Source organism: Plectropomus leopardus, chromosome 8, assembly GCF_008729295.1.
Source record: "Plectropomus leopardus isolate mb chromosome 8, YSFRI_Pleo_2.0, whole genome shotgun sequence".
NCBI classification, from domain to species: Eukaryota; Metazoa; Chordata; class Actinopteri; order Perciformes; family Serranidae; genus Plectropomus; species Plectropomus leopardus.
The window spans coordinates 21,682,747-21,826,484 of NC_056470.1; the positions used below are offsets into that span (position 1 = coordinate 21,682,747).

Sequence of the window (143,738 nt, forward strand, 5' to 3'; positions counted from 1 at the left end):
CGCTTTCTCATAATTCTTGCCTTGAAGTGAGACCATAACCCTTCAACGGTGAAGTACATATTATACAAATCAAGATGACCTTGAGCAGAAAGGGGGCTGTGTTTGACAGGATGGATTTAGTTATGTGACACTGCAAGCCATGTGTCCCTTCCTGCAGCAACACACTACATCAAATTCTGCTAAATTACTGAAAGTAAGAGTCTCAGTTAGTTATAAATTCTACATCCTATCTAAAACCCTTCCTTTAGGACACTTTGTTTTAAATTGAGTGTATTACCAATTTAAAAACTTCAACCAAGTCATAAATCTTGCTCTCCACTCCAGACAGGCCAGTGCTCACACTTTCTAAAAGCTCCTTTTATTTATTTGTGTGAGTGCAAGATAAAGAAAAGCAATCCTAGAAGTGGAGGAGTGAGGACTGTGACTGTAGGAGCAGTAATATCCATGCTGTGCGCAGTACATTCTCAGTTCCATTTAATAAAATGATGTAAGTGCTTGCATTACAATTTTATATCCAGCTACCCGTTCATGAGCGTGAGAAAGAAAAAGATGATGTCATCCAGATGCAGATACATATTGATCCCAGCTGTCCAGAAAAGACTGGGCTAGTTTGAGCGAGCATTAACAAGCTTCGATAGAATCGATCCACTGTTCAGTCCATTCAAGCAAAAGAAATGACTTCATGACCATTTTACACAGTTCAATTTCAGCTTTTAATGGTCCGCCCAATCATCTGTCCTGACTGAACCCCTTCCTTGCACCTTTGGAAAAGTAGTGAAATATTACTTCCCAGATCCACATATATGAAGTAATTGCAATGAACTTGCAAAGATGTCTTCCTACTGTCTGCCTGAAGAACACTTGGACCGTGATAATGGATGCTGCAATATTTCTGACACAATTGTACAGCTCATTACGCTACAGAAAACTGCTACAGTTTTTTCCAATAAAGGCTCTCGTCAAACAAAGCCAGAGAGAGGCTTCATTATTTAACGGTTGAAAAGCCCTTTGCGTGACCCACAGCCCCTTCCCAAGCGAATTCATGTCACATAAACATGTTTACCATTGCTGAAATCTGTACATTTTGATACATAACATCATGTGTATAATTGATTGTCTGTGGAGAAACTAATGCATGTTTACAGCGGTGATCTTGTGACACAGACTCAGAAAATGCCTCCAGTAAGGACAACATGAGAAAAAAGAAACAGAGCAGAAAACATCAAGCCTTGTGTGAAGGTGTCGTTCTGTAGGTGTCAATATATGTTCTTTGCCGCAGTCAAACCACACATCATTAAATTACTATAATGGGGTCAAGACTAAAGAATAAATTATTTGTACAAAACAAGATCTATAAACAGAGCCAGTTTCACTTAATGGCCAACATGTTGCAACTGTGAGCTTCTCTGAGAAATACAGACTATATTTTCAAGAGACGTTCACAGCGACTCTTGTCTTCTTAAAGGGAGAGTTCAGGTTTTTTGAAGTGTTGCTGTGTAGTCAGTCTTCTACATACAGTGAACGGTGGTCGATGCACTCCCTGTTTGCAGAAACAGATGGGACAAGCATCCCATGAGCTCAGCATTACACTGCTGTAGATTTGAGGTTGACAGTAAAATACATTTTAGCCACTTAAAAAAATGCCTACTGCAAAAAAAAATTCTATAAGTCTAAATGGACACTATATTTCCAATATAATAATATCACCACCTCACCTTGCCGTCAGACAGCCCTTTACTTTGTTTTTAGAGTTTGATCTAAACAGCTGACTGGCGGCATAGTGCTGTGCACAGCACAGTTTTACCTTTGCGAAGGAATATAGAAGTTATACGGCTGAGAAAATGTAGCACAAAAAAAACGGGTTGTCTGACAGCAAGGTGAAGCAGTGAAAACACTCAAAATATAGCATCTAGACATCTGCTTAGACTGATATTGACTTAGGTCAAAAGTAGGCCATTTTGAGAAGCTAAAATACATTTTGCTCTCAATTGCACTCCAGAGTAGAGCTCTGATCGGGCCCCCCAAAAAAATCAGGCCCAACCCTATACAAACTTACACAGTTTCTGTCTAAGCCCAACCTGAGCTCAACCCATGGTAGCACTTTTAGGCCGAAGCCTGATTAAAAACACAAATTTGTGCTGTAAAAATAGGCCTATAGTATATCATATTTCAAATATTATACCATAAAAACATTTTAATATTTTATTTTAATTTATTTTATTTATTTAGCGTGTATTACAAGCCAAGAGCTGGCGTGTTTCCTTGAACCACTTCTTCTCTTCCTTCTGTTAGTCTGTCATCTCTTGCATGACAGGCTGTGTCCCTCAGTGCGTCTAGGACTCATGGCGATGGTGATGCAGCGTGCAGATTTTTTCCACTCTCTGCTGCATGTTATGCACATCTACCTACAACCGATTTGACTAGTAACCCCCCCCTTCTCTTTCTCTCATTTTCCTTCTCTCTCACTCTCTCTCTCAGTTCTCCAAATGTCCTGCCAAAATGCCATTCAAAAAAAAATCTATCTCTCTCTCTCTCTATATATATAATGGGTGAATATATAAATTAAATATATAAATGTTAATTTGGCAAGAACCCAACCAGATACAAGCCCGGGAATAGTGAGAAATTACAGCCCAGCCCGGCCTGACCCCAGGGGCCCCAATTGGATTCATGCGGATAATCAAAACTGAAGCTAAACTCTCTACGACTATGTCAATGGCCAGCAAAATAGTTTGCAAGCCACAAAAGCCCTTCACCCAACTCTTTACAGAAGAGATGGGGAAGAAAGCGAGCAGTATCTTCACAGATAGCTTCCATATTCTCTTCAGCCAGTTTGAGCTCTTGAGCTCCAGGAGGGACTACAGAGTCCCTCTGGCAACTCAAAAAATGTATTATAAAAAATCCCTCATCCCAGTTTGCATTAATATTATTAAATCAACAAAGTGACTTATAAGTCTAAAAGCACAGACAGACACCGATATTAACTACAAAGTGTTTCTAATTACCTCTTTTATGTGTTTGTTTTGCAAACTGCTCATCTGCTTTTCATCATGCTGTCTCCTGTGTCCTGTGCCAAAGACAAATTTCGACCATGGAGGCGATAAAGACATATTCTGTTCCATTCTATATCATCTCTCATTTAGCTCTGTAGAGCTAGGCCAATAAAGAGCGCAAGGATGGGTTCAGTTTGTGGGATTTAGGGACATCAACTGGCAGAAACAGTATATAATATATTTCTTACCATCTTTTCATTAGTTCAAAATCACCAGAAGATAAGAAATGTTGTGTATTACCTCAGAATACGCCATTTATATCTACATACAGAGCAGGTCCTCTTCTGCAGAGAACACACTCATCAAACACAAACATTTTTGCGTGACCACCACCAAAAGATTTTGAGCCCTATTTTTATGGAGATTCAAAAGGTGCAAAGTGGTGAATTTCTCGAGGCATAAGGTAAGGTTTTTCTTTGCCTGTACCCACTCTGTATCTTTTAATCACATTGCAGAACCTAAGTGCAAAGGTCAGATAAGAATAAGATGCTCTTTCATTAGTTTTTTTATAATGGGCAGAGAAAATCTACAAATACTAGTGCCGGAGGGCCAAAATTACCAAAAGAACTCTGCAAGACAAGTAAAGTCACATTCTTCTCAATCCCCAGCTGTGGGTTAAAATAGTAGAAGGTGCAGCTGAATGTGGCCTTTGACTCAAAGTCAGATCAGCACCATGGACAGCAGCCAGTGAGGCCTCTTGGCAAGGTTTTAGTAACATGAACACCGCAGCCAGCAAAGGTTTGCAGCCACATCTGCGCAACAAAGTACGGGGAAAGGCATAGCTAGGAGTGTCACTGGCAATCCAGTGGCACAGGGTGATTTTCTTGTCAAATATGACAACATTTACAGCATCCAAATAAATGTGAATTAGTCACCAGGGCACTCTACTTTGCACGTGCTTGCTTAGTACCAGAGACCTATGTCAATAAATGCATCAAATGCTTTTAATTATGTTTATTTTTTTATTTTATCTGCTTCATTTTGATTATATATTTCCAAAACATACATATAAAATACAAACAAAAAACATCCCATTTATACACTGTTTCTGTAAACGAGATTAAGGCCAGCTGCAGTTGTGGGACCACTTAAACTCACTCTGACACCAAGTACTCATTTTAACAGCGGAGTATTTTAGAAGACAAGTCAGACAGGTCATCTCAAAATTTAAGGACAATGTAAAGTTTGAACAGGCTTGCTGTACTTTTCTACCATGGCGTAATAAAACAGACCACTATTAATTACTAGATGTATCAACAAATTTGACAACAGATTTATGTTCAAATCAAATAGCAGTCTCCTTTCACTTAACACTATACAAATAACACGGGTTTATACTTAGAAAATATATACGCAATGTGTGTATCTTCTGTGGAGAGCAGATATGTCCAAATACCATGCATCAGTCTGAGGGGTTTACAAATAGATATATAAATTACAAATGTTTCTTATGTCTACTCTTAGCATACAAAAATGTATACAGCTGCACTACAAAGCTTATACTCTGATACAGGTAATGTTGAACACTAAAAATATTAATGTATGCACAAAAAACATGACTTAAACAGTCATATCTTTATTTTATTTATTTATTTATTTATTTATTTATTTTAAAGGCCATTAAAGCCAATTACTCATTTTACAATACAGCTTTAAAACAAAACAAAAACTAAGATGAAGGAACTGAATTTCTCAGAAGCACCTGGCAGCACAGGATCATTCTCAAATCACATCAACAAGTTATTAAACAATCAGTGAATGCAAAATTGGCAGAAGCCCAACTTATTCAAAGCCAGACAGGGTCTGTTTGACTGTATTTGTCAGAGTGGGGGGTTGGCTGGGGTGTGCCCTTTTTTTTTTTTTAAATATCATGACTCTCCCTGGAGCTACAAATTTTCTTCCTTAAGCCTCTCAGAGTGACTGGGGGAAAATAGGACCCTCCCTCCACCATAAACAACCATATTTCACAACATATGGCTATGATAAATGATACAATTTGGAGATATGTAAAGAAACATGCATTTCAAACCCACTTTCAGGATTAGGGATCTGAGAGTATGAGACACCCCCCCATCTGTCTCATAAATAAGGAACAGTCCCTAAGTCTATGAAGTTTCATTTTCTTTTTATCTTTTCCTAATGTCTTGTAATTTGTGGACGATTTTGCTCAGTGCCTTTTCAGCCATGTTTTCAAAGGAAACCAAACCAAATTTCTCAGGTTTCAAAGGATCAATGCATGTAAAAGCTGCATATGAAAGGTGTCTGAACACTGCACAAGAAAACTGTTGTCATTCCAGGATTCAAAGGATTATGTCACTTAAATTGCATTAGATGCCAGTAAACTAGTGGAACATCAACAACATACCCAAACCAGCAATATAGCACTTTGCAACCTGTGCATACAACTTATAATGAAATATAACTATACAACCACCTTCCTTGGTGTAACCTTGTTCAAATAAACCAGACAGGAGGACACAATTCAGACAACTGTACTAAAATGTCCCAACATAAATAAAAAGTCTAGCGACGCACCACGGCGGGTGCAGCAGGCATCACGAAGCCACACACATCAAACAGCTGCAGCCACAAACACACACGGCGGCGGTTGTTGGCATTCTTACATACACCAGTGAAGAAGTGTGTCGTTGTACTCACCTGTCTGAAAGTCAAAAAAGAGTCTTCTGCATTTTGAAGTCCTCCACACTCTCCTCCAGGCTCAACTTCTCACTCGTTCACTCTCAAAGCGTAATATCCCAGTCCACTCCGCCTCTGTTCCGGTAGGCCTATAACCAGTCCACGGGCCTCTCTGTCCCACTGCGCGCCTTAACGTTTCAAAATGTTTCAGTACGAATGACGCTGGATGTTTCCACACACATCACCGAAGGTAGAAATTCCTCAGTAAACAGAGAAGTCACAGCTTTAGCATAAAATCCCCAACTCCGCGTTCTCGTCGGTCGGTGCCTTTCCGGGATGCTATGTAGATTTCCAACCAGCGTTGTTTCATAATATTGCGGATTGTATGTATAAATAAAGTGTGGTTATTTTTTACCTTCACCTAAATAGTGTAAATAAAGTGTTGCAAAACGCGCCTCATCTCACACAGATTTTTTCCCGGATCTCCCCGCTCATTTCTGAATTCAAATCCGGCGGGTTTACGCCCACAGGAAGTGCGCCAGGTGTTTATGAAAAATTTACACAGTGGCCGAAACTGGAACGACACCGTTCAGGTCGGTCACGTGATACCATAGACTTTATTTAACAAACATGCACATTCAATAACGTTATACACACAAAGAACTGATCGTGCCAGCGCTTCCATGTAGACTGATAAAAAAAATAAAGTAAAGACAGGAAAGTACAAGTCTAATATAAAAACAGAAGTTTGAAAATGTATTTTCCGTGCAAGGGAATTTCTTGTCCGTTTTTTTTTTCTTATATAAAGTCAGACATCTGCCCAAAATATTCTTGTTTACAAACAGTGATAAAAAAAGAAATAGCAAATTGTTTTTTTCCTCTATTTCACAGAAGGTACAAGAATATTTGATAGGTCTAAATCTCTCTAGTGTCTAGTTTTATGAAAAGGCCAGCTTTTCAGCAGTGAAAAACTTAAATACTAAAGGTTGATGCACCTTGACTTTGCTGAAGTACAATCATGTTACACATAGCCATACCTTGTAATGGCCTTTAATAGGCTATTTTTACTCTATTATATTTCAGAAAGAAATATTGCACTTTTTCACAGTGCCACCTTTTATTTATTTGACAGGTGTAGTTACTATTTGCTTTTCAGAGCAAGGCTTTACATTGAAAAACATGGTGAATTTATAATATGTAATGCATTTTTAAAGATTAAATGAGTGCTTTCTAGACCAAAAAGCAGTGTAATACTTTCTAAAGTAAAACATTTTTTGTCCAGCAGGGGGTGTTTCATGTGTTATTGTAATATGGTAACAAACAGTATAAAAAACAGAGGGCCATGAGCTTAATCCAGTCTAAAATGGCTGTTTTTAGTGACAGGATAATGAGGTTACTAATGATGTGCACTTCTGTGTACGTTACATTACAGTAAAATAATACAATAGCTGCAGAAGTGGATCCCTGATTTGTTGTTCGGAGAAAGAAAAGCTTTTTCTCAATCACGTCAGCTATAATTATGACCATGACGGCATGCGACGCTGTGGCCCTCAGAGCTTCTCTCTTGCTCTGTTGCTGTCTTTCAGTCTCATTTTGTTTGTCTTTATTCCTCATTCTGTCACTCTTCATATTCTTCTCTTCACCACCTCTGCCTTCTACTGACTCAAACAATTCTGCTGCGATGCACACCATAGCACTTTGTTATTGCATTAGGTAAGGCCAGTCTGTTGATGATGCAATTTCCAAGGTTATTTTACCTCTCTAGATGCTTCAGAGCACATTTAAAATATTCAGCTGGGACAATGTTAGGGGGAAAAGGCAAGAATGCACATCTCTCTTAATTTATTTATATTCCAGTAATGCTACATACTGTATTTACACACACGTCCCACTTCATGTTCTGGGAGAGAAGGTCGATGTACAATCCCTTGTATTGTGAAACACTGTGTCAGGGGTCATGAAAGTTTAACATTTGCTGTAAATGTGTTTGTATGCGTGATTACAAGTATTGGCCATGCACAGGAAGGTGCTGAAATTGGGCTGCTTTATTTATGTGCTGCAGCTAATAGACACAGATAGAGGGCCCTGACCTTAAGAAGGGCTATGCATGCCAATCATGGATAAAACTGCTGCCTAATCAATGTCTTACGTGTCATGATCTAAGGAATACCACTGTAAATTGGAGATTAGGTTGTAGCTGGATTTCAAAAAAGAGAACTGATGAATGTTTTCTTCCTGCTTACATTATTCATATGCCTTATATGTTCTGGTTATGTTTCTTTACCATTACTATGCTAATGTATCTGTTGTAAGACATTTACTGTTATTGGACATGCCCTCCCTTGATCCCAAACTGTTGATCATACTGTCATGGTTTGTTGCACATGTTCTGGTTGACAATAGCAGTAATGTCTGTTCAAAACAAAGTCAACACTCTGGAAATGACATATTTCATGCTATGCTTTTATTTTCATACATAAAAATCAGCAGACTGTATGCCAAAGGGTCAGCAAGCCATGGATGAGTCACCTTGTGCCATGACAGGAATTTCGAACAGAGATATGTTAGTATTAGGTAGGTGATTGTTTTTGTGTAAATACTCATATTGTTGCAAATACGACAGAAAAACAGCCATCCACCTTCCACCTCAGTTCCACTCTTGTCTCCTATAACCATACATAGGCTCATGATTAGATAATAATAATAATAATAATAATAATAATAAGAGGATACAGAGGGAGAAGAAATACTAGAAAAACTTTATAGTGTTTAAGAGACTGTATGCTTAATATTGAATAAAAAAGATATACTACGTCCCACTACACAATGATTTATGAAACACTGTACTGAGTGCCATTGACTACACAAATTTGTACAATAAAAAGGGGTGAATTATTAACTGTGGAGTGGAGAAACCTTCAACACTAACAACAAAATTGGGAAAGAAAGCTGAAAAAATATATGAAGAAATTGAGAATATAAAATCAAGAAGAGTTATAACTGTATTTTTTTTTTTGTATTTGAGAACATCTGATGCAGAGAATCTTATTATTACAATTAGAAAACTGATTTTCTCTTCTGATATGAACGAAAGAAAGAAAACATGGATGATATAATCGTTATCACATTAGTGAGAATATTGAAAAAAATAATTCAGAATAGAACACTACTGTGGGGCAGAACTGTTGAGTGTAAACATATTATTGACAAAAACACGATGAACAGGGGAGGATATCACAGATGATGTTAGAAATTGGAATGTTACTATTATCTTTCGTAATGTCTGTTCAAAACAAAGTCAACACTCTGGAAATGACATATTTCATGCTATGCTTTTATTTTCATACATAAAAATCAGCAGACTGTATGCCAAAGGGTCAGCAAGCCATGGATGAGTCACCTTGTGCCATGACAGGAATTTCGAACAGAGATATGTTAGTATTAGGTAGGTGATTGTTTTTGTGTAAATACTCATATTGTTGCAAATACGACAGAAAAACAGCCATCCACCTTCCACCTCAGTTCCACTCTTGTTCTCCTATAACCATACATAGGCTCATGATTAGATAATAATAATAATAATAATAATAATAATAATAATAATAATAATAATAATAATCTATATATAGAAAGCACATTTCAAAATCCATGTTATGAAGTACCTAACAAGGCAACAAAATGTAATAGCCGAGTCAGAAAATCCTCAGGTTTTAAAAAATAATTTGGTGTACTAAAAACCTTAACAGTGTGAGAAAAGGTAGGGATAGTAATTAAAAACCAACAAACAACAAAACACTTTTTGAAGGAAATAAAAGACAGCTCAGGAAGGGCTCCACAACAAAAGTAGGTTTTCCAAGGGTACTTACAGGAGTCTATCAATAGATTTCTGGTTTAGGTAAATAAAGAAGCTGTGCAGTAATCCAGGCGTGATGAGATGATTCATCCATGATCGGCATGCATGGGTGTTCCTGAGGTCTGTGACCTGGACTCATGAATACTGTATGTTGTGAGGTGTGGAGCAGCACAAATCCTATGAGCACATTTGTGCTTTATGAGCAATTTTCAATTTTTCAATTTCTTTGTTGTTTTATTCCTACCCTTTCCTTCCCACTTCTGTTGTTTTCTATCTTTATTTGTATATTTCCATCATCTCTGCCATTTAATTTGATCAGTCAAGTATCATCTTCTTTCAACCAATCAGTTGGTGGATGCTGGTCTTTAAAGATAAAGGCTGTCATTCATTCTGTCATTTAGGCTCTATTGTTTCTAACCACTATGATGCTGCGGGTGGAGAATGTGTCTAACTTTCATATAAATTTCATGAAAACACCATATTCTTTTCAATAAATATTGCATCTCTATCTCAATTAATGATCAATATTGTTATTAATTTCTATTTGAGTGAGTGATATTTGATTAAAGCAGATATTTAATGACTCAGTCTCTTTGTTATCTGTCTCTATGTGTCTCACCACTGAGCCTATAACTACATACTAGAAATAATAGACATGGGGAAAAAAAAACAGCAAATGGTTCCTTATACAAGAAGCAAACTCTAAAGCACAGCATGCCCATACCAGTAATTGATTAAACTGACTTAAAATATATCAGTGTGAGAATTTAAAATAAGGCTGCTTGGATGAAATTACTCACTCAACAGTTGTTACTTTGCACAATACTTGTAGCTGAATCAGTCAGTCACATTAATTAATGAGGTGTGTTTATTGGAGTCTAAAGCAGGCATACTCAACTTACTGCCCCTGGTCCTCAGTAGGGTGCCAGGTGGCCCACCGACCATTTTCTAATCCACAAAATAAAAAGAAATTGATTTCTCCCAGGTATCTGTTTTTGTACTTTAAAATCGAATGAAGTGCCAGATTATACAAATGATACAAATGGAAAATTTAAAAACCCGACTTGGTGATGGATGTTAGAAAGAGCTGTTTGTTAAGCCACAAGATTCAGCACGTCACCCCATTTTCCTCTCAATTTTATTTTTTTTTTCCTACAAGTAAAAGGCAAAGAAAAGAAAAGCAAAATTGCTTTAAGTACTCTGTGGTTTAACAACACACACAACACAACACAACATCAAACAAAGATGTCGTTTGAGCATTTCTGATGCGTAATTAATTAAGCAGACCTCACTCCTTGGCATATAAGAGGCACAATAAGGTCTGTTTCTATAACATTCTGCCATTCAAAGTGAGCATTGCATAATAGGTTAATGGTGCCGCTGCTCTTTTCCTGTGGAGAAACGAATAAACAGCAACTGACCAGATAAAATGAACCATGGCTAGTTTTAGAAAGCTAATGTGTCTTAACAAGTCCAGTGTGTAGGCTTTAAAGTGATATAAAGACAGGAATTGAATATATTAATCATTACTGGGTTTTCATTAGTTTATGATCACCAGAAAATAAAAAAACCTTGTTGTTTTGTTCTTTATAATAAGATTTTTATATCTACGTACAGAGCCAATCCTCTTCCACGCAGTCTTGTATCTAAAGTAGCCCAGAACAAACAACAGATTTGGCCATTCACGTTTCATGTCGGCCAGTGTAATTCTTCTACATGCTTGGCACACAGGAGAGATTTCTGTTTTGCAACCTCACCAACAGATGCCAATAAATCCTACTCACTGGGCTTTTGAGATGTGAAGTAGTCATTAGATGTAGCAGTGCAAACAAAACTTAACCAAACCAGTCATCTACCACAGTTAATATTGTTCCTGACACACGCTTATCACATAAAGCAACAATGGGCATATGTGAACTGAGGAGATGATGTTGTTTCCCAAATGCTCTGTTTTGCATGTCCACAAGGATACACATGCAGTTTTGAAAAGTCTGAACCTTAGAAGGCATTTGGAAAAATCTTCATTTAGTGAAGTAAAACTCTTCTTGTGTTTTGGCATGAGGCCAAAACATAGAGGAAAATATCAATTTTCAAATATATCTATATAGATGTAAATATAACTTATGGGTATATATAAGCTGTGGCCAAAAAAAAAAAAAAAAAATAGATTTGTGTTTTTTCATAAAGGAGCACAAAGTGCAACAGTAACAATATCTTAAGGCACAAAGAAAGTTTTTTTCTTGCCTCTAGCTATTCTGTATTTTTTTAATCACATTGCAGAAATCAGACTTAAGTGCAGAGACCAGAAAAGCATGCAGTAATGAACAAAGAAAGTCTACAAACTCTAGTACAAAGAGAGACAAATTACTCTGCAACACCCTGATTAATTTCACAGAAATTGTTCATAGAAAACAGGTGCAGTCTATGATTAACTAACAGATAGTAAGGTGACAGTAAAAGGTGCTGCTGAATGTGGCCTTGGACTCAAAGTCAGATCAGCACCTTGGACAGCAGCCAGGGAGGCCTCTTGGTCACTTCCCCAATAAAAGCCATCAAATTCTCCACACTCGACCTCTAAAACTTTTTTGTTAACATGGCTCTAAATGTTGATTCTTAAGCTGGCTGGAAGATAGGATAGGGTTTGCAGGAATGGCAATGTTGGTGTAAGTCCACCACTTTGGTCCAGAGGGGACCCCCACCCAATATTTAGAACATGTGCATTTGTCCCACCTATAGACTGTCTGTTAAGATGGACAACAAGACAGTGTCTCTGAAGTGTAACATTTCAATCTTGATCGCCCCCTGGTGTCTTGCTCCAGTATAGGTCATAAAGCCTGCCCCTTAGTGAATGGGACATAGGCCAAACTAAAAAACTCAATGTACATGTCAAATAAATTATTCCTAAAGATGGTTTCTGTCACTGAAATTAGTTGTCATTACCCTGATGTTTGTTCAAGTGATCGTTTTAGCAATAAGGTCTTAATTCGGTTTTAATGAGTTATTCAGTTTTATAAAAAGGGGATGATTGACAGCTGTGACAACCAATCTATGTGCTGGAGCTGTTCGTGATTGGTTGGATGGCTGTTTTAAGACCCAACCACGGGTATTGCTACTGCGCAGACTCCTGCTCTGAATGACTTCATCTGGGCAAGATGGCAGCACCTATATCCAGGATATTTTAGCTTTACTCAAGCATAGCGGTTCCCTTTCTATATGACAGTCGTTATGGATAGCATAAGCGATTCGAGGTGAGGTATATGTGTTTCAATCCAGTAGGCCTACACAATACGCCCAGTTCTCCTATTGATGTTCCATATAGACGGACGTTCAATGACATGTCAGTGTGGTAAGCAGCCGTAAGCCTCTTAATCCTATCGTCTAATTACCACCAAAACGTTAATCATCGGTCTGTACTGTGTGGTATTGATTGCTCGCATTGCCACTATTGACTTTATGGCTCTTTCTGCTGAGTAGTCAATTTAACCCACTCACATCCACTCCATGTTCTTTCTCTCCAGTGTACATCAGTTTATCTAGTGGACACACATGCCCACACACATGAACACATGTGCAAACACACTCACAGTTACACACATTACAGCCTGTAAGATGTATTGGAAAAGTGACAAGACACATTCACATGTCACGATCGTGTCACCTTCAAGCCCAGGGAAATTATTGTCTCACTCAGCAGTCTCCTCACAGCGTGTGTGAGAGCCCTCTCTCACAATAACATGGTACATGTGTGCAGCAGTAAATGTAACCTTTTTGTCTCATACACAACTAAACATTTGGTTCAGTGCAGAACTTTTTTATGTTAAGTGAGCCATGTGGACCAAATAAATTGTTTCTTTATTTGCACACAGTCTAATTGAACATAAATTCATAAATACAAGTTCCAGCCAAAAGAACTTTGGCAGTGTGTTGAGGGTTGTCTGTTAGCTAAATGATGTTAGTCAGGTTGGCTCAGCACGAATAGCCGCGTAGCATGAACAATAGAAAACAAATGAGAAGTGAGAGTTGGAGAAATCTCCCAAAGCCAATTGGGGGACAGCTAATGAGTTGTGGGACAGACTGCCAGTCAGTCATTAATTCATTTTAGCAAGCTCTCTTTTCATTTTCATTATTTTACTTTCCCTCTTGTTGATGCTAAACATGCTTCTGGTACTAAATGATCTTGTAACTTTGAAAGGTAATTTTAGCCACTTTTTAAAGGAATAGTTCAGATTTTTTGAAGCTGTTGCATGGGGTAGTCAGTATATTACATACACTAAAATGTCAGTTTGCACACTGCCAGTTTGGAGAAGCTGGAGGGAGTATTGCCTCGGAAGCTAAGCTATGTACTGCTGCTAAACGGAGGGGAGCAGCAAAACTGTAGCAACTTAAAAGCAAAAAAAAAATCAATATAATGTACACTATATTTAGAATATTTTCACCACTTTACCTTACAGTAGACAGCCCTTACAGACAGGAATTTGATGCCTGCATATTCATCTATATTGTTTTCAAAGCCACCAGACTCCATTCAAAAAAACAGCAATTTTACTCTGCAGAACATTAGAGTCGCTGGTCTACTGCTGCCTCGATCGGTTGGTTTGTTCATGTTATTGCGTGACTTTGGATCTCCGAACAAACCTCTAAAACATCATAGTCACACAGAAACACAAACAAATTAACCGATCGAGGCAGTGGTAGGCCAGCAACCTTAGTGTTGTGTGATATGATAATAAATAATAATAACAAAGTTTATATAAAGAGCACTTATCAAAATCAATGTACAAAGTTATGTACACTTAAAATCACAAAACACACACAGGAACATTTTTAAATCACACAAAAGAGAAAAAAACATAAGCACAACAAACAGAAGAAAAATGTTTTAAAATCAGTGGTTGAAAATAAAATCAAAACAGTGCAATGCAAGACTTAAGTGCAATTTCAGGTATCGTATAATACAATACAATATAATTAATAAAACAATCTGTTTAAAAGAGACTAAAGGAACGCCTTTTAAAAAAAAATGCATTTTAAAAAGTGATTTAAAAGAAGAAAGTGATGTTGCAAGACAGAGATCCTCAGGCAGATCATTCCACAGCTGAGGAGCCCTAACTGCAAACGCTCAGTCGCCTTTAGTCTTTAAGCGAGAGGTAGGAACAGTCAACAGGTTTCTGCCTGAGGATCTCAGGTTGCAGGCTGGATGGTATGGGGACAGCAGTTCAGATATAAATTCAGGGAATAGGCCATGAAGGGCTTTAAAAGTAATAAGTAAAATCTTAAAATCAATCCTAAAAGAGATGGACAGCCAGTGTACATTCATTAAAATTGGAGTAATATGTTCCCTTTTTGTGGATTCCAGTTAAAAGTCTTGCTGCTGCATTTTGCACCCTTTGGAGTAATTAAACTGACCTCTGATTTATACCTGTTAAAAGACCATTGTGGCAATCCAATCTGGAAGAAATAAAAGCACGAAGGATGGTTTGGGTGTCATTAAAACTCAAGACAGACCAAATTTCAACATCAACAAGGGGCATAAAACAGATCTCTGTTTTTCACACTACATTCATGCCAAAATGAAACAGCACTGAAGAGTGTTTTTTCTAGTGTGAAGCCAACAGATAGATTTCTGTTCATATGCAGTATCTTAAATGTTTTCTGAAGTGTTAACTAATAGATTAATGGAAGATTTAATCAGCTGGAGAAATTATGTAGGTTTACCAAGCATGAATCTTTCTGCAAAATACAGGCAGTGAGAGAGACCCTCTGCGTTTAATTTGTCAGACCTCATGATCATGTACCCTGAAGGTTGAATATGTAGTTTCAAAAAGCATTTCATGTATACATAATACAATGTTAATTTATGTGGAAAAATGCTACATTATTTGATGTTTTCAATTAAAATCCATGAGCAGTGACAGTCAGTGTCCCCTAAGCAGTAAATGTAGCTAAAGCATCAAACTGCTGTTAGCCAGCACATGTCTAGTTTTTTCAATTTAGTGTTGTAATGGGGCTCTTTTATGCTATACAATCTGTACCCTTAGGCTACTGTAAGACTCTGTCTGTGTTTAAATCCACATCTCTGGCTCCAAATCTCCAGGGCTCCACTGGCAATCAAGCAACACAGGGGTTTTGCTTTGGTCATCCCAGCTTCCTGGCTGTGCAGCAAGCCCCCCTGCAGATCCTCTCGGGGCTTTCACTCAGCAATCCTCTGCTACAAAATAAATCTCAGCATCTATAGCTGTGATTATATACTAGGTACTTACACTTGTAACCAACACATTCATCTGGAAATAAACTGTGGCAAAAGTGTGTCTTAGCCCCACAAAGCCTACGTTGCAGTACCATTAAATCCAGTGATGTAATGTAAAAGAGTAATAATACTTTGTTACAATACTTGTTACAGTTTGGGAGTATCTGTACTTGAGTTTTTATATTTCTGTCAACTGTCACCTTAATTCACTACATTTCCCCAAGAAGTGTTTAAGTTACTTACTACGTATTAGGAAAAATAGGATTTTGTTCCTTAAATCCCTTAAAAAAGACCTTGTTTTTGTTCACGTGTAGTGTAGGTGCCATTATTAAGGTGGTATGCATTTTGCAAAAATAAACTTCTTAAATCTAAAAATTTTGACTGCTTGCTTTCCTATTTCCAGCAGAGAAGACAAGTTAAATAATTAGAAAATAGTTTCTTTTTAAGTTCATTTGATGTCATGAAATTACATCTGATACTTGAGTACAGTAAAAATAAACTTCTTAAATTTAAAAATTTTGACCGCTTGCTTTTCTATTTCCAGCATTTACATTAGTGTAAAAATTACAGGGCTATCTTAAATTTTAAAGTTGCCTTAATCTCAGAAGACAAGTTGAATAATTACAAAATAGTTTCTTTTTAAGTTCATTTGATGTCATGAAATTACATTTGATACTTGAGTACAGTAAATATCAGATATGTTAAGACTTTTACTCAAGTAATATTCTAAATGTTACTTTAACTTTTACCCAAGTCATTTTCTGGTATAATATCGGTACTTTTACTCAAGTATGGATTTTGGGATACTTCATCTTCCACTGACTAAATCCCTTCTGCCAAGCACCCAACCCAAAAATATGCATAATTCTGTCCTTTCCTATGAGACAGAGTCTGAACTTGACCGGTCTGCTATTTGTCTGCTCTTTGAGGCTGCAGTTCTATTATTCTGCATACTAAGAGAAAGAAAAAACTTTTATTTTATTATATTTTAATGTTGATGACTAAGTTGTTATTTGAAATCCCTTGCATTAGTGCTTTATAACTTTTGTGAATCACAGAAGCACGATTTGACATTTTGGCTCTAAAAGTGAGAGGTTTTACTGTAAAGCAGTTTATGACTCTAAATAGCTGCTAGTCTTTTGCTAGTTTTTTGTCATGTCTTTATATAAACACTCCTCCAATTTATTCAGTACCAGCCATGTCTAATTTAATCATTTAATAAAACTGCTTCAGATATCTGAATACAAAATGACATCATGAACACTTTCATATCCAGCTTTCTGTTTTAAGTAGCACTACGCTGCATGGCAGGATATATTCTTTATTACCTTTATCTCGAGAAACATTCAAATCCAAGAGTCTGAGATTTACATGGCTGTACTATTTCATCAAGTGGAGATGTTCAAGATGTCCAGTACATAATTTTACCCACGTTTCCTGTCACACTGAACAAAAATCAGTGTTGTAGTCAAGACCACCTAAAGCCACACCAAGTCATGACCAAGATCAGAATGTATCGAGACTAAGTCAAGACTAGAATAATGCAAAAACCATAGGCACTCCTCAGACTGATATAAAAGATTCACATTCCCATAAAAACACACAAAGAAAACAAACACTAATGAGCTGAAATGACCATCTCGACTCAACACTCTTTTCTTGCATGTGCATTTTAGTGATATCCTCGCAGTTGTGGTCTGGAAATAGTCTTGGAATAAAATCTAGAGTCCACTCTGTCTAAGACTGAACCAAGTAAAAAATGAATTTGAGTTCGAGAGGAGACCGAGCCCTTGAAACAGTGGTTTTGAGACCAAGGCCAAACTCAAGTACTGAAAAAAAAACCTCAAAAATTTAAACTGTCGTTTCTGGAACAATATTGGAGACAGCTTATGATAGTGAAATCACGATTCAGTTCACAGACAAACAGCACTGATGGACCTTCTTGCATCAGCATGCCAATGGCACACTCCCTTAAAACTCCAACAACTGGAGCATTGTATTGTGCGATCAAACTGCACATTTTAGAGTGTCCTTTTATTGTGACCAGTCCAAGGCACACCTTTATAATGAGTGTGCTGTTTAATAAGCATCTTGATATCTTGCAACACCTCTTGCAAATTTAAACAAATCTAAGAACAACATTTTAGAGAACTAAACCTTTTGCATATATGTAGAAAGTCTTATATCTTTAATTTCATCTAATGAAAATGGGAGAAAAAACAACAATGTATTGTTTATAATTTTGTTCAATATATTTGGTATATTATGAAACTTTGGGATCTTTGCCGGGATTTTCAGTAGAGCCCTGTGGATTCAAACAAAGTTTGGCTGCACAATATGAGTTTGTGGTGACTGATCCATCAACAGGTATCAGTATGGGAGACTATATAAATACATTTAAAATACTCTAGGCAGACATAGGCTTCAGACAAATTGAATTACCACCATTGTGACAACAATTTAAACACAAAGGGCACCAGGCGGATAGCTTCTCTATTAGAATTATCTTTTTTTTTTTTTAAATGAAATTCACTGGCACCAACTTTCTTTTTATTTAAGACAGCTTCAGGTTACCATCAGCAAAAGAGTTTCAAACAACTCTCCAAACAAGACATTGTGCTGAAATCTTGCCGCTGCCTCAAGAGGAAGTGGCTGTCGACAGTATCCCACGCAAAAAATGTATCACTGACCTGAAGTCAGTTCCCATGGCAACCTTTTGGACTTAAATTAGACGAAGCAAACAACACCCTGCATCTGTCTGTGGACGTGGTGAGTTCAGCTCAGGGCTTGTTCGGATATAGACCGACCACTCAGATATGCATTTACTTAAGTAGCCTCTATGTTCCTCACCGTCATTTGAATACTAATAGGATGGTTTAATGCCTACAAAGTATAGATGTATACCAATATCATTCAGTTAAAGTGTGATGTTCAGACCTATTAATCGGTGCCCAAATCTCTGATTTGTCAGAGATTCATGGAGACTGAATGAAGTGAAGCAAATGTCAATTCAGTATGACCAAGATGTTTCTACCTTGATGCCTAACCGCAAGTTCTTGTTTCTTCTAACTTGTAGAGCAATTTGTAAGTCTAGATTATTTTGGTTTAAGTTTGTGAGTGTTGGAGATATCGGCCATATAGATGTCTGCCTTTTTATCTGTTTACTTTTTCGAAGACCATAAAAAAACTAAAAAAAAAAAACACTTTAAACTTAATTTTTTGACTGGATGTTTGCAGGTCATGCTGCCACACTGTGAGTCTGTACATGTGCTTTTGTAGCTGTAGAGTACATTAATGTGTTGTAGTTCTCTGCTGACCCTCACAGCCCTTCTGCTCGACACCCGCAGTGAACAGAGAGCTGGGACATGGACAGTGTTTTTCTTTCCTCAGTCTACATCAATACAAATATTTATCAGGGTTAAGTGCAGTACTACTGCAGTGAATTCATGTAAGACAACAAGGAATAAGTGGAATGACTGTGCCAATGGGCCACAGAGGACAGAGAGTCTGAAAATGTTTCTTTCATGTGATCAATTGCTTCTGATTTCACAGAGGAGTTACTTCTATCTATAATACAAGGAATCTCAATCAGTATAATCTCCTGCTGGAGTACACACACCTGATTTTAACTGTAAAATCCATCACACATGGAAATTTGCATGCATATACAAGTACATGTATATAATCTGAAGCTCTCAGCATGAAATATTAATTTACCACCTGTGCAAACCAGGGCAGTATTTACATTTTCTCGTTTATGCAACCAACACATTGCGGTTTGGCAGGGGATCTGGCTGGATTCGCTCACTGCGTGCTTTTTAATCTTCCATCTAATCTCTAAAAAAACACTTTATGTTTTTACACAGGCTATGAAATCTACATTTGTGACACTCTTGCATCCACATTTAGAAGACTTGGCTCAACTGAAGGAAAGTGAATACATCATAATTTAGATCTCGGGGACTGGAAAAGTTAGAAAAACAGCATGTATTCCCAAAAAATGATAACAAATCTATACTGCTGAGGGCTCTTGGCACTGATTGGTCTGTGTTTAAACAGAAACAACAAATGACAAATGAGAGGAAATGAAATACTTAGTATGAGAGTGTGGACATACAGTTTGTAAAAAGTGATACGGTATAGTACACAAATCATAGGTGAAGTATTTGACTTGGATGTGTATTACCGTCAATCTTATTAGAACTGCACTTTAAGATAAATAGTAAAGGTTTGATGGAGGTAACAGTGTAAAACAAAGAATAGTGATGTCCCTCATATACGTACAATTAAGACTGAATGAAGACTGATCTGTGGTTGTATCAGTTAACTATGGGTTGAGCTCTGTTAGCATTTTGATGGGAAGACTGGACATTTTATTGACATGAAATAACCTATTACTCAGACACAGGAAAGAAAATAATTTAATCTCTAAGCAGATGCAGATGTCTGCTAATTTTTTATCAATGTTTTTAGAGTCCTACCCCAATTTGAAAGGGAAATATTTTGAAAAAATGTATGAGGAGTCCATTTTCCCAAGATTCTTCCTCCTTGAGGCAGTTTGGACAGTAGGTAGGTTTGGTTGGGACATTTTGATCTGGGCTAAAAAATATCATTTAGATTAAAAAAAAGCCTCCTAAATTTGAACACTTTATATTTACAGTGCCACTTGTTAACACAATTCTTTGTGAGAAGTATAACTTTTTTTTCCTTTCTAAAAATTACTGAGATATGGAATTTCTTCATTTCAGCTTCACCTATCAGCCCGATGTGGTTACTATAGCTACACTTTTATAGTGCTATGTAGGCTATTGAGTTTGTTAAGAAAACAACAACAAATGAAAAAAACAAAGTCAGAAGGGTTCCACTTTGAGGTTGAAAGTGAAGAGTTAGTTGCTGAGTATGGGCACGTTGAAATGTACAGACATAGTTGCTTTCTAACTTGATAAAAAGGGATTGTCTCAACCGTCCCCCTGTCCAAACCAACACCACTCTCCCCTCTCTTGGAGCTCTTTTAAGCCAGTGCGTTCAAAATGTGGTACAAATGTGTTCGATGTGTGGTTTAGTGGTGGTTATTAGTAGTGGTATTTTATTTATTTACTTTTATTTTTTCTTTACAGTATTTAAATGACATTGTTTTGTTTCTGTTAAGGGTCTTTGAGTGTTGTGAAAAGCACTAAAATGTATAATTATTTCTTTTATTTATTCACTTATTTATTTTATGATGCTTTCTTTGCCAGGTCTCTTGTAAAAGAGAGATGTTGATCTCAACAGGACCTAAAATGGGTATAAATAATTAAAGTTCCTTTTTTCCATTATTACATGCATTTCAACCAGTGGAATTTCATATGATAATGCACAGTGGAGGAGTTACATTGAATACAACTGGGAAATAAAAAGTAAATACTGTAGCCTTGTCATCCACTGCCATGTGGGATTATTAATTTTCATGGAATAATACTGTGGATTGAGACTCCCCCTACTGGTCATACATTCTTATTACAAAAATCAACCCACCAATTCTGGACAATTCGTTGCACATATTTAGCATTTTGCACCGCATGCTTAAGAAAAACAAAAATAATACTTAAAGAACTGGCCTCTGCATGCATTTAAAGTCAGCTGTACACTACTTGCAGATTGGTTACCATTCAGGCAATGACATGTTCTTTATTTAACTCTAGATAACCTTGAAAACAGTGTTAGCAATCTCACTAACTGTTTTTTTTTTAAAAAAATTATCCGAAGTGCAATTTAAAAAAAAAATCTTTCATGCCTTCCAAAGAGGCAAAGCATTCATTACAGTCCACTCATGGTGAGATACAGTATGGAGCCACTGCCAACAATAATTACTCCACTGACTTGGACAGCATGATATGATTTCCTTCTTGAGTTCAGCTCTGTTTCCTCCTTATCAATATGACTAATGAGATCCCATGAGACGTTTCAAGGATACGTCTGTCCGATGTCCCTTAGGGTTGGACACACAAGCCTTGCCTGTAGGTTACAGGATACTGTCCCCAGCATGACCACACATTAACCTTTTTATGTATTCTAATTGCTCTGAGGACTGGTCTAGCTTCCTGGACATTATAATCTGCCACTCCACAATCTATGGACTAATTAGCACATGCTGCTCATGAAATGAGTAGGAACCCCAGTGGCATAATGACTGAAGCTCACATCGAAATATTGAAGTGCTCTAAATACCTTCTGTCAAGAAAGTCATGAATATAAAACGTTCACGAGGTGGTGGAATTGTATGAAGGCAGCATTGAGGTTTTTTTTTTCTCTCAACTCATAGTTACTTATTATATAATAGACTTTTAATGTTTTGATATTTCTTTTTCTCTCTCAATACTTTAAGTGCTTTTATGGATCACATCCAATTTTTGTTTGACAGACTTTGACATATTTAGACTTATGAAGAGAGACTTATTCAGGTGATTTCAGTTCCTATTTATTATTCAGCAGGCTGTTTCAGCTACCTTCTAAATTTGCTAAAGGTTTATTTATCCTCTTAAAGGTCTAGTGTGTAGGAATTAGGGAGATATATTATCTGAAATGTAGTGTTATAAGTATGTTAAGTGTATTATCACCTGAAAATAAGAATTGTCTTGTCTTGTCTTGTTTTTAGCTTAGAGTGAGCCGTCTATACCACCAGGTCCTCATCCACAGAGTGCGATATATTGCACTGCAATGAGTTGCCAGAACGGACAAACTGAACACTGGGTCTATATAGGGCCATAAGCTTTTTTGTTTTTATGTGTCGGACACTGTAGTTAGCAGCCCCTTTATGATAAGCCGAACAGCATTGGAAAAAACAGAACTTTTTATTCTTTATTTTTTTTGTTTAAATCACTTTCGTCTGTTTTGGAGAGGAAAAGTGCTCTGCTGTAAATTTGGCTCAAGGTAAAAATCTCCTCAACAACTGGATCATTAGTTATCAGAGAAATACAGTGAGTGCACATTAAGTTAACATAGAAAAAAATGGGCACACATTAGCAGGTGCTGAACCAGCCATCTGTCTGCCGTGTGTCTATCAGCATTAGAGAAACATTTATTTTTTTGATGTGAATCTGCTTTATTCAGTGTTTTCACCACTTTAAATCAGTTGGTTTTGTTTGTTTTGGATTGGAAAAGACCTCTGCGGATAATTCTGCTCTGAAGGAATCCTAACTGGGAGTTCGAGTATGGCACATAGGAGAGGTTTGAGCTGGTTGCAATCTGCAATTCTCACTGCTAGTTGCAACTTAATTCCACACACTGCTCCTTAAAAGTGCTTTTCTGTTAAAACTGTATTTCAAAGACAGGACATGGGTCATAAATATAGTCAGTAAGTCCTCTTCAGGTGTCAATGTTTTTTTATAGGTTTTTTTCTATAATTCTGCAGTGCTCACAGAGCTTGTATAAAAGCCTTTATCCCCAAAACACATAAACATTTCATAAATAAATAGAAAAAAATAGATTAACATTCGCAAGACATTTTTCCCCATTACCCACACATTCACTGGTGCCTATCTTCATTAGGAATCCACAATGAAAAATCACAAAAGCAACGATTCAAGTTCTACTGCATACACAATATAGTGGCTTGAGCCTCCCCAAAGACTGAAAATAAGCACAGAAAAATTCGTTCAGGGAAACCAATCTGGAACTATGATTGGAAAATGAAAGTAATTTTCAATTTTCTGAAGCATCATTATTCTCCTGTAAACCAGGTGTTTCTTTTCAAAATTATTAGTTTCACCCAACATAGTAGTTTTAGCTCTCTGCTGCTTTTCTCTGCTTTGTTGCTGAAGGGGGTAGCGGTAGCATCACTCTGGTATTTTATCTTCATTACATACGTATGAGTATATGTATTAACTCGGAGTCATTAATGCATACAAATGTTTAGACCCCGGGAGAGAATTTAAATTGAGCTCAAAAGGAAGCAATTCAAAGCAGCAACTTGTGGCTTATTACAAATCCCACAGTAGAAATCAAGCCTGTAGCGACATTATGTTGCATCCTTCCTCTGACACAAAGTAAAACTTCCAGCAGACCTTAAATAAGTTGGCATCACATAGAGAAGTACACTACAAAAGTGAAGAGAGAAAGTGAAAAGGTGCTCTAGTATTGCTTTATATAGAAAATGTCCCTCTTGGCTTCCCTGCCGTATTCCCTCCAGACTTAAACCTTTAATAAAGACACACCTGGGAAAAGATTCTCAGGATCAAAATGTCTGATGTGCTGTTCTGCAGTTCAGTAAACTGGAACACACACCTAATCTGATATCCAGTCGGTTTCTTTCGCAAGTAACAATATGGCATTCATATGAGGATATCATTTTCACAGATTTCTTTTTTTTCTGCTTCATTCAGTGTTACAAGTTTTCAAAACCAGTTTTACTGGAACTACACTGTGATTTGACACATTCCGGCCCACTCTGTGTAAAAAAAACACACACACTCTGGGCTCTGACTGAGACTTCTCTGTCACATGAAAGTTGGTGGCAGGTGAACAAACAAGAAGTGCATGTGACTGACACTGAAAAGAGGGCTTGTCTACACACACAGAAAGACAGACAAATGCACACATACATACACACACACTCCCTCAGCCCAGGACACACAATGTCCATTCATTGTTTTCTTACAGACTGAAAGTGTTTGTTCACTTCACAGAAGTTCTGCTTCGTCGTCATCATCCTCGGAGCCTGAGGGTCCCTGGCGAACTTCTTCGTACCACTTGTTGGTCAGAGTCTTCATCTGGATCCGGCCATGTAACAGATCCTGAAAACATAGTTTACACACACAAATCTGCACATCAACACAAATGCGAGAATATACAACAGAAAAATATTCACACAAAGAGGCCTAAGTGCAGACAAAATCACACTTCTTAGAGTAAAGTAGCCCTGCAGCAAAATCCAGTTTGGTGAAGCTCTTAATATTCTGTTTTTGTAAATACTGTGAAAGGCTTTGATTTAACATAATTATCTTACTGAGGTTTTTAAGAGTTTTAAAATTTCCCCCCTGTGAAATTACATAAATTTGTACTTGTGTGTAGCTCAGTTGGTAGAGGGGGCTACATCCTGCAGCCGCAGCTGATTCGATTGCCAACTCAGCCCTTTGCTGCATGCCATCCCCTCACTCTCCCCCTTTTGTGATTAAGCTGTCCTATCAAATAAAGGCAAAGAGCCCAAAAATAATCTTTCAAAAGAATAAAAAATGACTTGTGCACCAGCAATTTGGGCAGAAATGACTGTAAATCATAATTACATAGGCCGCAAGACAAGTGAAGTGATATTAAACAAGGTTTGACATTTTCAATTTTAAAAGTGAAGCTTTGAAGGCGGCAACAATAAGGGTGGCTACAAGATATTTGCTAAATATGCAAAACAATAGACTATAGGGGATATTTACTTAGCCAACAGTAAAACACCATCAAAAACCTTTGTTTCACCACAATGCGACACAATGCTTTTATTGTGAAAAAGTTATAGCAAATGTGTTTGTCACCTAGTCAGTGGAGCGTCATTAGTTGTGCTATTCTTCATTAAAAAACAAGTCCAATCAGCCAGATTTGGACATATTCTCTGCTATTTGGTCAGTGAATCAGTTTTTAACAGGGAGGAATAATATAAACAGAAAAGCCACAGTATGCTGAACAAGGCTGCAGGCGACAGGCTCTTTCTGTGGTCTGTCACAGGCACACCTCCAACATGTCATCACGGTAAACAACTTTACTCTGCCTTGCGGTGCAGCACGGCTCAACTGTTTGTAGCCGCTCGCGGCATGGCTTGATGCATCTGATATTTGACGCAGATTTTACAGCTGCTTTTCCCAGACGTTACATCTCAGGTGCAGTGTTCTTTACCAGAGTTGTTGGTCGGCAGGGCTAACTTAGGTGCAACTATTTTAAAAATTGGCATTCCTCACTCCCATATTTTTTGCTTCTAAAACAGATTGCATGAAAATATATATTGCATAAGCCCCAGGTATGTAAGTTACTGCAAAGTTGTTTTCTTCAATTTTACAAATATAAAAACTCAATGCAGTCATTTAATCTTTGAGCACCTAAAACGTGGGCCACAAATACTTGAAGAGATACTTTGTTGATTTTCAACCAGCTTTGTAGCATCACCGTGTGGGTAGTATGTGTAAATAAACTGAGGTAAACTTCCCCCCATCTAACCAGTGCCTAGATTTCCCTACATTGATGCAAAACACATCATGGTGGAGTTTTGCTAGCTCTCTGGGCTGTCGCTTGAACTACAAACTGTACTTCCGCATTTTCGTATTGCGTGCCACCCATGCCGCCACTGCAGACACAGAGGGTATAGAAGCAGATCAAGAGAGAGAACCACCCCTCTCTCTTTCCAGTGCTGATCAAATATAACACAAAGTTATGCTAATGCTCTGCTCTCGCCTAAAGTGTTTTAGGAGACATATTTTAGTGCTGTTTTCAGTTGTAATAGTGAGTTTGTAAACAGGAACTGGGTGCATTACTGCTTCCTGCAGGGTGAAAATGTTAAAATATGTTTAAAGGATTGAAAGCAACAGTGTGTGGCCTCTCAAGTGACTTCTGTCTCTCTCACTTACCTCTTGGGTGAGTCTGCGAGTGAAGAAGGGGTTAAGATATTTAGCATCAAGCCACATAAAGCCCTTTAGATCTTGTCTCTGGTAGATATGAGCCTCATACTCCTCCTCTGTCAGTTCAGATAGGTGCTCTGACTCAATGGTATTACCCTGGTGAGAAGGGAGGAGCAAAAAGAAGTCAGATACATGGAGAGAAAGAAATGAATGGGCCAACAAATGAGGCAGAGGTGACAGAGCTGGAGGAGAGGAGAGGTGCATGTTGCGAAAGGTCAAAATGACAGGAGAGCGGTGGGGGTGATGGAATTGAGATCACACACAGACAGACCATAGATGAGAGAGCAAAGAGAGGGAATCACATCAAGGTGGTCATGAGAGCCGTAAGGAAAAATAGAAGCCTGATAGATGTAGTGACTGGCATTTATCTTTGGAGGACATCAAATACTGCACACAAAAGTCATGCAAACATACCACCACACACTGCCCATGACCTCATTGGTGGGATGTAGTTCAAAAGAATAATCTATTATCTAGAGTCAGAGCTAAGAGTCAACTGAAATATTCAACATGATGGCTTGTATTCTGGTGTGTCTGGGAAATTGTGTTAATAGGGGTTTATTTGTGCTTGTCTGAGTTTTGCTGTTTCTAAGTGTGCATCTCTGTGATGAGAGTGGTTGGCTCCCTGCTGATTCGGTGTCCTTCACACGAATCAAAATCAACCCTTTGATGTTTTTTTCCCCCCTGAATAGAACTGTAATGGTCTGATGGCAGATGAGAGGATGGCACAGCAAGTATCAATGCAGTCAACTGCCTGTGTGTACAGATTGAAGTGCTTCAGCCATTACCATTTTCTCTGTCTTGCTGAGATTGATGTCTTTCTTGTTCTTCCGCCGTGACTGGCTTTCCTCAATGTCCATGATGCGAATGAGTGGCATGGTCCCTCCCCCAAGAAGGAGGATGGTGAAGAGAACGATGATGATGGTGGTGGTGCCAATTAGCTGCCGTTTCTCAATGGGCTCCAGGCCCAAATGAAGGCTCAACGCGTAGGGGATAGCACCTCGTAAACCTACCAGACAAGGAAAAGATGAAGGAACAGGACTGTGAAACATGAAAACACACACTTGAAAATATTAGTGTAATATATACACTGGAAACCTCTTCTGGTGATCGAATCAGTCTGGGACAAATTGATCTCTTGTAATGACTATTTTAAACATTATTTTCCTTTACTTCTAATGCAGACTACTATCTAATTGGCATTTGTACAGTATATTACATGAACATAAAGTAATGAGGCTGACAGCTTCCCTATTTACCAAATTTTATCAGCTTTTAAAAAAAAACAGTGCAGCTATTTCATTACGCAGGCATTGAATTCAATCCACCTTGTGAGGGTCAGAGTTTTTTCCACGTATGCATTAATTTTCTGTCTTCATCCCTAGCGGTCATGACCAGTTGCCATAAGCTTCAAGAAAACTATGTTTTTTATTGAGAGAAAATTACTTTTTTCCCCCTGTCATTATTTTAACCTTCACGCACCAGCTTTAGACAGCCAGCTGCAAGCAGACCAGCTACTGTGAGACCAAGTATCATGTGAGTAAAGTTAAAGCAAAATAGAATTACTTTAGTTTAAGCTTTGTCCCCATATGTTCACATGTATTAAGAGACCCAAAATGAACTCTGTAAGTGGGCTATTTGATAAATGTATGAGAATTATTTTAAACAGCATTTGTATTGAATTTATTTCGTCCCAACTTTTTAAGACATATTAGCTGTTGATAACTTTAAGTGGTTTCAAATAACCTTTTTTTAATAAAATATCATGCAAACTAAATTCTGGACACTTATATGCTTGATTTACTTTTCTGTTTTTAATTTCTTGTTAAACATGTGTTTGGCTACAATTAATTATTGATTAATGTGCTGATTGTTTTGTCAGTTGATTGATTATTTGTCCCTAAAATGTCACAAAATGGTAAAAAAAAAATGCCCATTTTCCAATGTCTGTCAGTTTACTATCAAATGACACAGAAAAGCAGCAAGTTTTCATATTTGAGAAGCTGGAATTAGAAAATGCTTGCTTGCAAAATGACAAAATACCCTTAACCAATAATCAAAATAGTCAGTTCTGGTTGTTACTACTCTCATTTGCACCCAGTGGCATGCACACAATATTAGGGCAAGATGAGGCTCAGACGCTAACAAAAAGCTGTTGTGACACATCAGACAAAAGGTTCACTATCTCACCACTAAACCACATGATGAACATCATTTTCGGTGTGATCTTGTGGTCTCTAAAAAAGTTCAACAGAAACGACAGAGGGAAGATGTTCACTGCTCGTCCGAGAAGAACCAGGACCTGCAGAGAGAACAACAGCTGTCACTCTGACAATCATGGGAATGAGCAGAGACACCAGTAATTAAACTGACATCAACATGATAACACTTAAAAAATGCAAGAGCACTTACTATGCACCAGATGACGAATGATATTTCAAAGTTATGAGGGAAGCTGAAGATGGAGAGACCAAGAAATGCGAACACACATGTTTCTGGAGAGAAAAATTGCAAAAAATAGTGTTGAAAACTTATGATGAGAAAAAAAAAGTAGATAATTTGAGGTAAAAAACATAATTCACTGACCACACATGAAGGCCACTGTGCGCAGTGTCTGCTGCATGAGGATCTGCGTGACAGGAGACAAGTTGTGATGGGTGTAGTGAGACATCACAATTCCCGCAAACAGGATGGACATTATACCTGCAGATGGAGGGAAAGAATGGCATTAATTAATATTAATTTTAATGTCAAGCATACCAATTTTGGCCTGCAGCCATGGGTATGTGCCTCTGTATGTATGTGTGCACCCACCAGACAGTTTGATGCCTTCTGCCAGGCCATAGGGAAGGTACGCAAAGATTATCATCATACCAAACTCCAGTGAAGGGGTCTTCCTCAGATCAAAGTGTTTTAAAAACTAATCAGTAAGTTAGGGAATTTAACATGATGAAAACACACACAAAGATTGCTCACACACACATGCTCACACACTAAATAAGTCTGGATACAAGAGCTGAGATGAGTCCAGTGAGGGTTCCCAACGCAGCAGAGCCAAAAAACATTTTCAGGAAATAACCAAGGGCTTGCAAAAAAGTCTCCCAGCCTGTTACCATGGAGTTATCTGAGCGGGAAAAGAACCCCTCCGCTGTGCTGTAAAACAAATTAGACAAATTAAGCCACAATATTAGAGCTATGCTTCCTGTGTTGTAGTAATACCTCTACCGGACCCTTGAGGGCAGCAAAACTCCACCACTGAATCCTACAAACTCACAGCACATGAGAGATTTTCTGTGTTAGATTAGCGTGTGTGCAGAGTTTGTAATCCTGCCATCAAAATCCTGTTTGCTGAACAGAAGTCGCCTACAATGTATCACCCCAGTGGCTTTACAAAAACAACAACATGAAGTAATTTACTGTATTTTGGCCACACACGGCATACATCGGGTTACTATAGAGCGACAATAATTTGTTTCTAAATGTCAAATGTAAATCATCAGACTTCGAAGTGTAGCGTGACTTACAGGAAACACGAGACACATAAAGGGCTCAAGCTTTTACTCCACAACATCTGTGATGTTTTTTTAAAAATACAAATACATAAAATTCTCCCACTTTATATTTTTTGGATTAACCTTAATTTTGATTTATCATTGACTTTGCATCCAAAAATTATTTTTAATGTTTAATATTTATTGCTGTAGTAGGAACACAGGTAGTCAATTTAATTGTATCCATTTAATCCTCTCTATAATAACAGTTATTCAGACAAACAGCCAGGTAGCAGAGTGAAATTAATTATCTGATGTCTGAATCTGATTATACTTATTAACAAGCTCCCAAGCAAAGGTGTTAGCTGTGTGGTTGTTATAAACGACTGGGCCAAATTGTAAAGCAGCCTTCTAAGAAAGCCAGTCCGTGAGGTGCCAACAACTAGCAAACTGCCAGGCCTGTTCAGCCTATCCATTATTCATGCATTCATTTACTCTACGAGGGCATGCGGACACTTGAGATCACTTTGCACATTTGGCTGGTTGTGAGTAGGACAGATAAGGCAGCAATAAAGTGAGTACAGACACAGCAGATAGGATGACAACGGTGATGCAGACAAACAAGGGAATCCTGCCAACTGCCTGCTTCCGTCAAACTTGTCTGTCAAGATTTAGACTGTATGTTGGTGTGGCCACCAGCTTGTTGATACAGGACAAACAATTCTTGGTGATACTGGAGTAATACTTTGAATAGATCGTCCCCTGTAACTGCAGAAAGTTTGGTGACAGTTGTGCTGAAACATACTGGCAGCCCCCCCCCCCCCTCATTACTGGAAGTTTCTGTTATGACATGAAAACATTCCAACAACAGTCGTCATTTGTGAATCCACATGGGTCAGATCACTATTTTAAGTCCCTGCTTTTGGACTACACATTTAGCAGATTTTGACAGGTGGAGTGTAGGCAGACATCTTCCAACAGTGGAACCCCACCTGCTTTTTGCTGATCACCCTAAGCAAGAAAGTGAGTAGGAGTAAAAAACTAGTGACCTATTTCACTGACTGAGACACACCCTTTGTGGCAAAGCCATGGTTTCAAATTCAGAGGATGTGGGTACATGTTTATCATTTACAATTCTGTAAAACTAGTGTCTCACTGTTTGTGTGTCTGAGAAGTGTACTGCACTGGAGCAGATAATTGCACCCTGAGGTAATGATAAGCCCTTTCAGCAGCATATGACAAAATAAGCATAAAAAATATTTCAAAAATCCTTAAAAAAAACAAAAAAACACAACCATGTGTTTACATTGAGCTATTTAAGAATTTCATCTGGCTACAAGTAAGTCTGAGAGACTGCATTACAGAAGGCAAATTGAACTGCCTTTAGGATTAACTTTAAGATTTTACTTATTACTTTTAAGCCTGTCATGGCCTTGCCCCAGAATATATAGTCGAACTGCTGCCCCTGTACCGACCAATGCGCAACCTGAGATCCTCAGGCAGGAAAATGTTGACTGTCCTCACCTCACCTTTGAAGACTTAAGGCGACTGTACTTTAGCTATTAGGGCTGCTCAAATGTAGAACGACCTGCCTGATGAGCTGTGGTTTGCTATATCATTATCTTCTTTTGAATCACCTTTGAAGAATTATTTTTATCGAAAGGTATTCCGACAATCTTATCTTTTAAATAGTTTGTAGGTCTATCTTTATCTGAAGTGCACTCTTTGTGTACAGCATACTCAGTACTTTACACTGTACCTTACTCCTGACATTACACTTACCTCTTGCACTGCTCTGTATGATTTTAAATTTAGCCTTTTTTTCATATTTTACTTTTGTATTTTATTATTATACAGTGTATATTACATTTTATTATGTGTAAAGCACTTTGGTTTTGGTAAGTGCTATATAAATACATTATTATTTATTACTGTTTATTATTATTACTGTAAATACTATGTTTGTCCAATTCTTAGAATAGAGCTAACATACTAAAGAAAGTATGTTGTTGAGTCATAAAGGCCTCCTCACAATTAATGACATATAACGGCTTCTTTATAGTATTTACAATGTGTTCCTATGCGTGCAACATTTTGCGCAGCAGTGATAACATCTGTATATGGTCCTAAGGGTTGCTGGTGCTGAAAAACTGTGTAAACATGAATGGGCAAATGTAAATATTTGAATGTTTTTCCCTGAGGAATAAGCTTGCCTTGAGGGATTGGACAGAGACTCTTACTTTGTGAGAACAATGGAGACAGCATCATTGAGGATGCTCTCACCAAACACCAGCATGTTGAGGACCGGGTCCACGTTGAGGGCATTAAAGATGGCGATGGTAGCCACAGGGTCCACAGCTGAGATCAGTGAGCCAAAGGCAAAGCTACAGCAAGGGAGTGAAAATGAAATATACAGTTGTGATAAGAGTCTTTCATAGACATTAATGTACTTAAAAATAATTAAGAAACCAACACAACTGGGCAACAAAGGGACATAACTTGTGTATGTACAAGGTCAGAGAAAGGCACACAGGAAATATGTCACATACAAAGAAGCACATGTGTTTGCTAAACTAGCACATTCCAGCAAATTATTATAATTAAAATTGCCATGATTTTTGGAGAACACACAAATCCTGTCCCAAAATATTCGGGCTTTGTACAAAGATGTATATCTCATTGAAATTTAGCTAAAATTCCACAATGCATTTATGAATTGTATCAAATAGGATGCACCTATAACTATGTGATAAACAATTCTGTGTAAGCACTATGAAACTGGATAAAAAAAAAACTTATTAATGAAATTTGATTTTAGATGTACTGGGGGAGAGGTGTTGCCGAAATGTCTTTGAAAAAGCACAATCCTTTTTAATTCTTTAACTCATTATATTTTTGTCTCACAATTTGTGCAAATAAGTTTTGTTTGACCAGGTTCCAAGTTTTCCTGATAACAAACAGTAACAGAGAGACAAATGAGACTAGGAACACATCCTGAACAATGGAAAAAAAGAGGCAAAAGTCCTGCCTGAACACAAGGCACACTCACACTCATGCTGACTGTGCAGCAGTTAAGATAAACATGTGTGCACTATAGCAACGCTAAGCGTCTCTTAAAAGAACACAAGAGTGTGAAGTAGTGCAGTGCTTGTATTTGTCATCTCTGACAGCTGGATTATCCTGTCCAGGACTCACTCTTAGTTCAACCTTTAAGATTCTGATGGCTTGGTTCTTTACAGAGTATTTCACTGCTGGATAGATACACTTTTCATAAAACTTGGCTGTCTATGCAGTAGAAAGATACAAATCTATTGAAACTGGTGCTACATTATCAGAGAAAACTCAGGGGGTAGAATACCTACAACTATCAGAACGCACTGTGCTAAACCAGACCACTAAATGCTTCCGCTGACAAATGGCAAAACGCAAACTGAGCTGTTTTTCAGTAGAAAGCAATACAGCGCTGGCTGATGACTAACAATCTTAAATAACGGTTTAACTGTGAGCAAAAATATGTTTCTAAAAACATTTGAGGCAAAAAATAGTTTCTGCAGTAACAGAATCTTGCTTCATATTTGGCCCGGACTGGCTAGTTTTACTGTTTGATCTGAGTTTGAGAGAGAGAGAGGAATGACTTGCTCTTTGTCTTGATCCACTTCTATACTCGTTGTGTATGTGGTGGCACACATACCAAAATGTGATAAGAAGGGAGATTTGGGTGTTGGTGAGATGGAGGAAAGTTTACCAAAATTTATTTACACACTCTCCCCACATTGTTATGGTACAAAGCTAATTGAAAATCAGCAATGTATCCCTTTTAGGTAGAATGAAGGAGTCAGTGTTTGATGCTATAATGAAGTACTAATTACTAATTTCCCTTGAAGTCATTTTGGACAGAAAAGAAAGTTTCTTTGTGTGACAGCCTACAGGTACAAAAGTTAAATCCCTAGAGTTATTTCTGTATTATTTTGATACAGAGATGCAAGAAGCACATTGCGAGTGGAACACCAAGACTCACCTATCAGTCATTGACATCTTATAGATCACATCAGCCTGAGAGGAAAAGACATACAAACACAGACACACATTCTTGCAGGCCTCTTCAACAATGCAGAGATATTTATGTCAAACAATGTGCAACTATACTGTTATCACAACTCTGAACTCTGAAGATATTTCAGCAAGACATGTTAACAAGTTCACGCTCTTTCTCTGGCAGCGGCAGAGCTCCTGACAGATACCACTGTGATGCTCACCTGCCCAAGGAAATAGATACCTCCTCCAACTATGAATGCAGAAATTGCGGTGCCGATCACAGCAAAGAGAGTAATGGAGCCAATGTTCTGGAAGAAGTTACCCTGAACATACATGGACACACAGTTTAAGTATTCATGGGGCTCAGTAGCATGACATTTGAAGTTACATGGTGTTACATAACATGTAGCAAGCATTAAAATGAAAAGTAGGGCACAGTACAGGTACAGAGGAAATAGGCATCATTTCACTTTGAGCAATGGAGCGTAACAGATCTATAAATAATCTCATATAATAAATAATAAAATGTTATAAGCCACCTTTTGGCATTTGCCAGTCCTCAGTTATAATAATATATGACAATTGTGACAATACAAAAATAACATAAGTGACAGAGAGCAGAGCTGCTTGTGCTTTTATGCTTTCATGTCATTGTCAGAAAAAGTGAAAGTCGCCGGTTAATTTTTTGTCTCAGTTTACAGTCAATTATATTGCGCTGCATTTTCAAAGCACAATTTAAGTCCTGAAAAGTATGTTAGGATTTTTTATGATGCTATGGTCTTACACTTTGAGCTGTGTAAACTCCGTCTTGTGCACACACATCGGCCATACCTTGTGTAAAGAGTATCCAGATTCGAAGATGATGGGTGGCAGCAGCAAAAGGAAGAACATGTTGGGTCGGAACATTTCCTCTTCCTGTTCAAGAAGGACAAGGACAAGGTTACATACATACAACCCACAGTAAATGGACTTGCATTTGTAGAGTGCTTTCATAGTCAAGTGCTTTTACCATAGATTTATAATAATAGACAGATAATAGATGCCCAAAAAAAGGTTTCTAGCTTCCAGGTTTACTTTCACGGTACGTGGGCCACTGAATATGTGCAATAGTGTTTGTCCCACTGTCTCCGCTCGCAAGCTCATGCTTGGCTCATGGACCTCACATTGTAATGAAGTTACAGATTTTTAAATCACTTTTCTCAGCTTGAAGAAAGTTTTACAAATATAACATCACCATAGATCAAAAAATCATAACAGAAAGCATCATATCACAACTTGCTTGCACTTCAAGGTGTCAATAGTTTTACAGGTGTGTCTTTTAGAATGATGACTTATGGGGAAAATGCTTTTTGGGCCATGGGATGTTTTTGTTGTCCACTGGAAAAAATTGTCAGCTAGGTTAGGAGTCTTTTTTGGGGGCCTGACTTTTACACAGAGCCACATTTACCCATTCAAACACATATTCACAAACCAGTGGCCAAAGCTAGCATAAAACATGCCACCTTCTCAACAAAATTCATATGGACTTTCATACTGAGATTAAGTATTTTGCCAAAGAATACTTTGACATGTTGGTGAAGCAGGCGCCCCATATACAGAGGCTGCGTCCTTGTTGCAGTGGGTTCAATTACGGTCTTTTCCCCTCTCTCCCCCTTTCACGCTTGAACTGTCCTGTCAAATAAAGGCAAAACTAGGGTCCCTGTAACTTAAGGTAAGTGAGATTTAAGATTCTTTGAAGATTTCTTTTAGTGCCTCTCTGAATTAAATTTAGGACCAGTTTTACAAATTATGGTGTTAAAAGGCAAAATGCCAACTAGCTAGGAGCTGAAAGTGGTGAAAACATTCAGAAATCATTTCCTGTTAAAATAAATTACAAATTACAGTCAACAGGGAACATTTAAAATGAAAACTAAACATGCCAACAGGAGTTTTTAAAAACACATTCTGCCATCGTTAAATATGAGCAAATCATGTGGGTGTGACTGAAAGATAACACACGTACTTGTGATTGTTACGCAGTCCTTAACAAAACTTTGTACCATTCATCTGACTGATGAAGGCAAGGGATCATCAGCTGACCTAATACTTAAATACTTAGTCATGGAAGAGGGGTAAGGGTGATGAGGAAAGCCATGCCTGTTAGTAACAGTCCTCTATCTGACAAAACAATTTTGAATGTTGACTTCAGGATGACACACAAACACACACACACGCACACACACACACGCACACACGCACACACACACGCACACACACACACACACACACACACACACACACACACATGTCATGTGCTCATCAGGGGGAATGCCCGCCTGCCAGCCAATTCATGCATTCAAATACTATTACTGACATGCTTTTTTTTGCACACATGCTGTAAGAGGACACGTAAATGTATGTGTATTTCTTTAAAAAAAATCTCTGACTCTCTCACATGCACACACAGTATCACAGCACAGAGTATCTCAGTAACCATAGCTCTCTGATTATTTCAGTGATATAATGAAATCATTGTTGCTTCTCAGCTAAATGGGCCAGCCTCCAAGATCAGGCGTAGGCATCATGTGCCCATGCATTACGCTCTGGCTGCCAATGTGTCTGTGCATGATGTGCCATGTGTTCTTCTGTAAGCCAGTATGTACGTGAGTGTGTGTAAGTGTACGTGTGTGTGTCCTGTGCATAATCCACATTAGTAATGTAAAAGTCAATATATGGTATGCATTAGTGTTCAGAGGGATGATCTATTTCTGGGCGGTGGTTGAAAGTGCAGTTGTGTCTGTCAGAAAGATGGAAGAGGGCAAGCCCATATTTACTCCATCCAGTCAACAATCATTGTTTTATGAGAACTGGTTTCGACAGCTGATAGAGCCTGACTCAAGCAGATGGACATGGAGACAATTACTTTCTTAAGAACCTATTTATTTCTGCAAATACTGCCGAGTTATGATTTGCTGATAGATTAGCTATGAATAGCTGCTGAGAGGTGAGCCAGATCCGAGCGAGCATGATTTACTTTCTTCCAACAAGAACATTTCTTTAACATCCATTATTTGACATACAATGCCACAATTTGAACACAAAGTGTAGCTGGTGAAATTAAGTGCTCAAAAAGGGCAAAGCTGGCAATTCATCAACAACATGAAGACATGACTGGCTTTATAATCACCTCAATTCATAGTTTGTTTTTCCCATCTAGCCAATTATTAATGGTTATGACCCAAAGGGGCATGATGTGATCAGCAAATGAGATAAGGCAACAGCACATTGTTTAATTAAAGACCCTGCGCAGACTTATGGCTGTAAAGTTGGTCAATTTGGCTCTGACAATATATTCAATGACACTAACCAACACTATTCTGGCTACAAGCTCTAAAAATAGGTCAGGCATAGAGGATATATACACGATGTATGCTGAAGTAAAAGGCTATGCTCCTGCTTACTTTGTCTTATTATGCATTCAAATTTCAGGAAAAGTAGGCCGACAAGGACTGCTTCCAGATTACCACTATTTCTTGACATTTACTCCAGGGCAGGTGAAAGGTCAAGAATGAATATTAACACCGTAGACACAAGAAGAACTACCATGCATGTACTATAATCTGACATCTACAGCTGTGCACCTGCATGCAGGCCTGCAAGCCTGTTTCACTGCTTCATACTGGAGTTACTACAAGCGCACACAGATTTTGCATATGCACATCCACACAAATTTTTAAAAAGCAGATGTCATCGAGCTAGTGCTTTTAAAACTGGTTGTTGTGCCAGGCAAACAATTGAGTATCTGCTAACACCAAATCCTGATCCAACATTTGTATTTACTGGATAATGCAGCTGCCCAGTGCACACTTCAAGTACTTAATTATTAATTAAAACGAATCCAGTGTATATGCTTAGCAGTTTAATAGCACTGCAAGGTAAAACAAGAACAAATGTCTGCATCTAAACATTTACTTAAGGGTTTTTCATTTTATATTTCCAAAATAACAATGTAAACAATCTAAAAAATATTTTATAAGGCCCTTATCACAATACCACTTTGTGCAACTTTTTTTTAAAGTCTTTAAATTCAACTTAAAGTGGAGTAGCAGCTTCAATTATATGAAATAAAAAGTTTCTACTTATTGGAGAAGCAGCATAACAATAAAACCGCAAATTGTGCTCTCTGTTTACAACACCTGAATGATTGCGGATGTAAACAAACGATCAAGCAAGCCGCATGCTCCTAATAACAGATCCTGATCAATAAAAAAATGCCTTGATTGGTTTATATCTGATCTGATTGGGACATCCCTACCCAAAGATATACAATCTTAATTAGAGAAAACAAACAAAAGCAGCAATTCATTGCATTTGAGAATTTAAACCAACAAATAAAAGGCTAAATAATCGATTAATTATGAAGTCGATAGAATTAAGTTGTTGGTGATTGTTGGTGATTTTTAAATGTTGAGTGACTGATTGCTTCAGCACTACATTTTAGGTCAGAATGCACCAAACCAACCTCATCCTGACAGCATGAGGATGAGATGTGGCCTAAGAGGGCAAAGCATTATGAGACTTTGCAAACACTGGTATTGATAGACGGCAGAGAAATATATGTTGTGAGAGCAGGAGAGATGAAATGGATAAAATCAGAGAGCAGAGGATGGGCATACTCTAGGGAAGTGCTGAGACAGAGCTTAAACTAAATGAGAAAAGATGAATGCCAAAGATGAAGGGAGCTCAGTTGAAAAGAGGGTCGACAGATAACAGAGAAATACGAGCGGGAACGACACAGAGACCTTCGCTCAGAGTACAGGCTCCCTAGAGGCTCGGCTTTGACACACAGTGACATCACCACATGGGAAAAAGGCCCCTGAAACCACAATTAAAACCGTTCTCCCTGTGTCGCTCTCTCCACGGCGTGGGAGAGATCTATTAAAAGTACGAGCTGCCCTTTGGGGCTTAAAACACACCACTGAGGCCACTAAGGAAAAATGAGGCAACTGAATACAGTGCAGAGGAAAAACTAAATTATTATCTGGAGTGCACTGTAGATGCAAATATATTCACCTATGTATCTCTCTCTGTGCCTGGGAGACAAATTGCTGCTGGCGTGTTACTTCTTACCAGCATGCTATTTCTTCTACAATCTGTGTCAGAGCACAGGGGAGAGATGGGCAGATGAGAGAAAGGGAAAAGCAGCGAACAGTACTCGAAATGCACATGAGGGAAAAGCCTCTTTTTGCTGGATTGCAGGGAGAGGACTGAAAATAGAGGGGTAGCAAAAAGCAAAGAAAGCAGATTGAGGGTGAAAGGCCAGGGTAAAGCCAGTGATGACAGGATGCTGCTGCCTGAGGGGTTAGTACACCCTTGGCGGTTTGTGGGGCAGTCCCGGAGGCTTGCTAAATCACCCAAGTGGGCCAGCTTTAGAAGCACTATAGTGGGAGAAGATGGCGCCAGTGTTAAAGGTAGCTCCTAGCATGAGGATGCATATAGTTTAAACCTGAGAAAAGAGCTAGTGATTGAAAAAAACAACAACACATGCATGGTTTCAACAGCTTAAGGCTACTTTTTAAGAATTCTTCAAGCGACTCGGGATAGGTTTTACGATCAAATTTATATATAATTTAATTTATAATAACAAAAACTGAAAATAAAAACCACCCCAAAAACGTTTTCACAGAGTTGAGTACAATTTTTGCCCAAATGTTTATTGTAACATTAAATGTTCCATTTTTTGGTTCAGTAAAAACATTAGATCTGGTTGAATTGGGAAATACCTAGCATTTATTGATAAGTTTCATTACTGATTTTGTGTTTTCACTGCTTTTATTCCCATCACGAAGAGACTGGGGAGAAGGATTCGGTAAATTAATTAAAAAAAAAAGATGTTACTAATTATTTTAAGATTAAAATGCAATGTGAGAAAAAGGCAATTCCCAAAATCGTATTTTCCATGTCTTTTTGCATTTGCAGACTTTTCAAAGACTGATTTAAGACAGTTAAATACCAATTTCTGCTTTTTTTTTTTTTTAGATAAATGACTTCAATGTCTTTTAAGAAGGGATCTGCAAAAACCCTGAACATGCATTCCATTGGCTGTGGTGGTAAAACATGGACCTGTTAGTAAGTGCACTGTATGCACAGTTTCAAAAGAGTTGCAGTTGAAAAAAAGGATGTTGACAGAATCACAGTTTAGCCACTGGCTGTGTTACTTACTGAACAGGTTACATGGTGCATCCTGCTCTTAGGGGCTCTCTAAAAAACAAATAGGTCAGACATAATGGATTTGCATCACGGCCTGGGTCTCCAAAGGCCTACAAACCACTTAGCATATCCGTGCTACTGCAAAGAAACCGCTGCATATCACTGTAATTTCATTAGGCTCTACTCACACAGTTTTTATATAGCTGTGTAGCGATTACAGGTCATGAAGGCACTGTCTACTACAGTACTGTGCAAAAGATTTAGGACCCCATTGACTTGTTGTTTTAGCAAAGCTGTGATGAGAAAAGAAAAAAAATTATATATATCTATATAACTATATATATATACATGAACTCTTGGGCAGACTACTTTGAAGTTTTCCTAAATAATCTTCAGGTATATTATATTGTACCAAGACTGCTTCAGCACTTCCAAGAGCTTTTCTTTAGACATAGGCTCCTTTTTACTCCTTTCTGTGTCAAGGTGATCCCACACTGCTTCTATAATGTTCACATCTGGTCTCTGCAGAGGTTGCTCCATCACTGTCAGTGTTTTATCAGTTGTTTTATCAGTTTTTTTTTATATGATATCACTGCATGAGCAGTGTGCTTGGGATAATTTTCATGCTGAAAAGTTAACCCATTTCCAATCTGACATATTGCAGAAGGAATGGCATGTTGTATTAAAATTTGTTGGTACATTTCAGCAATAATCAATATTGAGCTTGTCTTGAATATAACCAGGGGTTACACACCAGATGATTAGAAAAATAGTTGTTTGTAAATCTCATATTGTCTGCCTAAGAGAGTTCAAAACATGTTAAGCGCAAAGGGGGGTCACACTAAATACTTGTAAATTTAGTAAATTGAAGTTGTTTTATGCTGAAATATTTGTGTTTTAATACTCTTTACATATTTCCTGTATGTCCTGGTTGTATTTTAGTGAAGCGACTACTGTGAAATAAATATGTATGATCATTTTAACCTAGCTAAAGTAACAAAGTATAAGGTAGCCTAAGACTTTTGTGCAGTACTTTGTTTCTGGACAGGTGAGCAGGTCTGCTTGCTGTGAGTTAAAGACAAACACAGAGATAGCAGTCTAGAGATTCACAGGACAGGGACAGAGAGGGGAAAGGGGCTCCGGGGGCTCTGGTTACCAGTGCCGATGACTCAGCAACACCCTGGGGCCCCCAGGCTAAAAAACAATGGGCCCCAGTGTGCAAGAAACATTGACACAACCTGTCCTCTTTTCTGCCCTCCCCCTCACTCTGCATCTCTCTCTCTACATCTCTCGTTCATTCGCTCTCTCTCTCACTGGCAGAGAACAAGGAATTTTAATTAAGGGCTGTGAGAACCAGAAGAAAAAAAGGAGGGCTCACAGGGACACAGAGGGAAAGATAGCAAGCAAAGAATGGTGTGTGCCACTGTGGGTAGGTAACAGTGTGGAGATAGAGAGATGAGATTTGTGTTGAAAAACAGTGGCCAGGAAATGACTGACTGAGCAAAAAGAACAGTACAGAAAGAGAGACGAAAGTCTACAGCACAAGGATTACAGATGTTTATTGGGTTGAGGAGTGGGTGGGGAGTTCCCCAGCTATACAATCTGAGCTTGATGCATCACATTTTCAATCATCAAAACTTCAGTAATGCAGATATTTTTCCTCCACCTTTAAAATTGCAGTTGATATAAAGAATGCAGTGGGTGTAACTCTTTAGTTTAAGGGTCATTTGCAGCTATTTTGTCATGCATTGCATATGCAATTGATTTTGATTGAAGGGTGTATGGTGAGCAGAGGAATTTGACTTACCGATGCATTAAGAGCACTGGATACAGCATTTGAGGTAGGGCTCTGTTAATTCCTCTGAAAGTTGCTCAGTAGCGCATGAAGCCAAAAATGCTATTTTTTGTGGTATGAAATTACCCCCATCTTCTACATAATGGGGCCCATAGAACCTGCTCACTATAGACTTACAACAGCCAAGTGCAGCTAAACTTCCAGTTTAGCGCTCTGCTAACTTGAATGGGGATAACCTTATGTAATCTTGCTGCTCTTCTAGACCTATGAAATGTTATCAGACCAAACCCAATAGTGATACAAGTCACTTCAAGGAACTTTAACGCTCAAAACACTGTATCCACTGATTTACAGAAGTCTCTTTCACCATGCCAGTCTATGGGATCGGAATCGTGTGACGGTGTAATTCCTCTCTGGCCACTACAAAAATTGGCCTCAAAGCCTGATGCTGTTCCTGGGGGCTTGGTTTTGTCCTGTGCTCAATGACAAAATGCATTATGGTGTTACATTTACCCCTAGAATCCAAACTACTAAAGCATATTAGATGCCCTGACAGAGAGAGCTTTGAAAACGCTACTGACATCATTATAGTTTGAAACTCCAGAGTTGCATTGTATTCTGGATGGTCGAGAACACAGAATTTTGAAAACTATGACACATGCACCCGTAGTACCATCCTGATAGGGTCTTATCGCAGTTTTGAGCCAAAACAGTATAGCTGGGCCTGCATACTTTGTGTGCCAAATTTTCTTTGAAATGACTCCCAGTCTGTTTTTCCTCCCCCTTGACCCCCTTATACTGCTACTGTTACTATCAGTAACATTTTCATCTCTTTGTCAGTTCAAGCTATAATCACTGGTCTTACTTTACAACAACCTCCATTATTTTCTGACTAAGCAATAAACAGCAGATTAGAGGATCGACTTCCTGTTTACATTGGCATGTGAATGCCCAGTATACATCAATGGTCATGTGATATGCGGGTGTTTTAGCATGGCCAGAAATGATCTCTATAACATGCTAAACGCTTGTGTGTATTGAGTAGGGCTGCCCCTTGAATGTCTCAGATTCAAAATCATCAGTCGGGAACCCTCAGTCAAATGAGACTGCTTCAAGTCAAGCTGTCGTTTTTTTTGTGTGTGCAGTGTAGCCTACGTCTGGGGATGTTTTGGTCCCGCAATTTTGCTGCAGAGTGATTGCTTTTGACTTTCACATTACTCTTTGCAGCTGTGGACATGCAGGCAGCGGCACGGAGGGAGACGGACCATTAATTCTGCATTTACTGTGAGCAAGTGTTGTGACCAGTGCAGTGTGGACACAAAGAGCTGTGATACAGGGTATGAACAAGAAGTCAAACTATACCTTCCAGTTGGCCAGTTCCTGGAACTCTATGATCTTAATGAAGCCTCCCATTAGTATCCCTGAAGAGAGAAAAGAGACGTGAAAAACAATACCTCTGTTTAAATTTTTCATTACCTCATATGAAAATTTCAATACAACCAGAACACAGATGGAGAATAAACCTGAGGCAAATTGCTATTTTTATGGCTTAAACAAATGGATGCATGGCAAATGTCCACCATGGTTCAGGGATAAATTAGATACGACAAGTGTAAAGGGGCTATTGTCTTAGTTTTGTCTTTGAGAAAAGACCCCTCAGGCCTTCAGCTCTCTTGTTACAAAGCCCAGCAGAACAATAATTAAAAAGGTTGAGGAAAACACAGACACGAAAAGGGCAGGAAAAGGGGGGGATAAGACAGAAAAAGAAATCAAGCATTGGCATCAAAGCACTGTATAAGACCCAGATATACAGGCAGATGGAAGGGGAAAGCGCAGAGGAAAACACACAATGAGTAAAAGGGAAAGAGGAAGTGATGAGGAAGGAAGAGCAGTCCTTCCTGATCTGTGAGCAGAGTGTTATCTCTCGTCAGCAGAGCCCCTTGCTCCAAACAGTGAGACAAGCTCTGTCTGCTGTGCAGCATGGAGGTCAGGCAAGAGAAAAAGGGCTTCAGGGTCAAGACAGATGTGTGTCATGTGTGAGATTTAGAGAGTGTAACAGCACAAATGTGTAAAGAGGAGACAATGGAAGACTTTATAGGAAAAAGGATTAACCTGAAGTGACATCACACAAGCAGGAAAATAAATCTTTTTAAAATATTGGGTTAGCCTTTGCTCATAGAGGAAAACTATTTTAGTACCTTAAATAGACCTAGCAATAATGTTTAAGAGTTTCTTTGCCTGGGACCTGACCTTGGAATCTGCCCACACCGTTCAAGGACCAATTCTAAATTTTTATTATATGTTAATAATATTTAAATTTGGTTTTATTTTCCCACTTGCCCAGCGTTTTTGAAACATATCAGAATCAAACTCTTTTCAAACATAATGTCAACAGCCTGGCATTCATAGAGGAAGAGATGGAACGTAGGGAGGAAATGAAACATATGTGATGGCAAACAAAAATGCCATATTAGAGCTATGTTACATCAACAGCTTCAGAAACTGAATTTGTGGTTAGGTTACATTTATTTAACACAAAAAGTCCATGACTCCCAAAACTTTTGATAATTTTTACTAATTCTATAACTTTTCTAGGCCTGGAAAATGTGATTGTGAAATTCTATTATTTTTCCAGATTTGCCATGACTTTTGAAAAGCGTTCATTGTGCCAAAACCCATGAGGAGCAATAACAGCAATGGCGAGCATTACAGAAAAGACTTGACACTGCTTTTTAGGTTGACTTTCTTTGAACAGAGAACCCCAGTAATTTAAAACCTCTGAAAACAAGTGTATTGGCACAGCTATGCACCATGGTGGAGTTAAAATGCCGTTAGATTCAGGTGGATACATTGGCCCCCCCCACAGAAATGAGTTGGAGTGAATGCAATTTCAGACTACAGATGAAAAGGGAATGTAATGAGTTGGCAATTCTGTCTGATCTTGGGCAAGACATTTTTTGGACACACAAAATGTGTGCGAGAAAAAAACCCAAGGAAAAGCAGTGGACAAAAAAGATGTACATGAGAACATGCATCAAATTCATTATTTATACGTGCTCTAAAACAAGCAAAAGCAGAGTATTCCCTAAAACCTCCAGTCACTCTCAACATTTGTGTGCTGCTGTACTCAAACTGTCTCCGCCTCTTAAAAAAACAGGATTTCCCAGAGAGCTCGAAAACACAGAAACGTTATACATTCCTAGACCCAGCCTGTGCAGAGCAACATGTTACATAAAATGTACTCACCAAGAGACACGACAGCCACGCTCTCTGGAAGAAAATGCAGTTTGAACTTGATAAGCAGGTGCACCAATATGATGCAGATACCTGGGGAAAACAAAGAACACTGAATGAATATTTAGAACAAATTCATCCATGACCCGAACATCATGTCGCACCAACTCAGATCAGCCCAAAAATAGCCCCCACATCATAAAGTGTTAGGATCTTTTCTCTGGCTGCTTTCCTTCACACAAACTACTGAAGACAGGACAGGGATTTCTATGAAAAATGATATAGATCTATCTTTATTTCCTCAAATCAAAAAGTCTAAATGGATACTTGAATTAAAATTATGAAAATATTTTATGCAGATGGTTTCAAATACACTTGCTTGGTATAAATATGACTACAAAGCTTGACATTTAAAATCATAGTTCTGAGACTGTAAATAAAGATATTTGCCCCCAGTTATAAAATAAAATTAGGTTGTGATAGTATGGTAGGCAACCATGTATATCAATGTGCTAAATCAGTGCATATTTGCATAATTATGATGACAGACCCCGCAGCCACAATGAAGTAAAGTAAACGGCATTTGATACATACAGCAGAAATGCAGCGCAGCAAATGAAATCACAAGACACAAGTGTATGCAACACTGAAGCCAGCAAAGGCCATTTCTTTAAATCTGGGCTGTTTTGTAATGAGGGAGATGTTAAATTCAGGCCTAATTAAAGCACATAAGGTAAATAATGATAATATGGTTTCCCTGAAGTGCTAATTAGGACTAATGTGCAGTTTCTATATTACAGTTTGAGGTGACCTCTCATTTAGTGATCTATACCATCTCAGTCAAACCACTGATCAGATATTTTAGAAGACAAATATGATTTTCTGCATTTTGTGCCTCACAACCAGTCAAATGCTTGCTACGCTGAAACATCTAGTTAAAGACTAAGTAACAGGCTTATATGTCTATAAACTAGTAACCTTATGCATGATTTATGGCACTATCTTGGTACATACCCTCTCAGTGGTAAGCATGTGACTCAAACTGCAGTGAACTTAAGTGCATAATGGCCACTTTGTGTCTGAAGAAGCCCTTCCTGACCTTACACATTCTGTAGAAATGTGTAACCACATCCTTTCCTTTAACCACTTCCTTCATCCTGAATCATCACCCAGACATCTGATTTAATGAACCACTAGCTGAGCTTTTATCCTCCATTACTAGCTGGGTGAGGTCTAAGTTATATATATATTGTATGAACCAAAATTATCATAGTACCCATTGTGGATTAGGGTTGGGCCGGTGTGAAAATTTTCAAACCAGTTTGATATTAGGCCAAACACTGAACCAGACCAGTTTACCATTTTACATGGTCAATTTTACCACATGATTCAGTTTCTGTTCCTCAGTGGAACATAATGACACTGTGTCCTAACAGAAAGTCTAATAATCACCTTGCATAGTGTAACACTGGAGCTCCCGGTCCACACTGAATCCATTAAATATGCACTTCTGTCACTTGATGTAAACAAACCACATGACATTAGCCATCAGCAGCGTGCTGGTTATCAGACCGGAGAGGTAAACACTTAAAAGATGGGAGAGTAGCCTACTTGCTATGTTCCAATGTTTGTGATGTTCACTTTTAAACCAGAAAAAAAAACACGTTTTATGTTGGAATATTTGCTGGAAATTAAATACAATATAGTAAACAGCAGGCACCATTTGCCTATCTTGTTTTTAGCAATGGTCATATACCTTAGCAGAAACTGTCAGCTTCCCAGCGACCTCCCTCCAACCAGCTGTATTTGTTTAGGTTTTTTTGTAGTGAAAAAAACATAGATTTCATATGAATAATTTCTCATCAAACAGCCAGTCCTTTTCCACTGCGGTGCTTTCAAAGCAAGCATCAAATATAAGTAGAAACATAGGGTCCAAGTAAAGTTCAGCTCAGGGCAGTGCTTGCATTCAGTAAGGACAGTACTTTTGTCAGCTTTAAATCCAAAATGTCATATAGGTGCAGTTTTAATCTTTTTAAGAGAAAATCTTCATGTCACCATGTCTCTCGTCACCAAAAAGTAAACAAACAGCGTGACTTCATTGTGTTTATGTGCTTTGAGGTAGTGAAGTGGAAACCACATGGAACCAACAAAGAAAATGGGGTGCATTTCAGTGTGAAGAGCGTTTAAACAAGAGGTTGATAGCTGTTTAAGTGGCTTAAAAATAGCTTTACCTGACTTGTTATCAGGGTTTATGCAACAAAATAATATTTTTTAACTAATCTAGGTCAATCTACATGGACAGCAATTAAAATTATTACCATATTACACTTTACATGTGATCAAAATAAGTAATAAAAAATGTTCTTGATATTAACCAAACATTGACTTTTGCCTGCCATGTTTATGCATTTATGATGTTAAGTTGACAACTGGTGTTGTAAAATTGTTGCCAAGTTGTTTTTCTGACGTGAGAGGCTGTTCATGTGAAATTCCCCCAGCAGGAAAGTCTTCATTCCAATTGTTCCACCATCAGGTGAATGCAACATGAATGAAGTAGCTTCTGCTAACGTAACATACTGGATCAAAGCGGGGATAATGATAGAACGTTCATTGGCTTTTGATGGTGCGCTTTCCCTAGTTGGGTCGCTGACCTGTGTGAATTACTACGCGATAGAGTCCATTCTCGGCTCTGAAAAATCATGTTTGATACACTCCGACTCATGTCGCGAGGAGTCTGCTCTCTTCATACACTTGTCGATTTGAGTGTGTACCCCCATACACTTACAAATTTCTGAGCCAACTTGCCATGCAAACTGGCAGTAACTTGTGCTGATTGGCGTGGACTAGGACTGAGTTGTCAAGATTGTGAATCCTATAGCAAATCCTGTCTTGCAGTGTATCCCTAGCTTTAAGGATGTTTCCTTTAAACATCCCACCCATTCATATAATGACCTTTTCTCCCTGTTGAGGCAAGAAGGTACAGGTTACACCACGCCAGCACTGACAGGCTCAGGAAGAGCTTCGACCCGCAGGCCACAAGAATCCTAAATGATGGCCTGGCTTAACCCCCTCCCCCCATAGACAAATATTCACTACTACTACAGTGTTTTAAATGCACAACTAATGGACGTGACTGATTAGATTTTACTGACATTGTATATTGATGATTTCCTGTGACAATGTGATTGATTGGCCGATTTCTTTATTTCCTTCTTCCTTCCTTTCCTATTTTTGTGATGCTCATTTTAATTTCATTTTTTTCTTAATAGGTTTATGTTATGCACCAATACTCCAAAGCTGATTACTTGTATGTCAAAACCTTCTTGGCAATAAACCTGATTCTGATTCTAGTCCTGTATGCTCAGAAGGACGGTAGAGTAGATTCCTCTTGTATAACAATGAGAGTGAGGAGTGTCTAATGACAGTAACAGATCGCAACACAAAATGAGGCAGAAAAGGCTGAGTGAGACAGATATTCAGGAATGTTGCAACAGAGAGACAACCAACCAATAACCAACAGGCTGAAGAATATGGTCAACCCGCTGGACTGCTCTTCTTCTTGGGCTTTGACCCCTGTCTGCACAGGCAGAATGGGTTTGGCAGTTGGGGGTGCCGGGGTCGTCGGCTTAACAGCATGTGTTGTAGAGTGGAGGGTCTTGTTGCTGTAGTTATCAGTGTCATTGGACTTGCTGTAAGGAGAGAGGAAAAAAAGTGTGTTGCTGTGATAAATTCAATGGATAGATTGATAGATCGATATATATATATATATATCGGCCTTATGTTTAAAGCTGTATTGAAAAATTCAGTGTTATTATAAGACAGCAGAGACACCTTAGTTGGACACAGTATCGCTTAGTTTAACTCCTAACTTCTCACAAAATGTTTTATATTAATATAAAGGTAGTATTTGTGTAAATTAGTAATTTTTGGATGTTATAGCATCTTACTTTGCTCCTCACTTACTTTAGTTTTCAGTTTTATAACCATAGGTGTAGATTTTAGGGGATAATATGATAATATGATAAGTTACGTTCACATGGATCTTGTGTTTACAACATGGGAAGTCATGGACAGCTCGCAGAAAACATCCACTTACAACAGGGTTCTTACAGCTTAAGGCAAGGTAGGTATGAGACATTTTAGGGCTATTTTAATGCCACTCTCGCAATTAAGATTAAGACCAGTTTTCTGATAACCAAAATTGAAGAGAGACAATTTTATTTTGCCCAAATGTGTATTGTACCATTAAACATGATTTTTTTGTGAAAAGGTTAGATTATGTATGCTAAATGTTGGGAAAAAGCAACCCTTTTTAGAGTGGAACACATGGAAGACAATGAGCATAATATATTTTTACAACATCAATATGAAAAAAAAAAGATGTTACCTTTTATTTTGAAATTTTACAATGCAACTTAAGAAATAAATATTCATAAAATCCTGCTTTCCATGCCTGGGCATTTATAAGACTTTTGACAGATTAATCTATGTCAATTTAATACCAGTTAAGGCCTTATTTTTAGATTAATGAATTCAATACCTATTGGGACTTTTTAATGAGCCACGGGAACCCTGTATAAGGTTGTGAATACCACAAGAGGGGAACACTCATATGAACTCCTCACACGAATATGATAAACATGATAAAATACAGCAAAAAAAAGGACTTTAGTTTAGACATAATTAAATAAATCAATTGAGAAAAGTCACAAATTGACACATAAAACTTCACCAGAATACAGATATTCAGTGTTTGACACACAATATTCTGGCAGAGCCCCCCATTTCACATGATCCCCCTTCAATGTTCAAACAAAACCTACGAACTTGGTTAGACTTTAACTTCTAACCAACCTCCATAGACTTAAATTAAGGGACATTTAGAAACGTGTGATGAGATTTAGAGGTGATTAAGGCATTGTTTTTGTATAAAGCCAAGGTGGTACCCCATAATGTTATTTAACCACTTTTTCTGTTTTATTTTGTACCACTTAAATACAGCCGTGCGCTAACTTAGCAACGTGTCTTTTTGATGTTCTTAGCCATTTTGAGGTTGATTGAAAACCTGTTTAGGAACATTACGAACATTATAAAGCTATTGCTAGCCAGCAAACGTTTGACTAGGCTAAGTTACTCAAAGAACATCTAAATGAGTATATGTTGCCTGATACCTGACAGACTGTCCATCCTTTTGTGGGTCGACTGAATCGTGTCCATCTTTATCACGTTTTATAGATGTTTGCTGGTTTTCAGCTGGAGAATCTTTATGGCTCACATCCCCTCCTCGGTCGTCATCTCTCTCGCGCAGGTCCAACGGCTTTTTGCTCTCGGCTCGCTCTGGCACGCACGGGTTTATGAATAACAGCAAAAAGGAAAACAATAAAACTATGTGGTTAACGCCCCTCATTCTCAAACCAGAGCGTTTAAACACAAAAACGTTTTTTAACAAACGACACTGTAAGTCCCATGTCGACAGCTACATGTTATCCTGTTGACATCACAATTTCACTTCCTGGTTAAGCTTCCTCGTCGGGAATTGTAGTTTATTACGTTGTATGGACGACCTAACAGAATTGCGAATAAACAAACGAACGCAGTCTGATGCAACTGTTGTCTAATATATATATGTATACATGTCTGTTGCAGTGGATAAAATTCATTTCAATTATGTAAACAAACTGTCGATGGCTACCAGTAATTTTGTCTCCCCTTTACGCAGTGTACCCTACTCAATTTCCCATGAGCCATTGTAGTGTAGCGTCAGCCATCCACTCGATGTTTCACTGGCATTGTAGTCACTTGCAGATGTCGGGGTTCACTTAAAACAAATGCCACCATGAAAAGGGAAAAGTCATATTAGGTCGATGCAAATTGAGATGAGTATATATAAAGAAATAAATAAATGACAATAAAGAAAAAATGGTGGCAATGTGTAAATATAGGCCTACTACAAGATCTTAAACATTCACTCAAAGTCGATGACCAGATAAAAGATTTCAATTATAGGACCTCTACCTTAGTCACATAATCACATTGCTTAAAATGCCATATGCAATATTCCTATTGGAGTTACAGCTAATGCAAGCACATACAATATCCCTGACATATATCCTTTAAATGCTATAAATATAATAAAAAAAATGTTGCCCCCCTCCAGCCTCACCCCCCTGAAAACATAAAGGTAGGGGGGGGACTTTTATCTTGACAAAAATTTAAAACATTTACACCACTAATTGATGCAGAAAGACACAATTTGGTGCATAAGAATTAGTATACGCAGATATACGGGGTATACCCACCTCTTTTGTCGGGCTGTTTACAGTATATCTACCTATCAGCCCAAAAGCCATTCAAATACAAGGCTATATAGACAAGTAAACCCACATCCTAACTAGTAACCTACCCATCTACTGAGTAGTACACACATCTCATCAATGACCACTAGACTGCAGCAATTATGCTCTGAATTTTCTGATGGAGGACACCTAAACCCCCCATTTCATGTGTCCTCCCAATGTTCAAAAAAAAACCTACACCCTTGCATATAAGAATCATCAACAAACCATTGTTTATGCAAGGAAAATTGAATGAGCATTAAGCTATTCTACAGAAATGCCCTGAATTCAGATTAGTGGGCCATATGATAGCAATTGCAATAATACGAATTCCATAAAAACAAATACTAGCAGCAATGGCTGTCAAAAGCTATAAATGTCAATAAAGACAGTGAAAAGGATAAAAAAAATAAAATAATGGCAAACAGATGTGCCAATCGTGAAAAATACAACAGCAAAAACAGTAAAATGTTGAAAAAATAGGCTATCATGTCTGTGAATTAACCAAAGCAGGAACACCACACACTAAAAATATTACAAAGCATAGCCTACACTTAAAATGATTGACTGACACATATCTAATTTCAACCATAATTTGTTTATTTCGTGCAAAAAACCCTAAAAGTTAATTTATTAAGTTTAACTCTGTTATGAGTAGCTATGTTCCAGTGATAAAAAAAATCCAGTGAGCATCTGTGATGACCAAAACAGTTTCAACAAAAGTGGACTTTATGACCTTAATGATGATGTCATGGTAGTTTTATAGCACTCTCCATACTCTTTTGAGTTTATACATTAAACAAATAGGATCCATTCCACTTACATTCTGCTTCAGAGAAAAACAGAAGATAAATGAGGAGTAAACAGATAAACTGATGCTTTAATTAATCATGAATCAGATCCTATATCATGTGAATCTTATTATCATAAGCTGACTAAATAGCTTATGATCATACCATATGCCATTACGCTGTAACGACGTCGCAGCGGTTGTCAGAATGTTACATTTCATCGATTTTCGGTCGCCGGGTTACGTTGTTAACGTTGTGGGCACGTACTTGTTTTGCTGGGTACCGTTAACGCCCACTTTAGGTACTGCTCATTTTGCGGAGCGGTAGCTCCATTCATAGGGCTAGCAGGCAGGCAGGCAAGGCGCAGGAGCGGCCAAACACCATCACCGACGTAGTGTGTGAGCCAAAGGATGGTCTCTCACTGAAAAACACCAGGCCAGGTTGAACTGCGCTATCATTGTCAGCCGTTTCGACGTCGGGCAACTAATACCGAAACCATACCGTCAGGAATGGAATTTGAATGTCTTGATTAAATACTGGAGAGGTCCTCTCCTGCGCTCTCGACCTGCCGCGGAAATACACTGACTTCCTAGTCGCCTGGCTCTTCATCGCTGCCGCAGACCGGCCACTCCGCTCGGCTCATTTAACCCAGGCTGTCCGCGGACCACTGGTTCTGGCATCTGGACACATCGGAACTGATCTATCGACTGAAGATACGGAGACGTGCCTGTGCGTGCTTTTGCTGCCTGTATAATGCCGACACATTTGCGGTTTCGGAGAAGGTCATTCCTTGGGCTTTTATTTCTTTTTTCACTGTCCACCTCCGCATTGTATTTCATCTACTCCGCCCCCGGAATCGGTAAGTAAAAAAAAAACAAACAAAAAACAACTGATGGTATTATTTTAAATACTCAAACGTTAGGATGAAGTGATGGGTGTTTGGCAGTTAGGTCATGTGTGACAGCTCGGCTGTGGGGAGTGTGGACAAGCGGAGGGGCCATGCGCCTCTGCTGAGCCTTGATCTCGCCCAATCGATGATGAGACTTAGCTGAATGCTGGAACTCAATCCTATAATATCCATGTACCTGACCATGATAATAATAGTGCTACTGAGGAGCATCATGGCTACCATAATCATGCTGATGTTAGTAAGGCCTAGCAGCTATGATTATAACGCTTATAGTAACCACTGGGGCAAAATATCGTATTTTGGCTTTGATTTTGGGGTCATTGACATTCATCAAATAGTCATATGGTCATATGTATTGCACAATACAAGTCTTAACAAGTCTTAGATTAGTTTGTTTTTCACATGCAAAACATACATCCGAAATAGTAAAAGCGCAAAAGAAATGTGATGGAGAAGTGCAAACAACCCTCAATGGGCTTGATCAAGGTACTCTCCAGTGTGTATGCCAAGACATAATAAGGAAAATATTACAAAGATGGGAAAAAAGAGAAAGATATGATGAAATGTACCTTCATATATACAAATTCAAAATATTGAAATTATGGACAGCAGATAATCCATAGTGTAACATTGAGGAGATAAAAACACACCTTAAGCAGATAGTCCATAACATGAGGGTTAAAAAAATTAAACTAATATCCAGATTTTCCATCAGTATAACATTAAGGAGGTTAAATCAAACCTCAACAGCTAACTGGACAGTTTACACCCATAAGGATAACATTAGAGAGATAAAAACAACCCTTTAACAGCTTTCCTATATTGTGTAGGTGGTGATTTTAATATTTGAGATGGCAAAGCCTTCCATATCACTGAACCTCTGTAGACTGATAACTGCAACTAAGATATTCAACAGATAGGAGTCCTGAGTTTAGATTTTTTTGAAGTAGAATGATTATAAAGATGATTATTGCAATAATGGAGTTTCCAAAAAAGGGGGGAAGCGTGCACCATGTCTGACTGTTATTTGGCTGGGACAAAGGTCACATTATGAGTCATGGATTCAAAGGCCTAAATAACATTTGTGAAGTCAACCTGAGATCACTGACAAACAAATAACTCCTGACATCATTTGCTGTCTGTAAGTCACATGCAGTTGTGTACTATCACATGTCCTGAATCCATGTTATTAATTCATTAATGTCTTGCATCATCCCCTTCCTTCTCTCTTTCCTGTATCACTCTGTCTCTTTCATTGAATGTGTGCATGCACATGTGTATCACCTCCAGTCTTCTCGAGTATCTGCCGTCTCACCCATCTTTTCTTGGAGGCATGCCAGCTGAGGGCATGGTCCACTCTTCCTATCACCCACAGCTATTTATGCTCTCTCTTTTGGTCATTATCACCCATGTGATGCTCAAAAATCAGTAACTTTATTGTAGCTTAAGAACAGGCATGGCTTATCTTGATGCATTGCACTTATTGTAAAATTGGGACTTTCACCTGACTCTGTCCTTGACTCTGTGCCAACCAGATCTGTGAAAGCTTTCCACAGATTGGTTGTAAAAACACTGATGAATGTGTAAATGAGCGACAATAACATGCTATGTTCTTCAATTGTGGGGCAAATTCACAAGTTCACAAGGTGCAGTTAAAGTTGGCCCCTGGGAACTTTTTCCTATTTACTGCTTAAGCCACTGTTGGTTGGATATCCTGTTGTGCTTGCGGAACAGGCATGCTGGGCAAGGTTGGGTTTCCTTGAGACATTGTTATGCAGTATCTGCTTTGTTTAAAACAATCCACAACATGACATTAATCATCTGTCTGAGCCATACAATAGACCAGTGTTTAAGTTTACACAAGAGGTAAAAAAAATGACTTTCTAACACATTTACAATCAATAGGACAGACTTTTATCCGTCAAAAATGAGTCATTATTGGACGGGAAGTGACTGCATGAGTTAAACAGTAATAATGACATACACATGTTCCTAAAACTCATACAGAGAGCCAGTCCTTCTTACTCATCAAAATGGCTATTGACCCATTCACGCGTTTTACCTGCTGTGGACAACTTAATCAATAATTGAATCAATTCTCATGTTGAGGACACATTACTGACAGGAATAGTATGCCCAAGTCCCAATAACATAGAGCAATGATTCCTCTAAATGTGAAACAAATTAACCAATAAATCATTGAGCAACCAGGATAAAAATAATCCCTCATTCACTCGTTCACTATTTTTCCAGCTCAAGTATTGATGGTGTCTGGTAACGGAGAGCTGTTTTTGGCAGCGTCCATCCTCCTGGGTGTTGACTATTGTAGGGCTGTAATGGCCACGTGGTTTACTGGGGGTTAGTTCAGAAACAGAACAAGGACCAGCAGCACCAGTCCATTAATTATAGATGGTAACCAGGAGCAAGGCGGCTTCTGCTGCTGTTACTAAAAGCTACAGTTTAGTCTTTTACACTTGAGGTGCTGGGCAGAGCTCAAGCGGCAGGCCCGAACAGGAAAATCAGGTGGGGGATGGGAGAATGGTGTTTAAAAATAGTACTTCCAGTTTTTTGATATGAGATGGTATGATTTACTCATTGGAAGTGATACTGATGCATAGGCATTAGCTGAGGTTTCAGGTCATCTGGTCAGAGATGCACTAGTGTGCCACAGCTTGTCAGACAGAGACAAACAGCAGCAACTGTGGCCTGTTACAGAAACATTTTGAACCGCAGCACAGCATTAGCAATTGATTTAACTATCCACAACAAAATATATTATCTTTAGTGTAGAACCTCCTCTTGTGTCTCCTGGTATCGTGAACCTATTGAAAAAAGAAAATCATTGCATGATTCATAGAGGTGTTAGGGCTAAATCAATCATCAGACACCCAAGATGCTGTATTCTGTTGTGGGTAGGGTTCCACAATATTGGATTTTTTACTGATATCCGATATGCCGATATATAACAACTAATTTTGGCCATGAGCGATACTGATATCGATAAACCACCTAATGTTAGTGATCAAGTCTCTTCTGTATAGTTTTATTGTGACGGCCCACCAGCAGATGGATACATAAAATACAGTGCTTTACTGTGTATGTAATATTCATTGTGCAAACAAAAAAAATGCTTCAACTTAAGGTTGATGTTTTCTACATGTTCACTTTTTCAGTAAAATTAAATGAATAAAAATGTTGATTTGTGATATCGGCAGAAACCAGCATGTTGGCAGATACCAATGACATGCTGATATTATTGTGCATCCCGAGTTGTGGGTACTGAGTTGGTGCAACTCCATTTGTTGGCTACTCTGAATTTTGCAAAGGCAACAGTTAGAACAGTCTGGTAAGTTCACAAAAAAAAACACATCACTTCACGGTTATGCAGCCTTTAAAACCAGGAAAAGGCAACACTAACAATAGTTTAAAATCTAAAATGATATCCAGTGTCATATCAAACAATTGATGTAATATTGATCAATTGTCCAGCCCTGCTATACTGTACAGTAGCTCCATTAATATCCCAGCAAAAGTGTCCATGAATGATCATTACAGTTTTCTCTATTGCCAGTATTTCAGCATAGAATGTTTAGTGAAGTAGATATCAAGAATATCTCAATAGGCATCTCTTATACGGAAAGACTTTACAACCTGTCTCATCAAATGGGGAGCTCTGGCCACAAATGTGTTAGATATTTCATTGTATGATGGCAGCAAGAGATTATGAGGAAACACTGCAAAGAATTAGCAGAATAATTCAGAGTAAAAAAAGAATCAGAAAGATGGAAAAGGGCAAGAGGAGGGAGAAGGATGAAAGAGATAAGCCTAGCGTCTCTTCTTCTGCTGGTTTGCACATCGGGGAACCCATCCAGAACACCTGAACAGGGCTTCCTATGATACCCAGGTGGCTTCAGAGCAGAATGCCCCAATTTCATGGTTTAGTCCATTTCCCTCTGTCTCTCTCTCTCTCTCTCTCTCTCTCTCTCTCTCTATCGTTCCCTCCCTGTCTGCCTTCGTCTCTCGCTCGGTTTCTCTGTCTCCATGTACTCATATGCACTGACACCCCAGCCTCTATGTTGCCCCCGAGCATGGATGCTGACTGATGCAGGCAGGGGATGCAGGGCACAGCTGGGCCTGATTGCAGCAGTTTATTTAATTAAAACATGAGAGAATCCCACTGGAGCGAGAGCTAGGGAAGACACAGGCTCTATTTATAGGTTTGAACACAGATGCACACACACACACACACACACACACACACCTACATCTCCACATCCGGTGAGAGCAAGGAAGACAAGAAGCCAGGTGCTTCCCTTTGTCTCTGGAGACGAGGCTCATCCTCTCACCTGAATGGCTATGTGTATGGGTGTGTATGTGTAATGCTCTTGTATATCTATCTGTAATATTGTATATATGTCTTAAGTGTGCACCAGGCATATTTCTAGGTGTGGCTTACTGGCAGTCAGTACCGTCTGACAGGTTGCTTCACAGTGTGAGGCAATGCAGATGAATAGTTAGTAAGAATTTTAGAGATCCACCGAGGTTTTGAAGTAGCCGCAGAGTATCATGCATAGTTTGGCAAACCATACAAAGGCGATGCAATGATAAGCAGTCTCCACCTCAACATGACAAGTAACAACAAAACATTTTGCTATCAGCATTATTAACATTTTTGTGTTTAGCGAGTATACATCTGGTTTTGAAGCGACCTTACGTCACCTTTGTAGCCCATTTCTACTTTACTGTCAGCTACACATGCCTCAACCACCTGTCATTCTTTCCTTGCAACTATCGCAAGTGCAGAGACTGCCAGTAAGTGCATGTCTCAGAGGCAAATGATAGCCAAAGACTTTAGAAGTAAACACACCTCCTGCTCTTACAAGCAAGTCATAATTACATAACCTGCAGGTGTCATGTCTTCAAGTTGGTCTGCTTCATCAGCAAGTATTACACTATGAGTTCCTAATGATAAGCATACTCTCTGCTGCCCTGTTATTTTCAGGCTTTTGAGAATATGCCCACCATTGTTAATATAGAATGATAAGCCCAGTATGAATTATGTTGTGTTTGGAGTATGTTACCATGAAACGAATATCACAAGATATAAAAATGCTTATAAAAATGTATTGTATACTTCAGTAATGAATGAAATTGCTTACCTAAAAAAGCAACCAGAGAAACCCATGTGAACCTCAGCCTGTCACAGCTTACTATAACAATATTGTTTTCAACTATATCTGCAGTATATTTCTTTTGTTTAAAACTGATGAAATACGCTCAGTGAAAACTAATAAACTTGAGTGTGGATCAGGGATGGGACAAATGATTTACATCGCTGTATATCTTGATAAAGTCTCCTGCAAGACACAACAACACTGGCACTAGTAAAGCATTCTGTCGGAATAATGAGGCAGAGGTTTGTTCTCCCTTTGCTGAGGACATTTTAGCTTTAGACCTGTTGTGCTTTCTGGTAGTTCAGCCGATGAATTCTTGTTGCTCCTGTGCTTAAATTTTGTGCTATACAGTCTGATAATTGCATGCTCTCTCGCTCTTCCTACCTTAAGGGATTAATCTGTGGAGAACAGCACCAGGGCTATGTTTTTTATTTAAGCTTGTGTCCTGTTATCACTGTCATGGCAGAGATATCAGTTCTGTGCTATCACACTCTCAGTCCTAATGGCACTGTATTTTCCCCTCAGTGCTACTAGGCATGCTGGTCTCTGCCCAGTGTTTTCCCAGAGTAGTTTTTTACATTTCCGCTGGTCACACCCACCAAGCTGTGTGTTAGTCTGCACATACATGATTGTCTATCCACTTTCATGTCTGTTTGTTTGTTCAGCCACTTCCTGTGAAGCTGACTTTCCAATGTTACAATGAGTGGCTGCCTTTCCCCAGGAACATTTGAATCCTAATTTGGGTAAAAACTGGCGCTTGAGGTGGAGAGGTATTGAAGAAGGAAGGAGCTTGTCAAGATCAGAGAGATAATGTTATGTTGCTGTGCAGTTTGGTGCTTTGCATACATTAGAAGGAACTGAAAAAGTCCACATGTAGCTTGTCTTAGTTATGTTTATCGTGTTTTTGTGACAGCAGTGTTTTGACGCTTACCTGTTACCCTGGCAGACTTAATGTGGGTAAATCATTAACTTTATTGAAGAATTTGACATGTTTGTGACCTTACTATACATAGGCCTTGTAGATGGATTTGGTAAATCTGCACTTTCTGATGAATGAATAATGTTTGATCTTTTTTACACCACTGGTCAGATCAAAACTCTCAGCAAGCAAGTTTAAGTGCCTCTCCTATGTCTCATAAACTTTATAGGCTGTAAAATTTATAGCATTGTCTGGGGTAACCATAGTGCTCTGAACTGGCCAGACTGACACAAATCTGCTGTGGTAATGGTGGTCACTATGCTTGTACAATGCACTTTCTAGGGGGTGTGTTTGTACATTGCGAATTCCAAAAAACTCGGGACTCTGTGTAAAACATAAATAAAAAGTGAATACAATGATTTGCAAATCATTTTTACCTATTGAAAACAGTATAAAGACAAGATTTTTAATGATCATATTGATAAACTTTGTTGTTTTTTGTAAAATATACACTTATTCTGGATTTGATGCTTGCAATGTGTTCAAAAAAGTTGCAATGGGGGACACAAAAAGTTGAAATCTCAAATATACTTCTTTGGAACCTTACACAGGTTAATTGATAACAGATTATTATAAGTATTATTTATAAGTGTGAGGGGGGCATCCTTGAAAGGCTTAGTTGTTCACAAGCAAGGATGGTCATTTTGTGGAAAAACTGCGTGGGCAAACACTCCAGCATTTTAAGGACAACATCTCTCAATTACAAGGAATTAAGGGATTTCACCATTTACATATTATGGTATATAAGGGGCACAGCTGAAAAACAACACTGAAAGGCAGTGACCTTTGACATTTCAGACTACATTGCATTAAAAACTGACTTGATTTTGTAAAGCATACTAATACATGGGCTCAACAATTTTTGGTAAACACAATTTGTCGCTGCATTTACAAATGCAAGTTAAACTCTACCATGCAAAGTGAAAGCTGTATATCAACTACATCCAGAAACACGGCTGACTTCTCTGGACCTGAACTTATCAGAAGTGTGCTGTGGTCTGATAAGTCCATATTTCAAATTGTTTTTCAAATTATGGATGTTGTGCCCTCAACGTTAAAGAGGAAAAGGACCATCCAGACTGTTACCAGCGTTAAGATCAAAAGTCAGCATCTGTGATGGTATGGAGGTGTGTTAGTGGTCATGGTATCATGACTAACTTGCACATCTGTTAAGGCACCATGAATGCTGAAAGGCCCAAACTGGTTTTCTCTTTTAAGGATGCCCCTCTTATTCCAAGACGACAAGATGATGATGGACAACATTATGGGGTATTACAACAGTTTGGCTTCACACGTAAAACAGTTCGAGTAGTAGACTGAAGTGTCTGCAGTCCAGACCTATCTTGCACTGAAAATGTGTGGCACATTATGTAGCACAGAATACAGCAATGGACGCCCTGGACTGTTGAGCAACCAAAGCCATATCTTAAGTATGAATGCGAAGAATTTCACTTTTAAAATATCAATATTTAGTGCCCTCAGTTACTTATTGGGGATTATTAAAAGAAAAGTGTTTATGTTAAATGTCTAAACATTTGAAATGTGTTACAAGCATCAAATTCAGAATAAGTTTATGTTTCACAAAAAACAATAAAAATTATAATTTTTGAGCATCAAATATCTTGTATTCAGTTAAATAGGTCAAAAAGGATTTATAAACCATTAATTTCTGTTTTTATTTACTTTTAAACTACATCCCAACAAATGGACACAGTAGGTGTAGGAAAGAACATGCTGGCAATAGTTATGCCCTTGTGTGCTTAGTGTATCTGTTTCTGTGCTGATGCCACACTTGTAGTAATGCAGTAGAGCTTCTCTGGCACTCTTAAAGCCATCCATCTCTGGTCTCCACTGTAATGCTACCCTCACCCCACCTCCCACCCTCCTTCTACTACTTAATTGATCCATCCATTTAGCTCAATGCAGCCAGCCTCTTAAGGCTAATTTCCAGAGGCTAGGGAAAGCCGGGGTGAAATATTAACTTGGTGCCAAGCTTCCTCAGATAGATTCTCTTGTGAATAAACAAGCATGCTTCACTGTTATAAATTTTGCAGCTTCACTGTTTAACTTCTGTAATGCCATTTAAAAATCTCCAGTTTATTAAAAGTGAATATAAAACTGTACAAGCTCAGCATGAAAGGGAAACATTGGGAGCTGGATACACAGCGGTTCAATCACTGAAATTCCTCCGGCTGGAACACTTAAGGTCTGGTGTTTGACATTTTCACTGCAGTTGCCATGGTTCCCCGAGGGCTTGTTCCCATCCAGGACTGACTCCTTTTTATCGCACGGCAACCACAGAAACATGCCATCTGTGTTCCCATGATGATTGGGGTGACAACAAATCCCCAAGGATACAGTCATTACAGTCATTGGGGACAGAGCCACGGACTGTCTTTTTGTCTGGGACATCTGTACACTGTAAAGGAGACCCTTCAGTAAAAGTCATTACGACTAGTATAAATAACTTCAAACAATGTCAGATCTGTCTAGCTCTTTACTGCTGTCAAGTCAGAACAACACTTCCCCCATTATTTAAATAAACACATCAAAATTGTTATTTTTACTTCCGTCTAGACTTTTTGCACTCAAATCTGCCTGCTGTGATCGTCTGCTGCATTCCTGTGTTGTAAATGTCTGCACACAGTCCAAGGACATGTGACTCTAAATACTCTATTAACAAAGGAATTTAGTTAAACATCAATAGAGTGGGAGTTCATTGCACCTTGTGAGTCAGTCAGAGGCAAAAGCAATCCTCTTAAAGCCTTTCATTGACCGTGTGATACCCTGGCGGCTATTCCCTGTTACACACACACACACACACACACACACACACACACACACACTGTACACTCCAAATATGGTTTACTAGAATATGCAGGAACACTGAGCGTCACCCTGAAAAAAACCCAGATTACATAACTGTTTTGATTGTTAGGCTGTAAAGTCTAAAACATTCCTTTTCCTATGATTGCAGAAGACAGGGGATACTAAGTCCTTGCTTTGATCTGTTTACCTAGTTTATAGGGGGAGTCACCTTATCCAATATTTTCAAGACAATTCAGTTTATATTTGTGGATTTTAATGATTGTGTCATAGCCAATAGCAGGAAACAAGAGATTAGTCCAACCTAAAACATGCTATGCAAAGATCTGTCAAGGATGAATTTTAAATAGATGGTTCAAACTTTTTGAGGCTGAGGCATTTTAATATTTTCCTGGGGGCTGTATCACAAAGCCAGTTCAAAAGAGCCAGGCTCTCTTTGACTGACCAAGACTTTAGGATTTGTCGAGCCAGCTCAGAGATAACAGGTACTATGAAGATGGTTATCAGCTGTCTCTGTTAACCCAGGCTTTCTGCTATAGGCTACCTGCGCATTCTCATAAAATAAACGCATCATTTGACAGTAAAAAAATGATCGACTATGTACCGCCTACCTTAGCCTTTGAAGAATATTTGCACAGTAAGTATTACAGTAAGAAGCAACATTGTTGCTTCAATTAAGGCATGAGAGGAACGCTGGTAGAAAATGACTTAAGATGTGAATACACAAGTTAATTTGGCCTATTGATTTTATCACTCTGATAACGTGACAGCTGCACATCCTGTTGCTCTGAAACTTTAAACTTGCTGCAGCGCATTTCAACATTATTATCCAGAACTATATTTAGGTCAGACACTGTCCCATAAATGGTAACCTCATCCTTAATATATATATATAAATAATAAATAGCGTTAATGTTTAAGGCTATCTGTGGGTTTATGGAGGGCTCCTTTTAAAGTAAGAGCGGACAAATGGACCAGAAAACTCTACAGACACATTTAGTAGTTTACTTCAGTAGTAGAGCAAGAACAACCAATAGTCTTGCTTAGATTTTCTGCATCAGTGATAACCTGTAGGTTGTTGTGTAAAGTTAAAAAAAAAGAAAAGAAAAAAAACCCACGATGCTATGCATATCATAAGCTCTACTGTAACTGCATGGCTCCATATAGAGGAATTTATGCACTGTTATGGCTCAACAAGTATAGTAATAATAGTTTTCTCTCAGCTGAGAATCTCTATTGCTTCTATACTGACACTGATTATAGAGTGACGCTACTCAAAGTAGCTGTGAAAGGATCTTTTCAGCTGATTTTAACCCAAAATTTGGAACATAACCTGCTTCCAACCAGGTTAGGCTTGCTGCATGAGTTACCATGGCGAGCTATCCAGGTTAAAAGAGAGTCAACTTCACTGGCTTTAGAGTCAACATACTGTACCTCGCTAAGCCACTGATATTGCTTCATGGTACAGCCATGTTCATGATGAATGGATTTGTGTTTGATCACCTTCACAAATGGTTACTGAAGTAAGCCAAAGACAAATTCTATAAACTTGTGTGAGGTGAGTTGGCAAGTTACACCCAGCTTTGTTTTTTATATACACATTTAAATACTAGCTATTGATTTAATTGATCTGGCCTTTCCCTTCAATGGCACAGCCACTCCTGTATGGAAAATTCTAGACATTGTGTACATTGTGATCTATTTTACATGCAGTTATATAAGGTCAGCACAGCACTGTGTTTGATCAAGGTGTTTTGAATGGTTTCTCATTGTATAGTTTGAAAAGTCAACCATAGAAATTCTGTATCTGTTAAATGTTCTTATATAGGCCTGTTTTACAAATAGTACAGCTCTAAGTTGATCCACGTCCCCTCTCAGTTTAATTTATGCTGGGAGACACAGAATGTAAGTCATCCCTTACTTACTGAACTAACAATGTAAAAAAATAACATAATAACAAAGTGGAGGCTCATAGCATCACATGGTTCTCTTTTAAGTAAACCTGAGATTTACAGCATTACCATACTTCACTCAGTCTAACATTGATTGCTGTGTGTTTACCTACCCAGCATCATGAATGTTGATGTAGCCCTTTTATTGTAGCCTACAAATCTTTCTTTGCAGACTGGTGAAAAAGAGAAAAACCTGTTGTTTTCTCTGTATGTTTTAAAGGGGACCAATTTCTTTTATTTTCAGGTTCATAATTGTATTTTGGTTTTCTACCAGAACATACTGACATGCTTTAATGTTCCAAAACACTTTATTTTCTCTTATACTGTCCATGCTTGAACAGCTGTATTAACCTTCTGACTGAGACGCTTTATTTAAGCACATGTCTTCGTAAGCCCCCATCGAGAAAAAGCCCAGTCTGCTCTCATTGCTCAGTATTTTTGGGTCATCTGTATGGATAACTGCGCACCATTATTGCAGCCGAGGGAAAGACTATATAGGAGAATAGCTGCACTTTCTACCATGAGATATCACCAATAAAAGCTTCACAACTGTACACATTGCAGCAGGAATGTGACCTGAAATCGCAGAGGAATTCATAACGTGAGCAACCAAGATTGCTATTTTTCTTAGTGTATTTGCAGCCAAGAAATGACTATAACGGAGTATAACTGCACTTACTAACATAAAAAACATCACCAGTAAACTTAAATCTTAACAAACAGCATGTTCCATCAGGAATATCATCCAAAATCAAAAGAGACATTTACAGCATCAGCATACCAGGATTACTTGTTTCCCTAGTGTTAGCATGTAGCTACATGTAGCAGTTTATTTGCAGCTGGGGAATGACTGTAAAGGGGCATAGCTGCACTTTCTACAGTGAAAATTACCAATCAAGGCACCTAAACTGAAATCTTTACAACTGGGCATACTCCAGCAAGAATATGATCTAAAATTGAGGGACATTAGCAACATCGGCCAACCAAAATAGCATGTTTAACTGATGTTAGCACGTAGCTACGTGTAGCAATGTAGGCTATGTAATGTAAACATTTGTTGCATGGAGCAGTTGACCATATAAAGAAATTTGTCTTTAGCTGACGTTTGCTTGACTCAAAAGTTGAAGAAAATGTTGGAAACCATATTAAGAATAATCTGTAGCCTGAGACTTTTGCTCACCAGCATTACTTTACCATACATATACCTCATTATTTGAAACCTAGGCCACGTTAAATATGAACATCAGACATTGCAACATTATATACACAATAGAAAACACGGAAAAGCATTCAAGGTCCCCTCAAATCTCTAACCGCAACTGTAGTTTTATACAGATTATAAACTTCTTCAATTTTGTGTTTATTGTATTTTTACAGCTTCCCTCATTCTAAGTTCCTGTTTCTGTTAGATACAGTAAATGCAATTGGAGTTTCAGTAGAATGACATAGCAAACAAAGAGGTGATCCTAACACACATAGTAACCCTAGTCTTCCGTCTTATGCTGTTGTCTGTAAGATGACCCACGTCCAACAATATGGATATTTGACCACAGACAGATGGTGAAGCTGGGAGGTGAGGGCGGCTGGAGGTGTACCACTGTTTAGATGGAGAGCCAGAGGCAGACTGAAGGCCTTGTGTTGAGACACTAATCATTTATGTAACCTAATCATCCTGAGGAGAATCCCAGTCTTTGTTGACCTGGTCTGGGCCTCCCTTTGTTGTTGAGACTGTTACCGTGGTTACTTTGGTCATGTGTTATGAGGGCAGTCAAACTGTAACTTGTAATGAGCTGGTGTAAAGCAGGGATGATGCCAGTGAAGCATAATCCAAACACAAATGTTGCTAACAATAATGATGATGGTTGATGTGCTGTCGGTGGTAGGATAATGGTTGTGATGACTGCACCTGTTTCTAAAGTTTGCACACAATAAGCATTTGATGAAAGCTTGTATACTCTGTCTAAACTTTACTTCTGGACAGGCACCTGTAGTTTTCCATTAAGACTTCATACTCTTTTGAATGCCTATAATAATTTGCATAATAATATATTCCTTGAGGAACACATTTTAGATACGCTTATTTAAGGATGTGTGTCTTTGCTGACCCCGTGCAAACCACCCATGTACAACCTTTAAAAGTACTGATTCACAGATCACATTTGTGCTGCTTTGTGCCAGACACTGTATTTACAAGGGGTGGTAAATATATTATCCTGCTAATCCTTACTAAATTAATCCCTTTGCTACAGTGACTCAAATGTCATTGTTTTCCAAAGACTCAATGATGCTGGAATAGATTAATGCACATTTTTATCTGCAATTGTTTCTTTGTGAATACCCCTGCTGCCTTCTCTGTGAATCCTGGGATTCACAGAGAAGGCAGGCAAAAAAAAAAAGAAACCTGATCAAACAGATGTTTGGGTCTATGTTTATTGGTTGAGTTAGCTTGGAGAGCATGGAAGAAGACAATAGTGAAAAATTTGCACTGGAATTTTCACAATGCTTGTTGGTTATTGCTAACATACTTATCAGCCTTACCAAACCTGGTTGTACTGCTACTTTCTTATCATATATGAACAAAATATAGATCACATGTAGCCAAACCACACTTGAGTTGAGAGGCAAAATGAAATAGGTGCTTGGCAACAGTCATGTGTTTGTGGCAAAAGTGCCGCCCAACTAACTAGACAACATGAAGCATATACCCTAAATGAGACTCAGATTATATTGCACAACTTGTGTTCTGTGTATGTTGTGTTTCTAGTGCCTAGGCAACACAGTTATGCGGTAAAGGTACATTTCACAATTTCAACTACTGTGTCTGTGTATTGGCAAGAATCTGGTGATATCATACGTATCACGAAAACAGAAGTTAAGATTCAACATATTGCAATACGCAAGGTCATATATTGCTGTCAGTCCAAGCGGTGTGCCCTTTTTGCTTCTTACTGTTTCATAGGCATGTGATTTTTGTGTTTTGGTTAGTGATACATTGTTACATTTCAGTGGAAAAGTCAAATGGTTGATGATAAATTGCAACAATCAATAATCTTGCAATTGGGGGTTTCGACACAATACAAAATGAAACACTGCCATGAATCTTTGCATGTAAACCATTAAATTAAAAACGAATCCAGTGTTTCTGAGAACTGATACACATCAAAAACATAATATCACAATACTCAAGCATATCGATATTTTCTTACACCCCTAGTGTCTTTGAGCAGATGCCTATTTGGCTATATGCCCACTATGCCAATTAAGTTGTCCCGTTAAAATGACTAGGAGGCTATGTAATTTGACGCACTGCTATTGTCAGTCTGTCTGAACCTAATTGACAACATGGATATCACGATGCTGCCTTATAACACACACCTGCCTCATTCTCAGGTATCCCGATCAACACCTTAGGTTGGCCATGACAGCAAACACAAACAATTAGCACAGAACCTTTGTAGGAGCTTCATTACAAGGCTCCTCTAATAAAGCCTCAGGAGGGCATAGCTGTGGCCAAAGCTGATTTACATCCACAGTATGATAATAGTTCAAATAACCGACTGCTTTTATTTCATACGCTGGTGTGACCACTAAGAATACTAGTTGGTAAAGTAGCCAGACATTTTTTAATATCTTGAGGCGAAGTCCACGCTGCACAAGATGAAGTTTTTAACTGATTTTGGTGGTGATTGGATAAACTAGATAAAAAAATCTGCTGTTTTCTTTAACTATATCTTTAACCAATCCATCCAGATGCCAGCAGATGAATATTTAAATCTCACTGCATGTGAACACTTGGCAACTCCTTGGCAACTCCTTGTTTTCTTGTGTGAGCAGCGAATCCAACTTCCATAGACACCAGTGCTCCCCGTGAAACATGTTTTCAACGGATCAGCTGAATCGGTGTCATGGCCTGGATTCACATTGGCAGAAATTAATTGGTTTTGTAGCTTAAATCTGAAATTCATTAATCAATTTACAACCACTTTAAGTTGTTTACATAACCCTCAGTGCATTAAAGCAACAAACCCGGTCTTTCTCATGAAATATTTACCACACCAACTGCAGCTACCATGCCTGTGTAAGTTCATAATGTTTTCCAATGAATACATTCGAATATTTAATACATGCAGTATAATAAAATGCAGCACTGGGAACCGTTTAACCTATACTGTTTAAAACATTTTCCAAGGACAGTCACTGGACAGCTTATGTTTTAATTCAGCAGAATAAAGTTTTAATTTGTGTGATTACCAAGATTACCTTACAGTAATTTTAGGTGCGTCCTCAAACCACAGTGTTTAGCAATATAGCAGACGCATTAAGCTACAGCAGTCATTTAGATCCTTGCAGAGAATTAGATGAGGAAAGCCATCGGGAAGGACATGTGTGGTTGTCTTGTGTATTGCTCAAGCGTATGTAGCAACTGTGGAAGTGTGGTATACTAGCTGCCTGCTCTGGCCCATTTGTTCAGTCAACAGGAGTAACCTCCAGCTGTGAGGAGACCTCATCTCTCTGCTGTGTGTGTGTCGGTGTGCGTGTATGTAGGAAAATAGAGCAAGCAGGAGAAAAATAGGCAGAGGCAGTGTGTGATTATGAGTGGGGGGTGTTTGTGTGCGTGTGTGTACCTGTCCGTGTATGTCCTCTGTGGACCACGTACACTGGGTGACCGCAATAACACAAGAATGTTCTGGGCAGCTGCCAAATATAAAAGCAAGCGGAAATGGGCTGGCAGAAGGGAGCGACGGGGGCACTGCAGGAATGAATTACTATTCCCCGGCCCAGTCTAAGCAACACCGCAACTGTCTCACTTACTGTAAGTCCTGGTTAACTGGTTTTAACATCACACATCACACATGCACAAGTTTAGATTTATTAAATAATAAAGTCTTTACTGCTATCGCTTTAGAATCAGACATTGTGAGAGGATGCTCTATGGGTGAGTTAGTACATGAAAAGTTGTTTGGCGAGACAGGTAGCGAAGAGGGCACATGGAGGGAAGACACTCAAATGAATCTTGAGTTGATTTAATGACCTGCAGTGTAGTTGCATTTAGCCAGAGCTGAGTTAACGACTATTGAAACCAGTAGTTTAGGTTTTTTTCCACATTAAAAAAATGCAGTCAAATGGTCATGTAGAGCAGCAGTGGACAGGGAGGGGAAGCAGGAGAGAGGAGAAGCTGGACGGGGTTATCACCACCTGGAGGCACACTTGGGTCAGAAGCCAAAAGCCACCTGAATACCACCGAACAGGTCAGACAGAATCTGAAACGTGTTTAAAACTCATTGCTCCTGTTCAGCATCCCTGTATACATCTGCATGTGTTTTAATACTGAAATTTGTAGTTATAACTATGTCCTCCAGTGGATGCAGATTATACAAAAAGAAACCTGAAAGCTATGTCCTTCTGTAACTGACTTTTTTGTTGTTTGCTTTATTGTATGAAACACTTGTGTTACAGATCGTTCATATGAAAAATGCTATACAAATAAAGTCTGATTGATTGGTTAAGGGAGCTGTGAGAGTAAACCAAAACAGTAAAATTGCTAGGCAGCAAAACAATGAGCTGAAACCCACTATAAAGCTTTATAAAGGAGATTTAGGGGAAAATTATCTGTAGGTTCATCACCACAAACAACCTTCTTCACATTGTCACAGTCCTATGATACTTTTTTATTTAAGAAACATTGATTATAGCAGCTGTAATCTTGAAAAATGTATTTTGAGTTGAGCACCTGCAACAGTTTGACAAGTGTATTTAGAAATAGAGGCAGTTCATGGTATTATCGTTTACTGTAGCAGATGACACCCTGATATCACCCCGATAAGCCCTCGCCCTGTTTTCAGCCGCCTAAATATGCATCAGCACATATTTTTAAGTTGGCGCAAGATTAAAAAAAACTTTGCTTTCCCACAACATCTCTCTTTCGTTATTTCTCTCTCTTCCTCATTTCACTTTGTCTCTCTCAAATTTAGAACCTAACTACGACAGCACTCTTTCCTCCTTATTCTATATTCCTATCTTTGCACTGACACCTTTTTCAGACCAAATGGGGACCCTGGATAAAATGCCTTTTGCAATTGCTGTGAATGAGTTGACACTGAGAAATATCCCTTGGATTTCTACCTGCATATACTCTCTTATCCACCCAGAAAATCATACAGGCTGCAGTTGAACAGAGAAAAAAGACGAGAGAGTGTGTGCTAGGGAAAGAAAGTGTCTTTCTCGGGCTAACACACACACATATATGTACACAATCTGTCTGTCTCCCACTCTCCATCTCTCGCTTTCTCCTCACTCAGATCTGTTTTCCAGCATTTGCCTTGTAGCAGACTGAAAACAAGGGGTCCTGGCACCACTGTGTCGTTTATGTAATTCTCCTCACCGCGTCTGGTCTCTGTGTTTCTCTGCCATGTAGTGGCTCAGCAGACACAGTGACTCAGGGGAGGGTCACACATGCACACAAACAGACACACACACATATACACACTTGGGACAGCAGAGCAGATGGAGGGGCAGAGTGACTAGTGCAAGACCAAAAATGAACTCAAACTAGACCCCATGCTGTCCCTGCTGGCATGTGTGAGTGTGTGCTCTGTCTGAGTGTGATATGTTATTTAGGAGAGAATATTTCTTGCCATATATTTTCCATGACACCCAGTTTTCCATTACAGTGCACGTAATAGTGTGTATCCTCTAAATGTATGTTATCAGCTCCAGTCCTTCTCTTTTATCTTTGGTATTTAGGTGTATCAGTGGAAAAAAAGTTCAGCATTCCTTACAGTGACAAGTACGCTGCTGTGTTTATCACCTGAGACAGCAGTGCTGTTCTTTCTCAGCCTGGAGGTTAATCAATTGATTAGTGTCATTGATTAACCAGGGCAGATCACACAATAGCCTTAAAGCTGAGAGGTGAAAAAAGAAGGAAATCACTTTAAGGAGGTTGACACAAACAGTGCACTGTATGCAGTGCAGAGTTGTTAAAATACGGTTTATATTTGGGCTTCTTCCTTTTTTGAAAAGGAAGCAGATGAGGCCATGGCCAAATGTAAATAGGTAAGGCAGAGTTTTGTATAATGCTGTGGAGAACAGCGACCAGTTAACGGTTAATGCATTTCAGCCCTGAGGAGGATAAATCATTTTTAAAACTAGGTATTCCCTTATGTTCAGCCACCTTCCTGTTTTCACAAACAATGGTCAAGTTTTTTACTTGTCTTCCATGAATGCACATTGTTTTACAGTAGAGCTTATCTAAATAAGTTAATGATTTCACAGTAATCTTTGGACTTTATATAGGCAGTTAAATGTAATGTGACTCATTATTCTCGATAGACTAAAAATACGTCATTTCGGCCATCGCCAACATGTTGTACTTTTTAGTGGGGGCGGGGTAGTTTGGGGCCAGAAGAGACCATATTTGGATGAGAGTCTGGCGCTGTGGAGGAACAAGGGGTGGATCTGACTGAGAGGCAGAGGACACTATCAGCAGACAACTTATTATTATTATTTATACTTATCATTAAATCACACTTTCCACAATTTTTAAGCCTTTTGATGATATAGTGTCAATATTTGCAGGATTTTTTTTAATTTACTTTTCAAAATGCATCCCTTTATTCACTGTGTATGGAAAGACATTTTTGTGCTGTATTCAAATCAGTATGGAAGTTTGGTTGCTGCCACTGACACAATGAACTGCAGGCTCATGCTGACCCTTTACAGTGGAAAGGTTGAAAACATGACTCTAGATTATGTAATCACTCTATTATATGAAATCTCACCTTTGCATGTTGCTAAAATATGAAAAAGTAGTGAGCAAAATGTATCGGGGCAATATGGTGTCTGCATGTTTAGTTTGTGGATGCAGTCAACGAAGAGTGGCAGCTTACAGTGCATATAGCATAAGTTGTAAAGATTTTAGGGAATATTTAAAGGCTGGTTCACACAATTATTTGTTCAATCTTTTCTCTATTTTCCTTTAGGGATTTAAAAAAGGGGTGCCCTTGATTTCACCCTATACTGCAAATCGCACACAGGAAATTAAAGGAGAAAGTTGGCAGGAAATATCAAGAGTGAAAGTTTGCTGATGTCACATGGATGATTTTTGTTGTCTGTGTTTCAAAATAATAAATCAAATCAAAGAGAATAGTATGAATCATGAGCGCTACTGAAAACCTGTTTCCTTGAGGGGTTTTTAAAACAATCATCTTTTTCTCACATATAATTCATAGGTCAGCATTTAAACCCAGCACAGGGAGGGGAGTAGGCTAAGAAGAGCAAGATTTAGGAGATAGATGACAATTGAATGGATGAATGAAATTGACCAGCCAAGAGGCAGTAGGGGGGCTAAGAGGAGAGGAATGGGAGCACGCTCTTCAGAAGTGGGCAGGGTGCCAGGGGCTGCGATAAGTGCTGACGTCATTTCCATTGCAGTAAATGAAGAGTACTCATCCCGTCAAAGAGACATCTGCTCTGAGAATCTTGTTCTCTGTGTTTTTCTTTGCTGTCGTGGACTCCTGGTTTCTCCGTCTCCTGCCTGTCAGCCAGTCTGTTCATATCCGCCAGTCCATTTGAGAAATTGAGCTCTTGGGACATTTCTGAGTTCCCGTGCACATGACGAGAGTTAATGCAGTCATGATGGTTTTTCTGTCATAGTAGTTTTGCATAGTTATTTTCAGGCGCTTTGGGTGTGGTGTGAAAGAGGCTGTGTGTGTGCAGCACAGCTGTGGGTTTTAAGGAAGCCTCATGATCCACTTATGACTGTGTACCATGTGACCAGAACTGAACTAATATTGTCTGCTTTATAAGCTGCAACTGCTTGTGGTCATGTGAATATGCTTCTGTAACATAATTGACAGAGCAAAATGACATGTTTTTTCTGCTCAGATGGTCTCGTTCATGGCTGCTGTGCTCCTCTTGGCTAGTGTAGTTAGTATGTCACCACTAATACATCCATCCTCTGTCTCTGGTTTCCCTCCAACCTCTTCTTCTTCCTTCCTGTGGTGAACTGAGGAGCATGTCCCAGGTCTTGACAGCTGACCTGTGAACAAACACATCGTGTTAAAACTGCAGACTACACTGTAGATGTAGATGTTCAAAAGTATAGAGTGGGTGAATGGCTGTTATAGTAGGGTCATGTGTATTAAGGATTCTCTTTAAGAAAAGGGCAAACACTGCTACCGTTTGAGGTTTGTGTTCTAAATCTTTGATTACATTAAAATGCTGATTGTAGCTTATACATTATAATTAGTGCTGTTGTAATTACAGATGAACTCTTAAGCATTTATGAGCAATTTATTGATTGAATGATTTGTAAGAAAAGTTAAAAAAAATAGAACAAATACTTGCTGAGTGTCATGTTGAGAAATTTGAGGGTTCAGTTGCTATTCTCTTCTGCATGTCATTATAAATTAAATATCAATACTGTTTGGTCTTTTTTACCACAAATAACAAACATTAACTGAAAATATTAATTGGCCTTATCGTTATGTATTTATGTATGTATACAATTTTTGAGGTATACAATGGCATGAACACTGATGGTTATCTTACTATGAACATTTGCTTATCAAGAGTATTGAGAGGGGTGGGGGGTGGGGGGGGTTGGATATTGCAAGATATGAGGAAGAGGAAGAAGAAAATATAAATAAAGACGAGACAGTGAGTGGGACTGAAAAAAGATAGTGAAAAGGGAAGGGAAAATTCCTTTTTAAAGAGCAGCAAGGGATTTTTTTTTACCATGAGGAAATGAATTACAAACTTTGTTTGATGTAGCTCCTTGTCCTCTTGTCAACCTGAGGTATGTGAGGAGGATGTATTTGCCAATGTTATCAAAACAAAAGTGGCAACGGCATCTAATCAGAAAGTCAAATATTTATAAATACCAGAGTTGTGCAGATTTCCTGATGTGACACAGACTTTTTTTTTGTTTGCCGCGACACAACAGGTGAGGAATCTGCTTAAAATAGTGCGGATTTACGTAGAACACCGGCTGCACTTTTTGTTAAGAATACTCAGGAAGATAGCCAGTCCTCAGAGTAGGATGTTATTCCCCGAGATTTTAGTACTTTCATAAGAATGTGACTTAGTTTAAGAATACTTTGGTTTAAATACTGTACTCAGATGGCCTTTTGGATCATGTCTGACTGAAATGCTCTGAATATTTTAGTAAAATGAGTCACACAAACGTATGGCAAATGGAAACATGGAAGTGGTTTTGAGAGTGGTGACGGTGGTGAGCAAACAGGATGTGAGTTTAGTTATCTGCGTCTTCTTGACAGAGGGAAAGGCATATCGCTTCTTGTGTAGGAAACACATTGTTAAAACAAAGAGTCCATTTTGTGCAGGAAATCACAGAAAGCACTTTTACAGTGGTATATTTGCACTACACCAAAATTACAGACAAGATTGACAAGCTGTTTGTTTGCACGGATGATATTTCAATTTAAAACAATAATATAAATTCTCAAGTTTAAAATTGAACAAGATGGAAATGTTTATTTTCCCTTTATCAGAGTTGTGGACTCAAATTACATGACTTGGACATGAGTCAGACTCAAGTCACTACTTTGATGTCTCTAGACTTGACTTGACAAAATCAAAAAAAGACTTGCAACTTGACTTGGCCTTTAACAGCAGTAATAGAATACTTGACACCTTCCTCACAAAAAAACCCAAAGTTATTTAAAACGTATGCAATGATGATATCAGTTTATTTCTTTCCTGAATCAGCAAACGTTATTCATTTACCACCAAGCAGACACTTTATTCCCCAGATCCACATTGATCCAGAGTTGTGAGAATCCAGATACAGGAGAGAACCATGAAGAGCTAACATTATTTAGCACCTGTTGGAAAACTTGATACCATCTTTGCTGTGGTCAATGAAAAAGGAATCTGCAGAATGCAAAACTTTCAGGAGACGCTACAGCTTCCAACAAACTTGTTTTAACAAATGGATAATTTTAAAAAGACTATGGTTTAGGAAGTGGAGCAGGTCGTCCACCAGTCAGAGGGTGGGCGGTTTGATTCACGGCACCTCCAGTCAAATGTCGAAGTATAATTTGGCAAGATGCTGAACACCTGCTTTACAGGTGCAGGACCATTCACCAATCACAATTTTTGTAAATATATCTTAACCATAGTATTAAAATGGCATTACATTTAGTAAAGAGTGCATTATGACTTGTTATGGTTTTGAATCAAAGTGTAGGACTTGGAGCTCCAGATTTGTCAGTCTTGACTCGAGACTTCAGTGCAAAGACCTGAGACTTACTGACTTGTAGAACAATTACTTGGTCCCACCTCTGCCCTATATGGTACTACATGGCTTTGCAATGTGTGTGTCTGTGTATTGACCGAGAGGCCTCTGCGTGTTTATATTGATCCACTGCAGCCTCAGGCGTTCTCAGCATCACCTACAGAGGGTCAAAGGAGGTAATAACATGCTTGTCCCTTTAGATGAGATCCAATAATGGCTCAAAAAGAACACACGTGTTTTATGTGTTTAGAAAAAGCAAACTACATCCAATCAGAAACATAATCGTCATCAGCAGTATGCCAATCCTCAATAGATCAATACACTCTGTTGCAGTGGTTGTTCCCGTTAATTGTAAGGGATTTAGTGCTAATGCTTTAATTAATCAGCTGTTTACTTTGCAATATTTAAATGGGCTGAATCATGTATGGCCAATTTAGAGTGTTCCTGATAGTGTCATTAACTCAGCTTTTACTCTGATACAACATGCATTCAGCATCACTGAGGAATGATACATGTGCAGCGGTTGTCTTAATGCGTGTGCAGGTCTGTGGGCGTCACTGATATGTAGTGGCAGTAAAAATGACCTTTTCTGAGAGTGACAGCTTTAAACCGTGAAAGCTACTAGTGTATGTATGATGTGTGTGTGAGCATGCAGGAGCCATTTCTGCTGGGAGGCGGAGAAAAAAACAGCCTTTCAGCTCTTATCAGAGAGCTACCAGAATGGGACCGATCACCTCCCACTGCTGAGCTATCAATGTGGAGTTAATTGCCTTTTCGGAGGCAAAGCAGGGTGGGGTGGTGGGGTTGTGTGTGTGTTTCCTTTTCTGCTTGTTTGTTGGCTTTTTCTTTTTCGATTAACCCTGAGTTACAGTACAATGCGGTGCAGGGTCTGTGCCTGGAATTGTCCCCCGTCAGCCTGCAATCCATCATTGGGATTATTCACTTAAATGATAGGAACAAACAGACTTGACAGAAACTGATACAAACCACATTACACAGAGACAGCAGCACAGAGAGATGAAGAGGGGAGATAGAGGGAAGGAGAGATAAGTGGAGAGAGAGAAAGAGAGAGAGAGGTGGGCCGGGCTTGGCATGCGGACAGCGTGTTCTGTGAGAGCTGTAGAGGACAAGGTCGTTCAAGGTCTCCTGTCATGCTTGACGGGTTACAGTGGGGTACTCTGATGTGGTGAGGAGCAGTGGGGGTGGGTTTGTGGGGGTCCTTCTGGTGTGCATGTGTATCATGTCGTTGTGTATGCATGCATGTGATGCCCTTTGCTAGTGACACATCAGAATGCAGTGTGTGGATGTGTGTGTGTCTGTGTGTGTGTGTGTGTGTGTGTGTGTGTGTGTGTGTGTGTGTGTGCGCGTGTGTATCATCTTGCTTACTTGCCCAGCGTTAATGGCCTTGTGTTGTAGCCTACTACGTTAGCTTCCTCTAAACTCCAGGTCTCTCATGTCTAATTGCATTTGTCACAGTTTGTAGCCTTGAATACCCTGGCTCTTACCATTACTCCGGTCTCTAGAGTGCACGTTTGGTGAGAGAGGAATTGCGTGTGCTGCTTTGTGTACAGTTGTGTTCACATTCTCTGTTTCTGTGGTTGAAGAGTTTCTTTGACCCTGAGAGGAACCAATAGGTTATGGTCCTTAAGAGAGAACCCCAGTAAGGGGTCCTAAAAAGCGGAAATCCATTAGCATTTCAGCACCTCCAGTTCCCTTGTCTCAAAGTCAGTGGGTTTTTTGAATGGGTTTTGACCTTAAATTAAGTTTGTTGTTAACACAAGCTTAAGGGACTTGCACGTTTTGTTCTATGACAGAAAATATGTCAGGAAATACCCCACTGTGAATTTCAAATCACGCTGAACACATCTTTACACCCTGTAATGTAGTCTGTTGTAGCCTAGCAATAGCTTTTTACTTGTGGGTATTATGTTTAGGCTTCAAAACTCCTGAAAGCGGTGTTCATTAGTGAAGATTATCATGCTGAACGAAATGTGTAAGTATCATAGACGTCTGTGCCTCAGATCCATCCCTAACTCCTCCACAGCTCCACTCTGTCATTTTAATATTGTTCTGGCTCCAAAAAAAAAAAACAAGATTGTGATGGCTGAGATGCTAAACTCAAGACTTCAAAATGGCAGCCCACAAACCAATGGGTGACATCTCTGTAGTTATGTTCATTATTTATACAGTCTATTGAAATAACTCAGTACCAAGTAGTATTAAAACGTCTTCAGTCAAACAATACCTGGTGACATTTTCTGCCACTAAGTGGTTTCAATCACATGATGAATGAAGTAGGGGAAAAAATGAAGTACTGGTACACGACTGGTGTCAGTGTCGCTTGAAGGGAACAGGTATTGGTGCTGGTTATTGTAATTTTTTAAATGATATTTAGGCCTAGAACCCAATGACTGATTTTTTATAAAAGAGAAGGACAAAGACGATAACATACAGAAAAGAGACTGAGGTTCTTTTAGTTTGCTTTGCTTTTCAGGCTTTAGCAGTTCAGAGTGTTTGTACATGTCAGCACCTGTGTCCTCATTTGTCTGAGTAAATATAATATACCAGCATATGTTTGCCTGGCATGAGAAGGAGATGCCAACATGTCAGAATATGTTGGTGCCTGCAGGACTGGATCAAACTCCACAAGCCTCTTAGCTGTTTTCCATCATATGGTGCCTCAGAGGGGCATCTGTGTGTGTGTGTGTGTGTGTGTGTGTGTGTGTGTGTGTGTGTGTGTGTGTGTGTGTGTGTGTGTGTGTGTGTGTGTCTGTCTGTCTGTCTGTCTGTTCCACTTCTGCGTGTGTTGCAGTGAGAGTGAACAGGATCTAGTCTGTGTTCTTTTTTTTCCTTTTTATTATTATCATCCTTTGCAGATTTGCTTCAGCTGCACTGTGACATTTGTGTGTTGCAGAGGTAAAATAAGAACATTGATTTCAGTTACCGCTTAGCCACTAGTCTCTAGCCCTGCAAGCCACGCAGTTTGTATAAAACAAGATGAATGTGATGGAAACTGTAATACAATTACTAATGACAAATCACACTTCCTGAGTTTCTAGCTCAGCAGTATCATGTGCACACCATGCACAAGCACGTGCACATGCACGGACACCCTGTACGTCCACAGGAGGACGTGGATCATATTGGGATTGCTTTAAGATAAATGCTGATTGGATTAATGGTGAGAGATTGTGCAGTGAGATACAGATTCACTGAGGCAGACATCCATCAGTTTGGCAGCATTGTGCTGGCTCCAAATGAAGAAACAGGATTAGTAGTCACTTATAGTGAAAGTTATTCCAGGAGTTTTGGACAAGCTGTCTTTTCATCAGAAACATGTGTGGCTGGAATGTAGGTGTGTGTGTGAGGTGAGCTAGTGGGTTCAAGTAACAGTTAGATCACATCCCCTCTTTTTGTTCTACTCTGATGCTCCTGTTTGACAGGTTGACTGCTGTTGTGGTTTTATTTAGGTCAACCCACACTGAGCAGAAGCTTCTCTGTTGAAGTTCCCAACTGCAACTACCATGCCATTACATATTTTAATGAGAGATATAAGGAGTGTCAGTATCAGACATGTATGACATGGCCGTCCTTACTGCAGCGATTGTGGTCATTGTGGTGTTGTGCAGACACTGACATACTGTACATTCAGAAACTTGGTGCTTCCTCTTTATGTGAAGTCTGTGCTGTCTGCACAGAAACTCTGCACTGCTACACTGTTTTTACCCTTTTGTTTGACAAACAAATGCATCAAAAAATATAATCATTTTTTACAGCGCTGTACATAATGACTGAAGATGGCACAGCATAATAAGGCATAATAATAACATTGCAATTATTAACACACAGACGGCAGGAACCAAGCAATCATTTCAAATTCATTAGTTTAGTTTTTTTTCCTTCTGAAATAAGTTGTATTTTTCTCCCCCATCCTTCCTCATTCTCATGGATTAACATTCTAAGTCCTTGATGTGTTGTTGGGAAATCCCCCTCATTAAGTCACCAAGGCAGATAATAAGTTCGGGCCAGATCAGGTGGAAGAGTGTGTGTATACTTTAGCAGGCATTAACCTTCCTGCTTTGCAAGTTTATCTCTCTCTTCTCTATTGTTTCACAACAAGAAGCTGGAATGGAAAAAGCAAGATGCTGGTCACAAGTTAAACATTTTGTGAAGATAGGGGCCTTCCCTAAATAGTTGTTTGTATTTCTGCACTAGCTTGGGTTAATCTGACTTAGGAGATGTTGTTTTGAGCTATGGACCATCCCTGCTCTGGTTCATTTTTACTAATGTGTCTTCCAATGTGCTGCATAGAAACACTTGTGACTTTTACAGCATGTGCAAGAATAATGACTTAACCTGTCCTTTTCCCTTCTGTCCACAGTGAATGAGTATGTGTTCATGGTCCAAGCCAGAGGGATCCAGATCAGAGAGAATGTGAAGAACATTGGGGCTCAGGTTCTGGAGCAAGTGGTGAGAGGCGCTTACAGCATCAATGGCACAGGTAAAAACATACACGTTTATACACCACAGTGTATCGGGGAATGTAAAGCTATATTCTTTACATAGACATGAATTGAGTTTCTTTACTTTCCCTGAGGTAGTAAATTGTACAGGCTACCATTTTGTTTGAAAAACCCACTGGAGATCATGTCAACGGTGATTCCCCTTGGATAATGAAGGATCTCACTCACTACATTCCTTATCGACACAAAATCCACTCTAAAAAGTGTCCCACCATCTCCTGGTTCCACTGGACCTGATGCAAAGTCTTAGTCTCTGGCAGACTTTAAACCATGGATGCTGAAATGAAACCAAAACAGTGGGTGCAGCATACACCTTAAACAGATTATGTTCCTCAAATCACCTGTGTTTGGCTGACTTCATCATAGATGTGATTAAGCTGCTATTTCACTGCAGTCCTGCTGATCCTGTGTTCGACAGAGTATTCAGCTTCAAATCAGCACACAGCTGCCTTTCAAACCCCTGCAAATTCTGATTTAGTTAGCTAGCTGAATCCATTCAAAACCACAACTATAATAAGCTAGTCAGATGCTAACTGTTAGTCTGTTAAAATGTAAGCAAACCTGTAGTCGCTCATTTTTGTTTTTGTTTCTGGTGCATCTCATTACACATAGCAACAGTGGGCATGAGCAAAATCAATTTTGGTGACCTAAACCTTAGTTTACATGTGGACAAGAAGCCTAAACTTAGAGGAAAATATCAGTTTTTATGAATATCTGAATGCAGACGGGGAGCCTTTTTTAAAATAAAAATAGTATCAAACAGTTTCTGATTGTGATGTTTACACTTGTATGTATGTGACTCCAGATTATACCTATGACTTCAATGTGAGCGAGAGTGATGCTCCTCCCACCACATACCTCCCTGAGGGCTTCACCTACCTCCCCTCTCAGGTTTGCCCTGAGAGGCTGCCCTCCATGAGTGAGTATACTGTTTTATTTTTAATTTAACGCTTGTGAACGCTATGTAAACACCATATGAGAAGAATATCAGCTAGTATCCTTTGATGACCTTAAAGTGAAAAAGTTGTTTTTCAGGTTTTCTTAGTCTAACAAAAATGTTCCCTTAAGTGAACTTACCTTGCATGTCTTTACACATTTGTTCCATGGACTTTATATAAAGGTGGACAACATGACAGCTCCCCAAAAGTAAAAGCCAAAACATCTCAATGGCCCCCTGCTTGCTGGCTCCGCCCCCTCCATGTTCATGGATGGGTCATGGGTCAAACTAAAAAAATCGAAGTACATATCAAATGTTTTTCCTAAAGATGGTTCCTGTTATTTACGGTAGATCTTATCACGTTGATGCAGTCTTGCTGGTCAGACATGTGTATGGGTGAGACCTTAATACCACAGCTCCCCCCTCTGATCACTATTGTGCAGGCATATCATCCATCTTTATATACAATCTATGATTTGTTCTAATAATAAGTAGTAAAATAGTTGAGAACTCCTGTTTCATTTCAACAATGATTGGCAATGCATGCAAATATGTTGTTTTGGCACGGAATAGTGTAACCCAGAAATGTATGTCGCCAGATTAGTCGGCTGTTTTTTTCCTCTTTTCTTAAAAGAACTCTCTTTACTATTAATGACTCTCTCTCTTCCTCGTGGCTTTATCTGGCTCATGCAATCCTTTTCTTCTTTCTGTCCCTCTATTTCACACACTCACAGAGGGCAGGTTACAGGTGAATATGAGCGAGGTGTCTTTGGAGGAGGTGGAGAGATCCTTGCTGGAAGGAGAGTCTAACATGGTCCCAGGAGGCTACTGGAAGCCCAAAGACTGTTTACCTCGCTGGAAGGTGAGTGTGGACATGTGTGGATGATTGTTAGGAGGGCTGTTCCCTGCAAAGCGTTGTTGAACACGGGTTAGGGGAGAAACACAATGCAAATGCTCCAATAGGGTGCATGAAGAGGGTCACTGAATGGATTTTGCATGAAAATGATCTTGATCTCAACCCAAGTTAACACCAATGGGAGATTTTTGAGCGGTGTGCTAGACAGTGTCCTCATCAAAACCCCAAATAGAAGAGGCATCCACAATCCATTCATACAGTGCGCATACAGTAACTGGCATGTCTGAAACATACCACAGTATGTGTCACTTACACGCTTTTACATCAGTTCCCTGCTTGTTCTGTTGCTCACCGTGCAAATCAGGATGATGCAGTTGTTCTGTCTGACATTCCGATGCAAAAAGAAGCAGGCGAAACATGAATTCAACCCTTTTATATGTGCTGTGCAGTTTCTCTCTTGAACCAGCCTTCTGTACTATGTGTGCATTTTTATCACTCTTTTTTTTTTCCAGCAGAGCAATCTTGCCTGCCATCTGTGTGTCTGTCTCACATTCATTTGCCCTGAGGGACTGTGAATGTTCTGACAACCAAATATCTCCCTCCCTCTCTCTCTCATTAGCCAGAAATCTCATTCGTCTACCTCTATAGTTTCTTTCTTAGCCGTTGTTATTTTCCATTTTTTCACTTCCTGTGACAGTTCGCATTTTGTCGAGCTTCAAAGCACACTTAAAAACACTGTGGGGAAAAATAAACACCTTTTACAGATGTTTAGCGACTCAGTGCTGCTATGATTGATGCATGCCAGATTTCCTTGTGGAAATGAGATTTCAAGAGCCTGACACTGTTTTGTCATGAGTCATAATGGTAATTGGTAGTTTTTGGTACTGTCTTCACCCACACATTCCCATTTACCTACTGCTGAGAGATCAAAACACAGAAACACTCACTTTGTGCAAACAGTACAGTTTACTTTGTTGCACAGATCAGGCTGCTCTGTGCCTCTGTATGTCCCCATACAGTTATAAGCATCTGTATATATTTGCACATGCATGTTGTTTCATATGTGGCGGCTGTTGTTCTGGAGGTATAGCGGGATGTTCACTAAATGGAAGTTTCAATCTACATATCTAGGTATCCTTGAGAAACATGCTAAACCCTAATTTTTTCCCGATGGAGATTTTAAATCTTTTTCAACAACACAGAAACGCTGCAGTTCCAGTTTCCGCACCTTATTTTTTTAACTGTTCAGAGCATTTAGACAAAAAAAAAAAAGCTTCTAAACCTGGTTTTCAATAAATAATAGCAGATTTTGCTTGACTTGAAGTTTGAACTGTGATGACATTTGGAAAGAGAGAATGGTGAACTAAACTGAGAAACAATTAAAAAAGGAGCTAGCAGTGGTCTCATAAATAGCTGATTCATACTTGGTAGCTGTAATACCAGAACGAAAGTTCCCAGGTCATAAATGTAATCTCTGATTTTGCTACTACTGTTTACTTCTGTTGTAGAGCTAATTTGGTGGAAAAATAGTGTGTGTGAATGTTTAACTGATGAGCAAGTGGCACCTTGTATAGTAGCCTCGGCCACCCAGTGTATGAGTGTGTGTTGGCTTTGTGTGGTTGGAAGGCTAGACAGGCAGTGTACAATGCAAGTCCATTTACCATATGTAGTGTATTCTAATCCATTTTGTGTCCCTCAGGTGGCAATCCTAGTCCCGTTCAGGAACCGACATGAACATTTACCCATTCTCCTGAGACACCTGGTGCCAGTGCTGAAAAAGCAGAGACTCCAGTTTGCCTTTTATGTCATAGAGCAGGTATGCACACACCTATTCGCAGTAATTGGCAGTGATTGAATGATTCATGTGTGTCCAAACAATTGCAGGATCTGAGCCACCTTCTCAAGTGATGATTATGGCTGTTTTTTTACAGTACTGTAGATAGTAGGGATGGGAGAAAAATCAATACAGTATATTTGCTGTATTTTGTGGGGTAATGTTATATCACTAAGCAAAGACGGTGTATAGATATTCAATCATATTAATTATTAATGTTGCCAATACAATAGTAAACCTTTGGTAGCCTAATAGAATAAGAAAAATCATCTGTTTTTCCAGTCCACTATATACACATTACTGCAATTAAAGTTACTGAAGTGAGATCAACAGACAGAAACTGTATCTGATTAATTAAAAACAGATTGCAACATATGTTATCGCAATACTAAAAGCCATTTAAATTTGCAATAATATTGTATCATGACCCAAGTATTGTAATAATATTGTATATGGGGAGGGTCTGGTGATTCCCACCCATAATAAATAGCGTGTTGAAATAGATGATGAAATATTAGGGGCAGCAACTAACAATTATTTTCACGACCGGTATATCCTTTATTATATTCTTGATTAATTAATTAGTCTTTTAAAATGTCAGAAAATGGTGAAAAATGTTCAGTTTTCTATCATGGAGGAGTAAAGGAACAAAAAGGAAAATATTCACTTTTAAGAAGTTGGAATCAGAGAATTTTTACTATTATCAAAGTTATCAAAGTAGATGGAAATTCATGTAATAGTTGTTTAACTATTGCAGCTCTGGTGAACATAACCTACAAAACAGTATCTTTCTTTTCTTTAGGGGGGTACGGAGCCATTTAACCGAGCCATGTTGTTTAATGTGGGCTACAAGGAAGCCATGAAGGACCTGGACTGGGACTGTCTAGTCTTCCATGACGTGGACCACCTCATGGAGAATGACAGAAACTACTACGGATGCACAGACATGCCCCGACACTTTGCAGTCAAACTCGACAAGTACTCCTACATGTGAGTCCTGTTTCTGTCTGCTTGGGCGTATAGGGTAAATGTATTCCTTTCTTAATATGAAGTTTAATATGTGTAATTGTCCCTCCAAGGCTTCCGTATAATGAGTTCTTCGGTGGTGTCAGTGGCCTGATGGTAAAGCAGTTCAAAAAGATTAATGGATTTCCTAATGCATTCTGGGGCTGGGGAGGAGAGGACGATGACCTATGGAACAGGTGAGGACACAAACACACAAACTCCGACACACACACACACACACACACACACACACACACCCACCACACACACAGGCGTGCTCAGGAGGTGGGTTCCGCTGCTTGGCACACAGGCTTTTGTATTGGTTTTGTGTTTTTTTCCTCCATTTGCCTTTGCCAGATAGTGCTGTTGTCCCTCCCCCCACCTACACAGCTCACAGGCAGCTGTACACACTTAAGGCTCTCAGTATACACCGCATATTTTGATGTTGTTTTTGTATGCAAACGATCCCTTTTGTATGCTGTTACTGTAAAACCTTCCCCCTTTGTATTTTCATACACCTCTATCATGTTACTCAGTGTTAAAATGATGGCACGGCTATTAAAGTAAATAGTTATTAAGCTCTCTGTAAATATATAACAATGAGAGCCATCATTGCAGTGCTTGTTCCACCTGCCTGTGTGCATTATAGATTAATGAGCATTACTGTGTTTGTATAGGGTGCGGTTTGCCAATTACACTGTGAGCAGACCACACGGAGAGCAGGGACGCTACATGTCAATTCCACATCACCATCGTGGGGAAGTCCAGTTTCTGGGAAGGTTGGTGCACAGCTTGTTCAGACACACAGACACACAGACACACACACACACACACACACACATTGGTTAAAAGTGGGAGCTGATAATTTCAACAAGGCTTAGGCTCATGTGGTGTAAGCCAGTCACATGAAAAGCTAGAGCGGTGACTCTGAGAGATTTTCAACTCTTTAAAGACTTTGCATGTGATTTGCTTGTATGCTTCAGGAGTGAATTCCAATCATGCTCGCTCTGCTCACAAGTTACTTAAAACAATCCCAGGTCTAAAAGGTTCCTAGTATTTGTTAATAAGAAACTTCAAGGAGGAGATGACGCAAATCACTTTTCCAAATGATAATTTAATGAAATTGTTGTTAAATATCGAGTATATTCATTGAGTGATCTGATAGATAGACAGACAGACACAGACAACTATAATAATACTGACAACAGCACAAAAAAACAATAACATCAACAAGTCAGCTCTCAATTATTTTAGACCTATTCACCTCATATCATTAAAGTGCTCTACATACCATAAAGTGCAGCCGGTTATTCAGTTATATCAGCTAATTATATATCAGTTATGTTTGTTCACACTTTGTTCAACAGTGCAATACCAGTAGGCGCAATTGATCTGTTGTTGGTTGGGAGCGGTAATGCATGCCACCACAAAGCAGTTTTTAGGCATTTTTGTGTTGTTTGTTAACAGACAGAAATGACAAGGAGGGACCTTAACTCAATGCAAAGTCAAAGGAGAGCAATGAATTGTTTTCCCCTCTGTAGAGGCAGAGCTAAAATGTGCTCTGTCTCTATGATGCTGTCCAGCAATCTTACTTTACGTCTATCTTGACAGTTTGTTTTTATTGTTCACTGGTGATAAAACATACCAGATAATAGTGCAGAGAGTTAAAATGTTCTCAACACTCTTGCGATAGAAGAGGACCAATATATGTCCTTTCTTCACTGTCTCATTCCCCTGGAAAATAAGTATGTCACTCTCTGTCCACACCACAGACAATGCCAGACAATTTTACGTTCTTGTAACACTATGTAGGATGATGAAAACGTATCCTCTACATAGTGCCTCATTATTTGTTTATTATGCTTAATGCCAGGCACTGTAACTTGTCTAACCTGACCATTGAGCTTACTCTGTATTGCACTGGGTGCAAAGCTTATGCACACTGTTTTTTGTCCCTCCTCACTGATTTATTGATTGTTTGTTCTGGCAGGTATAGTCTACTACGCCACTCAAAGGAGAGACAGAAAGTGGATGGTCTCAACAATCTGAACTACTCTCCCCTAGTGTCCAGGAGGCCTCTCTACACCAACATCACAGTCAGCTTGAGCAGAAAGCTTGCACCCGTAGCTGACTACTGATGTAGGAACAGCTGGACTGCAAAACACCTGGGAATCAAAGTCCTCTGGGACATCAGCCATATCTCACCAGTTGCAGCACTGCTTATGACTTTTTAGTTGACTGATTCTTTGCTTTGTTTTTTTTTGTTCGTATGCAAAAAAAAAAGAAAAACAGGAGACTCCAATAACTATGTTGGATAAATCATATAAGAAATTTAGGATAAATGCTGCACTTGCTTGTGCCACAGTCCATCACTCCTTTCATCTGGGCTTATCTAGTCTTCAGTCTCCACATGCCTTTTGCACCATTTTGGCCTTCAGCATCCATCCATTCATTCACTCATTTTCTTATTCAGTCAATGATTAGCTCAGCCCTACACTATTGCGCTTGTTTATTAAAACGGGCCCTACACACACACACACATACACACACACACACACACACACACACACACACACACACACACACACACACACACTAGTTTGACTAACATGTGCTGACCTGGTCCCTGAGGCTTTGATTTTTTTTTTTTACTTTGCTCTTGCACTTCTTATTTTCATAGATGCAGTAAGCCTGTGAAAACATTTGCATGCACACACACAACCACACAGCAACTTTTAAGCGAGTGGACTCTTGCAGCTGGTTCTGCAGAAGGTTTGCCAAATCTAAAAGTGAAGAGAGCAAGAGAAAAATGCTATAAAGAGTGAGTGTTTTCAGTCATGTATACTGTATGTGAAATAGTCTAACTTTAGAGAATATTAATACCTTAATCATCTCTCACCAACTCAGTTTTGTCCTGTGAACATACCATTTGAAGACTGTGATGTTTGTGTTTGCGTAGTTGCATTGGATGTTCTGGCTGCCTGCAAGTGGCTGTATGTTGGAGAGCAAAATGCTCCTCCTGTTAGCAATAAGCTGTAATATCAGCAGCAGAACTTAGACCTGACTTCCTCACTATACAGATGCAATAGCATGGGTGCTAGCATACCCTTGTTGGATGACAGAAAAAAGGAGTGACTGCTTATGCAAACTTCACATTCAACACACCTTTGCCTAAGCAAACACGCCACCCCTTCCAAAACCCTGTGTGTGTCTGCGTCTGCATGTGTATATATATATAAGTGAGGGAGAGCTATGCAAAAGGCCTGTATGTTTCTGTTGGCAGTGGAAGGTCTTCAGGGTGACCTTTAGGAGACTTCACCCCTGAAACTGTGACCCCGTCTGACTTTTTAGACCTCACTTTGTGTGTGGTGTGCAAGCCCAGGCCAGGGAGAGACATTATTTTTAAATCCCACATCCTTAATGTTTACTCACCTACTTTTTTTTTTTAACAGGAGAGCATTGGTGGTAGAGAATACTTGATTGCTGTCACTGTCACTTGTGTTTACAGAAGCTTTTGCTTTGTTGTTTTTCAGATTGTCTAGTGTTTGTAATACTGTTAGCCAGCCCTCCTCCACTGTGGGTGCTGTGAGAACTGTATCACTACAACAACCAATCTACGGCTGCCTTTATTTTTGTAACTGACACTTCTTTATCTCGACGAGGATAGGAAAAATGCTTATCTTACACATCAGGTGTCAAACTGCTGATTAGCTCTGTTGGCTTGTCGCCAGGCTTTGGCCGGTCAGTTTGTTTGCATGAATTAAACTTCAGGATGTTGGTCTGTAGGAGAGCTTGTGGTTGGGTGGCATGCAGCCGAACACTGTGCATGGACACAGACTGACAGCACTCTGGCAGTACACAGCTAAAAAACCGTCCCTACTCTGATTTGTGTGTTTGACAGTGTTGATTTTGAGTAAAATATCCCAATACTGTTGTTCCTTTTCAAAAGACATACAGACACTCTCTCCTCACTGCCTGTCGTCTAGTCATGCAGCTACTTCATTTCACACAAATCGCCTTGTATGCATTTCTTAAGATGTATCTTTTGGGGGGAAAATGTGGGTGGTTGACAAGCTGTTGTATTCCCACAATGAAATAAGAAGTAATGAGGCTGGACCTCCTTTTATTTATTTGATCTTTTATGGATTATCTTCTGTAATTGTTCTTTTTTTTTTTTCTTGCAGTTGATGTGGTGATTTAGTAGGTGACATATGACAGACCGTCTTAGATGCACTGAAACTTGTAGTTATGTGTATTTATGTGGGATTGTGAGGTTCAGGTCTGTGTAAACAGGGAGCTGTTCCATTTCATGTGTACGCAGCTTGAATGAAATGGAGCGTGACCTCTAGCCTGGTGTGTATTAATCTGCTGAACAGACACGTTGGAGGTGGCCATTTTGTGTGACAACACCAGGAAGAGCAAGACACCTAATCAGAAAATGCTAGTGGCTGCTGTCTTTCACTGGGCATCTCCTTTTATAATAATTGATAATCAATGGTGCTGACCTTTCAGAGCTCCCTCTGAGGAGTCTCTCTCTACGTGCTTACTGGAAACGTATCTTAACATCACAAATTATCAACAGGCAAAACATCCCAACAACCTTCGTAGAAGTGGCGTAGATGTCCAGTGTTTTTACATCCTTACATTTGCAAACTTGCTGCCTTTTCATCCTGCCAGGTGAAGCTAATTCGTGTTTTTGTTGACACAAACAAAAGCACGTGTTTACCTCCTTGCCAATAACTCAGGAGGCCCCCAGTGGAAGTCGTGGTCACTAGCAGCATTTGTGTTCAGTTTTCTTTTCCATGTGTTTGAGTGAAATGGCTAAACCTTTCAGAGGTCCTCCATCTAGATTTTTAAGTTGTTTTTTTTTTTCATTTTGTTTTCCAGCACTGATGTGAAAATGATTTATAGTGACCTGGTTGTTAACAACGCAACTGGTTCTTTTTTTTTTTGACACATACATGACACACTGTATGTCTTTTATTTTTTCATTGCTTTAAATTAAAGGCTAGATGGACATATAGCAAAAGCCAAATGGTTTTTAGTTTTGAGTGTTCAGGTGAAGATTCAGACCTGGAGCTAGCTCTCAATATAAAGAGGCACTCTATACACACTGTTTGTAGAGTCAGTATTAGGCTCTATACTCCACCATGTAGAATGAGCAGCTTCATCGGCCAGAGTCGCCAGGATGGGTTTACTGACTACTACACAGGTTTTGTCCACTCTGATGAAATAACAGGGGCAAATCAGTCAGTGCTCTCTCGCTCTCTATTTTTTTTTTTTTTAATTTAAATCAGGATTTCAGTTTGTGATGAGAGCATGCTGGTGAGTTTTTGCCCCTGTTCTATGTATATAAACTGTACACGGTCTCAATCCAGACCAAGACCAAGCCTGCTGCTCACTAAAGAGGCTCCATCATACCATAATCTCACCTGCTCTGATCCATTCTGTACCAGTTTAAATGAAGGGACCATTCTTTGGGCATCTGACAAGACTGGCAGCCTTAAAGCTTCTTAATTTATTGCAGTGTTTATTTTTCACCTTTTTTTATAAGCAAAAATATTTAAATTGAAAAAAGTGCATATCAAGAAAAACAATAATTGTAAATATTGTTGTGTGTAGTGTTTTAGAAATTCTATAAAGGTCTTAAATCACTACAGATGCTAGCATAAAGAACAAGGCTTTTGGAGGGATTTGGCTGGGGGGTTTATCCGGTGCCATTTAAAGTGCTCATGAAGCTTACACAGTGACATCAATGTTTTACATCACCGCTTCCCAGCACAGCCTTTTTTTTTGTTAAAATTAAAATTATCCCATTAATTTTTCAATTCCTCTCACAATCTTCGAGGTGTTCTGCATTCCAGATCTGCCTACCTGTGCTTTATATGCTGGAGCAGGAGAAGAGACATATCACGGCAGACATAGGCACCAATCTTCAAATGAAGTTCAGTGTCCTTGTTTGTGCGTGGGATGTCACTTTGATAGTGACAGCAGTTGGGGTAAGGTGTAGGTCAGAGGAAAGCACTGCGGGATAGCAATGTGTCAGCCAAAAACACCATATGCTTACAATGCAACGGAACACAGGCACCCAAACCAGCGACACAATCCACTCTAAAATCTACAGATTCATTTTTTGTATGGAAACAAACTATTAAAACAGATTGCTAAATTTAAAATATATCTTCTCTGATTGTAAGGAGAACAGTTCTCCTTGAATTGAAGCCATTTAAAGCCACTTGTCAAAACTTGATGTCAGCCTTATGTGGATCTGTTTGTGTATCGGCATATTATCTTTTGATTATTGAAATTTGTATGATGGAGATTTTCTTTTATACCATCATTGTTATTGTCAAAGTACACCAATAAAATGAAACTTGTAAAGATTCAGAACCTCAGTCCCTGCCTTTGTTTTTGTTCTGTGTTGAGGTCTGTCTACTTTCACTGTGCTTGCCTGGAACCTCTGCCTCTGCACAAGCATTTTGTGGTCAGTGGCTCCATTTCAAATATTCAGAATTATGATGTGGTTATACTGCACACTATGAATGCTGTACAGAGAGCAAACAGGCGCACACAGGCATGCTTCCTGTGAAGCGACATTTGTTTTACACTTCATTACTTAAACAAAAGACAGGGAACAAACTGGCCACACTTAAAGCATAAGCTGGCCTCTATGGACGGTATTGCACTTTCCCTACCAATATCCAATGACAACTAAATTGTCACTAACAATAATTTTGATTTAAAAAAAATATTCAGCAAGGGATAGTGCATTTTATTGATAGAACTGGAATTGATGACCACCTAAGTTTTAAGATATGCGCACGGATTGGATCTAAGAAACTACAGCAGGGGCTGTTCTTTCTTTGGAAACTGAATAACTTCAGTGTCATGTAATTCGGAGAAGATGGACCCAAATGCAGGGGATGGCAGGTAACAGGACCTCAGAAAGATGACTCTTTATCGCTCAGCTTGTATTTCAAAATATACTATATAAATAACACAATGTTGGTTAATCAAGCAAAATCACTTTGCATTTATTTTTATTTAACTCATAATGGCAGGGCAATCATATAGTTTGTAGACATGCACCATATAGGAAGTGCGTAGGTGAAACTAATGTGTTTTTATAAACAGACGGCAAAAAAAGCAAACTAAAAGTCACCTAACAGCAGATATTTCCTGCAAGGTAGCAAGCCACTTTCAAGAACCGTGAACAATGTTTCACTTAAAGCTTAAACAGTTTGTGTCATTTGTGATTTTTTTTTGAATAACCCATATAATGTGAGAAGCAGCTAGCCACCAGGTATTTACACATTATCTAAACTGTACCCCTTTCAAAAAGGTCTGGACATCCCTGCCGAACATCACACAACTTAATCAGGGATCCAACTGACTGAAATGAAAACCAGAGCTTAAATACAAGCTAGACTGACGAGGGGATGAAGTACAGGTGGAGGAAAAGGGCAGAGAAGCTCAGGTGATGGGAATAAGGTGATGAGGCAGAAGAACAGACAGGGAGCTGAATGACTGGGTAAAACTGTGGAGCAGGGAAGGACTAACGAGGCTGATGTGAGACAGGTCTGACAGAAAACAGGCGGGAAACAGACAAGTAACACAAGGCATGACACTTGAGGAAATAACCTACAAAATAAATCAGGAAACAGAATGACCATGATGAATACATGAAACAAGGAAAACCACAAACATTAAACCCTAAAAAAAATGTGAAAGACAACAGAATATTATGAAAATCCCAGGATCATGGCAGTGCTTTTATCCTCCAGATGGTCTGCAGATTTGTCTTGCTGAGTGTTTATGTCATTTGGACTGATCTGCAACTTCAGGAATATGCGAGTTCAAGGTCAAACTGCAACTGCAGTTGATGAATACGACAGCAGTTTGGATCATTGGGGTTGATCAGCTATCTGCAGCACAACTGTACAATGGCCTTATTCTTAAAAAGACTGACCAGATCCTCAATTATTCTTTCCTGTCTCTCCACCTGAAATACTGAGGGGGTCGCAGGTCAAATGGCAGAATCCTGCAGCAGAAAATTAGAACAGCAAGGAACAGTGAATCACTGTGCCTTCAGTAATTAGACTACTAAATGAGAGGAAGATGTGCACCCACATAACTGGGTCTGAGTGTTTTCGTGTATAATGTACTCTTAAATTGTATATCATCTATGATTTTTATTTCATTTCATACTGACAGCATTGCACATGATATGTGTGTTTGTGTCTGATAATGCACATACAGTGTACCTCTGTGTTTTTAAATTGAACATGTATGACCACATAAATTTGCTGAAATTTGACCTTATGGGATAACAAAGTTTACCTGATTTGGCTAATTATGTCCCCCTTGCCCACAGTAGTTTTAAATCACAGATTGACGACATGGCTGGTGGTGTGATCCCATCACAAGATGATCTATAATTTTATACTTTGAACTGTCACTTGGTGTCTGAAATTTGTGTTTTCCTTTACATCTTTATCATTACATCACTGATGCAGAAAAGGCACAAATTAGTGCATAAAAAATCACCAGACTGCAGGAAATGTTTGATGGTTGAAATTTCCTGTTGGGAAGACCCCACACTTCTTACTAAGTCTGTGTTCCCCCCAAGCGGCAACCTCCTGAAAAAAATGAAGCCAACATGGAAGTGCCAAAAACTGCAGTTTCTTAAACGGCAGATAGAGGCTGGCTCCAAAAGCAAGTTGTTCTCTATAAAACCCTGTGTTAAAATGCCCAACTTTACAGCTGAAATACATATGTTTTTAGCCCGTTACAGAAAATGCTTTGGCTCTCTATAGCTAATCTCAACATTCATGACAACTGTACAGGGATGATTTTTTATAAGTTACACATCTTTAAGTGTGCAGCCGCTTCAAGTGACAGGCTGTCTGTGAGAGTGTCCATGGACTCTCATTACGATCCACCCCTCACTCTTCCACAGCTCCACCCTCTTGTCCAAATATCCTCTCCCCTGCTTTAAAAATCCAGGTTGGCAATGGCCAAAATGTCAAACTCAAGGCCTCTAAACAGGAGTGTGACATCAAACTGACTAAATCCATTATTTGTTACAGTCTATGTTTCCCCCCATGGTTAAATGAAGTCTATGCCCTTGGTAAGAGGTAATGACAGAAGGCAAGACTGGGAGATGTTGATTGAGTGTGTCCAAGAGGACATGCTCTAAAATTCCAAAATATTTCTCACATTAACTTCACATGATGACAAAAACTGTTTGAGAGTTCTCTTAAAACATATTTTCTTAACCAAGTTTCCTTGTTGTCTGAAGACTAAATGCCTGCATGAGCTCTGAGAAACTGCAAGCAGTGACATAGACAGCATCATGTCCCCTCTTAAAAACTCTTGCCCAAACATAGGATTATTGTGTGTATTTCTGGCTCTGACACTGAAGCTGTGTCTCTGATGATCCACAGCCCCCAACAAAAGAGCCCTCTGTTTTACTACACTTCTTTTAATAGCCACACTTTCCACTCTTATCTCTCTGACAGTTTGTATGTGTGTGTGTATGTGTGCATGTGCACATCCGGAGCCTGGGACAAAGATGATGCTTGTCGGGATTGTCTGTTGTATCACCCCAGAGACGAAAAACAGGGAGCAGAATAAGACGCTTTGACGAGAGGTCACGTTAAGATTCATGCAATCAGAGCAGCTCCAGCCCTGTGGCACTTTGCACATTAACTCCACATCTCCGCTAGTTAACAGAAGTGACAGCTGATAATTTAATTATCCTCTCAGAAAAGGAAATGCTAAGTGGCAGGGATGGAATATCTACATGAGACTTTAAATGTATTCCACAGAATTTGTGCACTGCTTCGCACACTGCTTTTCCTCAGCGAAAGGGAAAATATGGCAGTAATTCATGCATTGTGCTGCATTTGAAAGTGTGCTTCTCCATTTATCCTCGGTGAAAATGCCCCTGCTCTCTCTCCTGCTGTGTAATAGTAGTTGCAGTGTGTGTGTGTGTGTGTGTGTGTGTGTGTGTGTGTGTGTGTGAAAGAAGCTTGGCAGAGACACAGAGCCCGGCTGGAGTAGCCACATCTTAATGGAGTCTGGGAAACACAAGGCTTTGGTGTGCTAACACCAGTGTCACTCTGCTGTCAGACACACATACACACACAGGGGCTGCTCTTAAGATCTCAAGAGTCATCTCAGTGTGTGTATACAGCACGCGCATACACATCCGTTATTAATTCATCTACACGCAACCCCTTGAGTGTTGTGCCACTCAAAGGCTTTGATGTCATCCATGGCGTCTTTGCCTTTGTATGCTGCCTGTGTGTCAGTGCACTTCTCCGCACAGAGTGTCTTAAACTGGAATCTGCATCAGGAAATAGCTGAATAACAAGATTTGTGGCTTTCAGTGGCTCAGAATAATATCGCACTCTTTATCCACACCTCCTATCTTTATGCATGTGTGTGTGTATGTGTGCTGTCTTTACACACACACACACACACACACACACACACACACACACACACACACACTCACGGAGAAACAACCAGACATGCCCTTTAGCTTTCCACATTTTTTAGCTTTGTGTGTACCTTCTATATGATATATGTGCTGACATCATGCATTAAAGGGCCTATGCTCTCATATCTGATTAAATCAGATGTTTGAGTACTAGAGAACAGCAGTGCCTTATGGGATGCTGCATGTGTGTGCAAAAACAAGAAGCAGAAGAAGACAGAAGCCACAGAGCCCATATGTCACATGAAACATTGCTTGTTACGTAACTATTTGTCTCAGGTATGAGCATTACCCAGCGTTACAACACCTTCCTCTTTGATTCTGTTTGCTCTCGTCATGCCTCCCCTTCTTCTCTCCGGGTAGCCAATGAGACAGTTCTTTGTGTCGTGCTGCTTCCCAAGGGACAGCAGAGTATCCAGCTGCTGCCGGGCCCTGGGGTTTAAACTTGCACTGTTGCTGTTTTCCCCTTTGTAGTTTGCTGTTTTTTGTTTTAGTATGTGTGCATGTGTATCTGAGCATGCATGTATTTTGCTGAGGTCTTGTTGTGACAGTGGAGGGACGGGGAGCTTGTAAATACATCTGCTTCCCATTCTCACATTCTTCATCCTCCTTAACACTGCTCTGCTCTCTGGTTCAATGTCCATCCTTTGCTCTCGTGCCTGCCCTGCCCTTGTCACATCCCTGTCTATCATCTTGAGTACTCCTCTACAGCGGAGTCGGTTTCATTGTCTCAGCACGCCTCCTCCTTACACTGGCTGTTGCAGCCATCTCATTGTCTCTGCTCATTTTTTATGCCTCTGCGCCGACAATAGCCGTAGCTTGAGGCACTGTGTTTTCACTTTGTCAGTCCGATGCTCATGAATGCAATATCTCAAGAACACTTTGAGGGAATTTGGCGCAAATGTCCAGTTGGAGTAAACAATGAGCTCAATAGATTGTGGTGGTTGTAGGTCAAAGGTCAAGGTGACTATGACCTATGACCACTATGACTTGGTCTTGTCTCATTTTCGTCAATGCATTACCTCAGAAACACCTTGAGGGATATTTAAAAAATCGAATTCAGCGCAAATGTCCACTTGGACTCAAAGAGGACCTGATTAGGTTTTGGTGGTCAAAGGTCAAGGTCACTGTGACATTGTGTTAGTCTCATTCTTGTGTATACAATATTTCAAGAACACCTTGAACTGATTAGATATTGGTGTGTGGAGGTTTAAGATTAAGGCCACTGTAACCTTGTCTGGCTCATTTTCTAATTGCAATATCTAAAGAACACAAAAGGGGAATTTTTTTTCAAATTTGGCACAAACATCCACTTGTACTAAACAATTAACTTATTAGATTTTGGTAGTTGAAAGTTAAAGGTCAAGGTCACTGTGACCATATCTGTCTTATTTCCGTCACAGTATCTCAAGAACATTGTAGGAATTTCTATAAATTTGGCACAAATGTCCACTTGGACTGAAGAATGGTTAGAATTTGAAGGTTAAAGATCAAGGTAATTGTGACCTCACAAAATCTATTTTTTGTCCTAACGCAAGAATTCATCTGTTAATTATGACAGTATTTTACACAAATATAAAATAGGATAAGATGATGGCATTACATATATCTATAAGGTCAGAGGTCAACTTTACTGTAACCTCATAATGTTTTGCAAAATCACCTCTCTGGCCATTATTAATATAATAACTCAGGAACAGAACGTTTGGTCAGATACTGAAGTGGTGACACTGATCTTGGGTGTCCATCTTCAAACTGTGCTGATAGTACAGATCTGCGCTGCTGGGGTGAAGATGTGTGTGTAGCATGCATGCTTTCACAGACATGGATGTTAACTGATACTGCAACTTTAGTATTTCGCAGAAGCATAAAACCATGAGGTGATATCACCAGCTCCTCACTGATGTCATCCCACTGTACTGTCTTTTTTTAAAAATCCAGTTACATCACTCCAACTTTTTTCATCCTGTCTCGTGATTATCTCACTATCATCCCTTAGCCAGCTCATTTCTCCTGAAACAGCATTTCCATATTTGCATTTGCACTGTACTCACTCTGTTTTGGCCCTCCAGCATTCTTATTCTAATGTCTAGCTTCTGGTTTTCATTATGCTATGATTGTTTCATCCTGTTCTGGTTACTAAGAGATGTTGTCTTTAAAAACTATGTGCTGATGCTGCGCAGAAGTCCTGCTGACAGCGCTTCAGTGGTGCAAGGTCAACTCATTTTTACAGCTCATTTCACTCAGCATTCACTCATTATCATTGAGTCTCACCCTAACTCCTGACTCTACAAACACACCGATATCCTCCACACTTTCGGCTCATGACCTCACCTTATCATCTGACCACTTCATGTGACCACAGTCTTGTGGGCTGGGGTGGTTTGCAGCTGTAGTATGATGTGCTCATGATGTTTCAATTACGTTTTAACTAGATGAGTGCAGTTTCTTTATTTATCAAATTGGTAAAGTCAGGGGTTTCAAACAAAACGAATTTCTCTAGCAGAACTGCTTACTCTGTGCAGTCACACCTCAGCCAACATGCTGCACAGCATATATTAATGATACATTTCTGGTCCCCATTACACACTGACAGCCAGTTAATCAGTGAGAGATGTTGCTGTCTTAAACTATACGCTGATATTCTGTGAAACCTGCAGACAGTGCAACCTGACTACAGGCTCAGTCATAATTCAAAACCAGTTTGCTGTCCTGAATCTATGATAACAGATTTTGAGGAAAATGAAGGTGATGCAGTTTGTTTTAAGACTTTCAGATGTTCTTAACCATAAATTACCTACTGCCGAGGGTGGCAAAGAGTTTGCAATCTTTAAAAACTGAACTTTTTAAAAATCTGTTCAGGTATTCTTCATAATTTTTTATGGACTTTTACTCGCTGCTTCCACGGCCTGTTGATGAAGGACAGAGACAGCGTTGACAGTTGAGATCTGTTCAGAGATGATTTGAGTGAAACAGGGATTCCCTCTTTGAAATCAAGGAACATATTCAACCCACCAGACCACAAACTGGAAAATTAATTTTAAACACTGCTTTTGAAACACTGCCATTACAGTAAGTTCTGTGAGCCACCAGCTTCTTTACCTCATTAGGTATTTCAGCCTGTCACTGCAGACATTTTTATGACACTTAATCACCGTGTATTTGGGTAGCCGTTACCAAACATGGTGCCTCCCCAGTATTTAAAGAGAGTCACAATTTTTTTTTAAAAGTTTTTTTTATTTGGTGTGCTGAAATCTGTTAATGCTCAAAAGAACAGCAAAATGAAAAAGGCTCAATCAGATATTGGTGAAGCGTTAGCGCTCAACAGACAGACCAAGATATCACTGTTTCTATTACCATAGCTATCATATGTGACTTTGTATATCTATGGGATCAAAAGTATTTGTTTTACTGCAATCACAATTTGTGATTAAACAACAAGGCACAATCTCTATCAAACTAAAGTATGAGATAACGCATGATAATGTTTGCGTTGGCAAATATATTGTAGATTTAATTCTTAAGTAGGTCACAGAATCCGATGGGTCACAGAATTTGGTGTTACACCGATATCCCCTCTTAATTTATGATTTTTAATGCTTTTACAGTTCTTTATTACTTTAGATTTGATGTTTTTTGATATTTATATGTATTATTGATGTATTTATTGGCAAATCCAGTGTTAAGCTTATAGCATTTCATTGTTTTAGCCTTGATATTATTTATTTTTGTTCCCTCTAACATATTGAGTGTATTTGCCAACACACAAATGTGGGGAGTATAGGTGGGAGTATAGAGTTAATATTGTCCATTAATAAAAATGTAAAGAAATATGCTCTCTAACCAACTGCTAACAATCCAACAATAATAGTGCTTAACTGATAACAATAATAACTCCACAATAAGCCCCATAATACCTCCTTAGCACCGTAACACCAAACAATTCCCCTCACAGGGATTAATTAAATTGTGTTGAATTGAATTGAATGAATTGTTGTTATCAGAGTAGGCCTAACTACACACATAAATTTTGAAAACATTCTACATTGCAGTGTTGACATACTCAGTCTTGGTCTCATGACCACTCTTTGAAGGTTTTGGTCTTATCTTGGACTCAATTACATTTTTACCAGGTCTAGTCTGACACTCAGACAAAGAAGACTTTGGATTTTACTTCAAGACTGGTAAATACCACGACTTGAGGGGATATCCTCAAATTGGCTGCGCAAAACAGAGTGTTGAACAAAAATGGCTCAGTTGATTTAATCTCCTTAGTGTTTGCTTTTATTTGTTTGTTCATAGGAAATGCAGGGAAATTTCTTTGACATAAATTTCACCTCTGCAATGCAGTTTTGGTTATTTTATCAACACATTTCTCACAGTGCACTTATACATGCACATATATATTGTATTTTTATGGGAATGTGGATCTTTCAGGTCAATTTGATGAACGCCCATGGTTCACATTTTACTAATTTTAACTGTGTTATGCAGTGTGGGACTGGCACTGGTCTTGGGACATGTTTTGACTTAGTCTTAACTCCTCAAATTTTGGTCTTGTCTTGGTTGTGATGGCTTGCCAGGGAGCTTACATTTGTCTTTTTGTTTGGTTCAAGTCAAGTAAGTTTTATTTTCTAGTTAGAGTGGGTTTTGGTTATTCGGTTATTCTTCGGTTGTTATTTTGGTAAATAATGTTCTGTATATAAATCTAATTCATTGTTACACTTAAGTATTTTAGTGTCTTCTTTTGTAACTTTGGTGCATTTTTGCAAAAGTTTGGAGAACATTGTTATGGACAGTTAAGTAAAGGTTGTGACATCTGGCCTTAGTCATGACTTGTTCTTGTTTTAGGTGGTTTTGACCTAAATACTGTTACACTGCCAAAACTGAGTCTAAAAACATCATCACCCTGGAGTGTTTTGGATTTTATTTCTCTTTATCTACCATGTCATGTAATGTGTTGTCACTGCCCCCTAACGGTGACTTTTGGAACGTCCATGCACCTTGGAGCAATGCGGCAGGGAACAAACACAACTGTCAAAGCAGAAATACATATCATTTTTAAACGTGTAAAACATAAGTTTACAAAAATGTAAATAGCACCAAGTTGACGCACAGTATCTTTTTTTTTCCTCAAAAAGACCAGACAAAGTGTCCACACAGAGAATGTGAAGTGTGCTTGTCAGTAGAAACCCGTAGCAGCGTATTAGTCCCATATCATCCACTTTGTTTAATCATTTCTCTATTACAAACAATTTAACATCATAACAATGAAGTCACTTCATATAAGTTAAAAAAGATAAAATGTGAAAACAAAACAATCATTATCAGAGAAAAAACAAACAAATGCCCTATAGAATAAAATCTCAAGGGAAATATTGCCCAGCTATACAACCATAGGTGTGTCTTTGTATTCTGTGCCTTCCTCTCCTCACTTCAGTAAGCTAAATACCCAGGACATCCCGAGGCGCTGGGAGACAGGAGCTTATGGGAAATGACTTTTGCCGGTTCAGTTAATTTGCATCTGTGCAAATTGAATTTGAAAAAGAGAGGAGAGAAGCAGAGGAAGTCACTAATGAAAAGCACACATAAGTCTCTCTTTTTTTGAAATAAATTCTGTAGCTCAGATGCTACTGGTCTCATTTTTGGTTGGCTGCTTCCTTGTTGCAGTCTTTGACCTCCCCTTTCAGCTCAGCTAGCTGTTCTGAATGGGCGGCCAGGGTGCCATTCACCTCAGCCAGATAGGAGTCTGAGTGTCTCTCCAGCTCTGCCCTGATCCTCTCCAGCTGCTCTGCCAGCTCACCCAGGCTGCTGCACTGGCCTTCTACGTGGCTCACCCTGCTATCAACGTCCTTCACCTCCTTCTGAACTTCTATCGCCGTGCTCCGGCAGCCCTGCAGCTCCCCAGCCAGTCGTCTCTTCAGGGCCACTAGCTCTCCCTTCAGCTGGGCGAGCCGCCTCTCCCCGGCCCCCAGGAGGGAGGCTTGGTGGCCCACTAGTTTGGTGATTCCTTGCACCTGGTTGACTAGTTGATGCTCTCTTTGCTCCCAGGAGGCATTAGCATGACCCACTTCACTTGCAATGAATCTAATAGAGTCCTTTAGGCCCTTCAGAGTGCGGTTCACTGAGTTGATGTTGACCTTCAGCAGGGTGATTTCTCCTTGGACGGTGCCCTCCATGTCCTCTTGGGCAATTTGAAAGAGCAGGGTCTGCAACGTGTTGTTTAGGCGATCCAGCTGGTTAGAATGGGAGTTCAGGCGGTCAGTCATCTTCTTTTCCATCTCCTCACAGTCCTCCTCTACTTCAGTGCCTGTAACACCCCCTGCTGGCGGGGTGGAGGGTGAACAGGAAGAGGTGCAGAGGAGCTCCAGATCTATTAACTGTTTCTGAATACCATCCAAGTCTCCCTCCACTCTCCTCCTCACAGACTCAATCTCTGTCTCCAGTGCTGGGACCACCTGACCCTCGAGGAGAGCCGGAGCAGTGGCATTACTCAGCTCCTCAACAGCCACAAATACTCTCTCCTCAAGGGTCTTCAGCTTGTCCTCCAACATGGTCTTGAAGCCATCTAAACCACCAGGGAGCCCTGTGACTACATCAGGCCCACCCTCTGTGGCGTTGAGGCGGCCCTCGATGTCCACCAGGCGGGTCTCGATTAGTGTCTCCACGTGTATGCTCTGGTCAGCGAGGGCAGTCTGCAGCTGTCTTTGAGATTCTGTCAAACCCTTAACTGACTCCTCCAGCAGCAGCACACGGTGGGACAAACTGTTCACCTGCAATAATTAAAAACTTATTAGTTTATTTCTAAGCCGATCAAATATCCAGTTCTACTTACAATTTCTTGCACAGAGTTAGATGAGAAGATCGATACCTATATCATATTTTTCTTTTAAGGCCCTGACACACCAAGCCGATGATCCGCGGGTGAACGTGTGATCAATGTTGGGCTGCCTGTGACCTTCTGCCCCCCTTAGCATTACAGTGTGTCCCGCCCTGTTGACCTTTTGGGCCTTGTTGGCTCCTTTGTGTTATTGTTCACTTGCAATCAGTGTTTACACTGTGTCCATTCAACACTGGATTGTGTTGTGCGTCAAGAAGCTCTTTGCCCTATTCGAATGACAATTACAGACTACCGCTGTCTGCTGATATGGAGAGACATTTCCTCTCACACAGGTATAGAACATACATACTAGTTGGCTGTCAGTTGTAGTCTTCACAGTGTGTTTATGTGCAACTTCGGGCAATGTGAGGCATTGCAACAGTCTGATCTCATCGCCATTCGTTTTTTCATGTCGGTTCTGTGTGTCTGGGTCTTATGGGTCTTATGCTCTGTTTAAATTTTGCTGGTGTCACATTGTTCTTTAAGTATTTTCTCTACTATGGAAATCGTAAATTTATTCAAAGAGATACCTCCCCCCCTAAAATGACCATTTGTAAATGGATATTGGTTAATCCAGACTAACAAGCAGTTCTTGTGTTCAGCAGCTAATTGTTTTTTTTAGTCTAGCATATTAGAGCATAGATATGTTTCACTTTTAATTAAGTTTCCCATTAAGAAGGGCTGTCTCTTTGGAAAGAACTGATCTTACGAATTGGATTAAACTACACGAGTTGTGTATGAGTTTGTACTTAGATGTTTTGAAATAATATTGCTTTTGTTAAATGTGGGTCCTTATGTCTTTAATTGTTTTCTCCATTTCTGGATTCTTTGTTCACTGGAAACATGAATGAAGTTTTCATCAAGTATTCAATGTAACACTGGGTGAGTAATATATACATACTAATGATCATGCTGTATTCCTCTAAGGATGTGCACTTGACGAACTGGATGTGTTTACTACATACTAATAGAATTACAATCACATCTATGGTACCTGTCCACAGCAGCTCTCTGTGAGAGTGAGGCCCTGGATCTGAGCCTGCAAAGAGCCCAGCTCCTCCCTGAGCCCAGTCTCTCTTCCATCCAGAGACTGCTGCATTTGCTCCTGGCCATCCATGTGCTCCCTGTGGCACTGACTCTGCACCGCCCCAATCTTCTCATCACATTGAGTCTCCAGACCCGTCAGACGGCGCTCAAAGCCATCCAGGATCTCAGCTCGCACATCAGCCAGCTTGGCGTCCAGGATCTCGTCCAGATGAGCAGTGCTGCCAGGGCCAGGGATGGGCCTGCCTCTAGCTCCTTCCAGGAGCCTTTTCAGCTGACCATCATGACCCAGGACCATTCCCTAAGAACCAACAGGTGAGATGCAGACAAAAGTAGAATTCAGTAAAGGAAGGATAAAGAGAAGTGAAGTCTGATAAATCTGTGTAGACATAGTATCAGCAGATTCGGTACCTGAATCTCCTCTAAGATGTGACTTTTGGCTCGAAGCTCATCCTTCACTTCTGTCACCCTCCCTGCTAAATCTCCAAACCCAATGAAGCTCTGTCCTCCACCCAGCCCATCAGGAGTGCCATCTGGAATCACTCCAAATCCCACTGCAGAGTCTGGCACGCGGGGAGCATTTGGTAGCAGCGACACCAGAATTTTGTTGGTGTCTTCTCGGAGAGATGTGCGCAGTCGCTCTTCGAGACCAGCCACCATCCCATTGAGAGTGTCTAGACCCTGGGTGAGGCGACGCATGTCCTCCTCCATACGGTCCAAACGTTCACCAGTCACTCCTGAAATCCCAAATTTGTTTCCTGTGTTTCCAAGGATCAAACAAAAAGGAGAAAAGAGGGTTTCTTTTAAAACAAGGAGAAAATATGTACTCCGGGATTTAGAATGAATTAGTTGGTGTATGTTCTCGCTAGGGCTGTACCCGACGCAGAATTATGTCAGTAGAATCAGATTTGGCTGTTTAATATGAATATTCAACAATTTGGGTTTTTTTTACATAACATTTTTTACCAACACAAATAAAAGCCAGAGATAATGTGATCTCAGATTCTTAAGGTGCACACTGTCTCCTCCTCTGTGCAGCCGCAACACGTCTGCTACAGCCTCTACCAAAGAGTATCGTGACAGTCAAGAGCACCCGCTCTGCAGTCTGGGGACCAAAACTATCCCCACAAGCACACTGCACAGCACCCTGACTTCCAAAAAAACAACAACACCAAAAAATGACTTGAAGCAATCTCAGTCAACTGATGATTCAAATCTCCAAATTTCAGGGGCAGCCATAATTCTCACCATAGTTTGGTTTTCCGTTCCCAGCAGGCAGCTGTCCTGTGGGTATGGGTCTGCTGTCAGGTACACTGGGGAAGGGTTTGCCAGGCTCCAGCTGGCCTCCTCCAGGCCTCTGGTCCACTGGGGGTTTAGGACCATGGGGAAAGCCTTTCACCCCTGGACGATGGGGCAAGGTACCACCCTTGAACGGTGGCACCATGACGTCAGGCAGCGAGGTGGGTCCATCATGGCAGTTGTCTCCTGTGTAGCCGGGACAACATCTCCACTCCAGCTCAGTCACCGTCTTATAACCCACCTTGTACTTTGGCTTGAAGAATGTCCTGTACCTGAAGGAGACATGATAGAAAGCGTATATGTTTATTTTCAGAGGTTAAGACTTTGTTTCATCAGAAGTGCTGCATTTGTTTTTACTAATTAAAAGCACAGAGGCCGGTCAGAGGATGGGAGGTGTGGAGCAGAGATAAAGGGATGAAGTTGTTCTCTGTGGGATTAAACATGGATTAGAGGGAGATTAGAAGATTAGGACAAAGTGTAACATAAATGATGTGGCGTCAGAGGATTGAGCCAGGGTCAGTACCCAACTTTAGTGTTATCTTGTCCAATATGAATCAAAGACTCTCACTCTACTTCTCTCTCTTACAACCCCCCCCCCACACACACACTTACACCGCCGTACAAAAAATCATACATCTGTTGTTTATGATGAGAAACCCCATTCCTTTAATTCCCCCTTTGTGTGTGTGTGTGTGTGTGTGTGTGTGTGTGTGTGTGCGCGCTTTCTTGTATATGCTACATAGTGAGGACCCCCCAAAAAAAGTATTTTTGCCACAGAGGACATTTTTGGAATGTGAGGACATTTTGGCCGGTCCTCACTACTTAAATTGACTGTTTGAGGATTAATACTTGGTTTTAGGGTTCAAGTTTCAATTAGGGTTAGGTCGGGGTTAGGGTTAGGCATTTAGTTGTGATGGTTAAGGTTGGGGTAAGGGGCCAGGGAATACATTATTTCAATGAGGGTCCTCACAAAGATACAGGGATATGTGTGTGTGTGTGTGTGTGTGTGTGTGTATGTATTTGTGCGTGTGTGTGTGTGTTCTTAAAATTGAATTAACACCATTTTGACCCCAGTGGCATCTCTTTGTACAGGGATCACAAACACAGATGTGCACGCAGCTGAGGACCAACACTCATTATATGGACATTATATGATGTGAACACTAGAGGGCAGCATCAATATGTGGCAGATTCTACAGAGTTTCTCATGCTGCAGTTCCTCTTGTTGTGTTAATCACAAATTTTAAACTACCCAGCAAAAGGCCTAATTTCCCAAACAAAACAGTCAAGGGTTTGAGAAGGAATTTTAGCTCTTTCATTTATTGCATTTGGTAGTTTTATTTGAAACACTTACATGACAACAGGACACTTCTGGCCCCAGATGCACTTAGTGGTGTACTCAGCCTTCACGTAGGTAGCCACTCCATCCTGCATGGTGCATGTGATGTTCTTTTGGACCACGTAGGCACAGAAGTTTCTGTGGGGACAGCAGAGTGATATTAGAGTTAAACAGCAATGATTTGTCAACCTTGCAATACCTTGTTTGATATATACTTGTTTACTTAATACTTGTTTGATTATTTTGTCTGTCTTCTTTTCCAGTGTTTTTTGTGTATTTATGTGACTGCTCTGTAGTAGTTTCACTGTAGTTTGATTTTGCCTATATAGTAGCTTTTTCTTTCTTCCTTTCTTTCTTTCTTTCTTTCTTTCTTTCTACAAGAAGCCTAAAAACACCAGCAACACAGTTTTACAAAAATGTCACATGAACACAGCTATTCCATCTTATGTAATTTTAAATAATAAGATGTCCATGATAACAAATGCCTCAGACACAATTGAGGTTTGGTTTGAAAACCTACAGCCAGATATGACAAACTTGGTGAGTTTTGTGTTGGTGAGTTCTGTTTAATTTTTTTTTCTTTTAAATACATAAAATTTATGGATCTCGATGGCATTAGTCAGAATGATGAAAAGGGGTGTTTGCTGAGCTCTGTTTGGATAGATTATGTTTCCTTCTGTTAAAGGAACAATGTTTTGGATTTAGTGGTATCGCAATCAGCTAAAACTTCTCCCGGTCAGTGTTCATTGTTCAGGACAAAAAACAGACCAGGTGATTAAAACTAGCAAACACACTGAATAAGCAGTTTCAAGTTCAAACAAAAATGTGTATTTCAGATGCTCTTGTTGTGGAAGGGGCTGCTGACTATGTTGGCCAATGCAAAAATGTGAATGACCCTATCTAGAGCTGGTGTTTGGTTTGTCTTTTCTGTTCTGGGCTACTGTACAAACATGGCATTACTGAATGACCTGGCAATCTCTATGGACGAGGCCCTGCTCCCCAAGTAGATATAACTGACTCATTCAAAGGTTACAAAAATACTACAATTCTTATTTTTAGGTGATTAAACAATAAAGAAAACAGACTTATTATTTAATATTCCACTTCTGCCAATATATGCCCTGAAATCCTGTACCCTGGACACTTAAAAATGGTTATTCAGGAACTTCCCAACTAACTCAAAACACATTTTATATTTGATGTTCATTGATTTATCGTTTACAAAGAAAAGAAACAAGGAATACGTCTGTAGCTGTTTCAGTCCTGGGAGTTCTCAGTTATGTCCAGCACCCAACACATAATAACTTCACTTTAACTACTTTAAACAGTTGTTGCATCATTTTGGAGCAGGACCTTCTCTCTGCTTCTCCCTCTTCATTGCCAGTGCAGCTATAGCAACTGCTAAATGTTCCCCTGGCCCCTGTGCAACACAGGAAACGATGATCTGCGCTCTTTAGACTCACATGTGAAGCATTTCTTACATTCAGGGGGGAGCGTTTAGCAACACATGCAGCACTTAACGTTGCTCCACAGCTGTTTCGGGACAAATAGAAGTGTTCGGAGGAGCGGGGAGGGACACGGGGGCTGAGGAGGGTCTTACATGCCAAGTTAACAGGTTCAGAGGGCTAACAGGCAGCCTGTCAGAATCTGTGAGAAACCGCTGCACTGCTGCTGCTTTCTACAAACCGCTGACAACGTTTGTGTGTGTCTTGTGTGTGTGTATGTGTCACCACCCTCCCTGTGTTGACATATGTTAATAGCAGTGGAAGGAAAAGGGCAGGAGTCAGAATGACAGAGCCCCTTTCATACCAGCTTGACAACCTGCTGCCAGGTCATGCGTTGTTAAGGAAGTGGCGGTTATGACCTGAACTGATGTGGTATGATGGGAGATCTTAGAGCACTCTAAACTCACACAGGCAATTTACTGGCTGCTGCAGATGATTTTTAGTGCAAAAAACCCCCAAGAAAATCAGACTGAAAAGATTGTTTTTATGTACAATAGGGTGCTTAGAAATGTACCTTTAAAGGTCCCATATTGTAAAAAGTCAGTCAGTTTCATATCTCATTTAATAAAATTAGGCAGCCTATAGGTGGGATATAACAGCTCGTTCTCATTCCAGACTTGTAAAATAGCACCACTTTGTCAGCACTTTGAAAGGCATGTTTTATGGGCGAATGCATTGTGGCAGGATGGCTGGTAACAATGTAATATAGGGAGCAAAGGGTTTCTTGTAGAGGGTGGACAGGAGGGGAGGTGGATGGGTCCCACAAAGTTGGACTTTGATGCAGGAGTCCGGTGTTCGTTTCAAGTCTGAATGTGATGTTCTGTTCCCTAAACCTAACCATGAGTGAGTTTGTCGCTGCTGTATCTTGGGAAGAACTGAATGTCTGCAACATCTCAAATTTAGTTTTAATTTCTTTCCTGAGTCTTATGGTGACACACATGTCACGCACATGTCTCACAAGTAGCTGTAACATTAAGCTTCCTGTTTATCTCTTGTAATACATCTTCTGCCTACAGAACATGCTCTCTGAACAGCACAGCATGATCGCCGCTCAGTGGACCCTCCATGAATAGCTTAACAACAGGTTTAACCAAGGTAAGTATAATCACATAGTCTTCACACAGTCTTCCTAGCACATTAGTCGACAAGTGAGTATAAATGACAAGATACCACAGTTGCCTAATCCTTACCATGAATTTGTGATGTCACAACTAAAGCCTACAAAATAAAAACCCGTTTGTACTTCCTGTTGGACAATTTTGCTGTATATGTCTCATAGAAACCCATAATATAAATATAAATCTGAAAATGAGCAGAATATGGGGTCCTTAAACTCAATCTGACAAGGCAAATGAATGATGAACTTCTAACTTCAAGCTTATGAACAATCTTTCTGCTCAGTTTACTGATGCAGCTGTTACCATGCTGCTAACAGTTTGCTTTCATGCATTTTTTTTCCACAGCTAACCCACCTGCAGGCTCTTTGAAATCCCTGAGGTGGGTTAACACTGATCATTCCCTCTGCTCTCATTTGCTGCTCACAGAATACACAGAGCCTTTAGCGCCAAAATAAATCACATTTTTTCTTCATTTTTGAACATATGAAAAAAAGTATTTGTAAAAGATCGCATTCATGTGGAAATAGAGATTTTGAGTGAAGAAAAACTGACGATGTTGTCATCCTGAGAATATCAGCACTTTAGCGAGTGGTTTAAGTATTATATTGTAAAATCTCAATAGTGTTTAATGGGTATGGTTTCCTCCTCGAGAATGACAGATTTATCGACTGCAACAAAAAAGGTTTATGACTCTCTTTTTTTGTTTTGTGAGAGTTGGGAAAAGCCTCTAAATGCACACAAAGGATTTATGATGGAGAGCGGTGCATCTGTGTATACAGTACAGTAAGTGTGTGACCCGTACTCACATTACACGCAGAGCTGATCAGTGCAGTGAAAGGTGACCATGTTCACCGATTTGTTTGTCAGGTGCACATCTGGGGCAATGACCTTCAGAGTCACTCACAGTGCTTGAAAAGTGCAGGAATCCAGATGTACATGGAACAAAAAAAACATTCTCCTGGTCTCTGTTTCTGCATCTCTCTCCCTAGTTCGCTCTTTGCCTGTTTTCACAGATCTGTCAATGTCATTTGGGTCTGCGAGTGATATTTTATCCTCACTGTCTTACAGACAGAGGGGTTCTGGCGTTTGTGAGAATCAAAGTCGGGCGCTGAGATAAATCCCGTCCCTCTGTGGCGCAGTGTCGGTCAGGGCAAGCACAGGTCACCTCCTCTGCTGTATAAAAACAGATCTTTATAGGACGAATGTTGAGTTTCAACTTGAGAGCAAGTGATGGTGTGTGTGTGAACCTCACAGACACTGACACACGTGTACATTATACACATGCAATGGAGCTCTCGGCCCTTTTATCTCACATCCACAGAGACCACACAGTTCTGCAGGATGAGGATTACACGAGCTTTATCGTCAGAAATACGAACCCATGGTGTGCAAGTGGTTATATGTGAGAAGAAAAGTGCTGTCTTTAGTGTTTGCAGTTGTTTCAGCCACAGCCAGCTGCTCCAGGGTAGGTGAGAACTTTGTTTTGCCGGCTTCTCCAGCTTGGAAATTTGGCGAAAAAAGCATGAGAAGTCCTGACCCAGCATGATTGGACATCATACGGAGAGGAAAGCTAAAAAGAGAGGGGGGGGGTGCTGGCCTTCTCTGAGCTATTTTCACACCTCATCCCTCAGCCAATGTGGCACAAGGCAACTGGTTTTAGAGAGTATAAATACTTTCTGATGTTTGCTTTAGCACTTGCTGGTGACAGATGGGAGCGGTTGGCCACACAGGATAACCTGGTAAGTGCCAGACAGTAAAAGTCACTTAGGTCAAATCAACTTTATTTACAACTCACGGTTCATGCAACTAGCATTGGGCAGCATACCACATACCTGCAATAGCAACCCATTCTCAGCCCCAGGGCGTCAACAGCAGCTTTAGCAGTGGCCTTCTTCATCTGAGACTTACACAAAAGGCACTGTTTAGCTAAAGTGTGAGACACACCAGGCTTTAAACTATCTCCAGTATAAACCCATCCCCAACAATGATGTAGTCCATAAAGCGACCAAGCTGAGCTTAAAAAGAAAACAACCCAAAACCCCAAACAACGACTATACATACTACATACAACTTATCTAAGTGAAGATATGTAATAAACATACTTATTTTTACCCAAACCTTGATGTTTCTTTCTAAACCAAACTAAGCAGTTTGTTACATAAACATAGAGGCATTGTAGCATGTAATGAGTGAAAATTGACAGAGGGGTACCTACAGCATCATAGTGTGGATTAACAGTAAAAACGCAACATATGATTTTTTTTTTTTTAAATATGCAGTTGCATGATATAATAGACCTCAGTCTGATTAACTGGTCAGGGAGAAGAGTTTTCAAACATGACTTGAGATGTTAACCCAGGGAAGGTGAACTCTCTCTTAGCTTTGGGGCAGCAATAGCAGAGCATTGAAATTTAACTTTGCCCCTGGGACAGAAAAAAGCATCTGGTCAGAGGACCTGAGTGACCTAGTAAAAGAACAGGGAAGAACACTGAAGACCACTGATTGTTCGGATCATAATAGGGATCTTCACCTGTGTGACACTGGACATCATGCGCCATCATCTTTATATAGCCAAGATACTGCTAATAACGACCACATTTTTTTGGTTCACCCTATGTATGTCTTCTTTTCCTTTGTGCGGTAGTCAGAAAAATGAAAAACAACAACAGAAGAGGGCTCGCACACAGAAGAAAAAAAGAATCCGACTGGGGTCTGTATATCAAAAGTCTGTATTTCAATTGTAGCAGGGCTGTACAGGCAGTGAAACAATCTGCAAAAGTGCAAAAATTCCAGTCCATGTTGGACTTTCCTCAGTACAGAATGAAGCATGCTTACCCGTTCACCACCTATATAGACTACTGTCACAGGTGCACCTACTCAGTCATCAGGAGGCTGATTGTGCACGTTTAGTCAATCAACAGGTCACAACATAGCAAGCTCAGCAACCAACACTCAGCAACACAGTCTCAAGCAAATGCTGATGTGAATGCATACAATGATAGATCACACTGGGAACTGGAAAAAAAGATGTTGCAAAATGAGATGTCTGCAAAAAGATGTTATAGCAACACATTCTCAATCCAAGTCATCACATATTGCTGCTTTGTAAGTGAACTTGCCAGGATGCCACAACAAACACTGAGATGTCAACACAGGTACATGGTCAGGATTAGGCTACAAGGGTGCTACACCTCCCACCCAACCTAAAGGGACCATCCAGCTCATTATAATAGAGATGATACCACAGCTGTTTCACTCACCATGGCCATAGCTATAAGCTAAGAATACCGCCTAAAAAGAGGGGTTGCTATCTACAGTGACAAATGAAACCGAGAAAAGGACCTGGTACTAAAAGAAAGTTAAATGGAGTCAGGCAAAAGAGTCCACAGTGGAAATGAGGCAAAATAGTCCACAGCCAAGCTAGCTGCTCTTTCAGGCTTGCTAATGTCAGTGCAGTGTAGTGAGTATTTTTCATGTTTACCATCTTAGCTGGCTAACATGGGAACATTTACTGATCAGTGATAAACACAAAATATAGCTGAGGTTGATTGGAATGTTATTAGTTTTGAAAGAAATTGGTCATAAACTAAAGTATTCGTTGAATAAAAACTTTGACCTGATGATGGGGCTATGAAATATTGGGAGTTTACCAGAATTACTACAATTTCTCCAAAGGGGAACATGAAATTTTGTACCACATTTTGTGACAAGCAGTCCATAGTCTGTGAGCTGGTGGACTGACAAACAAGACATTGCCATCTGTAGAGCCATGCAGCCATGGCTAAAAGTCTCAGATTGCAGCTGATTAGTTTCTTTGACTGAGATTACCAGCCTTATCTAATGTACATAATGTGATTACATTCCACTCGTCTGGTATGCTGTTTAAAACAAAGTTAGACCTTGACAAATGTCCCTACTAACTGACCAAGGTCATGTTGAGTGTTAGTTACTGCCTGTTTGACGCTTTCAAAGGTCCACAAAAAGGCTTCTTTCAGACAAAAATGCAAATGGTCTTCGTACATAATACTATAAAACTAAACTGTTTCTTAAATATTTCTGATATTTCACATATTTTATGCATGTAAGAACACTTCTCTCTTGTGTGTGTTAAAAGAAGCTGGATCTCACTGTAAACAGAAAGAAAACACCCCATGTCTCCAGTTGACCCACACCCTCACTGAACCACCCAACCCCAACTGACTCAACACTGACTTTTTGGTCAGCCAACAATGCCCCAGGACATAGCACATTTATCAGTGTATTAAATGCTCATGTGCACCTCCCATCTTCACCTTACCTCAACCTCTTTCTTCAAATTAGTATAAAAACAGACTTCTTTTGCCATGTTGGGAAAGCCACATTTACCATTTCTCACTTTGCCCTCTCTCCGAACACGACTTCCCATTTTAACGCCGAAATGTTGTCTTTTTTCTGTCACTATCACTAGTCTGGTCCCACTATAAATATTTCCAGTATAGCATTACAGTTTCTAAATCGCTTCACAGCCTCCCAGGGGGAAAGCAGAATTCCCATCTCAGATTCTCACGTGGAGTGTTTTTGGCAAATATTATTGTTTCGAGACCTCCACCCTCTGCTGGATCCAAAACAACTCACCTTTCAATCCCCCTCTTTTTTTCTCACAACATCCTTCTGCTTTTCCTGCAAAATCTGCAAACTGCAGGTAATCTCTGTTTACTTATCTAAGCATACCAGTCCTGCTTTCGATTCTTAATGAAGCCCCTCTGTGTTGCCTCATCATAAACCCTGACATCACCGTCCCTCCATCCTGCCACTTTTCCTCCGTTGCTTTGACGCTATGGCACTTAAGGGGTCACCTTCCTCATTACTAACGGCTCTCTCACATGCAGGGTTCCTGACCGTTTGAACTCAGGCCACTGCTGTTTCCTCTGACGGATTTATGACTTGAGCAGGCTAGATAGAAAACCATGCAATCTTTAATAGGACCTTTAACAACCGTGTCTGTGGGCTAACAGCTCTCCTCCAGGGCCTATCTTTTTCCATATATGATCTTAATGAAACCTATTTCTAGCCAACTGGCAGGGCTTTAAGGCCCCATGGTGCAGTCTTGATTGACGTTGCTCTTGTGGCTACTGATTAGGGTTAAAGGAAAGATGTGATACTCCCAGCTCTAGAACTGAGGGGATCACTCTGACATTCAAAGAGTCAGCTCCAGTGCCAACTCTGGATATTGTAGCTTAAAGGCAGACCATTACTTTTACATGTGCTTAAATGTTGGCTAACAGCCTCTGCTCCTCACTACAGCCATAAAACCATGTACATACATTCCTATTCATTATAGATGTTGCTAAAATTAGATAACTACATGAGTTGATTTATTGGAAAGTCATATATTCTTTATGTTGTTTTGTTGTATTTGTCTCGTTGAGTGCAGTAAGAGGCTCAAATACCAGTAGTGAAAAAACACCAGTAACTTATTCTTAGGCATTTTCCAAATCTCATAATCTTCTTTGAGTAAGAATAGCTCTCTGTGTTCTTGAAATAAAAGGGGTTTCAAACAGAATTGTTATATTTGTTTGGCTCATTGTACTGTATATGCTCGGGAATTAAATCAGTGTGTTGTATAGAATGTGGCTGCTGAACAAGCCAAAGCAGCACATTTTCTGATAATGAAAGGGCCTAATATCTATAGAGCCAAGGTGAAACTGGAAGAGTTAAGAAAATGTCATTTAAAATCCCATTGACATTGTAACATTTGAGAACACCGTTTCCCATAAGGCCAGGACCTTTGCAGGTTAAACTTCAGGGCTTGACAAAAAAAGTCCAGGGGATGTGGCCTTTTTTTGTCTGGATTTCAGGCTCCTACCAGATGTCCGAGCTTCTGAACGTATTTTGAAGGGTGAGCCTGGCCACCCTGATGAAAAAAACCCATATCAGCCTTTTGCATCTGCAGTCTCCTTCTTTCTATCACTACCCAAAGCTCATAAACATTGGTAGGGGTAGGAATGTAACTTGACTGGTAAATCGAAAGCTTTGTGTTATGACTCAGCTTCATGAAAACAGTCTGGTTTAATGCCGGTGTTATGCTGCACAAATCCAGCTGTCAATGTTATGCTCCAGTGTTCCTCTTTGGTTGCCCCAAATTAGCTCAAGTAGCCAATCTCGCTGTCTCTTCCAGCCCCAGCTCTGCCCATGCTCTTGGCATAAGTGTGCAATGCCAAAAGACACCTTTCACGTGTGTAAGAGAACACGGCTGGATAGAACCATGCGCATTGTTATTACATGCCGGTGGACAGCCTGATGGCACCTGTTGCATTCACGACATCTGGTTGAAGTGCTCCAGGTAACAACATAATATAAGGACTCAACCATTCGTGCCAGCATGTGCATTTACTGATGTTCCAGCGTGGATTGCCATGTGCAGTTGTTGTCTAAACACAAGCACGTGCTGCATCATCCCACCCTGTCCATTTGTCGACATGATGATAGTGGCATCCCAGAACATAAATAGCAGATGCAAAGGGATACCTAACATATTATATAGATGCGGAAGTCCACTGACAAAGATGCAACATGTGACCAATTACGATGAGAATGTATTGGCATTACCCGTTACATATTGTACAGTAAAACTGTATGGAAAAACATCAAACAAAAAACATCTATCTAACAAAGCATTTTAAGGCCAATATTGTAATGGCAGTTCAGATTAGGATTCTTAAAAGAGTTCCTCTTCTTCTGTATTATTCTCTATGCACAAGCAACAAATCAATAGTTTGAGTTTGAGTTTCAGCACAACACTGAATACAGTCAATATATAAACTGCTGTTATAGGTCAGGCATACATCTTCTAATGAAATTAGATGAAATGGTGCACGAATTTATTGGAATAACATATCATTATTTAGCTGCTGAATTTTTAAAATCTTCAGTCACAGTAGAATATTATAACTTGTATCTTCAAGCCTTGTAAGCAGGTAATCATTATGATCATTATGACCGCAATATAATCCAAATAAAGGACAACAATGCACTGCAGAACAACAAGACCAAAGGAAAATTCATATATAAGAAATAAATATGAATCTTACTGATCTCGGGTCAGTGACAGTAATAATCAAACAAACTTAAGTGCACATTTGATACAGCTCTACTACTCGTCTTGTAATTTACATGTTTTTCAGTGCTCACTTCTCCTGCATCCGGACCGGGCTTGGGAACCATGCATGATACTCTTTGCTCCAATCATTGACACCTGTCTGCTCTCAGCTCATAACTCCCTCTTGTTTGACCACACACTCACTACAGCAAACATGTCATCATGTGGATTGCACCTAAACCTGGACTGTTCACACGGTAGTACTACAAGCATCAAAGCTTGTGTGTGGCATTTTATGTACAAGCTGTTTTTTCTTCATCTTCTCTCATTTGCGTATGGACCGTAGGGCAGGGTGTGTTCATGTGAAGACAGCGGGGCCAGATGTTTCTGACTTGGCTGCTTTTTAAATTTTGTTTTAATTTGCAGCTTTTGCAGTTTGAAAATTGTGTTCTATTACATCTTGATGTCTGTGCGATTAATCCTTTTGCCCATAGTGTAGCGAGGGGTTTACATTACAATCCCAAACATTTCAGCATAAAGGTCAGTGAAAGCTGCAAGTCAAACAAATATTTGTGCTGGGGACCTTGGGAGTTTACTGCCCAGACTCTTTGACCCTTAGCAGGACACTGGCTCCATTCTTGTCCTCAACTGGACACTCAACACAAACTTACAACAGCAGCCCATAACCTCTCACCTCTGCCAACTCCCTGACCTTTCCCCTCCTGATCTCTGTCCAATACATCATCAAAAAGCCCTGGGATACCTCTCTAATCTGATCAGTGAAGGCATGTGGCATTTCCCGGGATCCTAATTGATTTATACAACTGCCTTTTACCAGTGATGGGAATAGGGCTCTGGGACGATGTTTCACCTGTTGTGGTGCATTTAGAGGTTTATAGTGCAACATGGTGAGAGATGCTTGTGGCATGCTAGACACATTTTTACAAAGGCTTTTTTCCTTTGTGATTTGTATAATTATGTTAGGAATGTGTTACGCAGAAGAAACTAGAGACATTGTTTCCTATGTACAGCATCACCTGTCAAGCTTAGCAATTTAATGCCCTTTATCAAATTTCCAGTGATGATGCTTTGCATTTGAAATGATGGTTTGTGATGTTTTTTAATCAAATTTTTTTGATAAGTGTTGTTGCTGTAAATACATCTTTTTAATGTTCTTTTATGCTCATTTGTGCAAAACAAATTCCCCTTGCGGCAAAAGTTTTCATTAATTCAATTAAAAACTAGATTTTTAAAAAAAAATTTTTACAATTTGCTCCTGCAGATGACAATGTAATGTGCAAAGCATAATTCAGTGTTTAAATGTCACTTCTTTGACTGAATACTTGGCATTTATTTGCCAAAGCTCTGGACCTAACCAAACTCCAGAAAATCTAAACTAAGCCATGCACAGCTTTAGCCATTGCCCATATACAACAGGTGTCTATAGAATAAAGCTGTGACAGGTTTTGTGTTGTTACTGTCTTGACCAAAGGACTATATATTTTCTCACTGCAGCAAGTGCTTACACTGAAGAGTGAAAGGAATGACTGTGAAATCAAATGACTCGCTTTGCTGCCAAAACACAGATAATAATTCAGCGAGAAAAAAAAGAAGTCTGTGACGCAGCAACAGCTGAGAATTTTTAAAAATCTCTGTCAAGAACAGGCGTGTTTTGTCCACGTGACTCTGCAGCCAGTAATAAACAAGTTATATTAACAAGCTGTGACAGCACATGGGCGAAAACCTGCACAAAAATACACATAAACAAACATCTGTGCATATATGGACACACACACACACACACACACACACACACACGTCATAGCACGTGTGTTATTTTTAAGGCTCTATTTCCACTGACCAGTCAGGATGACAACAACTGAGCTCATATATCTGTAGTGGTGGTCTGACACTGACACGTCCCTGGGGGCCACTGTGTCCAAGGTGGGTCAGCAAGTCTTGTATAAACGCTATAGTTGGACACAGAAACATGTGGGGGAAATATTACCAGCTACTAGCTATAAGCAATTACAGGACGTATGTCATTACTGATCAGCTAGTTTTGAATGGAATGATCTATGAGGTCTTGATGATCTATCTTCTGAATCTTGGGATTTAGGTTTGGAAATGTATTTGGCATAAAGTGACATGAATAAATATAAGTAAACCTCTTTGGTGCCAATGTCAAAAAGTAAATGGGTGGCAATGTCAAATGCCATCAGCATGCAGTAGACATGAGCAGCACAGTATAACATATCAAATATAAGGAATAATACGATTTGCAATAGAGGCCATGTGAAAAAAGTTACAAGTGGTGATTTTTGACATATACACTAAAACTAATCTGTTTTGGTGCATCGCCAACTCATCTAAAATTGCCACTTGGTAGGTGATTTCTGCATCAGCCACCAACATAATAGGGCACATTTTGTAGCAGTAAGAAATGATACACTGGCAGACAGCGTCAGTTTCAAACACTGCTGGTAACAACATAATATAAGGAGCTGGAAAGTCCTTATAGGGCGGGTGGGAGGGAGCCCACTGTTAGCCTCCTGTATAAATGTTGAGCCAAACCACAATGTTTTTTTCTAAACTGAATCACATGCTTTTGTTTTAAGTTTATTTTGAAAAATTGTGTATCTTACAAGCCCGTGAAAAACAGGCATGAATTGACATGGCGCCTCGGAATGTCCACAACAGATGCAAAAGGATACCTATCGAATCATATGTAGACGTGAAAGTCCATTGACCAACTGACAATATTTGACAAGTTGGGATGAGAATGGGTTGCGCTTATAAGAAGTGCTGGGAAATCAAGGAACTGTGGAACAATGGACTAGGAGATTGAGACAGGTGTACGTAATGAAAAAATGACTAAATTTGAATAATTTTTTATATGTAACTCAGTATCTGACTTAACAAAAAAATATTTACACCTTTCCCCCCTTTTTTCCGTCTATTGTTGTCCTTTTCTCTCCTTTCTGTGCTTGCTATTTTCTTGAAATAATGTTTTTTCCCCTCTTAAGAACTTTGATTGTGATCTGAAAATATTAAATGAGCTTTGTTGTCAAGAATGTCTGGTTGTTTGTGATTGATGGAACGTCTTGATACTGCAGGTGATAGGAGGGTTAATATATCATAATAAAGGCAAGAAGATAATGGTTATACTGTCGGGTGACAATGTTAAAGGTAGAGACTGAATGCAGGTGATGCATTTAGGTTGAGGGATGCTGGAGACCCTGTTCCCTGGAGGTGAAGCAGACTGAGCTGGGTTGGGCGATCAGCAGAGCTCTGTGGCAGTTTGAGTGAAGCAGCAGGTAGCGAGGGAGCTGTCCAAAGACATAACAGCTCTCAGGGGAAGCCAAGCAAAAGAGATGGGGAAAGGGAGGACAAACTGAAAGAGCCCTGCAGACCAACCATCAGCCATGTCTATCCAAGGAAAATATATCCACAAGGCTGTGTTTCATCTCATTTTTAAATCGCATGCTTATTCCCCACTGCCCATGTGGTCCTGACAATATCAGTCCAGAGTATTTATGTACATCACAGATCACTGATTGAAAACAGAAGATCCTCCACCTCTACTTGTTGATGCTGGAAGAGTCGAGAGAGAGAAGGAGTTCAAGAGAAATCTCAACGCACACTCTAATGGGACTGCTGTGTTATTGCTGAAGTATTGATTGGAGATTAGTCGAACCACTCCCTTCTGTCAGCAGGTGCCCAGCTGTACTGTAAGTCTCGCCTCTAATTGAGCCCCCCCCCCCCCACACACACACACAGCGGCTGTGAGGGATCAATACTCTTGTCATCAACTCAGCGCCCCCCTCTCTACACCATAAAGACCATAATGACGGCTTTGTTTTCGTAAGGCAGCATGTCATTGTTGCTGTATAATGTTTATCCCCAGCCACAGATGGTTTTAGGTGTGAACCACAGAAAAGGGGCTGGTGATGAATAAGGGAGAAACAGAGATTCAATTCAGGGATCTGTTACCGAGCTGATGCCCTAACTAAAACCATATTTCTGCAACTCTGCTGGTGACATGTGTTTCTCGGGGGAAATACAGTATGAGGTGGGTCCTGCTTGCAAGCACTCGAGCTACTTGGAATGCTTTTTGAATTCAATACCCTGCAGCGTGGGAAGGGAAATAAAATGTGCATTAGAGCCTGCGGCATGTCCAAAAAGCAGAGCACTTACTTGTGACGGGTCATGGGCTTGTTTGGTGAGTGGGGAGGGTTGAGTCCAGCCTTGTACAGGTTGTATCTATTTCCATAGAAAGGGTTGGCATGGCCTCCATAGAAAGTTCCTTTACTGTCCACCACAGACAGCAACACTCCTAGGAGAAAGAGCTGTGCAGCCAGATGATACAACTTGGTCCTCATTGTTTTCTTTTCTCTCTCTCCAAATCTTAATAATTCCAGAGTCTTAAGATGCAACTGGCTGTTGTGAAAAACACTGCAAAAAATGAGAGTTGTAGCTTCCTCAGAGTCTTGTGTTGAAGTTCCCTGGCTCAAGTGCAGTCTTCTTCAGAGGGCCCTGAAGGAGACATGGAGCCCAAACAGCTGGAGCATCAGCAGCATCTCGCTCTGCACGCCTTCTGCTCTCACACTAAACACAGTGTGAGCACATCGAACAGAGCAGAGAGGAAAACTAGAGAGGCTGAAGAGGGAGGGGAGAGGAGAAGGGGCAAGGAAAACAACACAAAGGTGTGCTGGAGGAGGGGTAAGGAGAAAGAGGAGAGCAGGACAGAGGAGAGGAGGAGTGAAGAGTGTGTGAGTGTGTCTCAAGGAAAGTTTCAGACCATGCAAGCGTGTGTGAGACCTGCTGACTAGGCTCGAGCCCCCAGCTCCTCTGCACTCTGCATGAGTGAGGTTGTGTGTGTGCACAAAGCAGCGTGCTGCTCTGCTGCCTCTGAAGGGGCAGGCGGACGGACTGGATTTGCATATCCCACCCCAACTCCAGCCTGGCTGCACTGCACAAGGGGGGGACTGACTTCTAATATGGTTTAGTGGCTCTTTTCTCCCTCTTTCTCTCTCTCTCACACACACATAAATACAAATACACACTCTCTCAAATTTAAAGAACAAAAAAAGCTCTGTTAGTTGTTGCTCTTTCATGGAAAAAGGTAATCTGAGTATGGGTAAATGGATTTTTGAATTAACTACAACTCTGCCCTTACATTAAAAACAAAACAAAAAACATGCTATTAGGGGTAACCAATCACTCTTTAACAACACCTGGGCTCCCTTCATGCGTTATCTAGAGGGGACAGACTTAGTCCACATCATGGAAGCACTGGGGATATATCATAATTATCCTCTGCACTGTCCATCTGTCTTAAAATAAGATGTACTTAAACTGAAATATTTCACTTGAACATGAACCTCAACCTACAATTTTGTTTTTAAAGTGATTTAATTTCATCCCACATTTCTTTCCTTTTTAAAAATGTATATTTGCTTAAATTTTATATTTCTTCATCTTATCTTATCTTCTTCTTATTATTATATTTATTTTTATTTATTTGTACTATTTATTTACTTGTTAAATCTTCAGTCATCATACTGAGATTTTGTTCATATGACCATTTTTTGTTTTCTTTTTTTGCCTTTCTGTGTATTTGAGCATACATATAGTATTCATTTACTGGTATGTGTGCATCCTTGTTTATTGTTGCTAAACTCAGTTGTTGGAGAAAAAAAGCTCTGTTACTTAATTCTGCTTTGGCTCTGTTTGCCATCCTGTCACCAGGTCTTTCCAATCTCCAACAATGTCCGTTCTTGTCTCTTTAATCCCTTAATGATTTTATTTCTTTACCCTCTCCTTTTCTTTCTCCATCTGCTCCAGGAGCAGCTGTACATCAAAGTGCAGCCCCAGTGTGCAGAGCCATGTGCAGTGCCGCGGCTGCAGCCAGCTCAGACGCTGCAGATCTGGACACAATGGACCTCCTCCTTGCCTCACTGTGGTCACTCATTAAAAATCCCAGACACAGCTTCAGTTGCGATCCACACCCCGACCCCCTGCTTATTTCCTTTTGCACTTCCATGTAGTTTCTTGAGTTCATGCATAACTGCCTCCTGTGTCTTGCAGAAGATTTGCCCTAGGAATTATTAAAATTAATTCAGTTTCTATAAGAAGAGAGCGTCAGTGTCTCAATTAATGTTTGTTGAGTCTCCAAAAATGTCTGGAACCCTTTATTGTAAGGGAGACAAGATTGCTGTTGATGGCTTTTTTTCACCTTTCAAGTTATAAAGAAACTAAAATCACAAAATCACATTGAAGTTGAAATAACCTCCTTCCCTTTTTTCATACTCCAAAAATCTGTTTGCAGTTCCAGTGTCAGACCATGTGGAACTTCTCAAGGACCCTTAGGGTGTCCATAGACCCCTGGTTGAGAACCACATCTATAGTGGTTCAACTTCATCCTCTTAGAAATAGATGTAATGGTGTAAAGAAACAGAACTAAAATATCAAACTAGACTAGAACACACATTGGTTGACAGATCTAGTATCTCCATGGCATTTAAACACTCACGGGTCTGAAAACTTCAATAGAAACACAACATTTCTTTTGAACTTATCTGAAATCTTCTGACATCAAAATAACCTGGATCACAACTTTTACTTTTTGGTCCCTATGTTATCACTAAAGATTATGGAAATAGGCAGCCTAAGCATGACTTATCAGTGACTGTGGCTAATTTCAAAAGAAACCCGAAGAAGGCAAACTTGGATGTAGAGGTCTGAAATGGCCTCTTTGTTTGCACGATTGGTTTGCAGTGTCCTTCACACCTGTGCGCCGGCTACGCACCATTTATCCTGCTTTATTTACTCTTCATTTACAGGCCTCTGTGAAAGAAAAACACACAGTTTCACGGTATGCAAAGAGACACATCACATAAGTGGAAGAGTTTCCAAATAATTTCAGACCCATGAGCTCAAACAGCCATGGAGATGGTAGATGTGTGTTCCACTTTAGTTTATTTTTTTAGTTATGGTTCTCTCAATCCTTTTATCTTATGGTATGCACTACAGTATGGAATCGTTGAGGTCCATTTCTGCTGCACAGATTCAGTGATCTACAGTGCATGAAGCTGTTGAAGTGTTTAGCCTCCTGCTGAAGATTCATCCCGTCGCTCCAGAAACTGTCACCTCGCAAAAGCAGGGAGACAGTGAAAAGGAAACTATTTCTAAATCTTTGTCTATTCTGGCAGACAGCTCTGCACTGCAATACCATTTTTTACAAAAATGACTGGCACAATCCTCAGCAGATGTCTGCCCCGGCCAGCACACCGTCCAGATGTGAAGGAAAAACGAGTTATCTGTGAATCTCTCACTCATCTATCACAGTTAGTTAATAATAATTTTTAGCATTAAATAGACTCACATGGGTCTTATCAAAGAACAAAGGAGCCAAACAAAACATTTCAAAGAAATGAACTGACACTAAAATAATCATTTATTAATAATGGGATATTTGCTGTAAGCCAAATGTTGAATTTTCTGTTTGAATAATTAATTAGTGAACCAAAACAGTTTGTGTTGGCTCTGATTCTGGGTTTGTTCCATTTGTTCTCCTCTCCCTTTTTTCATTTCCGTATGTTTTATGTAGAATAGATGGTCATTCTGCCAATATTGGACTTTATATGTCTTTTGTGCTCCATCTGTGAGTAGTTTCAGATAAGTACCCTTATCTGCTTCTGACTGGTTCCATGCTCTGAAACCTGAGATGAAATTCATGCAATATTTTACAGTCTATAGCCTCTTGAAGACTGGCTAATACTTTGGCCTTTCTGCTGAATACAGTGACAGTGACCAAAAATATTATCCCGCACAATGGGCAATTTCCTCATCTTTATATGTTTTTGGGCTCACTATATGGTATCTTGTTCCAAGTGACATACAGGCTGTGTCCACTTTTTCTCTTTAGCCTCCAGTGCCTCATAGGAGCCATCAGTATGAGAGGTCTCTATAGTGATGAGAGACAAAGTTAATGAATCCACTTTAGCGAAACAGGACACTCTTCAATTAGTCTGATTGCCCTAACCGCTTCGTGAACCATCCCCATCCCCACCATTTGCTATCATTCCTCTCCAGGATCTTTACAGGACACACTTTTATCAGATTTTAAGCACAGGGGGCACAGACGTTCTGTAGTGAGGGAGAGGTAGAGAAAATGGACAGATTCCAATTTAGTGACATCAGCTACTTAGCAATGAGAAGGACACTAGATCCTTTCTTACAGTAGTGACCTGGGAAGCGCTCCAAACCTCATAAAGAAATAAAGACAAAGAGAATAGCCGTCATTTATTTTCCTATTCCCTGAGCTGAGACAGAAAGTTGGTGCACATGTATAAAAAAGTCATTCAAACATATGCTAGAGTAAGAGAGTGAGGCGTTTCAGCTGTGAAAGAGCAACACTTTACAGGCACATTTTAATATAAAACCACCTAAAAAAAAAAAAAAAAAACTAAAAGAAATTAACGTGCAATTAAGCCACTTGGTGTGTTAATTCCTAGGTGGTATGACCCTCCATCACTTCTATAAAACTTGCTCGTTAACATGTGACACCAGCAGTAAAAGTAGGCCTCAAGCTACCACAGTTCAGGATGGATGGTGATAAATTACCCACTTTCTCCACTCTGCGGGCATTAAAGACCCACTGGTGGTTTTTAACCAAAGAGAGGAAGTATTCTGTTGTGGTTTGTGGCTGGTAACATTTCACGTGGAGTGCACAGAACACTCACTATCACAAGAACATAGCAGGCACATGGTTAGTTTGATTTTAACTTAAATGTTCAGTGTGTAGGATTAAGGGTTATATATTGGCAGAAATTAGATATTATATAATAAGGTTGTTTTCTTTAAGTGTTTAAGCACGGAAAGTAAAAATCATTGTGTTTTTGAAACAAGCCATTTATATCTACATAAGGAGTGGGTCCCTGTCTACATAGATTGCCATGTGGCACTACTGCCATGTTTGTACAGCAGCCCAAAATAGACAAACCAAACACTGGCTCTAGATAGGACCATTTGTGCTTTTGTGTTTATTCAATGTTTTAACTCGTTTAAATCACTGGGTCCATTTTTATTAATTTTTGAAACGGAAGAGAGCTCTGCGGATAATCTAACCCCCAATAAAAATGTTTGAAACTTACTTTATCAGAGGAAAAATATGAGCACACATTAGCAGATACTGTAAGGGGCCCATCTCCAACATGCCAAGCACCATCTAAGAAACCCGGATTTGTAGCATGAAACTACTTAATTCAATGTTTTTACTGGTGTCAAACACCAAGTCCTTGGTGAGGAGACTTTTCGGATAATTCGTCTCATGATAAAAACTTCCTTAATGTCTGGATCTTAAATTATCAGAGAACAAAGGTGAGCAAATATTAGCAGGTGCTGGACCAGTGGCCCGTCTCTGACATGCCAAACTGCTTTATTTTGTGTTTTTACTGGTTTTAATCACCTGGTCTGTTTGTTTGTGAGAGGAGGAGACCTCTGCTGATAATTCAGCTCCAGGTAAAAACTTCCTGAACAATGCACTAAAGGATTTCAATGCTAGATAACACTAAGTCCCCCTAAATCTTACGTACTGCTCCTTTAAAGGCACTGGGAGTTTAGTTGGAAAAAAGTTGATGTTTTTTTAACAGTACACCAAAGAGTAGCCATTGTGGAGCGAGGTGTCTAGACCCTCAAATAAGGGGGACAAACACAGGAATTTCACAGGGGTCAAAGGGGCCTTCCTGTGATGGAAACAGCTTTTTTTTCCACAATAGGACCAGGAGGATATGAACTCATAAAGATGTAGGTGTGGGAATGGAATGGCCTTTCAGAGTGTACACATTCACGCAATAACAGTCACTTTTTCCTCTTCTTTTTCCACAGAACTCTCAAAGTTCTTCTCGGTGTGGTTGTCACTCCATGTCAGGTATGCTGGTGTTTACCGTCTGTCCAGATCTGTTCAAATAAGAGCGAGAGGGGCTGAATGGGTTAAAGAGGGAGAGAGAGGGAAGGCCATGTGTGTTTGAGACAGAGAGGCACCTCATTGAGTCGGTGGTGGCAGCAGCATCTTGGCTGTGAGAATGTGACAACTGTTGCTGCTGAGACAGAGTCCCAGTGTGAGCTGGAGATGACCCGAAAACTTCCTGGAGGTTTCGTCAGGGAGAGATGAGAAAGCTGGTTGTTGTCTACTAATATGTGAGGCTCTTTGTTTGAACACTTGATTTAGTTTCTGATACTGGGCAGGGAGCAAGTATAAGATACTGATGTCCTGCACTAAAGGGCTCACGGTGTTTCCTTACAATTCTTTTACTAAGTTTCGCATCAACCATGACACCAGACTACAAATATTGGGTTATTCGGACAAACCTTTAATTACACTCAAAGAAAACATTATTTCCTACATCCAATGCTACTGTTTGAATTATGAGACAACAATAATTAGCCATTACATACAGTCAGCTGTCCATTAACAAACTTAAAGAAAGTTTTTCTTCAAGGGGTTTTGTTGCAGGGTTAGATGATTGGACAAATACTGTATATGTCAGCTATCAGCAATTGGCTGAGTACATGGCCACGTATTTTAGGGAGATTTCCTTGTCACCCTAACTTTCTGCTCCTTTCAGGCTGTTTGGATCTTCTTACATGCATTAATTATCAATGGCATTAATTGTAAAATAATCTAATTGTCTAATTGTATCTAATTGTAATTTGCAGTCGTTGCCCTCTAGAGGGCCAGAAAATATCAGAGTAATAAAATAAAGTTGAGTGAGCTGCTGCTGATACTGAGGACCGAGCCATTTTTCATTCCTAGTCTGTCCCTGGTAGTAGCTGAGGTCATTTTTCTCCTGGATTTTGTTTGACAGGTGCCTTATGATGCATTGTGATGCTTTCATGCAGCTGAAGTAGTGAAATATGAATGCTAATATTTACACTTGTGGTCTGAATTGATCATGGTTATATTTACCCAAAGTGTTTATTTGGACTTGACTAGTAAAGGCTAATGTTGCATATTGAGAATGTTAGCAATTAGCAACATAAACAAGACTATTGTCTTACACACAGCTCATTCATATAATAATTGACTGCAACCAGGAGCTCTATGGCTCGCTCTGATGGTGGGTCGGTCGGTGGACAAAAATGTTCCCACCCTTTGGTAGCCAAAGTCTTTGCCTTAGGAGGCTGAAATTTGGCTTGAAGGCCAACTGTGTGTGTGTGTGTGTGTTGGTGCCAAAACTTGAAAATAGATTCACAGACTTGTCCAAGATTTTTTGGAACATTGGTCATGAGCCAAAGGACAACTGATTAACTGGCAAAAAGGGGCAATGCATGGATGCATGTGCGTACATGGTCGCAGCTGAAGCAAATTTGTTCTATTCTGATATTATCTCGTAGGGATTTTTTGCATATCTTTCAATAGAGGATTCTCCACACATTTTTTATTCAACTATTTATAAATGAATATTTTTAACTCAGGCACATCCATGTGACAGCCTTCTCTTGAAGTCATGATTAGATCTAAGTTGCTAATGTTCCCGTTCTGCAGATGATGATGATGCTACAATACAGCTGCACTCATCATTAACCTAAAGCCCATATCCCTGTACTGATGGCCATCTGCTTATTATCAATGCTACTTAAGACTTCATATGAAGAGACTGCTGCAATATGCATAGCTGCTGTGTTTCGGCCTTCTTTGGCACATCAATGGATCGCTGAGTTTAGATTTATCTGTTTAAGTTTTCTCCACAATGTATTTTTCTCAGCTGGAGAAGCCCAGTAGAAGAATGGGCCACACAGCAGCTGGTGTTCGGCCCACACAGAGGAGATTGGAGCGTGATGGAGAGTGATGAGGTCAGAGCATAGACTCCAAATATACGCTGCACATACAGACGCTGCATTCATATAAAGATAAATCTGTTCCACGTGAGTTTGCTCACTGAGCCCTCCTTTTTCATACAACTGTTCCAGTTCATTCATGCCACCCTTGTTCTTTTTTTCACAAGTTGAAATCATTTGACCACTTGAATGAGTCCATTCTTTCTCTTCCAAAAGTGTTCTCTGAAACAAATTGGAAGACATTGGCTATTGGATTTGTGCTCATACACATGTAGCATTGTGCACATTCATATCTGTGCTACTTAAAGCAGATAGGTTGATTAGATTTTGCTAATTTAGGAGTCCTGCAAATAATTTCAGCCCATTTTAGACATTTGGTTTTATTATGAAATTACATGTAGTATTTCAGATGTTTTTCTCCAGTGGCTTTCCGGGGATAAGCGGTTTTAAAATTCTTTATGTCTGTTCTGACATAAAGAAGGTCCTCACATAAAACCAGGCCATCTATGCAGTAGAAAGACATGAATACTTTTGAAATTGGTGCTACATGACCAGAGAAAAACTACATTGGCATGTGCTTCTGCTCAAAGGGTAGAAAAGCTACAACTACCATAATGCACTGTGCTACACCAGATCGAATTCTTCTGCTGGTAGGTGACATCTTGTGTGCTCGCCAATGTGTCACAATGGCAGCTTTACTTTTTTCCCCTGTGACCGGACATTAGCCAGAAGAAGGCGTGACAGAGGAACAGCTCCCGATGCAAGCTGGGCCAGCCTCACCCTGATGCCGGCTCTCCTCCCTCTCTTCGTCCGGCTCTTTTGGTTTCGTTTCTCCCCTCTGGTCTGGCCACTAGGCGTATGCCCTTTGCGATCTGCTGCACTCAGTCCAAAACTGATGTTGATAAGTGTTTTTCTATCGTAGAAAAGTCGTGCTTTAGCAGAAGGGGTCATGGTGTTGAAAAAATAGAAAAATATAGCAAAAAAGTAGCAAGGATTTGAAGAGCTACTGGCTGCTGCATCAACATGTGCTGCCATCATCATAGCAACAAACAAGGTACAGCCTGTAGTTTGAGCAACAGCCTGAGAGCCAGCGAAAATCTGACGGATGATGTATTTTACAAAGGATGCAGGATATCAAAGCACTAGATGGAGATGGAGAGAAGATTACCACAGTTTATCTACACACACTACCCACATTGTTTTGATGCAAAGCTAGTGGAAAATTGCAAAGTATCCCTTTAATCTTTACATTAACTAAAATGTAGTACAGTTGGCCTGGAGGTTTACAGGTTAAACAGAGCCACCATCTATTGACAAAGTTTATCTAACACAGCTTTAAATGACTAATAGTACCAGTATTCTCTAACTGCTCAGCTCAGCCACAGCATGGGCTGTATAGAGTCTGTATGATTTATGGGTCAGTCATATGAAGCATGAGCTCATATATGCCAGCATACTCTGCCAAATGTGGTTGGTGCAATGCAAAATTGCATTGGATTTGTAATCAATGCTGGCGCTCTGCATGCACCAACATACACACACACACACACACACACACACACGCATGGGCTTCAATCTCCCTCCAGTGGGTATGAAAGTCTGCATCCATTCCACATCTGGTTTACATCACAACCAGACCACCACCACCAACCAACCCAGATCTATCATGAGACACACACGCATACACACACATTTCAATCTCATTTTTAATACCTCATCATGAACTGCTCTTTCAGCGAGAAACACAGAAGCACAATGTTGTTCTTTATCCTCCACAAAGAAAGTTGACTTCACAGTAATCCGCAGTGCTTAAACTCTGTAGCATCTCGACCTGCTGTTGGAATACATCAGCATATCAAAGACGCACATGTTGAGAGTCTGCATGTGATCGTGCATGCAAACACGTAGTACTTTAATTACTGACTTTGTGTTTTATTGTAAATGCTGCGGTGCTGGTGGGAGCAGCAGTCTGCACAAAATATGAGGTGTGTTTTGAGATGAACACATTCACAATGAGCCCCTTGTTTCCTCGGCAATGTGTTCTCAGTTGCAAAGCAATTAAAGACTAGTTTACTAGCCAGGACTGCTCTTTTCTCTGGCTGTGACGCAACCCACCAGGTTTGCCCAGCTGAGGGCTGAGTGATGGGCATATACACTCCGGCGAGCACAAACACAGGCACATGTGCACGTGCGCTCAAAGGGGGGACTCATGCATGTACATGCACACATCATTTAAGCTTAGCCAGAGCTGCCAGAAGGTAAACACTCGACGTTATTGCAGCACAAGGCATGCCCTGTATGAAGCTGCTCTTACTTCACTAACCTCACAATGACGATAAATCTAGATGAGTGACAGAAACTTTACAGTGAAGTCACACTCATTAATGTGTTGACTCAACATACATTTAGTGAACACAGACCCCTGTGTTAACATTTTATTTATGCAGCAAAATATATAAATGTAAGGGTGGAGTTCTTCAAAATAGTGATGTCAACTTCCACCTGTTAAAGCTTTCATAGATAAAGAAAAAAGGAAGCAGAAAAGGACCAAGTCAAACTTCTCCCCCACTTCCTTTACAATCTTTCTTGAATGAACTCATTGTTCTTTTTTTTTCATTTTGCTCTGCCCTGTGAGATGAAAACTGTTCTTGTGTTTCCTTTTTTCTCACATAGGACTCAACTTTATTTATTCAGCCTGAGGTGGGAGTAAGTCACACACGTGTGAGTAACAAGCAAGTCTCAAGTCTTAACCTTCAAATCTTAAGCAAGTCCCAGTTACTATGGAGATAGTAAAGCAAGTTAAGCTGAGTCCTTGCTATGAGCTAAGAAAGTCAAATCGAGGCATTACTCAAGCCAAGCAAGTCACAGGTCGAGTCATGAAATTCTAATGATCTGGTCAAATGTTAGCTTGCTAAATAACATTTGACTATCTAATAAGCTAATGGGGTAGCTAAAAAGATGCATCTGTTTACCTTTGCTTGTGGGTTTTGTAGTAATAGTTGGTTGGGTTTTGAGCTGCAGACAGCTGCAAAACATAAAAATAATAGTTTTTGTTTTTAATTACAAGACTTAATATGCAATGATGAAACACATTTTAAAAGGCAATTAATTAAAGTCACTGTAGTAAAATAGAATAAAATGAACACCAGGGATAAAAAAAAATAATGTAAAAAGCAATAATTCAAACTTAAAAAAATAAAAAATAAAAAATAAATAAAAAAAAGACAAGACAGTAGTGTTCCCTCAAGCATTGCAATTTTAGCTGTAAGTTTACAACAATTGCTTTTTATGCACTGATGGATGGAATCAAGGGTAAAATTTCATTAAAAGAAAAAAAGTCATTAGTCACTGGTGATTATTTTTTATCACCAGTCTTATACAAGAAAAGGTTAAACAGTACTCACGGTTACAATGAAAGCAAATCTTTGGGAATATTATGAAGCTAAATATTTTTGGTCCTCACCCAGCCAGTATCCTTGGCTCAGACTGGTATGTACAGTAAAGGTTTGTTTGTGTGTTTTTTTCCCCAGAGAATCTACCACACCAGTGCGATGTGTCTTATGATAGCACTGCAGGGTGTGTGAACGGGCATAACTTTCTCCATGTGCGTAAGACATGGTCTTTACCTTTTTTTCACTCTCTCTGAAACCTCTCCAAAAGCAAAATAGACACACATGATGAAGAGGGATTATTGTTATTTGGAGAGACTTGAAACAGGGTTCCACGGTATTTGGCCCACTCAGGGTCAGCGGGTTTGGGATTTTTGCTGTGGCTTAAGTGGGTGATGGGGTGGAAGAAGTCTTGGCGATACTCTTTTTTTTTCTCTCTTTATTTTCATTGTATGGTATGAGAAGCAATGCAAGGACTCAGCAGTGCTGTTCCTTACTACACTCTCATGTTACTGAACACTGGGTTATCACACTAAAAAGGAAATGAATTAATTTAACAAAGCTTTTGTTATTTTCGTCTGTTATCCTTTTCTTATCTGTGGTAGGGGCTGGAGGACACAATAGTAGCCTTGTGTTGTTGTGTTTACTCTCTTCCTGTGGCTTGTGGTGATAACAACATGAATGAACCAATCACTCTAACAACTTTTTTGGTTTATGTGTGTGAAAATATATGTGTTTGTGTGTGTCCTCATTTGTGCGAGTGGTAGTGTGTTTTTCCCACACACCCCGGGGGGGGGTTGTTAATAGTTCGTGCGAGGTGAACACTTTAAAGGGTCATAAACTCACAATACTAAAGCCATCATTGCCTTTCCTTACCCATATCCGTGGATATCACTCATCTGTCTGAAAAACTTGTCAGGTCTCATTCCTCAATCTCCTGTTCTCCACCCTCCAAAATACACATGGTTCACAGCGTAATCTTTCTCTCTGTTCCATCCTTCAGATGCCTACCGACTCCCTCCGCCCCTCCCTCCTTCATCACTCCATCATAATGGAGGAATTTAATTCAAGAGGCCGACCGGCGTAGTCTCCCAGTTGCAGCTTGGCTCAGTTTCTAAGCTGATTCTGTAGTGTGTAAACTGCGATTGGTGCCAGTGTCACCACCCTCTGAAACACTCTGACACGGTCACAACCACCCTTTACAATGAGACCATGCATCAGGAATCACAATAAGTTTTCACGTTTCCACAGCATCAATGGCTGGTGCCAGCTGGTCTCTCCTGGCAGGTCTGTGTAAAAAGCCTTCGACTGAAAAGCCCTTTGGAGTGTCAGTCAAAAACAACAAATATCCTAACACCCAGCCACTTAGTCTCAGTTTCCCAAAAGAGAAAAAGCACAAATAGTTAATAGTAAATAGTTTCTCAATTCAGAGAATGAGAGAGAGAAATTAATTATGAGATAAAAACTATAAATACTAAATATTTGATGTTACTAATACCTTGAGACCGTCATTGATTCAAAACTAAATTTTGAGGAAAATTGTGCAGCTGTGACTGGCTGAGGAAACTGTTCTACTTCCATGGAGATAAAACCATGATGACCTTATTTTATCATGCTTTAATTTAATCTGTTTTATCTTTTTTCTTAGTGTCATGGTTTGGAAGCCTCTCTGTAAAGAACAGGAACTCTCTGAATCAGATTTTGAAATGTTAACTGATTAGTGAGCCCCAGCTAAACCCGGCATTCCTGTATACCAGACAGTTACAGCAGATACCCAATGCTATCGTAAACAATGACCTGCACCCCTTACCACTTTGAGTTTCAGCGTCTCCCCTTTGGAAAGAGGTTTTTAGTCCCAAGGTGTAAAACTAAGCACAATAAAAAACTGTTTTGTTCCAGCTGCCATCACACTGGTGAACAAGGGGTGGGAAGATTGCACAGAATTGCACAAGATCATTTTGGAGCCTGTAATTATGTTTCACTTGTAATTTTTAGATTGTTTTTATTGAAGGTTTTATTTTGTATTTTTGTGTTTTAATTTGTATTGCATATTTAACATTTTCATTAGCACCGAGGCACTCGAATTGTTTTATCTTCCTGTCATGTTTTATCCTGTATGTTGTCTGTGGTGTCTGACAATAGTGTGAAATGGATGCCTTGCCCTTTATACTGCAAACCAAATCTACCTACAGGTGCAAATAAAGTAATATTAACCTGGATTACAAACAGTAACTATACATAAATGTGGTATTTTTGCAGGAGTTTGGTGTCAAAGATGACCTGTTCAGGGGGCAGAAGTTCGTGCAGATAAAAAGCAGTGATTTATCAACCAAAAATCACAATTAAAACAGAGGAGAAGAACAAAAACCCCAGAAAAATGAACAAAAGCAACTATGGTGAGAAAGAACTGAAAAGAAAAATCACAGTCTCACAGCAAGCTGCCACTGACAATCATTCCCACAGTCAATGCCCAGGTGGCTTTCTATAACCCCTCCTGGCCCCACCCTAATTGGACTCATCCACTGCATGGGGGTAGGGTAAACAAAAAAGGGGAACAACTCTTAAACATGAATTTAACAAGTAAACATTAACATTTAATTGGTTTACATATTTACATGTAAGACAAAATCAATATATATCTCTCTCTCTAAGATGAATTATGCTCCCAAATCATCAATCTGTCAGTCACCAGTGTCTGATCACCCAGCCAGAGGAGCTCAGGCTGCTAAGCCCTCCCCCTCTCTCCTCAGCTCAGGCTGCCAACAACCACAAAGGGCAAAATCATCACTATCATCAATAAACCAGATTGAAACAAACAGCAAAAACAAACACACAAACCTGGTTTATGAAAAAAACTATTTTGCAAGACATTTTATTGATAAAAGTGGAGATTAGACACCTAATTGATGTCCTCACTCTGACTAACAAGGCACAGGTGGCCTCATCAAGCCTGCTGACAGTGGCTGCTGTTGGGGATCTGGGCATGTGAAATGGGATTGAGAGAGCATTCACAGTGCACAAAAAATTGACATAACTGAATGCTGCTTGTTATATTCTACAGTCAGTATAAAAGTGGGATTAAATCAAACATGTAAAAAGACAACGAGCCTCACATGGTTGCAGAAGTTATATAGACAACCTTAAGTTAAGACTTTCGGTCCTACTTTACACCCCCCACAAAGTGGCGCAATCAGTGCTAGTTTCAGACAGACACAGTTGTCATTTTTTCAGCTAGAACCCACAATAAACAGGTTTCCATAACAGATTTGCACAAAAATTAAACAATATTTTTGAAATGTCGATAGAATACAATGATGACTGCATTTCCATTGAGAGATAATATGCGACTTTTCTCACAATGTTATGCATTTCTGCTCTCGCTAACATTCCAAGAAGCATGGCGATGGATGTTCAAAACATCCGCAGGTTTATGTCTATTGCAGCTACCGCTATAGCTGTCCTTATTTCCAATCGAAGGTGAGATAGGCGTGTTATGCGAGCAATAATGGAAAGGCGAGCCCCTTATACATGGCAGCGGCCATGTATGAGGAATTTGTGGGAGATGATATATCACTGTTTCACAGAGGAATTGTGTATTCAAAACTTCCAGATGATCTCCTCAACTTTTATTGATTTATTCAGTTTATTGAGTTAGGACAGTGCACAACAGAAGTTCTGTTTCCTCATTCAAGTTTATAACTAGACTTTTTAATTTTGCTGCTTAAATGTCCCATGATGTTTGCTGCAGTGACATTACTGCTCTTACTGCATTACTGTCTGCAGAAGTAATGCAGTAATGCACTTCTCTAATTTGCTGAATCTACAATGTAAATAGACGTAGGAAATGACACTCTTATTGGTTGAAATCATGTTAAGCCCAAAACACACCTGTGATTAATTAAGGGACTTCATACAACCCCTTTGCAACCTTGCACCTTACATTGTACCCACGTTATGTGTAGTTTAACTATCAAAAGTGACAATACACTCTTGACCATGCATCAGGGGCCCATAGAGTCTGCAGTTATGCTACCCTCACTATGAGGCTACATTCATCATGCTGATGTAGCTAAATGTGCATGACAGTGTTGACAATATTAAATGGTTAGCACTAAACACAAAGTCCAGCTGAAAGTAATGGGAATGCCCTTAGCTTTCCAAGTATAAACCAAAGTACTGGAAGTTAAGGCCAACTGCCATTACCATCCCTGGATCCATGCGCTAGTGTGAGTTAAAATGAGTCAACCAAACAAAAAAAAAAAAAAACACTTCTTATGAAATAAATACCACCCAAAAGTCATTCAGACCATCACTGGCTGCAACAGGAATTCTGAGAGTGTGTTTTTGGCAGTCTTCTCAAACCAGTGTCCATGATTTAAGCTGTGTCAAGCTAGGTTTATTTGTGCAAGCCCTTAATCAAAGTTGCAGTCTCAAAGGGCTCCACAACAGCCACATTATGAAACAAATAAAACTAACACCCCCCCTCAACTTTGAGCCCCAATGAGAACAAAGGAAAACACAGTAGACAGCCCGATTAAGGAAGAAAAAGGAGGAAACATGAAGACTAGGATCCCCTTTGAGGACCACCGGCGCGTACAGTGGTGTGAAATCAGCTGCGCTCTTGCCAACTCCAGCAACATCAGCAGCTGGCATGAAACATGAGTTCAGGCAATTTAATGCTGGTTTAAGTTTTAGCTGCTACATGCCATCATCATTAAGTTTAGGATGGGCTTTGATCCTTGTTAAATAAGAACCACATCAGATTTAAAACTAGACTCACAATGGTATGAGTCAGGAACTAAAAACAGGTTGCTGGTTGAAGGAATAGACATTTTCAGCACGGTATTTCACTCTGGGCATAAAAAAAAAAACTCAATTTAAGACATTGTGCTCCTTTCAGGAACTTTCACAAGAGTGAATTTGTTACTTCCACATGCAGGCTTACAGGGAGCACAGTGGATACGTGTCCACAGAGTGCAGCAGCCCTGCTTCTCGGCCTGTGTGGTGAGTTTATGATTTATAAACACCACTGACAGAGAAGAAGAAAGAAGAAAGGAAGAGTGTTTGGCAGGAGCTGCAGGTCAAGAGGGACGATTTACCGTGCTGTGATCTAGGAGTGTGATGAAGGCTTTTATCACTCTGGTGGAATTGGCATCAATCTGTTCCTCTTTTTTGACCTTCACCACTGGTGCAACACTCCCAGAACACACACATACAAACATTTGCAACCATTGTTTAATAGAAAATGCAGCAGCCTGCTGTCTGTGACATTTATGAGTGTCATAAATGGCATTCACAGAAAAAAGGGGATGCTGGGAGTATTTATTTTGTGTACCACAAGTCAACATCTCAGTAGACTCCTCATCAAATAAGTGAAAAATGAGTGCATAACTGCCACACTTGGTCGCCTATCTGTTTTTTAACTTAAGTCGACAAACCTCTAAATTAGAAATTGTGTCTGAATGTAAGCCCTGCTTTTTTCTTCCCTAATTTCCTGTGAGCGAAGCATGGCAGACATGTAGTAAAGTAGGGCTCATCTGGACTGCAGTCTCAAGCCATGTATGCCAAGAACCAATGGCCTGCATACCTTGGGGAGCTGAGACAGGAGGGAGGAGATGAGGGGGAAGCTTCAAACATATCGCCCTGCAGTTCAAACACTGCACCAGGCTGAGGCTCTTTGCCAGCCTCTGAGGTAGAATGCTGATGTGATCTTATATTGTATAGGCTAACAGAGATCATGTGTTTCCCTCTTATTTCTCTGGACACTAAAGAGCTTAACTTTAGGTCACACTTACAGTAAATTGGGGACTAAGGAGCACAAATGGAAGGATAACAGACACACGGAGCAATAAAGCTGTCCACTTGTTAGCTGTGACATTCCAACTACTGCACTGAGTTTCAGAAAGAAAACTGACCCTATGCTAAGCCCTTCAGCTTTTGTTGTTATAAGCTGAAGGCCTGTCAGTCTGTGTTGATGGTTGACATGTTGACTTGTCATTGAAGGAAAAGGAAAACTATTTGAAAGGCTAGATTCCACTAGGGGAAAGTTAAATTATTATATATATATATATATATATATATATATATATACTGTATATAGGTAATTACACAACCACTTTTAGTATTTCACTGCTGAATAGATGATCTTTTAGCACTGACTTTTGCTCAAAACCTACAACTAACAGAATGCACTGCACTGCACCGGATCAATAAACTCAGTATTTACAGCCTCCATTTTCACAATAGTAGAGACAGTCTTCTGTTCACAAACTCTCATATTACAGCCAAACAGTACACTAAGATATGTTTCTGAAGTCATTTTAGGTGAGAAATAGGCAACACAGTTACATAATCTTGATTTATATTCAATTAGAACTGCCGTGGTTTAATGTTTGATCCAAGTTTGGTCTGCATTTGAAAGACACCGAGAGGGTGGCGTCTCTCTCTCTCTCTTTCTGAGTTCGATGTAATTTTCTGCCCATGTCTGCACCTACAGTTGCATCAGTTGCATATTGAGCATACACCAACACCAAATGTAATGTGTTCAGGACATTGGAATACAGACTTTCTTCATGTTATTAGCTACATTTGTACTTTTCCTGCATTGACAAATCAAAATGTTTGCTGTGAAAAGTTTCTTTTCATGGTGATAATAGTTTAATTTCATGAATACTTGGCAGGGGTATGCTTGAGAAGAGCTAATTTAGCAAGCACTTTGTTTAAAATATACTGATGCATTTACAAATTCTTAAAATGTATTTATGCAAGGTCCATTCTATTTACAACAACTGGGCGTTTTAACTTAGCATAGTCTGATTTTGAAATGTATGGATTAGTTCCTTATCTCTGTTCACAGTCACACAGTATAACCACACACCTGACTGAATTATCCCAACAAACTTAATGGTTCACACGTGCCACAGAGTGCATTGGCACTTGGTCCAGTCACTCTCCACTCCCTGGGGCCTGATCTAGTAAAAAGGCCTCTATAAATAAGGCCAACAGTTTCTCTGGAGCCAATAAATCTTAGAGAGCTGGCTTTTTCTCCATTGTGGCATCTGGCGTCATTTGTCACTTATGTGGTGAGCAATTAGGTATAAAAGAAAACCAGGAAACCCAGCAGAGGCCATGCTGGCTGGTGCCAGCAGCCATTGCTATGTTAAACTTCACCACAAGAGACCACGACCCAGATACTCCGGCGGAGTGCGAGAGAAAGTGAAAAATGGCTAAGAAACCAAAGTATTGGGTCTGGGAAATGACATCATTGTTTTCCAGTGAATGATGTGGCTTAAGTTACAGCATTCTTGTTTATGTCCACCACAGGCTAACAAGCATTTCAGGCTGAGCATAGATTGCAATCAAAGTCCTTAGCTCTCATAATCTGGGGATGTTAATCTTAGATCTAAAATTTCAAACAAACAAAAAGGTACAGAGTAATTACAGGCAGACATACACAAGTAAATGGACACACAGAGGGAGCATGCTACCGCTGCCACACTAACACCATGTACCTTTTTAGGCTGACATTAACATGACAAATTGTGGTGACATTTCTTGAGTATGCTTTGCAGTATTGGATAAAATGGCTAATAAAGGGTATCATTGTGCAGCATATCCTGACTCTGGTCCTTGGAGATGATTTATTTCTGTCCTCTTATTCAAACAGCACTATTCAGCACAAACCAAGAACTAAAACAGGGCTTCCTGTGTCACGCCCAATCACTTCCTGGTGCCAGTCACTGTGCTGCAACAGACCTATCCAAGATGAGAGGTTTCGGGCTACATTTCAAGATTTATGAATAACAGTCTGGTAACTATAAATGCTGATTACTGGAATGAAAATGCAGTGTCAAAGACCAGGGTTTTCCACACATTCATTTATTTGTTGCAGCTCGCCATGATTAAAACATCTGCCACCATGTATTGACTTTATATTTTTGGAGCTGGACTGTTCATTAGGAGTGCTATTGGAATATATATGCAGTCCGGTTATGCATTGCAACACTCTTGGAGTGCAGAGTGTACTCTAGGCACAGATGGAGCAGCAGAACGACAGGCGCAGTGAAAATGAAATTTAATTGTTAAATGCACCGAGTCTGAAAGTTTGCATTCACTCGCCTTTGCAGCAACTGTTCTTCTCATCAATTATTCTGATCTGATCAGCTCTGAATGGATTGACAGATCAATAACAAACACTGCCGCAAACTACACAAACTGCTGCTGCAACACGTTCTCATTCCAAGTCATCACATGTTGCATTGGACATCACATTCAGACAAGAAGTGAACACTAGACTCCCAAATGGAAGTCTGGGGTCTGGTGGACCCATCTAGCACCCCTCCCGCCCACACTATAGGCACCCTCATGCTTCTTGCATGACATTGTTACCGGTAGCATTTTAACCTGATGCTATCCTGCTGTGTGTCATGGGGACATGACAGATTCCGTCCGGCTGTGTTCTCACATGACGCCACCCATCTGCGTATCTGGCTGCTGTGGAAGGTGCAGTCCGGCTGTCCGCCAATGAATAATAACAATGAGGCTTATTGTGTCCTCAGCTTATGCCATCCAGCAGTGTATCATGCAGACGTGAAAAGTGGCTTTTGGAGTTAGGGCCTTATGCTGAAAGCACTGACAAAGCATCGCTATTTGACAACTTCTGAATAAGAACGGGCTGGCTGCTAATGAAAAAAGAACTCATGAGGAGCTCCGCCTGTGCTGCGTTCACAAACCCACAAAATATTTGAATTTAAAGAGGAGAAAGAGAATGATAAAAAGAGGACACACACGCACACACGAGTTTGCCAAACATAGATTATAAATCTGCGGGAAACACTGAAGACTGTTATGTGATTTTGATTACAGCCCTGCAAACTCGCTACACATTCAGGATAAAGATTCCTGCTCTGGCTCCAAGGATTCCCCAGCTCTTCCTCTACGTAAACCCAACAGGAGTCCAATTGCTGCATCTGTTTCCCGTCACAATTTCCCTGCAATTAGGAGGTTTCACAGCGTGGGGGTCAAACAGCAGAGCTACCGTCCGAACAGAAACACTCTCAGACACACTAATGACTGTAGACAGAACAGGACACAAATCAGGCCTGCAGCACTGAGAGCTATAGAGGAATTGTTCTCCATAAATTTTAATAGAAATGTCTGCAGTCATATACTAATGTTTAAATTCTTAGTGTTCGAATACGTATTATATAAAGCTCAAACATGGATACTAACACCACTTGTAGATTCCATCTGGTCTAAGTAAAACATCCACCTCCACCTTTCACTGGTCCTCCACCTCTCTTTCATCAGAGCTCCCGACTTCCTGATCTGGCATCTTCAAAGTGGTGGACTATGCTGCAGCACACACCTGTGCCAATAAACATAAAAGAAGAACATCAGCACATATGCATGCACACACAGATAAAAACTTCATAACTTCACTTGGGGGGAAATAATAGACTAAAGTTGCTGTTTTGTTGTTTGTTTTAAACATGAGAACTGCAATTTTCCTCAACTGTTTTTGGCCTGATAAGCAACTTGTACACTGAAAACAGAGGGGCTGACTTTCCATATGGACGCACAAACCACCGCTGTCTAGACAAATTTCAAAGCCTGAGTGTGTGGGAGCAGTGACAACCCAAGTGGGAACTATTGGAGTGTGAATTGGGGCTGCAGAAGCAAATTCCTTCTATTAGCAGGCCGCCCTTTCCACTCACTATCCCCACAACAAACACAAAGTAGCAACAAAATGCTCTCCTAATAGGGCTTTGACTTCCCCAGTGGGAAAGTGCTTCTGAATGCCAGAGATAGAATAGGGGGATGAGTGTGTATGGACTGAGAGCGGACTGAGATCAGTGATGCACGTCGAGCTATCAGACCCAAACCCGTCAACCCTTCAACTGCTCAGTGCCATCGCTCTCCAAAGCCTCTCATCCCCTCCCACCAGCATCTCTGTCTATGGCATTCTTTCACCTTCCACCCCTCTCTTTGCATCTCTTTCTATACCTCTTTCATTCATGCTTTCCCTTTCTCCTCTCTGGATCATGCAGCAAAAAGAGAAGCAGATTTCAGGTCATTGATAGTGAAGCACCATTCAAAGCCCTTTCCTTCTAGCTTAAGTTTATAGTGTAGTATCTTCCTCAATCTTAAACCTGGTGCAAGGTTTAAGACTGAGGAGAAAGAATGGGGACAAGAAGAAAAAACAGAGTTTGCACAATAGACTATGCTGCCATAAATATTAATACACCAGAGGTGTGGACTTTAATCACATCACTTGAAATCAAGTCAGGCTGGAGTCACTTTAGACTAGATTTCACAAAATCAAAAAAGACTTGTTACTTGACTTGGACTGTAACACCAATGACTCGTGACTTTACTTGGACTTGAGCCTTTTGCTTTGCAAATACTTGATACCTGCCCCCAAACGCAAAGATTAAAAATTATGTCATTTAAAAGTGTGTCACAAATCAATTCATTTCCCTTCACCACCACCACCACCAAAAAAAAGATAAATAGACCTACCAGTCACAACACAACAGAGTGACACAACACAAATGTAAAGTAAAGCTTCCATACTACATTAGAACTTGTTCCTCCAAAAGTGTCAACAAAATAAAAACAAGCCTGTGTGAACAAACTTTTTAACAGTTTTATCAATTTATTTGTAAAATTAGTCATGTTAGACATTACTGTGGGACATTATTGCCTCTCAGGTTTAAGACTGAATTGCAGCTACAAACAAAAATTCAATTTACTCGTCAACCAGTTCAAACTGACTGGTAGATAGCCTGTCATAATGGGGTGACACGTGGGATGGCCAGTCAGATTTTTAGGGGCCACCCCAGGCCACTCCCTAGACACACCCCTGGTTAGATCCACTTTGTTTGAACTAATCTAACAGCATCCAAGTTGCAGTCCAAACTGCAGAACACCGAGCGGCCACTTGGGGCTGGCTCCAAAACAGAGTAAATCGCCATTGACCCCCATGTTAAATGTCCAATTTAACAGCAAAAATAAACATGTTTACAGCCTGGTACAAAAAACTGTTTTGACTTCTATAGCTACTTTCAACATACATGACAATTGTAATCTCTCGCCCAAAAATGGTCCCTTTCTTTTTCAAGAAACCAAAAAGGTGACAGCTGATGCTGAAAACAGCAGTCCACAAACCACTTGGTGACATCACAGTGGATACATCCATTATTTAGACAGTGTATGGTTTCAACAAACAAATATAAATTTTAAAAGGCATTCCTGATTCTTTAAAATACATTTCTCTGTTAAAATAGCAGTATATTTAGTGAAGAGCGCAGTATTACGTGTTCAGGACTTGAAACTAACTGACCTACTAACTAATTAACTGAAAGATTTAGGACTTGGGACTTCACTTGTGACATGAGCGCAAAGATTTGAGACTTTCTTATGACTTGCAAACTATGACTAAGTCCTCATTCTACTTAAACCCCAAAATATTTGTAGCTTTGCCTTCATTTAGAGATCCTTCAGCAGAGGTCGACCCCTTTTACAAGTCAAATATGCCCCGTGTCTGCAGTTCAAATGTCATATCCTCTTGTTAAGAGATTTGAGCACTGACCTTTGACTCCTTTCTATTAGACAGAAGCTGTGGAAGCAAGTTCAAAGGGTTACAGGACATGCCTGAGGCATTACTGGAATTACCCCTATATGAAGGATTACTTTTTGTTTATGTGTGTGCCTGTGCACAAAAGCATATTCATGCACACCACACATTGCATGCTGATATTGTACTGGCATTTCAGTCAGAGTGATGGTAACCATTCAGTAAGAGCTGTCAGCCAACACTCAGAGCTCCGGGTCACAAAAGAGAACATAATGCACCTAAATTAGACAAAGCACAATGCAGCTTCTGTTGTTACAGTGAAACTCGCCCCTCTCTGTCCCCAACACACATCTGCAAAATCATTAACAGATGTCTGAGGCGTCTCCTTAGGCCAGCGTATCGCAAACACACACTCTCTACCTCACTGTATTATTCCATTTTCTCAGTCACCACGGCTGGCCGCGTTCCTCTGCATTTCCTCAATTCCATCTCTGCTACTCACGTGCTGATGCACTCAGCCACAAACACATGCAAATACTCAAAGAGAAAGCTTAGTGTATCACACATGCTCACCTCTGCGTGCACACTGAGAACCATTCCAACAAAACCACGATCACCAGAGACACATACCTCGTTCATGTTTGCTGAAGCAGCCTATGCTCTCTTGCGGCATCTTTAATCCCACATTACATGCTGAAGTTGTCACAAGACCACTTCATAGAATGACTGTGTCACTTCTGTTTATTGTTATACTCCATCAAAACATTTTTCTTTTCAGGGAGTACTAATACATGTTTCTTTTTGTAGCAAAATACACAGTGACCGACAGATGCAAATGATACTGACTTTATCATTTGCAGTCTTTATTGTTCAATGATTAACACAGTGTCCTTTTTTTGTCTGAACTGCAGTTTTCAGGTAGCAGTTATTGTGTTATATTATTAGTATTACCCATTTTATTATATTTATTCATTTGTCTTTTATTTTCATTGGTGTGTATATTTGTACTTGTGTATTTATTAATTTATGTATTGCTTCATTGATATGTTAATTTATTCATGTATTTATTTAATTATTTATATGTGCTGGGCTGACTGACTTGTTAATGGAATATGATTTACCAAAATGAGCTTTTACTTTGAAGTCAACTCTTACATGCATGGGGGTTGATTAGATCGTCTTTTTGGAGTGGGGGCTGCCTTGACTGCAATGACGGATAGTCAACTCTAGTAACGTAAGTTGCAAACCGGATGTGTGCATCCCCATAAAGTGTCATCTGGAAACACTTCTCTTGTGTTGTGATGTATTGTGCTATGTTGTGGGATTTTCAGCGTTTTCTTAATGTATTGTGATATTTGAAGCTTGTTCTCCAAATGCTCTGTCCTCAAATTGATGATGTTTTCTTATATTGCTTGTGTTTTGTTTATTTTCATGTGTTTTCTTAATTTGTGGTGCATTTGCGTCTATTGGCCAACACACAAAAATTCTATTCAGGAGTATTCTTTAAAATGTATTCTTTACATTGTGTCTGTTAAACACATCAAGTCTCATTAAGCCACACACCTTTTACAGGAAATGGACAACATGGGAGCGCTGCTTCCTTCACCACAGCC

General features: G+C 39.7%; 3 protein-coding genes across 3 annotated transcripts; 1 reads left to right on the forward strand and 2 right to left on the reverse strand.

Annotated features, from left to right (window-relative positions):
* Nucleotides 1-23,067: 23,067 nt before the first annotated feature.
* slc9a8 (solute carrier family 9 member 8) lies at nt 23,068-50,669 on the reverse strand. The gene is made up of 16 exons (XM_042491654.1): nt 50,340-50,669; nt 48,676-48,857; nt 45,181-45,261; nt 43,297-43,355; nt 34,782-34,865; nt 34,172-34,273; nt 33,934-33,968; nt 32,156-32,299; nt 29,436-29,577; nt 29,239-29,344; nt 29,011-29,127; nt 28,837-28,919; nt 28,615-28,726; nt 27,213-27,433; nt 26,374-26,520; nt 23,068-24,561 (listed from the first exon to the last, which is right to left on the reverse strand). The coding sequence occupies exons 1-16, from the start codon at nt 50,573-50,575 to the stop codon at nt 24,448-24,450; spliced, it is 1,965 nt and encodes a 654-aa protein (XP_042347588.1). The 5' UTR covers nt 50,576-50,669; the 3' UTR covers nt 23,068-24,447.
* A 1,982-nt stretch (nt 50,670-52,651) lies between these two features.
* On the forward strand, nt 52,652-90,942 carry b4galt5 (UDP-Gal:betaGlcNAc beta 1,4- galactosyltransferase, polypeptide 5). Its single transcript, XM_042491548.1, has 9 exons — nt 52,652-53,153; nt 79,774-79,893; nt 80,721-80,834; nt 81,587-81,714; nt 83,408-83,524; nt 84,345-84,532; nt 84,622-84,744; nt 85,225-85,326; nt 86,538-90,942. The coding sequence occupies exons 1-9, from the start codon at nt 53,048-53,050 to the stop codon at nt 86,683-86,685; spliced, it is 1,146 nt and encodes a 381-aa protein (XP_042347482.1). The 5' UTR covers nt 52,652-53,047; the 3' UTR covers nt 86,686-90,942.
* Nucleotides 90,943-98,688: 7,746 nt separating this feature from the next.
* Nucleotides 98,689-119,972, reverse strand: LOC121947080 (EMILIN-3). Its single transcript, XM_042491969.1, has 6 exons — nt 119,512-119,972; nt 105,629-105,751; nt 104,224-104,546; nt 103,387-103,733; nt 102,926-103,276; nt 98,689-101,824 (listed from the first exon to the last, which is right to left on the reverse strand). The coding sequence occupies exons 1-6, from the start codon at nt 119,694-119,696 to the stop codon at nt 100,691-100,693; spliced, it is 2,463 nt and encodes an 820-aa protein (XP_042347903.1). The 5' UTR covers nt 119,697-119,972; the 3' UTR covers nt 98,689-100,690.
* Nucleotides 119,973-143,738: the final 23,766 nt, after the last annotated feature.

Excerpts from the sequence above, each read along its gene's own strand:
- b4galt5 (XM_042491548.1), top strand. The coding sequence starts at position 53,048 with ATGCCGACACATTTGCGGTTTCGGAGAAGGTCATTCCTTGGGCTTTTA. Across the intron at positions 83,525-84,344 it reads CCTTTTATGTCATAGAGCAG|GGGGGTACGGAGCCATTTAA; the intron begins GTATGCACACAC and ends TCTTTTCTTTAG. Across the intron at positions 84,745-85,224 it reads GACGATGACCTATGGAACAG|GGTGCGGTTTGCCAATTACA; the intron begins GTGAGGACACAA and ends GTGTTTGTATAG.
- LOC121947080 (XM_042491969.1), bottom strand. The coding sequence starts at position 119,696 with ATGAGGACCAAGTTGTATCATCTGGCTGCACAGCTCTTTCTCCTAGGA. Across the intron at positions 103,734-104,223 it reads GAACGGAAAACCAAACTATG|GAAACAAATTTGGGATTTCA; the intron begins GTGAGAATTATG and ends TTGGAAACACAG. Across the intron at positions 103,277-103,386 it reads ACATCTTAGAGGAGATTCAG|GGAATGGTCCTGGGTCATGA; the intron begins GTACCGAATCTG and ends GTTGGTTCTTAG.
- slc9a8 (XM_042491654.1), bottom strand. The coding sequence starts at position 50,575 with ATGAGGGGCGTTAACCACATAGTTTTATTGTTTTCCTTTTTGCTGTTA. Across the intron at positions 29,578-32,155 it reads GTCTCCATTGTTCTCACAAA|CACAGCGGAGGGGTTCTTTT; the intron begins GTAAGAGTCTCT and ends TTTGTTTTACAG. Across the intron at positions 28,920-29,010 it reads CACAGTGGCCTTCATGTGTG|AAACATGTGTGTTCGCATTT; the intron begins GTCAGTGAATTA and ends TTTTCTCTCCAG.